Raw genomic sequence first — 141,887 nt, forward strand, 5'->3', positions numbered from 1 at the left:
GGGAACCGATGGACGTGGCCAGCTGTCAGGGGGCCCTGAATGCTGAGGTGAGATGGTTGTGCCTGATTTGTGACATGTGGGGAGTTGGCCTGAAGCTCTGAGCAGGACAGTAGACTCATCAGGGCCTGGCGTGTGGAAAATAAAATAGAGAGGACAGAAATGGAGGCAGGGAGACCAGAGAGGAGGCTGAGAGATGATGAGGCCTGGACCAAGGAGATGGAGCGAGGGACGGGATCCAGGAGGGAAAGGGGCCTAAGGATGGAGCTGATTTGGCAGTGAGCTAGTGTGTTGGGAAAGGAAGAAGCAAGAGGCTAAGAGAGTCTGAAGTTTCCTATCGGCTTATGAGGATGATGCTCTGGTCCAGGAAATGTTCTGGACGACTGTGTTGTCAGGGGTGCTGGGGGAGGGCTGGGCTTGCAGGCATGGGGGTTCCCCCCTTCCCCTGCCCCAGGTCCGGAGGATAAGGCTTCACAACTCATTGCTCCCCAGCTCAGGCTGCCTGGGCAGAGAGGAACGTTTGGGGCAGCCCTCCGGCTTGGCACCCTCCCCACAGGCCCCAGGATTAATGTGCTAACGGTCACCCAGGGGCCCTGGCAGAGAGTGAGGATGACTCAGTGTCCACTCATCCTGCTGCAGAGAACCAGGCACAGGTGGAATGCCCTGGGAGCACCGGACCGGGGAGCCGCCTTTGACTGTGAGGGCTGGCATGTGACGGGCACGTCTGTGATGGTCCGCATCTCCTAAGGGATGACGACAGGGTCATCTTCTCAATCCCACAGGCCGTTCCCCTAACGCTCCTCTCCAGCACGAGCCCTGAGGGCTCCACAGTCCGCCCAGTTAGACAGAAAACCAGCCCTGGAAGAGTCAACTCCGGAGGGAGATAAGAATGTAAGGGCGTGCTCTCCCTCGGGGCATATTCCAGAGTTGGGGTGCTGCCTGGAGAGGGAGCCTGACTGCCAGAGATGGAGGGTATTTTTTTGACATCTAGAGTGTGTTCTGAACCTTGGGGAAAATATTCTGGAATTCGAGGACAGATTTTGGAATTCCATGCTGTTCCAGAACTCTGGGCTCTGTTTCAGAATTCTCAGCGCTGTTTGAGAAGCCTGGGTGTATTCTGGAATTCTGGGACATATTTTGGAACTTTGGGGGCCTGCTGGAGTCCTGGGCTGGCTCCCCATCGTTCACCTCCTTGGGCTTGTCTTATCTGCTATGATCTGCGGGTACACATGGTTACAGGGAGGCAGTTGCTATGGCAACAGTAACCATGGGGTGTATCAACTCCCAGAATTTACTCTGAGCCTGTGACATTTTAGCTGGTGGAGAACCGCGGTGAGCTCCCGAGAGCCTGAGGAGCAGGGATTCCTGCCAACCCTGTCTTTGTGCCTCCCTCCCCCACCTCAGATAACCTCCCTCTGGGCCCTGGATCTGGCTGGCTGACACTCCCTCTGGCAAATGAATATTCAAAAGCAGCCGGAAAGTGTGTTCAAATCTTATAAACTCCTGCCTGCCTTGCTCCTTTTAAATGCATTGGCATCTTCTGTTTTGCCCCATTTACCTGCCAGAAAAGTGAAGGGTAATTCCAGGAGCTGAGAATAAGTGCTTTTGCCAAGTTGCTTTGACCTAAGTGGGGTAGGAGAGGGGTGCGGCTGAGGTCCTTGTAGATTGGGTCCCTCAAACGAGTCTCACAGAATCCTGAAATACTGGAGTGCATCTGCTGAAACCACGGTCCAGGGAGGGGAAGCGAGGCAGGTAAGTGGCAGAGGCAGGCCAGAACCCAGGCTGGGCTCCCCTCCCCAGTGGCTGTGTTCTTAACCCAGCCCTCTGTGCCTGCTCCTCCCCTTCACCCCGGCTACAGAAGTAGGCTTGCTTGCTGAGCCCCCGCTTCTGTCTACAAAATCACAGACTGTCATGTCTGGAGGATCCTTGAGAATCACCGGGGCTCTATGAATGGGGAAACTGAGGCTCAGAGACATCCCTCAGATGGTTGGTTAGTGCTAGAGCAGGGACTTGAATTTCTGGCTCCCAGTTCTGAGCTCAGAGCCCTTGCTGTCACACTCATCTCTCCCACCCTGTATGATTCATTCATTTATTCACCATCCATCCATCACCCATCGATCCATCCATCCATCATCCATCCATCCATGCATCATCCATCATCCATCCATCACCCATCCATCACCCATCCATCCATCATCCATCCATCATCCATCCATCCATCATCCATCCATCATCCATCCCTCCATCATCCATCCATCATCCATCATTCATCCATTATTCATCCATCCATCCATCCATCATCCATCCATCATCCATCCATCATCCATCCATCATCCATCCATCATCCATCCCTCCATCATCCATCATCCATCCATCATCCATCCATCACCCATCCATCATCCATCCATCACCCATCCATCATCCATCCATCACCCATCCATCCATCCATCCATCATCCCTCCCTCCATCTGTTCAGAAACATATTAAGCAGCTGCTGAACGCCCTGTCCCACCTTGGGCTGAACATGAGAGGAAGTTCTTGGTTGGGTCCCTGGTGATGATCCAGGCTACCTGGTCAGCCTACCTCATCTATCTGCCTTTCTGCCAAACAGACATTCTCCCACCCGGACCATCGTGTGCCCATTCCCGCCTCTGCCCCCAAGGCCAATACACCAAACTCAGTCTGGTTTCTGCCTCTTTGCTCATGACGTCCCCCTGCCTGGAATACCCTCATACCTGATAATTTATCCAAACTCTGCTCATCTTTTAGGGCCCATGAAAAAGCTTTCCGTCCTCCACAAAGCGTTTCCTCACCACCCAGGCCATCCGAGCCCTCCTTTCTCCTGTGACCCTTTGACTAGGAACAGCACAAATGAGTCCCTATTTCCTGCTTTTTGGTGTTGTCCCAGTTCACTCCTGGAAAACAGGCTGCTATTTTATTCCTAGTACTGCTGTTGATTTACTACATTTGGGCAATTCTGTGATGTAAAGAAAATGCCACGAGATGTGGAGTCAGACAAGGGGCCAAGTGTTAGCTTTACAGATGAAATGCTGTGTGATCTTGAGCAAGTCACTGAACCTCTCTGAACCACAGGGGCGTGCGGTACAGCTTCACAAGATGATACGTTTGAAAACTCTAAGCTCTGAATAAACAGGCGAAGTCTTCCTCATCTCAGGATCTATTTCCCTCTGTGACGGTGAGGCTTGTGGTCTTGAATCACTGCTGAGAGTTTAAGGCACGGATACCGTCATCCTCTCCTGTTCCTCACCCCCAGGGGGGAGCCCGGACTTCAAGGCAATGTGCCAAGAGGGGTCTTGCTAAGCAGCCTTTGCTTTTTAGTCTCTTCTCTCCAGTAAGATCCAAGGTGATTGTGGGATAGTGGGATTTGTTTTTCTGCTGAGAAGACTCATTTCCTCAATTGGTGGAGGGTGGGCTGGGGCCTGGGCAGGCCTTTGAGTATTTCCCAAGGGGCCGTGGCTTCCTGGGGGACAGCCTGCTGTCTGGGAAAGCGGGAAAGCTTTGGCGGCTTGTCTTCCTGTCTGTGGGCTCCTGACTTTAATCTTCATCGTGTTTCTCTTTCCTGAGCTGCGGCTTTCACGCTCCTTGGGGGCCTGTGGGCGGAGGCTTAGGCCTTAAGCACCTTTGTTGTTTTCTCCTGCTGATTGATCTGTGTTTTCCAGAGCAGAGATTTCTTTAATCACAGTAGTTCCAGGAGAAAAACTCAGCCGGGTCTGTCCTCACCTCAAAATAAATCAAAACACAGGGAAGTTACGTGGGTCAGCCTCAACCAAGCATCCACGCGTGCCCACTGCATACACAGGCCCGGGTGTGCGCACGGGGGGCACGTCTTCACACGGGGATGGGCGCGCATAAGGCCTCTCATGCGTGTTGGCGCCCGGCAGGCACACAGCGCGTGTCCGTTGTGCTCAGCTGCATCTCCCTCCCCCACTCATTGCAGGTGTCCACTCAGGTCTACGCGGGGGTAGATTTATATGTGTGCCAGCACGGAGAGGGGCGCTCAGTGGTGGGTGTGCATCCACCGTGTGCACAGGCTTGTACACCCACCTGCACCTATCTGTGTAAAGATGTAGACCGACGTGTGTCCATGTGCCACCAAGACAGCAATAGCAGCTGAGAGTTACACACCCGATGTGCCGGTGCTGTGAACTTGGGGTGTGAACTCTCGGAGCCCTCACGACGACACCATGACGTCCATACAGGTGATGCATTGTTATCCCCATTTTCACAGATGTGGAAACTGAGGCTCAGCGAGGTCATTAACTTGCCCAAGTTCCCAGAGCCAGGACGGGGCGGGGCTGGGGTTTGACCCTGGGCAGTCGCCTCCACGGTGCACACTCGTGACCCCGGCACTAACTTGGTAGTAAAGGTCTGTCCTTGCAGACCCTGCAGGGAACACGCCAGTCCCCGGGCCGGGCCTTCGGGCAGTTTTGCCCACGGATGTGAAGATGGGCACGTGGCGAGTGTGCACACACCCGTGCCGAGCTGCCCCCTCGGGCAATGCCAGGAGCAGTTCAGCCTTTTCAGGGGCCAGTGCCCTGCGGCTCCTGGGCCCACCTCTCTACAACTGACCATCTTCCACGGCGATTTCTTTTCTCAGGTCACATGTCCCAGGGCCCAGCTGAGCCCCACCAGGCAGGGGGCAGAGAAGCAGGCCACTCCCCCCAGTGCTGGGTCTTTCCCAGCAGTCAGGCAGCTCTTACAGCCCCGCCCTGCCATGTTCCCATCCCTACCCTCATCTCCTGTGAGATCACTTTTAAGGACAAATGCCTTCCCCAGGAGGCTATCTGGATCTGTCTGAAGGTGTTAGGGGCCCCTTCCCTGAACACCTACAGTGTGGCTTGGGATTTCCCTGGGTCCTACTTCTGGCTCTGCTGCTTCTCAGCTGTGTGACCCTGGGCAAGTTTCTTAACCTCTCTGAGCCTCAGTTTTCTCATCTGTAAAATGAGGACAATATTAACACCTACCCCAAGAGTTAGTGGGAAGGATAGATGAATTAATACCTGGAAAGGGCTTGCAGCAGCACCTAGCACTTACTGTTGTCATCATCATTGTTGGTCTAGTCCTTACTGGCCTGCTAGTGTCTGGTTACTTGGCCAGCCTCCCCCGCAGGTGGAGCGCTCTGCAAGGGCAGGGACCGTGGCTCGTTTCTCCTTCTGTCCCAGGGCCTGGTTTGTCCCTGGTGCGTTGTTGATGCTGCTCCGCGTTGATTGAATGTCTGAATGAAGGAGCCCAGTCGTTTCCCCAGTGGGACCAGTTCTCTCCATGAGTGGGATAAACCCCATCTTTCCGTCGAGGGGGTGGGGTGAGGCTGCTGGCTCTATGCCAGGGATGCAAAGTAGGGCAGGCCTCCCCAGGGGGGTTGCCGTGGCAACAGGGAAGTTCTGCTCTGGAGGCAGACACACGCACGGCACGACAGGGTTGGTTGGGAGGCATGGCAGGGCCGCCCGCCTAGAGTAGGGAGACGGGCTGTTGAAGTGGCTTTCGAGCCTCAGTGACTTATCTGTAAAATGGGGGCTAAGCTCTCAGCTCACGATTAGGGTCATATTTAAGGGGGTCAGAGATGGGGACGGCTGTTGAGAGATGCAGAGGGCTGTGCCAGTCTTGGCTGCTTTGTGATGATCTTGCCCACCAGCAGAGAGGCATGACGGGAGAAAGGACATTGCTTTCTTCACCGCTGTACCCCCAGCTCCTAATTCAGTGCCTGACACTTAGTGGCTGATAATAAATATTTGCTAAATGAAGAATTAGTCAAATAAGAAGATGAGGACATTTCACAGTCCTGCCCCAACACGACACCTAGAGTCCTACCAGGTCCTGATTCCGAGCTGTGGTCTATATTAGAGACCCCTTGACGCGACCTCTGACCTGCTCCAGACCCCACGGAGCCCTGAGTACCACTTCCCACCCTAGTTGTAAACTCTGTGAGGGCAGTCTGGGGACTGGGGGCCATCTGGCCTTGGGAAAATTGTCCTAGACTGGGCTTCTTGGACTTGGCTGATGACAGAAGCTTGGGGTGGGGGTGTGGGAGGCTGTCATGGTGGATATAAGGAATGCAGGTTCCCAGGCCCCTCCCCAGCTCTACTTAACCAGACTCTCTGGGATGCGGTCCAGCATTTGGGGTGGTAAGAAGCTCCCAGGGGATTCTGGTGAGTGGCCAGGTTTGGGACCTTCTGCTCAGGACACAGCCTCCTGCAGTTGGAGGGGCCTTAAGGGGTCTTCCTGGCCAGCCCAGGAGCTTCTCGTCCACTTGGGGAGACTGAGGCCCAGAGAGGGGCGTTCCTTGGCTTGGTCCTAACTCTGGTGCTCCTTGGTCCTGTGGCTTGGGCCATCTGCCTGGCCTCTCTACTTCGTCTTGTCCATCAGCACTCATGGTGTCCCCCCAGCCCGGCTTCTCCTGCGGGCTGACTGTTACTGCTCTCGCCTATGCGTCCTGGTTGGCCCAGGGCAGCAGGGAAGGAACGAGCTGCTGTACCCGACAGCTCTGAGTTTGCAGCCCGGCTCTTCTTTTTGGCTTCTTGGCCAAGTGCCTTGACCCTCTTGGGCATCAGCCTCTTCCTCTGCAAAATGGCACAACCCGACATATGTCAGGGAGAAGTGGGTTGGTGAGGCATTTGAGTGTGGACTTCGCAGCCAGGGAGTACTGGTTTGAATCCTGGCTCCACCAGGTTGACGGCTGTGTGGCCCTAGGGAAACGACTTCGCCTCTCTGAGCTTTAGCACCCTCATCTGTAAAATGGGGGAGATGAATCCCAGCTTCACGGAGGTCACGGTGAGGGTTAAGTGTGAGGGTGCCCGTGAAGTGCATAGTAGGGGGCTCAGCTGAAATGGATGCCCTTTTAAAGAAAGGCGGGAAGACGGTGACTCAGGTGTCAGCGTGGTCCCGCAGCGCTAGAGAGAAGCTAGAGAGGCGGCCAGGAGCCTCTGTATCCGAAGGGCAACCCAGCGCAGGGGCCGTGGAGGGGAGAGGTGTTTGCCTGAACAGCCAGAGCCACGGAGAGGCCCCTGGTGTCTGTCCATTAGCCGGTTCCTGCTGAGTCGGAGCGAGTTGGAGGCTGGGAAGTGATGAGCCGTCGCAGCTGTGCGGCACTTTCTCTGCTGAAAAGCAGTTTCCAACTTGTTATCTTAATGCGTCCTCACAATAACCCTGCTAATTGTTAGCCCAGGGATCAGGCTTCCTGTTTCAGATGGGGTGACAAGAGGCCAGAGAGGTCAACCGGCTGGGCCAAGGTCACACAGCACAGCAGTGGCCAGAGACAGGGAAGGCGGAGGTGACTGTGTTTCTAAAGGACAGTGACCAGCTGGAGGGGATCCCTCCTGACTCGGATCTAGCTTAACTGCTGCTTGCTGCAGTGCTCCGAAGCCAGATGTCTGAGTTCAAACCTGCCTCTGCCACTTCCTAAACGTGTGCCTTGAGGAAGTCACTTAACCCCTGTAAGCCCGGGCTCTTCATCTGTCAAATGGGAAGAATAATAGTACCTACCCCATAGGGTTGTTGTGGGGAGGAGCCCCGTCAATATGTGTGAAGCGTGTGCTCAGCACATGGTGCGTTCACTCTCTTAGGCTCGGCTCTCTGCTCCCAGATGCTATGTGCCCCTAAAGTCACATCACCTGTCTGGGCCTCATCCTTTTCGTCTGCCAGAGGGGCACTTACTTTGTCCCAGGCATTGTGCTAGGCCCCCGCAAGTCAGGATCTCGTTTGATATCAGCCGCAACCAATGAGGCCAGTCCTTTTAGTCCCATTCTTCGGATGAGGGAACCAAGATGCAGAGAAGTGCATGGATGTGTCTGTAGTGACTTGGCTAGTGACCGAGATAATCCAACTCAAACTCAGACCTGAGATTCCAGAGCCCAGGGCCCCGAAACGTGCCTGTCCCTGGGTCTCCCTCCAGGGCATCCTTCAGGGCTGATAGACTTGACTTTGGAGTCTGGGGACTGGAGCTGCCTGGATGCTGGAGCGGCGGGATCCAGCCTGATGTTGGTACCCGCCCCCCCCCCCCCCCCCGCCCCCGGCCTCAGTCTGTGCCCTGCCCTGGCAGGGGGCTCCAGTCCTGCCTGGGCCTTCCCACTTCCCTGGGATCAGGGGGAGGCTGGCAGGCCCCAGGCCATGGTGAGAAGGCCATTAGCTGGCACTGGAGCGCGAGTGCTAGTAATGACCCTGTTTTCATACGGAGGCGGCGCGCGGTCTCTCCCCACGCTCGAATCTGCTCCCGGAGCTCCCATTCTGGAAGGCAGCAGCCGCAGGTTATGTAACTGGGAGTGGGTTATGTAAGGATGTAGCAGGCCCTGGTGGGATTGGGGAATAGAGCAGCCCCCCCAGCCCTGCTCCCAGCCCCCAGCAGAAGCCTCTGGAGCAGGGCCAGCTTCCTGCTCCCACACCGCTCAGCTGTCCACCCAGGGACGGAGAGCTGCAGCCGGGACTGGGCAGGAGTGGGAAGCGCGGGGCAGTGGTATGGAACGAGACAGCGCTGGTCAGGGCATCAGGACTCCTACTTGGGTCCCAGCTCTCTCAGGAACTGGACAAATCCCTTCCCCTCTCCAGGCCTCAGTTTCCCTTTCTGGAAAACTGAGGAGGGTGACTTGGGTAATCTCTAGGGGCCCTCCCACAGCCAGGGGGCCAATATTTCTCTCATCTTGGAGAGCAAGGTCCAGATTTCTGGGTGCCAACTCCTATGCTGTTGCCAGCGTGCTTGAGCGGGGCACATCCCCTCTCTGGGCCCTGATCCACTTGTTTGTCTAACAGGGAGATGAGCTCCCTGCCAGCTTTGTGAGTGCCAGCTGTGTCTGGACTTTTGGGTTCTGGAGGTGGGCAAGAGAGTGGAGGCCTGGTGTCTTATCCCCTACTCTCTCCTTGGCTCGTGGAGTCCTGGCAGAGACCAGCCACACCACGTAATGCTAACAGTGACAGTGATGACAACTACCACTGACTGGCCAGGCCCTGTGCTAAGCCTCTTTTCACGCATCACCCCATCTAATTCTCACAAGAGGCCTATGCAGTATGTACTCTTATTATCCCTAATCTATAGATAGGGGCTGAGGCTCAGAGAGGGCAAGCGACCTGCCCAATCTCACAGAGCCAGTCAGTGGCCAGGTCAGGATTCGATTCCAGGCCTGTCAGACTCCCGAGCCCAGGGCACTGTGAGTTGGCACAGAAATGGCCTGGTTCTCTCCAGAGACCGGAGGACTGAGTATGGCCAGATGGTGTAAACAGGCCTGTTCTGCGGTCTAGGCGCTCAGGAATGTCCGTCCCCCTCACTGGCCACCCCCGGGCCTCTCTGGACTCCCCCCACCCCCTGTTCTCTTTGTGCCACCCACGTTGGCCATGGTGGCATCTGTGAAGTGGGCAGCACAGCCTGCAGGCTGTGTGGGCAGTTGGCACAGAGGGTGCGTGAGCACTTGTATTTTTAAACCCCCCACTCCAGCCGATCTCGGAAGTTGGTTCAGAAAGGGCCGAGGGGTTTTCTTGGGGCACTGCTGACCCTGAGTGGGAGGGCGGGGGGCATTGTTGGCATCAGGAGGTGCCTCCCAATAGGTGAGGCTCTTGCCAGCCAATGAGATGCTCAGCACCGGCCGGGGGCTGTGCCCCTTGGACCCTGGGAGCCCCAGGCAGCCTGAGCAAAGATCACGGGAGCAGTGGGCAGGTCGGAGGCTTGGAAGGAGTAAACCAAGGAGAGCAGGAGAGCAGGAGAGGAGGGCGGAGGTGGAACGGAGGCAGAAGGAGCCACAGGATGCAGCTGCGAGGGCCCTTAGGAACCTTCGAGTCCGACCCACTCACTCTGAGACGGGGAAGCTGAGGACCCAAGAAGGAAAACAGCCAGGTCACACGCTGTGAGTGAGAGCAGAGCCCGGCCTGGAACCCAGAGCCCTCGATCCCTGAGCGAGAGCAACCGGGGACTAACTTTTCGTCTTGGCCCCCAGGGAAGTCCTGCTTGCGGGGGCTCAAAGGAGAGACTCATGGATTCGTTCGTTCTTCGAATCTGTGTTGAGCACCTACTGTGTACCACGACGGTGGCTGGGCACGGGGACATAGATATAACTCAAGCACAGCCCCCGCCTGGGGGAGCCCCATTCTGTTTTTTATCTCTAGGAGTCGCTGAGACCTTTCCCACTTTTCTGTCATTTGTTCTGGGAGGGCCTCAGGGCAGGGGTGCACCTTCTATCCCACAGAACTGGGCACAGAAGGGGCTTTCAGAGAATGTTTGTAGAATGAAACTAAACCGAACCCAACGAGAATCAACCTCACTGTGTAACACTCTCTGATTTAAAGTGTGGAGCTGGGAAACCTTAGTCCTGATCTGACCCTCTTCCCATGGGACCACCCAACCCCTCTGTGTGTATGCTGTCCTTGCAGAGCCCCTTATAATCTCTCCCTGTTGACTCTTCACTTTCTATTCTGTGACTGCATCCCTACTATGTGCCAGACACAGTGTTGGGCAGACACTACTGTGCCCGTACAGCGACTGATGACACTACACACACACACACACCAGGAGGCATTAAAGGTTTATTCCTCATATAATGAAGCTTCCTAGGGAGAGTAGGGAAGCTCCCAAGTAGGTCCAAAAGGGGCTTGAGGGAGCAGGAAAAGGAGACTGGCTTGGAGTTTTTATGGGTGGATGGACCTCAAGGGCATTATGGGGTTTTTATGGACCTCATGGTTTGGGGTGAGGGTTCCCGGTGCAGGGCTGGCACCTTCGTGGTTTGAACTTCCTGCTGGTACCGAAGGAGGGAGCACCTGGTTTTCTTATCAGCTTCCCAGATGTGAGGCAAAAGGGCAAGGCAGAGTGGTGGGCTTGAATACTGCCAGCAGTCAAGCGTCAAAAATGGAATCAGACTCTATTACTTAGCCACACCTACCCCCGTCCACCACCATCTCTAAATCTTGGCAGACACTAATCTGTGCTCCAGATCTATAATTTGCTCATTTTAAGAATGTTGTATAAGTGAAATCATAGGCTATGTGACCTTTTGAGATTGGCTTTTTCCCCCTTGCTCAGCATAATGCCCTTGATTTCCATCCGAGTTGTTTCATGTATCAGGAGTTGGTTCCTTTTTTTTCTGAGTAGCATGCCATGGTGTGAACGTACCACAGTGTTTGTTTAACCATTCACCTTTGGAAGACGTTTTGGTTGTTTCCAGTTTTTGACTATTACAAATAAAGCTGCAATGCTACTTTGTCTAATATTAACTAATATTAGATATTATTATCTAATGTAATATTAGCTAATATTAATGTAGCCACTCCTGCTGTCTTCTGATCACTGTTTGCACGCTATATTCTTTCTCATTCTTTTCTTTCAACCTGTCCATATCATTACATTTGAAGAAAATTTCTTGTTAGATAGTATATAGTTGGATTATGTTTTTTTAATCCACTATGCCAGTCTCTGTCTTTTAATTGATATATTTAGACCATTTACATTTAATATAACTGATATATTACAATTTAAGTCTGCCAATTTATTTTTTGCTTTCTGTTTGCTCCCCCTGTTTTTCATTTCTGTTTTCTTTTCCTTGCTTTACTGTTGATTACCTAAACATTGTTCAGAATTCTACTTTGATTGATCTATAGTATGTCTGAGTGTATCTCTTTGTATAGATCTTTTAGCGTTTCTAGATATTACATTATACATACATAACTTATCACAGTCTGTTGGTACTGACGTTTTACTAGTTTGAGTAAAATCTTACCTGCTTTAAAGTCCCTTTCCCTCCTCACTTTAAATATAATTGTCTTAAATATTTTCGCTGTGTAATTTGTATATATATCTCTCTCCATATTTCTGCTCTTCCTTCCTTCCTGATGTTCCAAGATTCCTTAATTTCCTTACTGTTCCAAGAACTTCCATTAGCCATTATTTTAGGGTAGGTCTGCAGATGACAAATTCCCCTATTTTTCCTTCATCTGAGAATGTCTTGACTTTCCCTTGATTCCTGAAGGATAATTTCAGCAGATACAGAATTTAAGGTTTACAGTTTTTTTTCTTTCAATACTTGAAAAATGTCATGCCACTTTCTTCTGGGCTCCATAGTTTCTGATAAACCATTGTCATCTGAACAGTTTCTCCACAGGTAAAGTATCTTTTCTCTCTCCCTGCTTTTAATATTTTTTTCATTGTCTTTAGTTTAAGTTTGATCTGATGTGTCTTAGTGTAGCTTTTTGTAGATTTATCCTATTTGCAGTTCACTCAGCTTCTTGAGTCTATAGGTTTATGTCTTTGGCCAAATTTGGGAAATTTGCAGTCATTGTTTCTTTCTCAGCTCTACCTACTTCCTCATTTCCTAGGATTCTGATGACAGGAATGTCAGATCTTTTGTTATGGTCCCATAGGTCCCTGAGGTTCATTTTCTTTTCAGTCTATCTTCTCTCTTGTTCAGATTGGGCAATTTCTGTGGTTCTATCTTCAAATTCTCTGCTTTATTCCCTCTCTACTCTCTATTTTGCTATTGAGCTCATTCATTGTATTAAAAATTTTTTTGTTTAGTGTATTTATCAGTTCTAAAATTTTCCATTTAGTTCTTTACATCTATTTCTTTCCTGAGACTTTCTGATATTTTAATTTTTTTTAATGTGTTTGCAGTTGTTTGTCAAAGGATTTTTGTGATGACTGTTTTAAAATTTGTCAGACAATTCTAACATCTGTATCTGCTCAGTGCTGGCATCTGCCTATTGTCTTTTCTCGTCCAGGATGAGATTTTCCTAGTTTTGGTATGATGAATAATTTTCACTTGTATCCTGGACATTTTTGGCATTATATTGTGAGATTCTGGGTCTTATTTAAATCTTCTGACACCATGCCAGTGAGGGAAGGGGAGTGCCGCCTCATTACTGCCAGGCGGGTGAGTGTCCAGGTTCCCCACTTGACATTTGACACCGCAGGGGAGAAGGGCGTCTTGTTACTATTGGGCAGAGGTGGGATTTCAGGTTCCCCACTAGGGCTCCACTGATATCAGCTTGGCTGGGAGTGGAAGGGGTGCCTTTTTATTGCTCCCCACATATCTCCCACTAACGCTGGAGCTGGAGAAGGCCTCATGACGCTGGGTGGTAGTGAAAGTTTTGGCTTCTGCTCAGTCTCCTCTATTACCGTGTAGGAGGGAGGGCAGGGCTGCCTCATTACCGCTGGGTGGGGGTGAAAGTCCAGGATTATCATGTGGTCTCTACTGACACCATGATGGGGTGGCAGAAGGGGAGTTACCAACTGGCAGGCATGAAAGTCCTGGCTCTTCACTGGGCCTTCTCTGGTACCACTCTGGCAGGGGGAGGGGTGGAGTGGGGTGGGGTGGAGGGGTGCCCCCTTATAGCCTGGTGAGGATGAAATTCTAGGCTCTCTACTCAGCCTTTGCCGATGGGTTGGGGATGGGACCATGTATTTTCCTGTGGTCTTTGGCGGGAGTTGAATGGTTATTACTTGGATGTTTTCTGTGTGCCAGGTTCTTTCTCTTTCCTGGCTCTTTAGCTAGGCAGAGCAAGCTTTTCTTGGGGCTTTTTAATCTGCTCCCAATGGCACTTTCAGGTTGCTGGCTTCTCCAGCTCCCAGTCTGAGATATATAAGACAAAAAAAAGACTCAAGGAACTCAATGTTGTGTCATCCCTTAGGTCCCTAGCCAGTCTGCCCTTCCCACCTTCAGGGTCTATGTATGCTTGTTTTAGACATAATGTCCAAGGTTGTTAGCAGGACTTACCAGGAGGAATAGGGAAAACGCACTTACTCCATTTTAGTTCAGAACCAGAAGTCAACTTGGTTCTCTGAAGTGTTTGAAACAAAAAAAAGTAGATCTGTTTTATCTACTTGGCTAGAAAGAGAAACAAGCTTTGGTTCCAAAATAAAGAGATAAATCAGTTGAATATAATTTGGCATCTGTTGGATGAAACAGAAAGTAAATGTCTGATTGTTTGCAGGGTCTTGATCAGAGAAGAATAGTATGGTTGGCACACCCTTGGCATTAGGGTTATCACCAGGAGAGAAAGCAGCCCAGCACACCTACCGCTGCACATGTGATAACGATGTAGTAATAGGAGGTGGTGAGTGGACAAGCTAATTTAGACCTAGAAGAGGACAGCCCAGGGTTACCACCCAGGGGGAGTACAGATAACCCCAAGGAAGGTACCTTCACTGGGACTGGGTTGGGTGAGGCCTAAGTGGGATGGGGGAGGGAGGCAAGGGGTTGGGCATTTTGTGAAAATGTGTAAATCTAAACATGTGTGTGAGAATGTGGGTTGATGCAGGCCTTCTGTGTCTTCTGCTGGCCCTGGTCAGGTTCCTGAAGCCAATAAGTGGTTAGTTTATCACTCTGTGCCTAACAGAGTACCTGGAACATAGTAGGTGCTCAATAGATCTTTGTTGACAGAATGAATGGATGAATGATTGAGTGAATGAGTGTTTAACTGCATCACCTCATTTAATTCACTAGATCTTGTTGCTGCCTGGAGGTTCCCCATTGATGGAGAAGAGTTGGAGGCTTACTCTCCCGAGGCCGTGGGTGAGTGGTCTGTGGAGAGCCCTCAAGGCAGTGGCGCATAGGTTTTCATGCTTGAAGAGGTAGACCAGCTGAGACGGAGGAGATCAGGGAGTCAACAGTTCATACACCATTGGCCCATCCATTCACCTACCCATCCAGGATCGGGGCCAGGTGTTTCAGGTTTTCATGTCCAGAAGGTTGGGCCTATGGGAAGGGAGAGGTGAGCAGAAGATTAATATTTCATCCATTCATCCATCCACCCTCCCACCCATCCATCCATCCGCCCCCAGTCCATCCACCCATCTACCCATTCATCCGTGTATCTATCCTCCCATCCATCCATTCATCCATCCAGGTTGGGTCCAGACTGTTCCCGTTGTTGAATGCTGGCCTCAGGATTTTAGACTGAAAGCTATCTTTTGTGACAGCTGTCTGGGAAAAGAGGTTAATTTACATGAACAGCCCAAGTGCATGCTGGAAGCTAATTAGGGCTTAAGCAGGAATAGTCTTCAGACCCTGGAGTAAGTGGAGCGTAGGCATTTCAGGAAGAGACCTCTCCACTCTCTCATGCCAGTTTCAGAGAAAGATGGGGACCAGATGGGACACAGCTACTCTCATGAGCAAAACACCTGGAGTCTGTACTTATTAACCAGTTTATACTAACTCTAGAGTATAGGGCAGCAGATGGATTGGCTGTTCTGAAAAGTTTTTGAAAGGGAGAGTACACAGTTAGGCTTTCCGGCGTCACTGTTGGATTCAAGAATGGGTAACAAATGCTTCTTGAATGAATAAATAACCTGGGAGGGGGTGACTTTCAAATGCTCCTGCCTTTGAGCAGAGACCACAAGTATCTCCTCAGGGTCAAAGTCAAGACTGGGCCTGTGGGAGTGGCCAGGCCTCTTGGAGGAACCAACGCCTTTCATTCCCCCTCACATGGGCTGTGCTTGATTCCTCTCTGTGCTCAGTGTCTGACACATTGTAGATGCCAGTGATGTTTACAGAATGGGCGAGTGTACAAACATATCCATCAGTCAACAAATCTTTGCTGAGCTCCTACCATGTGCCAGGCATTGTCCTGGGAGCTGAGGGGACAACCGCAGACGAGACCAACGGGTGATGGTGTCTTGGAGCCATGGCCCAGTGGTTGTTCCTGGCAAAAAAGGGTGAAGGGAGGGCAGCACCTTCCGAGAAGCCAAAATTGGTGGAAACCCGTAAGTGTTGTTTGTTGAGCGCTGCTCCATGCCGAGATATAGGTTGCCTCTCTGAGGTCCCCACCCTGGGGCTGGGCTCTTTTATTTGCTCTGCTTTACAGACGAGGAAGTGAGGCTCCAGCAGCTGCCGTGACTCACCCAAGGCCACGTGGGGGGAGGGTGGGGAAGTCAGGATTGGAATTCAAATCTGGCTCCAAAGCCCCAGTTCTCACCCACTTGGCTCGATTGCCAGGGAGGGTGGAAGGGGGTGGCAAGGGGGGTCTGCAGGAGCAGGCCCGGGAGAAATTTGGAGAGTTATCTCAGATGCTGTCTTGGTCCTAACACCCTCTTGTCGTTGAGTGTGAAGCTGTCCTGGGTGACTTCAGGTTCCCTGTTGCCTGCCCACTGAGAAGGCGGATCTGCCATGCAAGTCATGTCTGCCCACCCCCGATATGGATTCTATACATTTACGCAAATGCCTGAATACAAATTACATAGTGTTGTAATTTCTAAACACCACCCTGCCACTCAGAACTGCAGGGGGAGGCGCTGAGTGCTTGGGAAAGCCGTCCACAGCCCTTGGCCCGGCGGGGCGCACTGTGGCTCTGGTAGGGTGGCGTAACTCAGTGTTGTTGCTGCCCCCACCGCCGCCGCGGTGGCAGGAGGGAGAACCTGGTTCTGCTGCGGCTTCGACGTTGACAGCGTCCGGGCTATTTGTCTAAGTCTGCGTTGATTCCTCCCCACATCTGGAGCTTAATCCAGAAACTAGGATGATTATCATAATAAAACAATAATTGTAGCCAACTCTCATTGAGCAATTTCTATAGCCCGGAGGCTTAATTCTCACAACCGCCCTTGGAAGCAGGTACTTTGTCATCTCCATTTTAGGAAGGTAGAAACAGGCTCAGAGAGGTTAAGCAATTCACTCAAGGTCACCCTGCTAGTAATTGGTGGAGGTGATTACAAACCTATCTCTGATGGATTTAAATGTCTGGCTCTTAGCTATGACGTTGCCCTGTCCCCATCTACTTCCTCCCTCTGGGACCCATCAAGGACAGCTTCCTGGGGGGAGCAGCCTGCAGCAGTGAACTCACGGAGGATCCATGAGAACAAAACCAAGGGTCCACTAAGTGTGTGTGCAAAGGCTTTGAGCGTGTGTCCATTTGTGTGTTCACCCGTGTCCTTGAGTTTTGCACATGCGCATGTGCTTGAAGTTGCGTGTGTTCTGCATGTGCTTGCATCCTCACATGTGTTTGGCTGGGTGCTTTTGTGTTCTTGTTCGTAAGTCTCAGCGTGCGTGTGTGTTCGTGCTAATGTACATTAAGCATGTGTCTAATTTTTATTGAGTGCCACTGTTTTCCAGGCTTGACTAGAAGTGTTTTACAGGTATCAACTCATTTCGTCCTCACCGCAACCCTCCGAGGCAGCTTCTATTAATAGCCCCAAATCACGGATGAGGCAGTTGAGGCGCAGGGAGGGTACCAATTGCCCAAGCATCCCTTCTTGTGATTACAGAACCTGTTTTCTTCCTTTACGCCCGCCCTCCCTCATTTCTGGTCCATGTGGCCTAGGTATCGGGACCCACCTCCCTCACACTTGGGTTGGCCATGGCACCCAGGTGTGGCAAGTGAGAGTCACTGCGATTCAAGCAGCTGAACCAGGCAGCTCATGGGAAGCATCTGCGGGTAGTTCAGTGTTACGGAAATTATGGTCTGCAGATGGCAGCATCAGGTTCCTGGGCCCCAGCCCAGACCCCCGAAATCAGGCATCTGTGCTTTCATAAGCCCTCCAGCCGACCCTTGTGCACTCAGGAATCTGGACCTTGAAGTTAGACTGCCTGGGTGGGGGCTGGAATTCCAGCTCTGCCACTTGTCAGCTACGGGCAAGTTATAGAAGCTTTCTGTGCCTCAGTCTCCTCATCTGTGAAATGGACATAATGGTAGTCCTGACACGTTTGAGGACTGAATAGCTTCATACACAGAAAGTGCCCAGAGCAGTCCCTGGCATGTGGCTAGTTGCCCGAGGGTTCACTGTTACCTTTATTGCTCAGGGACAGGCATAGGACCCAGTCCCTCCCAGTGAACACCAGCCCTGAGACTGGCTGGCACCTTTAGGAAAAAAGTGTCTCTCTGCTGAGATAGGATGTAAGCTGGCGCTGCTGGGGACCGCACTGTGTGCCCCCTCAGGGAGAGGGCTTGCCCGAGAATAAGGCAGCACAGAAGGAAGCAAAGGGGCGAGGGGGCTCCGAGGGCATTTTTGGAACACCTGGTCCATGCCTAAGCCACAGGGCTTTCAATTTCATGAGCAAGTATGTTTCGTTTTGGCCTTAGCCACTTTGAGTTGGGTTCCTGTCATGTACACATGAAGGACTCCAGCCAAGTGCCCCGTCTGACCCAAACATTTTTCGGAGAAGTGACTGAAGCAAGTCCAAGGCCAGACAGCAAGGTGGGGCGATGCTCGAATTCCTGACCCTCGTTCTGGCACCTCTTCTTGGCTGTCTTGTCACCATGAGGGGACTCCAGGCCTCACCTCCCAGCCTCAATTGTCGGTTCTCCCTGGCGGGCCACTGAAGGCCCAGCCTGCATGTTGCAGGTACCACTGCATTTCTTTGCCAGCATCACTGTTTGCCTGAGATGGGTGGCAGAGCCTCCTCCCAGAGACCAAGCTCCATGTTCGTCAGCCTCATCACCAGCCTGGGCGCATTAGCCGTGTGGGGACTTTCTGAGGCTCCTGGGCCTTTTGAATGTCAAGATCTTCCCTCTGCAGGCCCCCTCTGTAGCTGCCGCTGGGCCCCCTCACTGGCAGTGCCAGGGCTCCAAGCCCCGAGCCTGGAGATGGGCTGAGGTCAGAGGGACCTTGTGGGCAGTGGCGTGTCCATCTCCTTCCTTCCTTATTCAAGGTACGGTAGGAGCGGGGCAGGCCAGAGGCCGTTTTTTGCCTTCCCTTCTCCGGCTGGCGTGCCTCTGGCTTCCTGCTTCTTTCCCCAGCCTGACCAGCCTCTCTCTGCCTTCTGCCATCACGCCAGTGGTTTTCCCTCGGTCTTGCCCAGTTTCCTCCTCTCCCATCCTCCCCTGTCCGCTCCCAGCCTTCCCATGTCTCCCCATTTCGAGTTCTCACCTTCTCCTCATCTCCCAAACTCTGCAGTCTCTCTGTCTTCCAGTCTCCCTCAGCTTCTTCAAATCTCCCAGCCTCCTTTAAACACCCCTGTCTGACCTCTCCCTTTTCTAGGCCTCCCCAGCTCGGCCCCACTCACCCCAAAGTCCCCATGACTCCAGGCTTTTCCCTTTTCCCAGGGCTCTCCTGATTTCTCCCTGCTCTCTGAATCTCCCTCCGTCCTCTCCTTGCCTCAGGCAGAGCCCCACACCTGTCTCCCCTCCCCCTTCCCTTTCCTCCAGGTGGCCCGCTGCCAGCCGGGTACCAGTCGGGTTGCCATGGGAACCGCTGAGCTGCTTAGGAAGCTGCCATAGATCTAATCACAGGCTGTGAGGTTTCAAGGAACAGCTCACTTTCTGGACGAAAGGCTGGTGCTGACAGCCAATTAGGCTGATGCTGGGGGGTGGGTGGTGGGGGAGAGTAGGAGCCACGAAGATGTCAGCCAAGGCAGGCCTCGGGGGTCCCCGGGGGCAGGAGGCCAGGTCCACCTAGCTCACACTGTCTGCCGCCTCACTGGCACTCTCAGACCTTCTGGGATTTTCCTGAAGGGATCATTGATGCTCCGTTTGGTCTCTCCTTCTCCTCCCCTCTCACATTCATTCATTTACTCACCAAACTGCCCACCACCTTTTGGTCAGGTGATCCAGAGGCCTTCCCAGTGCAGTGGGAGAGACAGACCCTAACAGAGGAACCGTCCCCCAGTGGACTGGGCTCTGCTGGAGGGCATCCGGGGGCTGTGGGAGACCCAAGGAGGGTGGGAGGTCTATGCTGATGGGGCACAGTGAGGGGACTCGGGGATGCGCTTCACAGGGGAACCTTGAGCTGAGTCTCGAGGAGGGACTGGAGTGTGTCAGCTAATCAAAAGGTGAGACCCCTTCTGGACCCACAAGTTCTGTCTCTGAAGGTGGCCATGCAATCTGTTTTGAGAACGCTTGAGTGAGGCCATAAGGAGCCACTACAGACTGAGACGTTTCCGGGGTGGCTGTGGGGTGTCCCTTCAGAGCAGAGCCTTCTTGGAGCTGTGCCAAGGATGGGCGGGCAGAGGGGGTGATCCCACTCCTGGAAAGATAGCCCAAAGTTCACAGTATCCAAGTCCCCTGGGGTCGGTGGTCTGCGTTTCGGGAGGGCAAAAGGGTGGGGGGTCATTTGGGGAGACGTTCCCACCTGCTAATGCTTCCCACCCCGCTTCAGCTGTGTAGCCAACAGGATTGCATCAGAGCTTTATGGCCAGAGGGCCTGCCAGCTTGATCTAGTCTTCCATGGCTCCCCCTGGTTTCTTTCATTCAAGCCAGAGACTGTGTTTGCACATAATTTGCATACATTTGCATGTGGTGAAGGCTGGGCCCGGCAGAACATGGGAAAACACATTTTTCTCGCCAGAGCGCTGGCAGCATCGATTAGAGAGCTCAGCTGTGCAGAGACCAGGCCTATAAAATTCTTCCCTCCGTTGACCCTGACCCTCCTTAGGCACCCTGGCTCCATCCTTCCCCCTCCTGTGGGGCTTGGGCCCCAAGTCGGCAGGCAGGAAGGCTGTGCCACTCAGGGAGCCTGGATTCTCCTGGTCCTGGCTTCACTTTTCCTCTCGATGTCTCCACCTGCCTTTGTACAAGTCTAGGGTTTACAAGAGATGGAAAGTGGAGGGTGTGTATCTGAAGAAGTGCCACATTGTTCATTCACGCACTTGTTTACTCTTTTGGTTCTATTTGTTGTTTGCTTATGATGTACCCATGCCCTCTGTTCTGGAATGAACAAAACCAGCCGTGATCCCTGCCTTCGGGGAGTTCCAGGGAGACTGGCATTGATCAAACGACCACAGAAATCAATGTACAAGTGCAACTGTGGCAAGTGCTACATAGAGACACGCTGTGCTTTATGGGAGCCCAGAATTAGTCTGGAAAGTCACAGAAGACTTCCTGGAGGAAGCGTCCTTCAGCTGAGATGTTAAATATAAGATGTTATCTAGATAAAGAGGGGCTAGAAGAGCCTTCCAGGGAGAAGAAAAAGCATGTGCAAAGGCCCTGGGGTGGGAAGGAGCAGAGGGAGTGTGAGAAGGGAGAGAAAGGTGCTGTGTCTGAGTGAGAGGGATGTGAAGTGAGAATAGACAGGAAGGTGGGGCCATCCCCTCAGGGCCTTTCTGACCCACTAGGGGAGGTTGTCTTTAGGTCAATGATGACTTTATTCTAAGAGCAGTGGGAACCATTAAGCTAGGAAGTGACATAATCAGGTCTGTGTTTTGCAAAGATGGCCTGCAGTGTGGGGTGAAGAATGGGGGCAGTGGAAGCAGGAACGCCAGTCGGCAGGCTGTGGCACTGTCCAGGTGACGGAAGGCCAGGCTTGGGTTAGGTCATGAAGGTGGCGATGGAGAGAGGGGAGGAAGCTGTGAGGTGATCAGGCGACAGGCGATAGAGCGGGTATAGTGTTGATAATGATCTCTAGATTTCTGAACAGCCTTTGAGCCACTGGGGGAAGCCCAGGTTTGAGGATGAAGAGCAGGACCTGCATTATGGTCACGTGGAGTTTGCATTGCCTCTGAGGCATCCTAGTGGCAGTTGGAAGGATCTGGAGCTCAGGGGAGAGTAGTTACGGGTGTTGTGTCTTCCCACCCCCCAGCCCTCAGCCCCAGGAAGAGGGACTCATCAGGAGCCGGTCTGCATCTAGCACCTTCCAGAAGCAACTAACCTTATCTGTCTTTAGGTTAGTGTTTTAGCCTTTTTTCTAATCCAAAGGTGGGCAGAATATTGGGGAATATGATAAGCATCTTCCCTCCTTATGCGTATTAAACTCGCATCCTTCCTACGTGGCGATGGCATTCTCTGAACTCTGAGTCGGCACCACAGAGGAATTCCAGGCTAGCTCCTGGAGTGGTGCACAGTCTGGAGGACATGCTTTGGATGCAAAACCTTTAGAATTCCTGGGATCTTTTGATGGTGTAGGGGATCAGAATTTGCCACCCCCAAATGTGTCTCTTTGGCTTGATTATTTTTAAGGACAAAAGATTCCGAAGGAAATTTTGACCTTCCTCTGAAATGCCTAAAAGAATTGAAGCTCAAAGAGCCTGTCCCAGGAAGGGGCTATCGCCATAATAGTTCTAGGTGTGGTAGACAGGAAGGCAGCTAGCAGGCCCATTTTTCTCCAAATCTCTTGCAGGTCTCATTGTCTATAAATGGCCCAGTAAACATTTGTTTATCAAACATTTGCTGTTCCATCTCCGTGTGAATTGCCTTCCTCCCCTTTGAAGTCCTGACTCCACCCCTCCCAACGTCGCCCTTTGTCTTTAGCTGAAGATGGTATTTAAGCAGTGGCTTCTGCCATTTTGTCGAGTTGCTCAGTCTTCCTGGGTTTCTCCCATGTGTACATGTTATTAAACTTGGTTTGATTTTCTTCTGTTATTCCGTCTCACGTCAATTTAATTCTCAGACCTACCAGAAGGACCTAGAGGGGCGAGGAATGGTTCTTCCTCCCCTATAATGGTTTGTGGGGATGAAGAGACTGAATATTTGAAATTGGGACAATCTCAGAAAATTGAGGCTGTATGGTTTCCATGCTATGTAGGAATGGGAGACACCAGAAGGGGAGGGCGGAGACAGGACGGGAAAGGAAAAGAGGCTCTGTGATTTAGGAACACCTGCTGGGTGCCAGGCCTTAGGCTAGTTTTTTTTTTTTTTTTCTTTTTAATAGCATCATCCTATTTGCTTCTCACAAAAGTGAGGGGAGGTATTAATCAGCCCATTTTACAGATGAGAAAACTGAGGCTCAGAGAGGTTAGATAACTTGCCCCAAGTCGCAAAGGTAGTATGGGTTGGAGGTAGAGTTCTAACCCAGGCTCTTTCTACCACAGCAGCCACATCTGGAAGTGGAGTGTTCATCTGGAGCCCAGGACGGATTTGGTTTTCTTAAGGACCAGGGGCCCGGAGGGCAAGGAGTCACCCTCCGCTCACAGGACTCAGCCGTGGGCTGGTTTGGGTTTCCGGCGTTCCGCTCTCAGTCCAGTCCTCTGCACCCAGCTCTCACCCCCACTTAGCAGCCCACCTCCCCCTCCCCCTGCAGGAACTTTCCACCCTGGTGCCTTGCTCTGCCGTCTGACCCCCGGGAATGCTGCACTTTTCACCTCCACGCGGTTTCTCCTGCGGCGATTGCTCTCAGCGTGCCCTGTTCTGCAGGCCCTGCCTGCCGTCCACAGCCCGGCTCGGGCACGCTCCTCCTCGTCCTTCATGACCCAGCTTAGGGTCTCCTCTGAACCCTCCCTGCTCCTCCAGGTGGAGTCGAGCCCTCCTTCTTCTGGGTCAGCAGGGTTGCTTAAGAGCCGCAAGGCCGTGTTCAAATCCTGACTCCGCCGCTTAGGAGCTCTGTGACTCAGGGCAAGTTACTCCATCGCCGTGGGTCCCAGTCCGCTCCTCTGTAAAGTGGGGATCATATGGTGCTCACTTCACAGGCTCGTGGTGAGATTCACATAATGAGATGACGGGAGTAAAACTCTCAGCCCAAGCCTGGCAGGTGGCAAGCCCTCTGTGAGCCATGGCCACTCTATGGCATGGCGCCCACTCTTTTCGAGGGTTTATTTACTTGTCTGTCTTCCTCACCAGGCTGGGAGCTTCTTGAGGACACTGGCTTTCTTTTATTTCAGCATTCCCAGTACTCTCACAGGCCTGATATGTACTAGATATTTAGTGGATGTTTGTTGGATGGATGGACATGCTAGCGTTTTTATTCTATATATTTGACTTCTCTTTTCCGCATCTAGCTTTTCAAGGTAACAACTGGGTTTCACGATCAATTGTGTCCTTTACAGAGCCTGGTCTGCACGTAGTAGGTGCTCAAACAAGGTTTGTGGCTTATTTCCTTAGGCAGCCCCTTCCCAGACAAGCGGAGTCCAGCCTCTGATCCACACATGCATCGCAGTCCTCCTGGGTGTAATGGATACATATTTCTTATTGCCCATGTGTCTCGCCTTCCCTGCCGAACACTGTATTAAACGGCTGTTCAGCAGCTCAAGTGCACAAATATTCCTTTCAAAATTATTACATTCACCTTTTGTTGGCAGAACATGCCATATGAAACCTCCCAACTGCTTATTGAGTGTGGGTGTGTGTTTTCTGCTTCCGTCTCAACAGCAGTGCTGAGACCAAAAGGCCTTGTCGGGGTTCTAAGTACTGCTTTGCCAAGTACTGGCTGGACCCAAGGGGCCAGTGGGGAAGCTGATTTTGGGCTGACCTGAGCTGACCTAGGTGGGGCTGTCATCGCCATCCCATCATCATTGTCTTCATCACTGACACCACCACTGCCACCATTACCATCTTTACTGCCATTACCACCATCTCTATCCCCATCACCACCCCCATTACCACCACCATCACCACCACTACTACCACCATCACCATCACCACCAACACCACCACCGCCACCACCATCACCACCATGGCCACAACACCACCACCACCACCACCACCACCATCACCATCACCACCACCATCACCACCATGGCCACCACCATGGCCACCACCACCACCACCACCATCACCATCACCATCACCACCATGGCCACCACCGTGGCCACCACCATGGCCACCACCACCACCACCACCACCACCACCATCACCATCACCACCATGGCCGCCACCATGGCCACCACCATGGCCACCACCATCACCACCACCACCACCACCACCACCACCACCACCATCACCATCACCACCATGGCCACCACCGTGGCCACCACCATCACCACCACCACCACCACCACCATCACCATCACCACCATGGCTGCCACCATGGCCACCACCATGGCCACCACCATCACCACCACCACCACTACCACCACCACCACCACCATCACCACCATCACCATCACCACCATGGCCACCGCCATCGCCACCACCATCACCACCATAACCACCACCACCACAACAACCACCATCGTCACCACCATCACCACCATGGCCACCACCATGGCCACCAACACCACCACCATCACCACCACCATCACGACCATCACCACCACCACCATCACCATCACCACCATGGCCACCACCATGGCCACCACCATGGCCACCACCATCACCACCATCGCCACCAACACCACCACCATCACCACCACCGCCACCATCACCGCCATCACTGCCACCACTGCTGCCACCGCCGCCAGCACCATCACCACCACCATCACCACCATTGCCACCATCCCGCCATCATCACCACCACCATCACCACCACCACCACCGCCAACACCACCACCACCACCATCACCACCATCACACCAACATTGCCACTATCTCATCAATATCACCACCACGATCACCACTGCTATCTACAGAACCACCATTACCATCACTATTAGCACTATCACCATCACACTATCATCACCACCACAATTAATAGTACTATTAATTATTCACATTTACTGAGAGCTAAGCACCTTATATGCATAATTTTATTTAATCCTCAAGATGGCCCTACAGGTAGGCACATTTTTAATTCTTGTCTTACAGATGAGAAAACTGAAGCTCAGAGTGGTTAAGAAACTTGCCCAACATCACACAGCCAGCAGGTTGTGAAGTCAGGTTTTTTTTTAAACTCAAGTCAACAGACTTTTAATGAGTGTCCATTGGCACCAGGATATGGTCCCTTCCATTACCAGGGACTCAAAAATGAGCGTGCTTCCTGACTAGGGAGATCTTTACAGCTCTCTGAGGGAGACTGGGCACATATGATTAATACAAACAGCTTAAAGGTGTGTTTAAGAGAGCGCAGGTGAACTTCCCTGAGGGCCCCGAGAGAGAAAGATTATTTGTGGTTAGGACCTGTACCTAGGGGCACCCCTAACTACACATGTTTTGGTAAAAGCCATCCTAGGCTTTTTGGTCACTTAAGACTCTTCTTGCCTTTACAACGGCCCCCAGAATGTGGCCGACTCAAGGGAAGACTGGCCGCCTCTCTGATTCCACGTGCCGAAGCCCTGGGCCAGTTTCTCTTGCTTCTCTGGGTCTCCCAGGACCACCATCTTGGTTTCCACCTGGAAGGGAGTTTAGCAGTCCTCTCATAGAGGGAGAAAGCTGAAACTCAGAGAAGGGAGGGACTTACTGAAGGCTCAGAGTAAATTTCTTTTTTTCTCAACTTGCCTGACAGCTCAGACACTCTGTGAGGACTGCGTGGACTCTCAGTTTACCAAGAACGAAAGGGGGAGCACCCACGTTAGGACTGTCTGTCCTCCTCTGCTGGTTTATGCAGTGAATGGCGGAGGAGGAGCCCCTCCCTCAGTCCCCTTCAAGGGGACCTCAGGACATGCTGGGTGGGCCTGGGGGGAGGGGGCTGAGAGCTCTTTGTCCACCAGTCCTTCCGGGCTTCATCTTCCGCATGGCTGGCCAGGGAATCCTTCCCATAGAGAAGGAAGGTTCCAGAGTACATGGTGTCATCTCCAGATCCCTCATTGGAAAAATGGATAAGCAGCGTTTCAGTCTGGGCTCCCTTCCTGGAGTTGCAGCCCGGTCCCTTTTCCAAGGAGGCTGGAGCAGGCAAGGGGGAGAGTTAAAGGAAGTTAAAGATATGTTTGTAAAGATGTTTAAAAATATAAAGATATTTGGTCTGAGTGATGAATATAATCCTGTCCTTTGGCATCCTCTCAGGAGACTACAGGAAAGCCTTCTGCTTGCCTTTTGATGATTTCTGGGTATGAGACTGATGTTTCTCTGACTGTGACTCATGCTGAGGTGGACTTCAAGGAGGAGGCCAGATGGACTGGCTCTACGAGAGTCACACTTGATTCCTTCGTTTGCTCATACAATAAATATTTTTTGACCTCCCGCAAAGTTCAGGCTTTGTGCTGGGCATGGAGCTCCGAGGTGAGGACGAAGCAGAAGTGGCACTCACCCCATGGGGAGGGCAGACGTGACTCTAACAGTTACACAAAATTACAAATAAGTTTTACAAACCTCTACCCAAAAGCAGCAGGGGCAGCTAAGAGAACAGGGAATAGCCGACTAGAGCGTTTTTGGGAGTTGGCGCTTCCTTGAGGAAATGATGACCAATGGTTATTTTACAGCTTGGGAAACTGAGGCACAGGAAGATTGAGTAAATTGTCCCATGACATATGGCTGGTAAGTAGTGAAGTAGAGATTTGAACCCAGGCCCTCTGGCTTTGGAATCCAGCCTCTAAACCATTTTACTCCTAAAGTTTCTGGGGATGAGTGGGTTTGACAAGGCAAAGATGGGGTGGCCGTGGGGATAGTGGTGAGTTCCAGGCAGGTGGGGGGAGATGGGCGGGGCCCGATTGTGTGGGTCTAGTAGGAGTGTCAGGGTTTGGGTCAGGATCCCGGCAGGATGAGCTCCGCGGGCAGGCACCGTGTCTGTTTCCTTTACTCGTGAATACCCGGCTCTGAGCATACTGCCTGGCACATAGTAGGAGGTGATGAATGACTGAACAGAGGGAGAGAACTCCCCTCTCTCCAGCCCTTGCCCTGCTTGGCCTGCTCAGTTTTCACTGTCCTTCAAAACCCCCTGGGATCTTGGTAAAAATATAAATGCTGGGGGTCCAGCCCTGGAAAGTCCAGTTTCGTAAATCTTGGCTGGGCCTGGGGATCTGTATTTTCCATAAGCTCCCCAGGTGACTCTGACTTCCCCTGGCTGTCCCCTGGGCACCCCTGGGAGGGGAAAGTTCGTCTTGTAATGGGTGGCGTGGAGGTGGGGTGCTACCCTGCAGACACTTGAGGGGCCACACCTCAAACTTATGTCTTCCCATCGCAGTGTTTATCCACAGCACTGCAGAGAGAGACGCTCTTGGAAGGGGGTCTTCCAACGGACCAGCAGCCCCCTCGTCCTTTGGGAGAGCAGATATCAGCTCCTGGGCTGAGCCTGACCACCTGAACCCCCAGAACCTGGGTGGGATCATTGTCGACCTTGAGTTTTATGTATTCCTGTAAACTCCTCAGAAGTCTGGAGGGAACCAGGAGAGAGAGACATCAATCAATCAACCAAGCAGCCAATCAGCCAATCAGCCCGTCCAGAGAAGAGAGGAAGAAGAGGGAAGGGTGGAGGTAAGGGAAGAGGGTGAAATAGAGGAGACGGCGGGCGAGAGACTGAGGGAGATGAGGCGTGAGAGCAGAAAGAGGGAGAGAACAGAGAGACAGGGAGAGACGGAGCGGGGAGAGAGCCCGGGCCCAGCGGGGATGGGGTGGCTCTGCGGGATGGGCCTGAGCAGCGGCAGTTCTGGGCAGCTCACAGCAAGGCACTGGGTCCCCAGGCATTCCTGGAGCGGCTCGGAGGGGTCACCAGGGAATGTGACCACAGCTTGCAGGTGTTGAGGGAGATGGTGGGAAGTCCCACCCCTTCTCTCCCCAGGTTCAGGGTTTCAGCTGCTGGGAAAGGGCCCATGCCCAAGGGCTCTCCTGGACACCAGGCCACTCCTCCGTGGTAGCCATCACTAAATGATGTTAGAGCAGGTGCAGTAGGCGGGGCCGGAGGTGGCCGGGAAAGGCAGCTGTGCCCGCCCGGTGGAGTCCGGGGCTCCACTTTATTCAGACCTCAAGACCTGAGGTGTGGTGGTCCCAGCGACCCTCTGCATCAGGACGGGCCACTGAGCTGTTTGCAGGTGGACTGGCAGTCATGTAGGCCAGACGGGGGCCCACTTGCAGGAAAAAGGTGAGGCTGATGTGTCAGTTTCCCCAGCTAGAAAATGAGGGCAAAGGCCCAGAAGGTCATACCTACAGATATTAATATTGAGCTCCTGTTACATGTCACACTTCTTCTGCAGGCCTTCCAGGACCCCATCCTGACCTGCCCATACTCACAGCTCCAACCTCAGCCCAGGCCACTTTCCCTACCACTCCCTGTCTTCAACCTCACCAGCCTCATAGACACCAAGGCTGTTGCCTCCTCAGGGCCTTTGCACGTGCTGCTCCCTCTGCAGAATATCTCTCTGTGGTCTTTGTATGACTGGCTCCTTCTTGCCATTCATCTCTTTAGAGAAACCTTCCATGATCACCCTGTCTCAGGTAGCTTCCCAGTCACTTGCCATTGTGTTAGTTGGTTTTATTTTTTGTCACTTCACTCTCCCCAGCTCCCAGCATGTGCAGTCTATTAAAGAAGTGACCTTGTCCTTCTTAGTCTCTGGGGTATCCCGCCTCCAGCCCCATATCCAGCTCAGTGCTGGCATGTATAGACACTGCGAGTCTGTCTGCTGAATAAAATGAGTGAATGAATGAAGGAAGGAATGCAGCTAGAGTAGCTGCTGCTTAATTGGTGTTATTTCATGTGGGTATCGTGAATACCTACTTTCGTTAGATAATTGAAGTGGGTGTTATTGTCAACATCCTACATATGAGGAAACCGCGCTCACATAACACAGCTGGGACCAGACCCAGGACCCTGCCCCCAAAGCCCTCAGTCTTTCCATTGCCCGAGGCTGCCCTACCCTTTGCTGAGCCAAGAAAAGACATCAGCAATGAGGAGGTGGGGGTTATTATTTGCATTTAGACATGAGGAGGTGGTGGCTCAGGGTTAAGTCACCGGTTCCTGGCTAGTGGCATTCAGCACTGCCACCCACAGGCCTGTGGTGGTGATGATCTCCCCGCATGTTCCTTGTTCCCACCTCCTGCAACTCTGGGATTCTGGGAGGCCCAGGGCCGGGCTGGGAGTAAGTGGCTGCCACATGGTCCACCCATCGCCTCCAGTAGTGGCTCCTGGAGGAGCCAGGGGCCGATGCCCAGTCTGAATGAGGTGCTGGGGCACAGGAGAAAGTACTGCCCTTCAAAGCCATTTGAGCTCACTCCCCAGCTAGACCCTGCAGGATATTCTGACTGGGGAGGTGCCCAGGGCAGCCCGAGGCTGCCTGCCCACAAGACAGAGCCCCCTTACCCTTGTGGGCGGCAGGGAAGTGCCACGTGTGCCCTGAGGCTGCAGGAGTGGCCTGCACCTCTGAGAACCACTGAGCTGAGGTTATCACCATCCAGGGACAAGATCTTGGCCTTTAGAGCCCCTGAGGTCTAGATTTAAGTGCCAGCTCTGCAACTCACGGCTCTGTGATGTTAGGTAAGTCACGTAGCTCTGAGCCTCAGTTTCCCTATCTGTACGAGGGAGAGTGCTTCTCAAAGTGCCTGGCCCACAGAAAGTCACGTAAGAGGCATCACCCCCTCTCCATCCGGGCCGCTCCTGCAGTTCCTTCTCCGTGCCTTGGACACACTCTTCTCTGACTGGATGTCTTGCCTGCTGGAAAAACTTCTCATCCTTCTGCCTGGCAGACCCCTCCGCAGGGAAGCCTTCCCAGACACCCCCAGAGGGCCGGTCCATCCTGGCTTCTCTGACCCCCACAGTGCTCTGGAGTGAGGGGGTTGTAAGGGTCAGTGGGCGGGCCTTGAGGACCCAGGCTGTGGTTTGTTCCTCCACGTCCCCAGCGCCCAGCACAGGACTCAGCACAGAGGAGGAGCAAAAGGAATATCACTTGAACAAATAGATGGAAGAGGAATTAAAAATAGGAATGAGTTAATGAGCAAAGAAAGGGATGGAGGAGAGAAAGGAGGAGGAAAGGAGGGAAGAGGGACAAAAAGGAGGGAAAAGGGGAAAGAAGGAAGGGAGGGAAGAAAACAGAAGGAAAGAAGAATGAAGAGAGAAAGAGGGCAGAGAGGGAGGATGGGTTCCAGGCTCAGGTCCCTTAGGGGTCCCCACCCTCCCCCCGCCCCGCAGTGCTGACACATTGGAGCCGGTCCCTCTGCCCTGCCTGCTCCTCTCTGCCTGTCACTCCACAGAGGTCTTCCGTTGCCTCCAGCTCGCACAAAATAGTCGTTGTTCTTTTGCCTGCTTTGCTCTGTCTCTTTCTGCCTCTTAGGTGCCCAAAATGGCAGAATTATCAGAGGTAAAACATGTCTGTCACCAGGCGGGGGGGTGGGGATGCTGCTACTGGCTGATTCATCGGAAGATGCTCCTCCCCCTGGGTCTTGGGGTGCAGAGGCTGACTCAGGCCTCACTCCGTCTTCCTGAGAGGACCCAGAGCAAGTGGCAAAGGCTATGAAAAGGGACAGGCCCTGGGGCTGGAGAATTTCTTTGAGAACACCTGAGGTCAGAGAATTCTTGGCCAAGGGGCAGACCCCAGCCCTGAGTGTGGGAGGGGGTGGGGAAGTGGTCCAGGGCTGGGAGGGGGGTTGCAAACTCAGCCGGGCATCCTGGAGCATCCCTATAGGCAATGCCTTGAGCATGACTTGGGGCAGCGGGTATCTTGGGATGGGCTTGTGCTGGGAATAGGGGACACTCTCCTAATGTGGCTGGAGATGGGGCTGAGAGTGTTAAGATGGCAGGCTGAGAGGCAGAGGCCAAGATTCAGAAAGGCTGCTGAGGCCTCAGCCAGCCTGGGTCTGAGATGATGGCCACACGGACTCCAGCTGATTAGCTGCTGTTTACCGTGTGCCTACTATGTGCCAGGTCCCATGCTAGGTGCTTTAGGGGCCTGTCTGATTCCATCCTCATACTAGGCATCATCCCCATCCCCCTGTGAGGAAACCATGGCATGGATAGTTGAAGGAAACCATCAAGTCCTCACCTAGAGAATGTCAGAGCCAAGATTTGAACTAAGGCCTGTCAAGCGCTGTTGCCTCCCTGCCGAGGCCCACTTCAAAAACACAATTGGTTGGGGCTGGCCAGGTGGCATAGTGGTTAAGTTTCTGTGCTTCGCTTTGGCGGCCTGGGGTTCACGGGTTCAGATTCCAGGCACAGACCTACACACTGCTCATCAAGCCATGCTGTGGCAGCATCCTAAGTACAACACATAGAGGAAGATTGGCACAGATGTTAGCTGAGGGACAATCTTCCTCACTAAAAAACAAAACCAAACCAAACCACAAAAAACACCCCAATTTATTAATCTTTCTAGAATATAATAACACATGGTAGCTGTAGAGATTTGGAAAGTCGAGTTCAAAAAAGAAAATAGAACTTACCCTAAACCAAGTATTTTTTTTCTATGCCCTTTAAAAAAACTGTACAGCGCACACCACTTGGCATCTTGTCTTTCCTACTTAACATCAGAGCATAAGCATTTTCCTATGTGAGTGAAACTCTCAGTCAGATGATAGGTAATGGCTGTCACAGTATTCTGGTTGGAGATGGGGACCCTAATTTCTTTAGCCATTCCCCTACATTTGGACTTTGGATGGACTCCAGGTTTTCCCTGTTATAAGCAACGCTGTGATGCATTTCTTTGTGTTCACGCTTTTTCTATACTTCAATGATTTCCTGAGCATAGATTTCTGGAAGGAGAATTATTGGATCAAAGGAGGGGCTGCTTTTGGGGGCAGGGAGACGGGCAAAGGACTGAGAGTTCCTGGTGGTCTGCCCCGGAGAGGGTGGTTTCTGGCTAAGAGAGACCAACTCACGAGGGAGGCTGGCTTCCTTTGGTCTAACATTTCTGATTTCTGACAATGGAAAATAGACTTAAAACAGAGCTTTCGACACTACCCTTTTGACTGTTTCTTTACCCTCTCCCAGGAGCTGGTGGGTGGGTGTTGAGGGACCTTCATGTCATCACCAAGGTCCTGGAGGCATCCACTGATTCAGAGATCTTGAGGATCATCTCATGCAACCCTCCCCACATTGACACAGCTGTGCATTTGACAGTTGTGGCAGAAACTTGTCAGAGTCACTCTGCTTGATAGGAACTTTGCTGCTGCCAGACACAGGCCCCCTGACTCCCAGTCCATTGCTCTTTCCACAACATTAGTTGCTTCTCATTTTTTGATTCCAGGTCATATAATTCTATACCCTGAGCATAATGAATAACAATCGCTGGTACCATGGTTGCCATGGCAACACTGGCCCCAAATTTCCTCCCAGAGGTTCTGGGAGTGCGGGCTTGGGATGTAAGAAGCCTAAGGCTGGGGTGGGGGCTGACCTGGATGGGGCTGGAGACCACTGGTGTCTCAGGCCAATGGGATGGCATCACCCTGGATGCCCTCAAGGAAGCCCCAGGGCTGGGCCCAGAGCAGGGGCTGTCACCAATCCTGCTCTAATTTGGTGCTGATGCTTCCCGTGAAAGGAGAAGCAGGATGCATGCTTCAGACTTTTTTTAAGACCAGAAGATGCGAGGCACCTAAGCAGGGAGGAGCTGCTGGAGAGAAACCACATCAGGCCCTTCTGAAGTTCTAGGGAGGGAACAAGGCAGTAGAGGCTTGTGGCCCTGCTGGGTGACAGGTGCTGGTTTGTTCTGGGGAAACAGCACAGAAAAGTGCCTGGGAGAGGGCTAGGCCCAGAATGGAGTTCCAGGGGTGGAGGGGGTCCCCAAGACACAGTTGTGGAGCTTGCAGGCAGGACCAGCCCCAAATCCTACTCAGCAGGTGTCCTCAGAGCACTGTCCAGACAAGGGCCTCACATGGGCTACAGCCGCAGAAGAGGGAGGTGAGCTCGTGGAGGAGAATGGCGGAGAGTAGGGACCTGGGAGGAAGTTGGGGCGGGGAGTTTAGGGTACAGGAGCTGAGGGGCTGAGAGAGGAGGGCTTCAGCTTCTGCCTTCCTTGGTTATTTTATCTTCGTCTCTCTTCTCCTCCATCCTTAGCCACCTCGCTCTTCCACACTCCAAGGCTCTCCCGGCTCCATCTCCTTCTTGCCCTTTCCTTTCTATCTGCCTTCTTGCCCTCTTGTTTCTCCTCCGTCCCTCTCTTTCTCTCTCTTTTGTCTCCTCTCTTCTCCTCCCCTCCTTCCTCCAGCCACTCTCCTCTTCTCTCCTTCCTCCTGTCCTCCCAGGTGACTAGAAATGCCGCCATTCTCAGCCTTGTGTGCAGCAAAATCAATCTTAATTTTATAAACAAACAAATAAATAAACTCAACCATACTAGCTCTTCCTGTCTCCCAGCCATCATGTGGGTCTGACCCGTTTGCTCAGGGAATCTATACATCAGTCCAAGCAAACGCAATTGAAAAGGAAAATCTATTGCTAAGTTTTTCCAAAGGTAAATCGACATACATCTAGGACAGCATTTCCCAAACTGTGGCTTATGAACTCCAGGTCCTCAAGATGCGAGATGAAGCTCAGTGATGTGGTTAAGGCACAGACTCTGGAGTCCACCTGCCTGGGTTCAAAACCCTGCTCTGTAGCACACTAGCCATGTGACCTTGGGTAAGTACTTAATCCTTCTGTGTCTCAGTTTCTCTTTCTGCAAAATGGTAATAATAGTAGTACCTGCTTCATAGATTGTTGTGAAAATTAAATGCCTTAACATTGAAAGATCTTAGAACAGCACCTGGCACTTAATAAGTGCTATGTAGCCGTTAGCTATTCCTACAGATGTTCCATGAAAGGAAGTTTGAGAACCACTGAGAACTTCTCACCCACCATCTTGGAAATAACCAACACACAATAGAGCATTGGAGGACCCAGAAGTCCCACAGCAAAAAGACCTGTTTTACTTTGTTTACCGTCATAATTCTCAAACTTATTTTTACTAGAGTACTCTGCTTCCTTCTTCATAGGCACAAAATACCTGTCTCTTAGGACATGCCCAGATTTGAGGGTCACAGTTTGAGAAATGTTGGTTTGGGATTATTCAATGTTTTGAGACCCTAGTGAATGATAGGGGGAGAAAGCACTCTCTGAATCATGAAAAAGATCTGGAGTGAAACCCCAGCATTATCCTACCAGCCACAAGGCCCAGGAAATGTCACAGCCAGGCCCAGAGAAGGGACGCGACTTACCCAAGGCCATACAGTTAGTTAGGGGGAGACCCAAGACTAATACACAGGCCTCCCAGCCCAGGACCCTTCCACTTCCTTCTTCTCTTTCCCTTCATTGCCAAGTAAAAGCAGGAGGTCTTTCTTTTTTTTTTTTAAAAGATTTTATTTTTTTCCTTTTTCTCCCCAAACCCCCCCAGTACATAGTTGTATATTCTTCGTTGTGGGTCCTTCTAGTTGTGGCATGTGGGACGCTGCCTCAGCATGGTTTGATGAGCAGTGCCGTGTCCGTGCCCAGGATTCGAACCAATGAAACACTGGGCTGCCTGCAGCGGAGGCGCAGGAACTTAACTACTTGGCCATGGGGCCAGCCCCAGGAGGTCTTTTTTGAGAGAAGGTGTCTGTCATCTTCGAGACTGATGTGAATCCCCCCTGCCGATTGACTTTTCATGCCCTGCAAATCTTGGGCCACCGTGGCCCCAAAGAACATATGCTTTCATCCCAACCAGGGAGACGGAGGGGGTGAGATTTTCCACTATTCCCTCCCCACCAAAGAACGTAAAAGAGCTAAGCTCCCAGCACAGGTGGCCGACCATGTGCTTGACCATGTGCTCTTGAGAGCCAACGCGGTGCCCCTGTCCCTGGTGCTGAAACGTGCCTGGCACCTGGGCAGTATTCTCAACCCCAAGCCTATCTGCAATGGCTGTTGCAGAGTCTCCTAGGGAGGACCCATCAACACTGATTCCCCAGGCCTTGCATCTCACCCGTTGAATCAGAATCTTCTGGGGTCAGTGCCCAGCTTCTGTGCATTTGAAAATCTTCTGAGGGGTGTTGGGACCCCACTACCTTGGGGAGCATTTGTGTGTCCCAATCCTAGTTCATCAGTTCATCTCTCCCACGGATCATTGTTTTCAGTGATATTATTTTCTGACTTTTCTGAAAAAGATTGTAATTTTGATACTCTCACCGAAAAAGTAAATCATTTTATATGTTTCACATTAATGGAGCAGATTTTATGGGCGGTTGGCAGTTCTATTATTTTTATAGCAGTAGCAATTTTTTTCCACTCTGGGAGCTTGAGGGTGCATATTCCCTCCTGATTCCATATTCGTGGTGCTCTGCAGGCCTGGCAATTTAGGGCGCTGGAGTGGTTTTAATAATGTTCATGTGCTCTCCATCCCCATGCTGCACTGTTCCAGGCAAAGATGAGATGCCTCTATTGTGGAATTTCTCTTCCAGATACTTTTCTTTCCCTCTGAGACCCTGAGGAAAATCCTCAGTGGAGAAACAGTTGCATTGAACATTCTACCGAGAAAGATGCCAGCAGGATGGAGCCAGAGAGCTTCACTAGCCTCTGACGACCCCCTTGGGCTCTAATGCTGTGGGGGAGGGTGAACTCAACCCTTGCAGACTGCATCACCCCCTTATCTGATTTCCCAGGTGCCAGAGCAGCTGACTTGGAGGCTGCAAGGAGGTGTTGAGTAGTGATCACAATCACAGGCTTTGGAGTCAGACCTGGGTTCAAAGCCTGGTTCTGCCTTTTGCTGGCCGTATGACCCTGGACAAGTTGCTTCCACTTCCTGGGCCTCAGTTGCCTAACGTGTAACATATGGACAGCACTATGCCTGCCTCAGCAGGGTTGACGTAGAGATCATGTGAGAAAATGGACATCAAAGTGTCATCCTGTAAGCCAACGTAAGTGACTGTAATCATACAAATGAATCTCCACCCAGTGGTGGCAGCAAACCTAAGGAGGGCATTTGCCTTTTAATTTGATATTCTTGGTGTCCTGCAAACTTTTACTTCTCTCCCCCTCCCTTGGGAATCAAGTTCTAAGAATGAAGTTGAAGGTAGATGTGTGGGGTCATGGAAGGGCAAGGTTGTATGTCCAGAGCAGAGTGTTGGTCACTGACTCTTTTAAGGTATTTTTTTGAGGTGCCTCTAAAGGGCAGTCCAATCCAGAGGAAGAAAGGAGAATGTCCCAGGGGTTGGACATCTCAATCCCTGGTGTGGAAGCCTTGGGCCAGTGTGGACCTGGAGCTGCTCAGGTCTTGGAGTTGGCGTGAGGGAGCAGAACCAATGCTTACAAACTGGGGACCCCCTTACCCCTTTGTGCAGATGGGAAAACGGAGCCCAAAAGGGTCAAGTGACTTGCTCAAGGCCATAGGGTTTTTTGGCAGCAGAACCAATGGAAAGAACCGGGTGTCGTTTTCATTGCACCACACAGACTCCTGGGCATGGCGCAGTGAGTCCAGTCACTGCTTCTGTCTAGACTGAAAAAGAAAAGAGTCAAGAGGGTGTGGATTAGTTTCTGGGAAGATGGACTGGATTGGTTCTGTGTGGCCCCACCCGGAAGCAGTGAAACTTAAGCATTAGGAACATAGATTTTGGCATCAGATAGGCTGAAATATGAGTTCTGACTTTGCTATTCACCACCACTATGAGTGTAGCCCCCCAGAGCCTCAGTTTCTTCATCTGTGCAGTGGGTCTAATGGGAAACGCTACGTCAGTGATGTTGAGAGTCAATAAGACAGCCAGTGGTGATATAGATGATGACACACTTTGCTCCTTTTACAAATGAGACTTTAGTTCTGTGTCTAGGCACGTGCTAAGATGTTGAATGAGAAAGTGAAGGGGTTCGCTGTGGCCCGGAATAGCCAATAATGTATGCAAAATTGTATGCAGACTTCCAGTGACAGAAGGAGTTGCCTGCATGATAGTGAGCTCGTCATCACCGGAGACAAGCAAGCCCCTCGGTGGGGGGCGGATGCTGAGGAGAGGATTCAGGCATCTGCTGGAGAAACGGACCAGTGCCTCTGATGTTCCATGATGCTCGCTCTCCCCCTTCTCAGTTCCCTGGCTCCTGCTCACCGGGGGCCTCTGTTTTCCAAAGCAGCAAGCAGCCTTCTTGGTAATTACTTTTGGACTTATTAAGCATAATTATCCACTAATCGCATACAACCAGTAATTACTGTGGCTGTTACCAGGGGCCTACCCATGCAGTCCCGCCTGCAGCCCTAGGGTCCAACACCGAGCTGGGGCCTGAGGTGGAGGTGGGGCTCCCTGCCACGGGGTTAGGGGGGCTCGGTAGAGATGGGGCTGTGGGTGCTCCTTCAGCCTGGGCACCAGGCTGGGGAAGGAGCTGCTCACACACGCTGGTCCCAGGGCCACTCCAAGCTCACCAGTCAGTCCTTCCAAACGCTCCCCACCCTGTGATGCAGGCCGAGGGCACCTGCCTTTGCCCATGCCGGCCCCTCCTCCTGCGACTCTTCTTTTATTCCCCTTCCTTCTCTCCAACCAACTGCTCTCCCTTCTTCCCTTCCTTCAAATATTTTTGAGTCTCTTTTATGTTCCTGGCACTATTCTAGGCACTAGAGATTCCGCAGTGGGGCAGGGGGAGGACAAAATCCATATAACATTTGAGCAGAGGAGTGGCTTAATCTGACTTGTATTTTTATATCTCTACTCTGTCCACAGAGAAACTGGCGGGGGGGGGGGGGGGGGGAGGGTTGCCCAATGAGGAGGAGCTGTTGCAACAATCCAGGTGAGAAACGACGGGGGCTGGGGCTAACATGCAGCCGTGGAGCGGGGAGGAATGGAAGGATTCCAGAAACATCTTTAAGATAGAGAGGACAGGCTTCCCTGATGAGCTAGATAAGAGGTGTGTGAGAGAGACAGGCATCAAATGAGACGCCAAGGTTTCTGCCTCAACACCGGAAGGAGGGAGCTGCCTCTTGTTGAACCCGGGAAGACTGCGGGTGAAGCAGGTTTCAGAGGGGAGGCAGGTGTTCGGTTCCGGGCATGTTAAGGTCTTAGACATCCAAGGGAGGTGTTAGCCTGTGGTTCAGAGGAGACAGGCCTGGCTGGGGCGGCATGTGGGAGCCCTCCATGCATGGATGACATTTAAAGCATCCATACTGGATGTGCTCATCTAGTGAGTGAGGCCGGGTAAGAAGAGGCCCATGGTCCGTGGGGCCCTGAGGTCCACCAGGGTTAAGGGACTGGGCAGGTGAGAAGGAGCCAGCACAGAAGACTGAGAAGGAGCAGTCAGAGAGACGGGGGTGGGGGGGGTGGGGGGGGGGTGAATCCACCGGAAGAAAGAGTGTCAAGTAGGAAGGAGGGAGCTCTCACCTCTCCATCCTTGGGGCACCAGATTCTGCCTCTTCGGCTCCCCTCCTTCTGTCCTCACTTCCCTCCGTCGGTTTATTCCCCCTCTCTCTTTTTTCTTTCCTTATCGCTTTCAGAGTCTTTCTCTACGTCTCTCTCTCCCCTGGGCTCCTTCTTTGGGCCTCTCCCTCCACTCCTACCTGCTCGTTCCCTGGCAGCGGCAGCGGGTCGGGGACCCTGGGGCGCGGGAATCTCCCAACAGCCACCGGCACATGCACATGCCAATCTCCCAGCGTCTCAGAACCAGCACGCGGCCCCGTGCAGCGCCTCCTGCCCGTGTAATACGCTCTAATATTTATTTACATGCCTTTCAGACTACTACTTATTAAGGTATCGCTGCCAACTGTGCGCGGGCTAATTGCTCTTAATGTGCCCCCTCCCGGTTCCCACGGTGACGCCTTCGTGAAGGCAGAGCCAGAGGCAGAGCCAGAGCCGCTCCGAGCGGGGAAACCGAGGACTGAGCGCGCGGAGGGTGCCGGGAGTGCGGGTGACCGCGCGGGGTGGGGGCGCGGGGCCGCGGAAACTGTGCAGGGAGGCGCAGACGGTGCTGGGAGCGCGCAGTTGGAGAGGTGGGGACGCGGGGAGAGCAGGATAGGGGTCGCAGAGCGGGGGCGAAAGAGGCGTGCCTGAAGCACAATTCGGAATCTCGCAGCGGGGTGGGCTTACTGGAGCGCGAGGGGCGGGGCAGGGAACCCGGGTGGGGGTCTTAGAACGGGGTGGGGGAGGGACCTAGGGACGGCGGGGCGGGGCAGGGGGACGCAGGAGGTGGTCTTGGAGCGGGTGGGGGACCTTGGGGGCGGGGCGGGGCAGGGGGACGCAGGTGGGGGTCTTGGAGCGGGTGGGCCCCCCCTCCCCTCCCCGAGCGCGAGGCTGGGCTGGAGTGAGGTTCGGACGGGCAGCGCTTGGGCCTCACGCGGCGCGTTTGGCTGTGGGCGGACAGACCGACGACCGCGGGGCCCTGGGAGGGGGCCGTCGCCTCCCCCCACCCCACCCGCGTAGGCGGCGGCCTCGCCTCTGCTGGTTCTCCCGACGTCAGCAGCAGCCGCCGGAGCCGGAGGGAGCAGTTTAATTGGCAGGATTTTGGGTTAAGAACAGATGTGGCTTCGCTGGGTTTGGAGGCAGGGCGCGCGGGGGCGGGGAGGGTGCTGGTCGGAGTGGGAAGGGAACGGAAAACAGGCAGAGAGACCCCGGCTGGGCGCCCCTGCAAAGAGGAGACAAAGGCAGGGATGGGCGTAGGGCTGGGAGAGGGAAGCGGAAGAAGAGGGACAGAAAATACAGCCTCTTCGTTGCGAGAGGGGGCTAACTTGGGGACATTTATCCATTTAATTTTATTACTGATACTGTGGGTACAGTGTCAGTGATACCCCAGGCCTTGGTGGTGTCACCCTCAAAATTCCTCTGGGAATTGTGGCTTCATAACACCCAGGGGGCTGTGCGCTGCCCCTGCCCCCGCTCTCAGTAAAGACTGGTTAAAGCGGGCTGGGCAGGGGCCTCTTGGGTCTGTCTGCTGAGCCGCACTGGGCCCAGCGCCTCTCTTGCTGTGAACAGCGCTGCGGTGGGGGTGCTGATTTTCCAGATGCGCGCATCGGGCCTCTGAAAGGTGAAGTGACTCGCCCAGCTAGTAACAGGCAGACGCTGGATGGAGAGGCCGGCCTAGAAGCCCATGCATTTTCCACTGCCCAGGGCCAAACCTCTGATTGATGGTGGTTGTAATTTCATCAGGCCTCTGGCCCTGAGGGACGTTGTTGTGGTGTCCGCGGAGCTTTCTGGAACTGAATCCGGTCGATCTGCCTGGTTGGTGTTTGCTGGAGCACTGGGGCTTGCTATTGGCGCTGCATGTCCCGGGTTCCCAGAGCTCATTTCTCCATCCCTGGACCAGATGTGGCCGTGCTGGGCTCTGCCACCTGAATGCTGGGAGCCTGATGGCCCAGGGGAAAGTTCCTTGCCTCCAGGAGAACTGGGGGCTGAGTCGGTGGGGGCAGTCCCACCACCCTTTCATCCTGGAATGTTCTGGAGTCTGGAATCAGGATGTTAAACTCACCAGCCTCAGAATTGGAGGGAACCTTGGGAGTTATCCAGTCCTCAGTCCTCCTCCCTCGTTAAACGGGGGAACTGAGACACAGAGAGGGGAAGGAACTTGCCTGGGGGCACACAGTCTGTGCGCCTGAAATGACCTGCGCCTTCACTCAGTGAGGACTGGGAGGTGTGGAGGCCCCTCCCCCCATCTTCTTATTTCAGCATAAAGGGGTCTGGGTTTTCCTGGAAATGGGGAGGGCGGCCAGATTTGTTTACTGTGTGCCCCCCACCTTCTTTCCAGCTCCTGCTCCCTCACCTGACGCTCTGCTGTGCTAGGACCTGACTGCCCCAGTCTAAGTATCTCCCTTCTGGGTGTCGCCCGCTGAAATCTCCTGTCCCTAGCCCTCACCTACACACGTGTTTCCACTGGGGCCTTTCTGAAGACATCACCTTAGAGTAGCTGTAACGTAGCATCTTTAGACCCAGTGAGGGCAAGTTTGGGGGACCTGAGTGGCCTTGGTCCAGGCCCTATTCTTCTCTGGGCCTCAGCATCTCCATCTGTAAAATGGTGGGTGGTGTGGACATTTGGAGGGTTCTAAGCATCCTTTCTAGTTCTGACATCTTGGGACTGCCCACGGTGCGAGCCGCTGGCACCCGAGTCCCCCAGGCCAGGGCCCACCTGCTGCTTCCCTTCCTTGGGGCAGGAGTAGGTGTGGGTCATGGGGTACAAACGCTGGAGAGAAGGTGAAGCCCTCTGGGTGCAGTGAGCAGTGTGTGATGAGCAGGGCAAAGCAGGAGCGTTGGCACCCATTCTCCTCCTTGTCTGGAGCCTCCTGGTTCCCGGTTCCTTCCTGGGGAGGGACAGGAAGAGTTGGACTCCATTTGCCTTCTGGGGACGGTGTGGGGAGGAGGGGGCTCTGTGGGAAGGGGGCTGTGAGCCTGGAAGAGCAGCTCTTCCTCTAATGTGGAGGAAGCGAAGAGCTCAGCAACAAGCGCTGCCCTCCCTACTTGGCCCAGTTGGCCTAGCCCTGTGGTACCCGGCACCCGGTGGGTGTGGAGTGAATTCGCAGGTGGAGTGAACGAATGGATCAACGTCTTGAAGTAGAGACCTGGCCCTAGAGTTGGGCAGACTTGGGTTTGGATCCTGCCCCTGCCAGTTTCTAGCTGGGTGACCTCGAGCAGATTACTTAATGTCTCTGAACTTCAGTTTCCTCATCTGTAACACGAAAATGATACTTCACAGAGTTGTGAGGGGCAAATGAGACGTCTGACATTTAGGACTCCCCAGATTATAACTTCTGGTTATTCTCACTAAAGATAGAATGATTGGATCACCCCCTAACCTTTCACTTCAGCACACATTTACTGAGCATCTAGAATGTTCTAGGTGCGTAGAGCTGACTGAGGTCCGGTCTCTGTTCTCAGGTTGCTGAGAGTCTGATGGGGGAGACACGTGGCCACACAGCCTTGAAATGCTACTGAGAAGTACTGGTGACAGCCATTACCTGGAGTATGGAGGGCTGTGGGAGAGATCCAGTCTGCTCTGGAGTGCAGGTCAGAGAAGGCTTCCTGGAGGAGGTGAGCTCCACAATGAGCTTTGAAGGAGATTGCCCTTGGCTAACATCCATCATGGACAGAGAAAACATGGCAAAGACGTGAACGGCTTGCTTGGGGAACACTCGGAATCCAGACTTGGCTCCTATGTCACTTGTTGGGAGGTGCTCTAGGATAAATAGCATCCTCCCCAACCTATCACTCCCTCCCCGCTAATACTGCTACATTTTTCTGCCTTATCACCTTTGGCCCTGGTATATATTTGCTTGATTTTGTGTCTCTTGTCTGTCTCTCCCCACTAGACCATCAGCCCCATGAACACGGTGTTAAGGGTTGAATTGTGTCTCCCTCCAAATTCGTATGTTGAATTCCTAACCCCTCATACCTCCGAATGCGACTGTATTTGGAGACAGGATCTTTACAGAGGTAATCAAGTGAAAATGAGGTCATTATGGTGAGCCGCGATCTATGACTGGTGTCCTTATCAAAAGGGGAAATTTGGAGACACACACACACAGGGAGACGCCATGTGAAGGCGGGAGTGATGCTGCCACGAGCCAAGGAAGCTCCAGAGGCTGGAATAGATCCAGAAGGAAGCAACCTTGCTGACACCGTGACCTTGGACTTCCAGCCTCCAGAACCACGTGACAAAACACTTCTGTTGTTTGAGCTCCTGGTCTGTGGTGCTCTGTCGTCGCAGCCCTGACACGTGAATCCGGGCGGACTCTGTTCTGTTCCTTGCTGGCTCCCCAGCCCAGAACACGGCCCGGCATGTAGTGGGTCACAGGATTCCCAGCTCCCAAATGAATTAACCCTGGTTGTGACATGCAGTGATGAGGGCCAGATCTTGAGTGACAGTGGTGAGGGAGCAGAGGACCTGCGAGGCAGAACAAGGGGGTGGTGCACACAAGGGGGTCTGGCATCTTCAACCCCTGACAAGTTTCATCTCCCCTTTCTGTTCTTTCCCAAAGCGGTGATCTTTTGCATGATCAAATCCCACCTTTCTCTTGACCAATGTGCAAAGCTCATGGGACTTGGGACCATCTCGGATCCCCCCTTGGGGGAGTGGGGAAAGGGGCTGTCCGCAAACTGATCACTTGGACAGAGTCCTAAAGCAGGTGCTACTGGAGTGGAGGCGCGGGGGAGTTGCCTCAGAGAGTGCCTAGTCTGATGGAGGAGACAGCCCTGGTCTGACGGAGGAGACTGAAGTCTGTGCCCTTAGAGAGCCTCCAGTCTGATGGTGGGGTACACGGCCCCTGCCCTGGGGGAGACCTCCGCATAGGATTGGGAGCTCCCAGTCTGATGGGGGAGCCAGAACGCACCTACACACGGTCATCAAATATCCCATGAGAAGCTGCTGCTGAGAGGGGGCCTGGGGAGGCTTCCTGAAAGAACTGGGTTTACACGGAGTTTGGAGAAGGAGGGTGCTAGTGTGGTGGAGACGGGAGGAGCGGGCTGAGCAGGGAAGGACGAAGTAGCCACCTTCTCCTTTCCAGTCCCAGGTGAGCTAGCCCGGTGTCCGGACCCACGGCGAACACGTGACCAGCACAGCCTTTCAGTGGGCTTCCTAGCCATCACGAATCACCCATTTTTAGCAGAGAAAAAAGGCTGTTGACGGGGGACAGGAATAGCTTCTAAAGCGTCCCTTCATCCCTGTCACTCCTCTTTCCCCAAACGTCTCAGCGGGCCCTGGGCCTGAAGGCAGTGCATGCCCACAGCGCCCTCTGCTGGACAGTGTCGGAGCGGCGCTGCGGGCTCTGCGGCCGGGGCGTTTGTGCCAACGGCCCCTGGTTTCCCGCCCTGGGGAAGCCCGAGATTCTGAAGCCAGGAATGAAGGATAGACAGGAACTAGGTCAGTGCCTGGGAGGGTCCATATCTTCAACCTAGAGGATCTTGGAGCTTGAGAGTCGTGTAGGGTGTCGTTAGTTCTGTTTCGGGTGGCTGAGGGAGCCATCACAGACAACTTCCCATCCAGATCTTATCACGGGCTCAGGAGCTGGCGTGGCCACTATTCTGAGTATCTGGGGCCCTTCCTCCCCCCCCCCCCCCCAGCATAGGAGAGGACCCCCTCCCAGCAGATTACCTATGTCTCATTATATCACAGGGGACGTGAGTCCCTTTCTTCCCCCGACTCTGGATCTGGGGGTGGCTGGATGCTTCCAGGAGAGATTCCTGACGGGAGATTGTAGGTGATGCTCAGATGGGAGATGAGGATGCTCACATTGTAGGTGATGCTCAGATGCGGATGAGTCAACTGCTGCTGGATGGCAGGACAAGAGAGCTTTGCAGATCTAGGCTGGGACTCCATATTTTTTCCCCATTTCAGAACAGGATAGACCAGGATAAGATTACTTTAGCCCAGGGGAGCTCAGGCTTCCCAGGGGGCCAGCAGTGCCTTGGCGGGGACTGCAGACATAGAACAGAGGACCCGGGAGAGCCAGAGACTCGAATCAGTGGCTCGCTTCATTCTGTCCTACAGAGTTCCTGGAGAGAATGCAGGGGCCCCGAGTTCCTGATTCCTGAGCATGTTTTCCATAGTGTGAGGGGCTAGGAGACCCTTATTGCCACCCCCCCCCCCCAGCAGGACACACACACATACACATACACACACACACACACACACACACACACAAACTGGCTTTGACAGGATGCACAATGGGAGAAGAGAACAAAGACGCAATTTCTTGCAAAGTTCCGTGAAGTAGTGCCCAGGTCATATAAGTCAGCGAGGTGCTAAGGGGACCTCAGGCCCCCCAGCAGCCTAGAGCTGTGGTGGGGGCCGAGAAGGGGCTTGTCTATCTTGGTGAAAGCCCACTGCCCAGGGGAAAATCACCCATGCGGGCCACGCCTGCGAACGGTGCTTCCCTTTCTCGTCTCGGCCTGCCGGCTCCTTGACCTCTTCCTGCTGGAGGCCGTTAGCCCATCGCGGTGATGTTTGGGGGCCTGTCGGGAATTCCTATTTTAGTCAGCTGTCCTCCCTGAAGGCTGCAAAGGGATGATTTTGAGGGAACAAGGTAAACTGCCAAAGGTTTTCCAAATGAGCCTTTAGATTTTGGGGTCAGTCTGTGTGGATTCCAAGACAAAATGGTGGCTGGGGACGATTTTCAAATAAATATATTTTGTGATCACTAATTGCTGCTGAGGAAAATCTGCAATGTGGGAAGCTGCTCTGACAAGGCACTGCAGCAGGTGCTGGCCGTGCCTAGCCCGATCCCCTCAGCTCGTTTCGGTTGGGTGCACTCGGGCCGGACACCGGCTAGCACCTGTGCTGCTGTGCTGGCAGCCTGCTCTAGCTGCAGAAGCCAGCTCGGCTGGGGCACCTGTGGCAGGCCAGAAGTGGAGTGAATGCCCCTGGGAGTGACCTTCAACTGTGACTGAGCGGAGCTGGTGCACACCACCCTCCCCCCCATTCCTTCACTGTGAGCTTTGAGACGTGCATCTCTCCTGGTTCCCAGAGCCCCGAAGTGGGATGAAGGTCCAGCCTATAGTAGTGACCTGCTTAGTACCATCCCTTTATTGGTGTCCTTCCTGTGGCTATTTCACCTCCTCACTTGCCTAAGGGTGTTTCCTGGGATCACACAAATACTCTATTGGCACTGAATCCTTATCTGAGGCTCTGCTCCTGGGGGAATTACTGTGACCAAGTGTCTCAAGTTTCCCAGGACTGTCCCAGTTTTAAAAATGAAAGTCCCACATCCTGAGGGCCCAGGCAAACTGGGACCGTTGATCGCCCTTGGGGGAACCTAAACCAAGACAGCTGTGCCCACACTAGGGGAGGCGAACAGATCCCTGAACCACTAGTTTGAAAGCCAAGTATCAGCTTTGAGAACAAAAGAGCAGACACAAGGATTGTGTGTTGTACCGTCAGGTTCAGCAGTTTTTATGAGCTAAAAGCTTAGGAGAGAACAGAAGCTACTGTTACAGAGAAGCCATTCCCTTGAGCACAGACACACTCAGACAGCTGGGGGTGTGACTTGCTAATTATGGGTGGACATGAGATGGCTGATGTCCAGGACTTTTACCAGCTACTGGGCAAAAAGCCGACGTATGTTCCAAGAACAAGAAGTGGCACAGGCTTCATGGGGACATTATGGGTGAGCAGGCAAGGGCAGGGGACAGCACATTGTAGGCACTTGAGGCTCTGAGGGGGACAAGCACCGGCCATGCTACTTGAGCCAAAGCCACCTGGGCAAAGAGTGAAACTACATTGTGTGTGTCACCACATTCGACCACATGGAGACGGGGCACTTTGCCTTGGGAAGCGGCTGTAAGCTCAAGACAGCTGGCTCCGGGCCAAGGAGAGTTGCAGCATGAACAGGAGAAATCCACTTTGTCAGGTGGCTGGGGAGGCGCTGCTGTCGAGAGGCTGAAGTCCACAGGCTGGGGGCCGGGTGAGCACGGGGGCCAGGGAGCGCCATCGGAGGGGGCTGGGGCCTGGCCAGGAGATGCTGCCAAGCTCCTGACCTCAGGACAGATCTCTGTGGATCAGATTATCCAGCTGCAAAATGCTGCTCATGCCCCTGCCCTGGTTATTTTGACGTGGGCTCTGTGGAGTGTGCAACAGCTGAGGAATGTGCCCATTTTTTTTTGGTTCTTGTTGATTTCCCTACTCCCTGCTAGATAAAAAATCTAGGGTAAAAAAAAAAATCTTCCAAACACCATGGCAGTGAACACACAACCCATTTCTGGGTAGCAATGCTCTTTTCCTTCCTTTCCCAGGATGCTAAGGATGCATTTGTGTTTGGGGACCACTTGGAGGTGTTCCAATAGGCAAGTAGTGAGGACAGCATTGGAGCCCCCAATGGCAGGTGCTGGAGGGTCACAGATTCCAGCCGGGCAGGTTACGGGTGGCCAGTCACCAGGGGTAGCCTGCAGACAGATTGGGGGAGACCCCTTCCCTCACTTCCTCTCATCGGGAGTCCCTGCCAAGGAAGAGAGAAGGGGAACAGTAGCGGAGAGAGGAAGAAACAGCCTTCAGATAAAGGTCGGGACCAACAGGGGCAAGTCAGGATTTAGAGGAAACTTCCAGAAACCTTTTCTGATAGCTGTTCCAGCGAACCAGCTGGAAGGGAGGAAGAGGAACCCTTGCTTTCTCAAACACCTGAGGAGCGGGTGAAAACCCACCAGCAGCTCATCTCGGAACCAGCTACTGCCTTCAGCAGTCACAACAGTGGAGGACAGTGGGTGGCATTCGTTGTGTCCACAGGCAGGGACAGGCTGGGAAAAGACAGTGCTGGCTGGAAACTGAAGCTGCTTATTTACGAGTCCAGGGTAAGTTTGCCTAAGGGGGGGGCCCAGTTTTGCCGGGATCTGCCGTTAGTCTCCTTGGCTAGGGGGCTCAGAGAGAAGACTCTGCCTGTGTGTGGCCGGAGGTTGGACCTTGGGGTGCTTTGTTGCAGGGACCCCCCTGCTCCCCTGGACCAGGGGTCCCACAGCAGGAGCTCCTGCCAGAGTCCCCTACTGCCTCTCCTTTGGCCACACAAGAGCAGGGCCACTGTGGCCAGCTTTACTGACACCGTCACGAAAGTCAGGAAGCTCCAGGGTCGGCCCATTAGTGCCCATGGTGTCTAGCCCACACCCACAGATGGCGGGACCACAAGCTGGGGATGTGGCCAAACACACCCACTGGGAACACCAGGAAGTGGGGAAATGGTACATGGAGCAGGCATTCTTCAAATGCTCCTCCCCAAGCTCCAAAAACGACAGGAACACCACCTATATTCACTTGGCTTCCCCACTGTGCCTGGCATACAGTAGGAACTCAATAAAGGCTTTTTGAATGTTAGTGTCCGAAGAACCCTAAGGGAGCTCTGGACCAGCCTTTTCCCAAAGGATAACCTGGGGAGAGTGATCTTCTGAATTACTGACAATACACATTTGCACATTCATGAACTGACCTAAAGAACTCTGTCTTGTGATTCCCTGATGTTTTTGCCCATGAGTTGTTAATTCACATATCGACCAAGGAATAGTGTTGGAAGTGCTAATCTAGTGTAACCTGATCATTCTACAAAAGATGAACTGGGGCCCAGAGAAAGCCAGCAATTTGCCAAAAGTCACACAGCACCCTGGTGGTGGAGTTTGGACCAACACTTAAATTCCCCAGGTCTCAGCTCAGTGTTCTTCCCACTGAAGGCCAGGCTCTGTTGGACATGCCACTAGGCATCTGTACTCTCCTGACTCTTCAGCTGGGCAGGGCGTAAATGTCCCTTTGCATAACTTAGAAAGCAAGGGCTAGTTTAACAAGGAATTCGGATTAATCCAAATTAACCCCAATCACAGGGGCAACGTTTCACCTGAGAACCTTTGGAACCGCTTCAGCTGCAATGCCTGTGCCAATTACCTGAGGCTCTTATCTTTTACTTAAAGCTAGTCCCTTTGCTCCTCTGCCTGGCAGATTTCTAAGAACGCACGTCATCTCACTACTACTGAAGCTCTTTCAACAATGCCCTTGGCCAGATGTTCCCAAGCCCTTGGATTATTTGAAATCAATGAGGATTTGTCCTCTGCACCTTTGGGTGCTGGGCAGGGGAGCCAGAGAACGTGTGGTCAGCAATTCACACGTGCATCAAAATTGCCCAGAGCTCCAGCAGCTGCTCCTGGGGCAGGATCCGAGGAGGGTCCTGGGAGAAGGCGGGTGGTGCGCCGCCCCCTCACTGCGTTCCTCGGTTACTCCTTCCAGGCGTCTTGCAGCACTAGTTCCACCCTGGGCAGGTGCTGGGCCCCCTTGAGCCCTGGTCGTTGTCCACACTGAGCCTGGAGACCCAGAATCAGGTGAGTCGGGAGGCTGGGCAGCCCAGTCCAACCTGGCCGTGCTAGAGGAGGAGCGAGACCCAGAGAGCACACGTGACATGCTCAGGTCACACTGACGATTAGAGCAAGCCCGGGGTCGCTAGCTGGAAAACATCTCAGAGGCAGAGAATCTGGGAATGTCAGGGCACAGGGAAGCCCCCAGCTCCAGGGCACCCAGAGAGGGGAAGCCACTTGCCCAAACTAGTGCCAGGCGTTCCACTTCTCCACCTGACAATATTTCCATTACTGGGGGGCCAAGGAAGCGATGCCACACCCCTCCCTCCACGCCCTGAAGCTGGGGCTGCATAGCTGCAGGAGCGTTCTTCTCAGGGGAGGCGGCGTGCAGGCATATAAGGCTGTCCTCAAACCTGCTAGAGGCCTCGAGCAAGAGAGCCTGAAGCCCTATCCATCTCCGTGGCACTGACTTTGGGCCAACACCCCAGACTGGCATGCTGCTTCACCAGGGGCCGCGGTGGCCATGGTGTTGGTGACTGCCCGGCTGGATTCCTCCCTGAGGCGGAGTCTGACGCAGAGCAGAGCAGTCAGCAGATGGCAAGCCTCCAGCCCCTTCCCCCGCCTTAGGGATGGACCAGCAGCTTGTTGTGGGAGCCTTGGCGGGGCTGGTTGGCAAGAGGCGCTCCTGGGAGATTTCGCAGCACAGCAGGAGGGCAGGGCACGGCTCTGCCTCAGGGGTGCGCTGTGTGTGGGGCAGGGGACCACATCCTGGTGGGGCTGCCTTTTCTCCATACCCAGTGGGCGTTCTGCTGGACGCCTCTCTCCCTCAGCCCCTGGACAGAGGGGGAGAGCGGGGCAGCCTGGCATCCCAAATTGGTGGGCTTCCTTGGTGAGGGCCAGACCCACCTCCAGGAGGAGAGTCTTTGGGGCAGAGGTGACTGGCACCAGCCATGAGGGAATCTGAGGCTGTGACACCCCTGTCACCACGTGGTGTCACACGGTGGGCCTGAGAGAGGGAAGTCCCCAAGGGCTCTCTGCTTTGAAGCTTCAGGAATCTTTCATTTCCTTGAATAAATCATGCCTCCCGCTGAGGCTGCCTCCCCAGAGGCACTGCAGCCAAGCCTGGTTCTCTGTTGCACAGAAGGTCCCTGTCCCCCACAGTGTCGCATGGCTAGAGATGGCCCCACTATCCCAGAATGCAGCGGACACTGGCTGCCTCTCTAGCCCCTCGGCACAAGCAGATAGATTTCGTGTTACGCAATTCCCCAAAGTGTGTAAATTATTCAAGGTGTCGTCTGGTTTCTCCACTTTCTGTGACCATGTCTATTCTTTCTAGACTATTTTTGCACAAACTGTGCCTTAATTCTAACACCGTGGCTCGCAGGGTGTCTCCCCTTGTCCTGCCCATGAGCTCTTCTTAGATGCGGGTCACAGATAATCTGCAAACAGATACTGAAATATACTAAGGGCTTCCAAGCCAAAGGAAAAGGCCCCGGGTGGCACTTCTGCAAAGCATTGGGAAGGATGACCCTCCAGTCGGTTTGTAATGGGATTGAGGGGCCCTGGACCGTCACCATGGAGACAAGTGCGTGCCCCACAATGCAGCAGGCAGAGGTGGTCTCCCCATGCCTAGACGCAAGCTTGAGGGTCTGGTTACCTGCAATCTTTGGGTTCGCTCATCCACCCTTTTTTTTGAGGGGGACTCTGTCCATGTGATCTTCCTCCAGAGAGAACTCAGGCTTAAACTGCACTCTCTCCCTCCACCCCGAGTGGCAGTAAACCCCACAGCTGCCCGCGTGTCCAGGCAGAAAGGAACCTTTGAACTTTCTAGAGATCTGGTCCAACTCCCTCAGCTCGCCCACTTAATTTACAGGTGGGGAAACTGAGGCCCAGACAGGGGGCAGGGGCTGGCCTAAAGTTGCATGGCGAGGTGGGATTGAACTCAGGCCTCCCCAGTTGCCAGTCCAGGGCTCTTTCTAGCAACCAGTATATTGACTACAGCTTCAGAAGTCCCCGCTACTAGGCCCAAAGGGTCCCGTCCTCTCCTCCCCCGCCCCAGCCTCCCTTCGTCCCCACTACACGTAATTCGGGTGATAGCAGAGCACATTGAACTCCAGGTTCTCGTCCCAGTGCCGCAGCAGCACGAACAGCTGGCGGGCAGCAGCCTTGAGCGTGCCCCGCGTTCGGCCCTCGGGCACCTCCTGCTGCTCCAGCCACGAGTTGGCCTTCGCGGCCACCAGCTCCCACTCAACGAAGTAGGAGGCCGAGCTGTGCTCCAGCCACGCCAGTGCCACCACCGTGGCCCACAGCTTCCCCGTGAGTTCTGTCACAGCCCCGGGCTCCCAGCCTGGCTTGCCCTCCGCCAGGGGCTCCGTGGAGAGGCTGTCACAGGAGGCGTGCCGAGGTGAGGGGCTGGTGCCTGGCTGAGGACTGAGGGTCTTAGACTCGGGCTGGCGGGCGGTGAGGGACACGCGGTGGCAGGTGAAGGGCGAGGTCCACTTGAGCTTCTCCATGGGGATGTGGGTGGCCTCGCAGAAGGCTTGGTTGAGCAGGAAGGCTCCGGAGGCCAGCTGCAGAGACACCTGTGTGTGGGGGAGCCCTCAGTGGGCCTCAGACTCTTTAGCCCGTGGAGCCTCAGGCCATGCTAAAGGCCTGGGTCCGCAGAGCCCACCCGTTCACCTCCCCCAGCTCGCCCTGCTACCTGGGGCATCTGCGGGACGCCCAGGGCAGCTGAGCACAGGCCACGCTTTATCCCAGAGGCACTTCACACTGACCACTCTTCAAGCTCATCTCCACATCTTCACTCCAAACCTGCCTCTTGTCCCGGGCAGGGGGGCCCAGCTCGGCCACTGGGACCGTGCCCTGCTGTCTAGCGGCCTCTGGACGGCTCACCGCCCTCCTCCTCCCTCCACACCAATCAGTTTTCAAGTCCCACTGGCCTGCTTTCTAGACAGCTCTGCAACCCACCATGTGCCTCCCCATGTTGTCCCTGCCTTTGCTTTCCTCCCCTGTCCCCATCCTCCACCCACTCCATCTTGCCTGCACCCTGAGGGGTCTCTGTAAGGCACAGATCATGTTGCTGTCTGCAGTAGCTTCCATTTGCTCTCAGATAAGTCCAAACTGGGATTTCTGAAGTGCTGGTTCATCCTTGGCTCTTCCCCTCAAACCCCGTTCTCCGGCCACCCAGCTTTCTCTCTCCTGTCTAGGCTGTCGGCCCGAACTCCCCCTCCTCCAGGTCTCGGCTTAACCACCACACTCTGCAGCGAGTCCTGCTCCATTCCTCCCGGACCTCAAGCCTGGAGTCGGTGTCTGCCCTCGACGTCCCTCACCGGACTCGACCCCTCCTATCATGGCGCCCAAGGATCAGAACTACGTGGTTCCTTGTCTGTGTCCCCCCTAGACACTTAGTGCCACGGGCTCAGGGACTAGGGCCGTCTAGTTCCGGGTTGTCTCCCAGGGTCTAGCACTGTGCCTGGCTCAGCAAATACCTGTTGAGGGAATACGTGCATAGCGCTCTGCTGCCTCGGCTATCTGGAAGTTCCAAGTGGCGCTCTGCACTTGGTGTGTGTGTGCAGCTGTGCAGCAAAGCTCCAGCTGCGTCCCTCCTTCCAGCCCCTCTGATCCCCCAGCCCCGCTGGGCCCCAGATGTGGCAGGGCCACGCTCCCTTGCTCCTACCCTGTCACAGCATGCTGGCGCGTCCGCAGAGCCTTTGCTAAACACAGTGCGTGTCCCTGGGATGTTAATTTTACTCACTTGTGAGTCATTTCAAGGCTTATTTTTATGTATTGAAAAACAGACACACTTAGATGGTGGAGTAAAATGCAAAATTCCTGTGAATCTTTAAAGCGAAGACAGCAGATTGCAAAGAATTTTTGGGATGCTGGGGCTCGCTTCTAGCAACACTCTTAGACCCCGGGTGGGGGACTCATGCAAACTCCCTCGGCCCTGCCGGCTACTTGGGTGGGAAGGTGTAGGTCTTCTTCCCTTTGTGGAGGGGGAAGGTGGGCAGGGAGCCCCCAGGCAGGCTCCTCTGCGGAGTGTCCAGGACTGAGATCGGGGGTCTGGGGCACTCACCAGCGGGACATAGTTGAAGCTTGGGCTCCCCGGGCTTGGCTCTGGAGCCTTGGTCAGAGGCTTGGTCAGGAAGCCCTTGGCCGCCCGCGTCAGCAGCCTGGACTTGTTCAGATTTAGCCTGTGAGGGTGGAGCCGGGAAGAGTGGTCACAGCCACCCTGGCAGTGTCCTTGGTCATCGCCCCCCAGTGCCCACTCAGCAGCCTCTGAAAGTCAGGGCCAGAGGGACTCTGACCAATGGCTTCCTACAACCTCCTCACTTGACAGCTGGGGAAACTGAGGCCGGGGTGGGGGCTAAATTTCCCCCGAGTTGCTCAGTGAGTTAGCAGCAGATTAGTGTTCTTTTTTTTTTTTTTTTTTTTTGAGAGAAATTAGCCCTGAGCTAACATCTGCCGCCAATCCTCCTCTTTTTGCTGAGGAAGACTGGCCCTGAGCTAACATCTGTGCCCATCTTCCTCTACTTTATATGTGGGACGCCTACGACAGCATGGCGTGCCAAGAGGTGCCATGTCCGCACCCAGGATACGAACCGGCAAACCCCGGGCCGCCGCAGCAGAATGTGTGAACTTAACTGCTGCACTACGGGGCCGGCTGCTCATTAGTGTTCTTTTTATGACCCTCTTCTGACGGCGTACTCCTGTTCAGCCCAGTGGTTCAGCCCATGCTGGCCCTCCCAGGGGGATCTGCATTCGCAAGGTGACCACGGACACATGGGAGATGAACCACAGTGGGGGGATCTTCCTCAGGGCGATGCCTGAAGACAGCTATCACTGGGGAGGGGGCCTTCTTGGCACCCTTCAGATTGTTCCTTTTTGTCTCAGTGGTAGGCTGGGCCTGCCTTTGGCCTTCCAAACCAGGGACAGCCCCGGGAAAACGGTTGGCTGTAGAGAGTACCCCACTGCAAATCCCACATACCTGGATCCAAAGAGAGTGTCTGAGGCCTTTAAGGACGAAAGGGTATTGGTGGCCAGGCTGCGCAGTGGACCTGGAGAGCCACAGAATGACAGTTGGGGCCTGACAGACGACCCTGTGCAACTGCTCACTGCCCAGCTGGGGAAACAGAGGCCCAGAGAGGGGCAGGGGATTGCCTACATCCCTAGGGACCCGATCTAACCATTAGGCTGCAGGGCTGTTTCTGCCCCAGTTGGTCGAGGGAAGGGTGAAATAAGTGGGTCCATGTGTAAGAAGCAGGCCTCCAAGTTTCCTTGGCTGGCAGCCCCTGGTGTCTTGTGGAAGGTTACCTGTGGGGGCAGTGACAGCTTCACATCTACCCCTCATCCCCGAGTGGAGACATGGAGTGCCCTTCCCTGGCACATGACTGGAGGGTTCTAGGCAGAGTGAGGTGGTAGGAAGGCCCCTCAGCTTGGCCTGATTCCGGGCCCAGCTCTGACACTAACTTGCTGTGTGACCTTGGTCAAGTCACTTCACCTCTCTGAGTCTCAGTGTCCTCATCTTTAAACTGGGGATATTCCTATTTATCTCGCACAGGGCTGTTCTGAGGACTAAATGAACACCGAGGACTTTGTCAGGCTAAGACCCTCCTAGTCCAAGGATTAATCACCAAGGATTAATCATTTAATTAAGGAGAGAGCTGGACCACTGTCCACTCACCTTCAGAGGCAGCGTAGCTCTCACGTCCTGGGGACACGGTCTCGCTGAAGGGCCCACTGGGGCCTTCCTTCACAGCTGCAACAGAGGAAGCCCATGAGGCCTGACTCCCAGCCCTCCTTCTCCCCTCCTCTCCCCCCCGGGAGAGTGGTGGTCTGAATTCACGGTACCTGCGGCTGGGCTGGGAGAGCAAGGTCAGGGTTCCCATCCCTGCTTGGATGGGCCTTCATCTTCCAAAGACACCACCATGGCTCCACCATGAGAGTCAGACATGCCTGGGTTCAAATCCCGACTTCCCCACTGACTAGCTGTGTGACCTCGGGAAAGTTACTTGATGTTTCGTTTGCAAATTGGGGGTGACGGTACCTATCTCGCCGTGTTGGTGTAAGGCTTAGATGATACACAGAGAGGCGCTGAGTGCCTGGCCTGAGGTCCTGCTCGATGAAGCCCTGGGCTGCAGACCCGGCCGGGAAGCAGGAGCAGCTCGGGGGCCTGAGCATGGGGGCTTGGCGGGGGAGTGAGGCGGGCATCTGTTCATCAGGGCTGTGCCTCACTGAGGAGGGGCCCATGCCGGCTCTCCAGGAGGAACATGGTGCTGACTTGTCAGGGGCTCTGAGCCTCAGTTTCCCCATCTGTAAAATGGGGATAATAATTGTACACAGCTTGTTCGAAATGCACAATTGAGGTGATTATTCTTATGATTAGTATTTCAAGGGCTGGAGAAAGATGGGCAATATACTAAAAGGGAATAATGCAATTTTTGGAAAAAATGTCGTGCACAAATATCTTCACCAAAGCGTTTGGCTCCCGTTGAGACTGTTACAGCTCTGTGAGGGCCAAGAAGCTCTGCTTATTGCTGGGTGCCCTGGGGCAGCACAAGAGGGAACTAGTGGCTGAACCACAAAATGACTGAGGCAACCAGGAGGCCGAGAGCATAGTGGTTAACCTCATGGGCTCTGGAGCCAGACACTGCCTGGGTTCAAGTCTTGCCTCTACCACGGATCTGCTGTGTGATCTTCAGTAAGTCACTTAACCTCTCTGAGCCTCAGTGTCCCCATCCTTTAATGGGGAAAATAATAGAAACTCTTTGAGACGGGTGTGAGGAGTCATGGATAGTTATAGCAGTGCCCAGCACATAGAGAACTCTCAGGAAGTGCTGGCCATTGTCATCCTCGGGGAGGGGAAGGACCTGGGATAGAATAAGACTTTAGAAGTCACAGACCCTGGGTGTGACTCAGAGGACGATTGAAAAGAAGGGATTTGTGATTGTGATGGAAGCCCTGGGGCACCAAGAGTGAGCTACAGAGCAAGGAAAGTGTAGACCAGAAATTTCCCTAGACTGGAAGCCCAGCTTGGCTCAGGCATGGGGCAGGTTACCCCCGTGCTGGAGGCTCTGAGGGACCAAGGAGCTGGCAGAGCTCCTTAATTCTGCAGAGCTCCTCTGGATTTCCGCACACCATTCCTTTCTTAACCCATCACCGTGTGTGAGCGCTTCCTAGGCCCTCAGGTGAAAAGCTGTTATGGTCTGGCTGTCTGGATGAGTGGCCGGGGGACCTCTGAGGTCCTTCCACGCACAGAAGAAGGCGGGAGATCTGCACGGTACACGTGAGGGCATGGAGGAAAGTCAGGACTGGTGCAGCAGTTAGGCTATCTTGAGGGCGATAGAAAGACATGCAGACATTCGAGACACAGAGGGTTCAAGCCATTCTGTGAATTAGTGCAAAGTCACCAAAAGGTCAAACCCTGGATCTTCAAGGACCCCAGGTGCAGGCACAATGAAGTCAAGTGAAGGCAGAAGGAGGCTGTGGTGGGTGGGGGGGAATCCTGAAATAAGCAGACGGTGGGACCCAAACAGGTGGAACTGCCTCTGTGCTCTTTGCTTTTCCCCTTGTTTATTAGGTTTCTGGCATTCAGTGCCCGGAGGGACTCAGGATGGAAGCAGGGAACAGCCAGTGGGGTTGGCAGCCCTTGGAAGGGGAGCGCTGGGGGGATGGGAGGGCACGGGGTCTGCTGCTGTCTGGCTTCAGGGCTCCCTCAGGAAAGCCGTGTTAGTGGTGGCGCGCTTGGGCCAGTTTGAGCCCGTCTGCCCATCTCAGGCCTCGGAGAGCCCGGGAGGCCTGGCCTTGCCCTGGCCCTGAGACTCAGAGAGAGGCTGGGGTCTTGGACACGAGAGGCCGTGACTCACGGGCCCAGGTTTCAGAAGGTGCACAAGGGGGCTCTTACTTGGGCTCTGCCATTGGCCATCTCCTGCTGCCGAGGCTTCCACAAGCGTGGTCTGCAACCGTCCAAAGCCAGCAGAGGGGCCCGTCCACCGTCGGCTCAGGACCCGAGAGCTGGTCATCCGCAAAGCCGCACCTTCAGGAGGACAAGGAGCAGTGGTCAGCTGGGGACAGTTGGGCCAGTCCTTCGCCACCTGCCCAGGGCTGGCAGGAATGAGTCTAGCTTCACTCCGTCAATTATCCAAAGGCAGGAAGGCCTTGTACACGGTAAGCCCATGAGCTTGGGAGCCAGAATGACCCGTGTCTGAACCCCAGCCGCATCTCTCAGTAGCTGCATGGGGTGCTAAACACTCTGAGCCTCAGCATCCTTATATAGAAAATGGGAGGCATAATACCCACCTTGCTGGGTAGATCCCATTGCCGAGATAACGTTCGGAAAGCAGCAGTGTTTCCTAGTTAGTTAAAAGGCTGGTTTCTCAGGAATACCCCACTTTCCTTCTCTCCCAGTTTGCTGTCTCAGAGACCAAGCTCTCAGTTCCCCCTCCCACAGGGCAGCCCTTTGAGGTCCCAGCACATCACCAATGGGGGATGGATGGAAGAGAATGAAGCTACAGCACCCTAAAGTGTGTTTTGGGGAACCCCACTCTTGGAGAGCACTAGATGGTATATTGTCACTTAAAAAACAAGACGTTCTACTGAGAAATACGTTTTGGAGAAACTGCGTACTGTAGTCCATTCTCTGAGTCTCTCGATGTATATTAACATCCGAAAGGCCCTGAGAAGTTCTGCAGGAAAGAGAGCTTCTGGGCTTTAGTTAATCCAGCGGTTCCTAAATGTATTTCCTATGTTTTTGCTGAATAGCCATTAACAGGACACGGAACCAGGGTTCTAGTTTCTCAGAACATACGCTGGGAAGGGCTGATCCAGATCTTAGGACAAAAAAAAAGGGGTAGGGGACAGCAGGAATGAGGAAAGGGACAATTTGTTTCCAAAGACAATTCTTTTATGACGTCTGCTAAAAAAAAAAGAAAAAGAAAGAAGGGCCGGCCCAGCAGCATAGTGGTTAAAGTCACATGATCTGCTTTGGTGGCCCATGGTTTGCAGTTCGGATCCCAGGCACAGACCTACACACTGCTCATCAAGCCATGCTGTGGCAGCATCCCACATATAAAACAGAGGAAGATTGGCACAGATGTTAGCTCAGGGACAATCTTCCTCCAGCCAAAAGAGGAAGATTGGCACAGATATTAGCTCAGGGACAATCTTCCTCCAGCCAAAAGAGGAAGATTGGCACAGATGTTAGCTCAGTGAGGACAATCTTCCTCACCAAAAGAAAAGAAAAAAAAGAAAGAAAGCAAAAAAGAAAAAAGGAGCTGCAAAGGACAGGAAAATGTAATTTTGGGGAAAAAAAGTAGATATGGTTCCTAAACATATGAAAAATATTTCACAGACAAACTAAAGAAATTCTCCCAAAGAAAGATCTTTCTCACCTTTCAGACTGGCAGGGTTTAGGAAGATGGACAATATTCAGTGCTGGCTGGGGTGGACATCGGAACAGCCTTTGGAGCAGGGCCCGTATGGTAACATACATCCCAATTTTAAAGGGGCAGACCCGCTGATGTGCATGCAATCTTATGTCTAAGAGTTAATTACCCCTGCGGAGATAACCAGGCAGGGGCACAAAGATGTTCTTTGCAGCACATGGGTCATTCTGGCTCCAAAGCTCATGGGCTTGCCGTGTACAAGGCCTTCCTGCCTTTGGATAATTGACCGAGTGAAGCTAGACTAATCAACAGGGAAGAATCTGAAGGCGTGGTAATAGGGGCTGGTTAAGTGGGTTCTCATGCACCTTAAGGGGCAGTGGAGAGCACCAGGGGGGAGCACAGACTCTGGAGCCAGGCCACTGGGACTCAAAGCCTGGCTCTGCCCCTCCCTGCTGTGTGACTGTGGGCAGGTAACCTTCTCCGCCTCTGCTTCCCCATCTGTAAAATGGGGCTAATAACAGTATCCACTCGCAGAGCTGTTTTGAGGATTAAATGATTTAATACATAAAGTGCTTTGGAGCACTGTCTGATTGGCTATTACGGTGACGATAGTTTCCTGTAGTGGAATATGCTGCAGCTATTAAAATGATGATATAGACTCAGTGTAATGGAAAGATATCTTCTACACCTGTATTTTGTAAAGCCTAGAACATACTGATTGATCTAATTCATGCAAAATTATCTGCCTTTTGATTTCTCTATATGTAGATATTCCTTGGGAGAAGTCTGAAGGATGGTCCCACCAAGGAGGTAATTGGTCCTCATTTCCGGAAAACCGTCACTTCCAGTCACTTTTATTTATTTTATGTCTCTATATTTTGGAATTTTCTAGAGTGAGCACATATCCTTGTCTCCAGTAGGAAAAATACAGTAAAGGCATATTCGTTTGTGGGAAAAAGGGAGTGGATGGTGTCATAGCCTTCTGCAGAGCAGTGGATGGGGGCTCATGTGCCCCCTACCCCTCTTTTGGTGGCCAAACCATCTGCTGGGGGCCTTGCTGCTTCTAGGCCCTTCCTTGCACCCCTTCCTGCAGGTCTGTGCTCCTTGGTATGCCAGCCCCCTCCTCCGGCTCACGGGGGCTGCTTGGCCCTCAGGAGTGCCCTGGCTGCCCACCTGCCTTACTGGAGTTGGGGTACCCCACCACGGTGGGCAGGTACCGGCTCTTGCTCATGTCCACAGGCACGAAGGCTGTGTACTTGCTGATGACATTGCAGGCCTTGCTGGTGTGCACAGCGCTCACCTGGTAGCGGCGGCTGGACCCTGTGGAGAGAGAAGCTGGGGTCACTCTGTGCACTCTGGAAGCTAAATGGAGGGCTAGACCAGTGGTCCCCATCTTTAGGATTAAACAAGCCCTGAAAATCAAGGGGTTGCCAACTTGCCAGTTAAGGACATTTAAAAAAAAAACACCCAGATTATTAATCTCCATTGTCATTTCATAAAATAAGGAAATTTTGATGTAAAAGAAGTAAGATATTATCTAAGAATAAAAGACAGTTACTTCCTTTAAATAATTTTATTGTTATTAAAAAACCCCTCTGTGTTGTCTGTATTTTCTGTTTTCACTTTGCAGCTGTCTGGTGAGAACCTTGCTGGAGGATTTCACAGGCCCCCTGGCTGATCTCATCTGATCACTGATCTAACCCATTTGGACAATCTTGCAGAGAAAATTGAAAACCAGAGAGGGAGAGTGGGGAGCACAGTGTCACACAGCGAGTTAGTAACGGACCTGAGATCAGGACTCAGGAGGGTCTGACCTCAAAGCTCAAGCTCTTCCCACTGAACAGGTGAACATTCTCCGTGGCTCTCTGCCTCCAAGGAGCCATGGAGATGGATGCACAAGTGCTGTGTACCCTTGTAAGGTGAGGTGCTCATGAGAAGAAAAAAAATACTTATACAGAAATACAAGTAATATAAAATATAAACAATGTATTATTATATAAATAAAGCACAAACCTATAACAAATACTATAAATATTCTCTATATCTCCATCTATCTATTCTCCAGGTGAGCTCCATCAAGATCCCGGGAGCCTCTCTGTTAGGAAAGTTTGCCCCAGTTCCTGAACTCAGCTCCCCTCCATCCCTGTTAGACAGTCTCTTGCATCCTTGTGTTTCTTCTTAACAGCACTTCCGACAACTGCACTCAGTTAATTGCATGTATAATTATTTGATTAATGTCAGCTTCCTTGCTAGTCTGTGTCAAGAACTCACAGATAAGGACCGGGATGGTGGCGGTCACTGCGCTGTTCAGCCCCCAGCCTGGACCCCCGCGGATCCACAATCAATAAACGGCGTTGATGAGTGAGTGGACCCACTAGGTAGGTCTAGGCGGTTCTATGGGAAGGTGTGGTCCCAGGAGAGCGGGGCAGGGGAAATGGGGCTGTCCCCATTGTTCTGTCTCCAGAGCCCTACAGGGGGCGCTGCAAGGAGAAGCCCTGGGAAGTGAGGAGGAGTGGGGATACTGAGGCCGAGGGGAAGGAGGGAGGAGAGGAGAGGACAGATCGCCGCATCACCGGGTGGGGTGGGAGGGCTGGAGGAGCCTAGGGCTGGGGGGAGAGGGGCGCCTGGAAGCAGGGGGATAGGGGCAGATCGAGGAAGGGTAGGGGGATGGGGGCAGATCAAGGAAGGAATGGAGTCCTGGGCAGTGTGTGTGTGCGCGCGTGTGCGTGTGCGTGTGTGTGCGTGCGCGCGCGCGCTAGGGAGACAGTGTTGGGGGTGGGGGGCACCTAAGGGCAGCGGTGGGGGAGGCAGGATGGAGCACTGGGTGGTAGCAGGGCTGTGAGGAGACCAAGGGGCTGAAGCCAGGGGAGGAGGCGGATCATGGGGGAGGGGAAGGGGCATTGGGCGGGGCGCTGAGGAGGGGCGGGGCCTGGAGGACTGGGAGGAGGTGGATCATGGGGAGGGGGCGGGGCATTGGGCGGGGATCGGGGCGGGGCCAGGAGGACGCGGAGGAGGTGCGTAATGGGGAGGGGGCGGGGGCGTTGGGCGGGGCTGTGGGAAGGGGCGGGGCCTGGAGCAGTGGGAGGAGATGGATCATGGGGTGGGGCTGCGAGGAGGGGGCGCGGAAGGTGGGCGAGCAGGGCGCCGGTCTGTGGCGCTCACCGTGCTCGATCTCGCCCTCGCGCTCCGCCAGCTGCTCGAAGTCGCGGATGATGGCGCGGGCCGCCAGGTGGTGGAAAGTCTCGCTCCACAGGTCGGCGTCGCGCGCGCCGCCTGGCTCGGGGCCGGGGAGCCCCAGCTCGAAGCTCACCTCCCACTGCAAACGTTGGCTGTCACGCAGGCCTTTGACCACGGCCTTGCCCAACACCGGGCCTGGGGTGGCGGGCCTGCCGGGACTGGCCTGCTCCTCGGACTCAGCCGGGGGCTCCCAGTCCGAGGACGTCTCCATTTCGAAGGCGGAGGGGTGATGGGACGGCTCTGCGGGCAGAGGGACAAGCAGTTGGTGCTTTGATCTGGGGGACAGAGTTCAATCCACAGGGAACATCGTCCCTCCCTGGGCGCAGATACACCTAAGCAAGTACAGTCCCCCCCAAGGAACTGACAACTTCCCTAGGACAGCTGGGGTGGCAAGGGTTTGTTCCCAAGAGTGAGACAGACTGCCTCCCAGGAATCTGGTACCTGGCGGGGTCAGATAGGGTGCGGTGAGAATACAGCTGCAGGGAGGGTATCTGGGAGCCCCAGAGGCAGCCGAAGGACCAGGTTAATTGGGAAAGAGGGGTTGGTGAGGTCCTGGGGAGGGATGGGCTACAGCAGACCCCGCCCCCCTCCATGATCTCCCCCTCCCCCCGCCAAGGGCACAGACGCAGGCCTCTGCCCTTGGGCCTGTTATCTGAAGCTAGGCCACAGCCAAAGATTCCTCCCTGTCCCCAGTCAGGTCCCAGACCCTGCGGGCACTTACCCAGGTCCCCAGGGCTGTGGCTGTCTGAGGCAGGCTTCAGGCCGGACCCAAGATCCAGCTCTTTCATGGGGCTCCGGGGCTGAGTGTCCTGGCCAGAGGACTGGCAGCCTTGGGGCAGTAGTGAGGGCCTGCGGGCCCCTGGGCCCCGGAGTTTGGGGCCCTGGCTTAGGCCTGGGCCACTGGACAGCAAGAGCTAGGAGTGCAAGAGGAAGGGGAGGAAGCTGAGCTCCTGGTGGCTGTCCCTGTCTCTTCACCCCCAGCCACAGCTCCTCCCTGGGCACTGCCTCTGCAGGACTAAGGACACATGACCTACTCTTCGTTACCCATGAGAAACATCAACACGAATAATTCCAAACCATGGATGAAGTCCAGACCGCAAAAAAACATGGAAAATCACATACCATGGATAATTCTAAACCCACTTTTTTTTTTTGCCATAACATTTAAAACTTTTATGGTGTGTGTGGTTAAAATTATCAGTCTTTTCCCTTATGTCTTCTCATATGGCATGCTTAAAAAGCCTTTCCCACACAAAAAATTCTAGAATTTTTGTGATCTTTTTGTTTGTTTAAATCTTTGATTCACATAAAATTTATTTTGGTGTAAGGAAATAGGGACCAGCCTTTTTCTTGATTTCCTGAATAGTGCAAATCTCAACACCATTTATCGAACGCAGTTTATTCATTGCGTCCCTACGGTTTATCATTTCTCCATTTCTATCCCGACGAAGCTCTCATGTACATTTGGTTTTATTTCTGGACTTTCTGTTCTGTTTTGTGGATTAAATCTGTCTATTCTTGTGCTGGTACAAAAAACATCAAAAGGCAAGGGATAAACTGGGAAATATATTTGCAACACGCATGACAAAGATCATTTTCAAGAAAATGCTCTTATGAATCATGGTGGGGAGGGAGATAAACAATAGAATAATGGATTAAGGGCATACAGGCAGTTCATAGAAAAAGTATCCAATAAGCCCGTAGAAAATACTCAGCCCCGTGAGAAATTAGAGCAATCTAAATTAAAATGTTACAATTTTTTTTTTCCATTTGGCAGATTGGCAAATATTTAAACGTTTGAGCAGTGTGGTCAATGGGCAGACAGTCTCTTATGAACTGTTGGTGGAAGTGTACACTGATGCATACTTGTGGGAGAAGAATTTAGCAATGTGCTAGCAACATTAAAAATGCACAGGCTCCTTTTACCCAGCGATTCCACTTTTAGGAATTTAACTCTGTGGAATTTATTCGTCTATGTGCACGTACTGTATATTTGTTTCAGCATCGTTTGTAAAAGTGAAAATCTGGAAACTATCTGAATGTGCATCATTACAGGTTGACAAATAAATGATGGTACATCCATGCGATGGAACACCACACAACACTGAAAAGAACGAGGCAGCTTTCTGCATACCAATATGGGAAGATGTCCAAGATAAAACTTATTTTTAAAAAGTAAATTGCAACTGTTCTGTATTTTGATTGTGGAGATAGTTACATGACTATTTGCGTTTGTCAGAACTCATAGAACTGTTCACCAAAAAGAGTAATTTTACTATATATAAAAAAAGTGAATTAAAAAGATTTAAAAAATTGGAGAGCAGGTTATGCATGTGATTATTCAAAACATATACATGTGTTGCGCGTGTGCGTTTGTGTGTGTTTAGTATTTCTTGAAGGAGACACTCAAAACTAAGTGGATCTGGGCACAGGGGAGGGGTACTTTTATTTTTACTTTATACCCTACTGAATTGTTTGAGGATTTTTATTGCAAACTCTGAGTGTGTATTACTTTTGTAATTAGAGAATGTTAAATTAATTAAAAACGAATTTTGTGCCTCTGGGAATATATACATCTCCTGGTAGGGGCAGGGAGCAAACGCACTTACTAGGTATAACAGACAGAAAAAGTGCCTTTCAGTCTTTCAGGCCAATAGTTAACCATGGGGTCTTTTTCATCTCTATCAAGTATTTATTGGGAAGAGGACTGTGCCTCCGCATTGGATGGGGGCTCCTTGGGGCAGGAGCTGGGGTCTTTCTTTCTGTCTCCTTTGGGTGTGAGGTCCTGGGAATAGTACAAGAGTATGGGAGAAGAAAGGGACTGGTCACTCTTAGGATGGCCTCACTGGGAGTGGTACCCAGCCAGGGCTGCTGGGTTGCAGGGAATCCTTAACCCCCCTCCCACATCAGAGCCTGGGAGTCCCTCCACCCCTTCCCCCCTGTCACCACTGCACTGAGAAACAGAAACAGGTTAGTCTCAGATTCAGCCCTTCATCCAGTCAGGGGCTGCAAGGGAGTGTGTATGTGTGTGCAGGTGCATGTGTGTGCGTTAGCACGAGTGTGCTGGGGAGACTCAGACCCGGAAGAAGCCAAGCATGGGACAGAGATGAGCAAAGATGGGCCAGAAGCACGCAGGAAAGAAGAGAAGTCAAGCTGCCCAGAGCTCTCACCAAGTAGAGCTGCATTTAAAGGACGTCTACTGTGTGCCAGGTGTTGCATCAGGCACTTCATCTCTTAGCAGCTGATGCTTGCAAGAGTCCACCACTTAGCGTTGGCTCCCAATAAATATCTGTTGATGGCTGTTAGCTCAATCATTGGCGCAAGCTATTTTCCCATCTCATAGATGAAGAAATTGGGGCTCAGAGAGGTTAAGCAATATGTTTGAGGAGCTGAGTCTGCCTGACTCCAAGGTCAGTGTCTTCCAACCGTGAGTAGTCCCTGGCTAGGCACGGAGAAGGCCTCGGGGACGAGGTGGCAGTGTTTCCATCCTTGGGGAGTGTAGGGGCTCATGCGTATGTGCAGGCAGGGAGGGAGGGCTGGTGGGTGGAGTGGGAGAGTGAAAGACTGTTTTCATGGAACCACAGACTCATAATGACAAAGGAACATAAAGTCCATTCTTAAGAAAATGGGCTAAAGCATACAGATAACATCAACCCCAATTTAGTTTAGGACAGCGTTTCTCAATCTGGGATTTTGCCCCCTTCCCCAGGAGACGTTTATCGGTGTCTGCAGACCTTTTTGGTTGTTACGACTGGGGGTGGCAGTTACTGGCATTCAGTGGATAGAGGCCAGGGATGCTGCCAAGCAGTCTACATGCGCAGGACAGCCCCCACAACAAAGAGTTATCATGTCAATAGTGCTGAGGCTGAGAAACTCTGGTTTAGCTGCATGGCAGATGACTGGTCCTGCTGTGGCTCTGACTCTGAGATGATCTCTGCCCTGAGTGAATGCACAACTCTTGGGATTTGCAGAAGGTGTAATTTGATGGAAGCAAGGGAGGAAGCAAGGGTTTTGCAGGCAAAAGGTCCTGGGTTGCAATTCTATGATTGGCTGTGTGACCCTGGATAGGTTATTTTACCTCTCTGGCCCTGAGTTTCCACATATGTAGAGAATGGGGATAGCCAGCCCTCACAGTCCCTCCTTTCCCAGGGGTGCTGTAGAATCAAGTGAGAATGTAGATGGGGATGCTACTTGCCAACTGGGAAGTGCTGTGTGCAGAGAGTGGGTAATGTCATCGACCAATGGGGATCATTATTAGGAAAATGTCATTGGGGGTCATGTAGGTGAAGCTCCAGAAAAAGGAGGAAGAAGGGACTCACTTCACAGTGTAAGTCGTGGCCCCATCCTTGTGGTCAAAGCAGGAGACACAGCTCTCCCTTGTCCGTGACCTCCCCCAGCTCCAACCTCTCCAACCTGCCCTGCTCAGGTACCTGCAAATCAATCTGCCGCGGAGGGGCATCCAGGCTGGTCTGGTTGGTGAGGTCCTGCAGCTTGGCTTTCCTCAGTGGGTATCTCCTGGCAGCCACCGTGGGGTCGCTAGCTGTGGGGGCCCTTGGCGAGGGCTTGTGGTTGGTGATCTGGTTGGTGCTATATGCCCGCCGTCGCTGGCAGAGGTCTAAACCTGGGCAGGGATGGTGGCAGGCGAGCCATCAGGGTGGAGGACAGCAGGGAAAGAGAGGGATTCGCATAACCCTTTCCTGCTTGGACATTTCTTGAATTTTCCACTGTTTGCTTGCTGAAATATTTGCAGGTGCCCCACCTTACCTGGCATTCAAAGCCTTGCCTAATCTGGCCCTGATCTACCTCCCCAGCTACTCTCCTTTCTGTTCCTTTTCCAAGGTATTACGTGCTCCAAACATGATGAGTAACCAGTTGTGTGTGTCTTTTCTAGGCATCACACCTCCACATCTTTGCTCAGGCAGTGTCTGCTGCCTGGAATCTCCTCTCCCTTCCCACTTCGAAGAACCAATGCCCTCATTATGTCTCTGTTGATATCCTCTACCAGATGTGCCTTTCTCTGGGATCCTCACAGTTTGTTAAACTTTCCTGTGGCAGCGTCACTCTGCTTTCTATCAGAGTTAAGATCAATTGTGTTTCTCTCACTGGATGGAGGGCTTATGAAGGACGAGTGCCATGTTTGAGTCATCTTTGCTTCCCCCACTGCGCTAAGCACCCAGCCTTACTGGGTGATAAGTGAATCCCCTCTGAATGGAAACTAACACCATAAAGAGGCTTTGGAGGCAGACAGGTCTAGATATTTTATCTATACTCTATGTCTTTCATGTTCCATGAGTTTAGCCAAGTTGCTTAAATTCTGCAAGTCTCAATTTCCTCATCTGTAAAATAGGTGTAATGGTATCCATCTCTGCAGCTGCTGACTATTCAATGAGATTGTTTGTATAAAGTGCTTAGCACATAGCAATTGCTGGGTAAAATGGAGCAGTCGTGGCCGCCTTGGAGAAGGGAGTGAAGCACAAAGAGCAGCAGACTAACCAGGATTGGTGGCTGAGTCTCCACTGGACGACCGGGCATCTTTGGCTTGCCTCAGGTTGAAGGGTGCCTCCAAGCTCTTGGGACAGTCTCTGCTGTCCGGGCCAGGCCCCTCCTGTGATTGGTAGAAGACAGAGCTGCCAGACTCCTGAGAGTGCAGCATGCTGTACCGTCTCCTCTTGTCCTGGAGGGAGGGAGAGAGAAGAGGCCTGGGAGTGAAGCTAGATGTCAGGAAGGACATCCACAAGACAGCGAGGAGTGTGAGAGGAGGCGATGGACGTGCCATGTTTGAAGAATCAGGATAATGGGAAAGTTTTTTGCTTGCTTGGGGAATTCAGGCAGACTTCTGTTTAAGAGGTGATGAATGGAATTGACTTTTCATATCACTTATATTGTTTATATTTTTAATTATCTTATTTAATTTAAAAAACATACAATTCTAAATGCCACTGCTGTCTCCAAATAGGTAACCAAAATTAACAAAATGAACCATCTCTCCCTTCCATTCCATTTTCCATGACATACACATACATATAAAACATAAGAGCTTTTGGGGGTCATCATTTGTTTTACAAAAACTGGACCACGTTACTTACATTTATTGGTATCTTGAATTTTTCACTTAAAGCATTTTGGAAATCCTGCATGTCGGCAATTTGACGGCACGATAGTCTCCCATCCCTTATTGTTAAGCAATCACTTTGTGGCCGTTTATTTTTATCACCATAAAAAATGTTACAATAAATCCTTGGACATAAATTGATTACATCACTTTTATTTCTATGTATTAGCATTTTTGGAGGGATTTCTAGGTTCAAAAGTTATGTATTTCTAATTTCATTAGTTATTTCTAGATTGCTTTCTAGAAAAGGAACAAATCATGTTTACACCAACAATGTACAAGGGTACCCTTTACCCAAAAGCCCTACTAGTAGTGGGAGAAAACTTTGCTAGTCTCGCAGGTAAGGAAAGGAGAATGGGTTTGGTGGTCCCTTCTAGTGGTAGGGTCTGTTGATGTTCTGCTGCCTGCCAGACCTCCAAGAAGGGCCCAGATTGTTCAAAGACTTGGCCAGCATTACGCCTGGCACTTTTTTCCTTGCAGTTGAACTCTCCACTCTCCATAACACATTAACCATTACTGACCATAGTTTTTAAGAGATTCCATAACATTCTGAAATCTGGAAATTTCACATAAAATTCTAACTTCTTTTGAAAGAATGGAAACACGTTTAACCCAGGGTTTACATTCCTGCATGGCAACAGTTTTTTAGAGCTCAGTAGGGCCTGCCCGAGTTAGACAGGGCATGTACGATCCAGTTTGCCATATTCCTCACCACTCCTGTTGCCTCTTTAGGAACTCACTGATAATGGCTATCCCTCATGGCATCCCTTTAATTTTTGCAAGTCCATGGTATTCATTTTATACCTGCCCAATCCCTCTAGGCACTGAGTTTTGACTCCTGCTTAAAAACAAAACAAGACAATAAATCCTTCAAGGGGAAGTGGAGAGACTGACTAAAGAGGGAAGAAGGATGAGGAACTAGTTTCTCAGGCAATCTCCAACATTTTAGCATGAATTCTGCCTCCCTTCGAGTTCTTTACTTTTATCCCACTTATGCCACCACGTATGAGAGAATTATTCATGTAAATAAATAAAACACAAACTCGTCTAAGGAGATATGACCTGAATAGATTGTTTAGGGAAAGAAACCTGAGTGCAGTTGTTTTGAACTGAATTATCAAAATTGGTTTGGGGAAATTATGTAAAATGCAGGTTCCATGGGCCTTACCCTCAGAGATTTTTATTCAGCAGACTGGGGTTGGAGCTAGAGCTCTGCATTTTAAATGTGTTCCCCAAGTTCTTCTGCTGCAGGTGATCTTGAGAACCACCTATTGAGATTGTAGCATTTACCCAAGCAGTGTCACCAGACCGGATGCCCATGACTGGCAACCACACCCCACAACTGTAAACCCAGATGCAATTAGTTCCTAGCTGCTGTAAATAGTCTTTCCAGCTAAGGATGGCTTTATGGGCAGGGTTCTGGGTCCCCATTGACCCCTAGAATTTCTAAGATACTTACAGATCTGGGGTTGGAGATGTATAAGGAGGCATCACACACAATGCCATAACCCACCAGCCGTTCTCCAGGGAAGAGGGAGCTGGTGCTGACAGGTGAGATCAGGACCTCGGTGGTCTCAGGGAAGACCCACTCCACAGTCACATCACTCAGGACTGGGGCCATGGCCTTCTTCAGGGATTTGACCATCTGTTGGGCAGGTCAGAACACAGGTTGGGGGGATGTGTGAGCACGCGCATGTGCGGATGAGGAGCATGAAGACCCTGTGAGTATGAGCATGGTAGGATGCAAGCACGGAAGAAGGGACAGTAGGCCTTGGGGTGGCTTGCCCAGCAGTGAACATCCTTCTAAGCTTTTTAGACTCCTGGGATGTCAGACTTGGAGCAGATCTTAGCTGTCGTCTTCTCTAAGCTCAGCGTTTTATAAATGAGAAAATCCAAGACTTAAGTAGGGCTGTGACTAGCCCAGGGGACACAGAAAGTTTGTGTCAAAACATGGACTGGATAGTGACATTGAGCAAGTTAATTTGCCTTCCCGGGCCTCAGTTTCCCCTTCTGTTAAAGTGAGTTAGTAATTCTCAACTCTTGGTGTAGTTGGGAGGACTAGCCGAGATACTAGATTTGAGGTATCTGCCACATGATAGGTGGTCAATAAATGACAGCTGTGGTTTAGCATCTCCCAGGCTGATCTCCTCAAATGTGCTACAAAGCTGGAGAAAAATGATTTGGGGATTGTGCAGCCACAGAGATGCATCCTCAAATTTCCCTTCAAGAGAGACTGTGTCCTTTTCCTGCAAGGAATGCAGTCAGGCGACAGTCTTCAGAAGCAGTGCCCCGGCTTTCCAGCCAACATCACACCTCTCCCTGGAAGCCCTCAGGCCATGACTGAGCATGGCAGGGATACCAGTGCCTGACATTTCAGCCCAACACAGACTACCTGCTGGGAACTCTTTGCTCCAGAGCTTCCCTTTGGGCCAGCTGAGACCCTGCCAGATCTGCACTGCAGCCTGAAGTGCTCCCTGCCCAAACCTGCTTTCCTCCTTTCCTTTCATAGGCGTTGCATCTGCCTCATGGACTTAAGAGTTTTCCTTCCTGGTTCTTCCCATTTTCTCTTTCACAGACATCGTCTCCCAATAAACCTCTTGCGCTCTTAACCCTAGCTCTGTCTCTGGTTCCTGGAGGACCTGGACTGACAGGGGGGTTTCCAAAGGGTTGGATTATTTGTGCCAATTGTGCAGGAAATGGAGAAAAGACTCTAATCTCCTTGATTTCTGGGCCTTTTAGATTCTTCTGAGCCACCATTTGTCATCATCAGGAACATGGCCAGAAATGACCCCAAACACAAATCCATATCCAGAGAGGCAGGGACTCCTTCAGGAGCCCCAGTTCTGCTCAGCCAGTGGATAGCGCGTGGTCCGGTGGCTGAAGATCCAGTATCTTGTATGAGCTCCAGGGGTCGTCTGCCCTGTGGCCTCCCCCTCTCTGATTCTCACTGGGGTGCAGTGTGGCCCAAGGGAGAGCTCAGACTCGGGGTAAAATCCCAGCCCCACCACTGAGTTGCTGTGTGACAGGTCGGGCCTCTGAGCTTCCAGCAGCAGAAGAGACTCAAGCCCTTGCACATACCTTGGGTTGCAGCCGCTCTCCTTCCGCCAGGAACTCGGCACTGCCCTTGGACACGGTTGCCAGCCCTTTCACCAGTCTGTGGCAGACAGTGGGTCCAATTCCAAAACTATAGCACCTAGGGGAAGGGGAGGACAGAGGCTGCTATGTTCCATCCTTTCTGCCAGCGTTGTCCGCTGATGGAGAAAGGGCCAGAGCATGAGACGGCAGAGCTATCTCAGAGCTGGCCCTAACTGCAGGCAGAGGGCGAGGGAGAAGGAATGGGCTCATCAGTGGACACTCCTATTCACACGTAGGGCCCGTAAACTCGCACCTCAGTACAGAGTCAAAGCAGCAGGCAGGACTTCCTCTCTTCCTCTGCCTAGGCTGCTTTTTGGAAGCTGTATGCAGAAGTGTGGGCATCTCATCCTGAACTTTTGAGGGAAAAAGGCCAACTCTGAAGTCAGCTCCATCATCCTGGAAGCAAAGCACTATAGGATTGCCTCCTCTCCTTCTGGCATTTTCCATGTTGCCCTGTTTCTGGTACCCCCAGCCCAGGGCAGCCCAGGATAACCAAGCCCTGGACCTTCAGCCTGTGCCAACCTGGTGGAGAAGGCGTGGTTTCGCACCAGCTCCAGCACCTTCCCAGTGTTGTTGACCGCCCCGTCTGTGATCAAGAAGAGAAGCCGCGGATGGCCTCGGTGCACTGGCTGCCGGGTGATCCACTTGAGCGGGGAGAGGATGTTGGTGCCACCCATGTCAGCCCTCATTCTCTGGATGTTGTCACAGGCCACGGCCAAGCTCTCCTGCAGTGAAGGGACACAGGTAGGGGAGACAGTCCTCAGGTCACCATATGGCCTGGTGACTCTAAGTACCCTGGGCGACGAGTCCTTTGTTTCCCTAGATAATGGTTCAGCCTCACTGGAGTTGCCCTGTTCCCAATTTCATCTCTGCCCCACACACAGAAAGAATAGCTGGCCACTTATTTGGTGTGATTCTGCCCCATAACACCCCCACCAATGCCTGAAATGCCACCGTTTGTGGTGTATTAACTTATCATTATCCTTTCTGGTTCCTCTTTAAAATATAAACACTCCTAGAAAAGTTGGCATGTCAAACCCTTAATTGCTCAGCACAAATGAGGTTTCCTTTTCTGATGAGGGAGGCAGGCAGTGTGGTAGAAAGTACACTAGGCTAGAAGTCTTAATACCTGAGTCCTGGCCTGACTGTGACACTACATCCGTACGATGCTTTGAGGAAAGCATTTCCCCAAACTGGGCTTCAGAGTCCCTGCCTCCTGCACCAGCGCTGTGAGACCCAACTGGCCAAGGCTTACTGGCACCAGATGGATGTCACTGCAGCAAGGGCAGATTCTCACTGGACATCAGATGTCCTCCTGCTCCGGACTCAGGAAGATGCTCTTCCAACATCCACACTGGGAATAACAACGTGTATCAAAAGTCTTAAGATGTGTATGTACCTTTTGAACGAGCAAGACTAGGAATTCATCCCAGGGGAATTACTAAGGATGCATGCAAAGTCTTTGCTACGAAGGTGACTAAATAGAAACAAATGGAAACAACTTAAATGCCCAACTGGAGGAGTTTAGTTAAATAATTTGCAATCTATCTGTGCAGTGAAATACTAGGCAGCCGTTAAAATTATGTTGCAGGTTAATACCTACTGGCTTGGAAATATGCTCACGATAGACTATTGCGTTGGAAAAGCAGGTTACAGAACAGTATGGAAGGCCTAATCCTATCTTTATTGGAAATGCGTATAAATGTGGATAACAAGATCTGGAGGGATTTTGAGTAAGCCCTTAACAGTGGTTCTTCTTTTTTTCTGACTGATGTGATCATGAGAGATTGAAAAAATTTTCTTTTTGATTATATAGGTCTAAAAATTTGGGGGCAATCATAATGTTATTTTTGTATTTTAAAAACCCATAAAGTTATTTTTAATTGAATAGTGGTCCCTATGTCCTTCCTTCCTTCCTTCCCTCCTTCATTCCCTCCTTCCTTCCTTCCAGTTCCTAGCCTTGGGTAGGATGCTCCGATTTTGAACATGCTGCTGGGGCCACAGTCCTCTTGTTCCAGATTGTAGCTTGAGCCTGTGAGTTGCATTCTTAGCCCATCTCCATGTCCACTTACCCACCTACTCACTCCCCTACCCCTTACCATTCACTCCTCTGGCTCAGCCTTGCCTGAGTCTATCATTCTCATGAGACAGAGGCTTCAGTGAGTGGGAGGCCTGTTATCCTCTCTACCCCATCCCTGTACCCCCTCTCTGTGCACACTCATACTTTGTCCAACATATTCTTTATTTTAAAGAGGGGTGATGTCAGAAGGCTGAGATGTCAGAAAAATGCCTACACGGAGATAACCCCTTTTTAATTCTCTGTCCCTGGGCATCATCTAGGCTTTATGTGGGTGGACAGCTTCTGAGACAGGCCCCAGGATTATCTCCTCTTTCTTTTTCCTTCCTTTTCTCTTTCCTTCCTTTCCTTCCTCTCTCACCATCCACCCTCTCCTGGTCCCAGTCTTGCCCCCTCCTTACCTCACTGTAGGTCTGACTGGAAGGGAAGAGTGTCTTAAATGTGGATCCAAACCCAATGACATTGAAGAGGCAGGCTGGCATGAGGCTCTTAAGAGCCACCAGCATGGCATCCTGGCAGGCAAGAAAGGGATTTTCAGGATTCGGGAAGGAGTTATACCTCTGCCACCACACGCCAGTATTCTCATCCCAGCACAGAAGAAGCCTGCAAACAGACCTTTTACCCTCTGTCTGTACCCAACCTCACCTTCTCCCCCAGATCGGGAAATTTGCTGATGCTGACCAGCGGCGGCACCAAAGCCATCAGCATAAAACTTCTCATCCATGTAGCAAGTCTGACTTCTCAAAGCCATTCTATTATGGTTTGCCAGTTCCGTTTCACCTCCTGCTGACCCTGAGAGGGAGGGAGAGCAGGGAGCACCCACTCCTTTCTGCCAGAACAAAATTGACATCTAACGGGAGCACGTGGTCTGGTCCAGGTCACACTGGTGATGGAACAGGCTTCTGGCTTTCATCCAAGGCCTTTTGCAGCAGACTCATGCTAACTATCATTAACGAGGGACAGATTTCTTAGGGACAGTCTCTTTAGCTCGTATTTGCTGAATGCCCAAGACGTACTTTACATGCGTTACCCCACGTAATCTTCACAATAGCCCTGAGGCGGGCACAACATCACCCCCACTTTATACAAGAGAAAACTGAGGCACAGAGAAGTGAAGTGACTTGTTGGTGAGCATCCTGATAGTAAATCGTGGAGCCAAGACTCAAACACATGTCACTTTGCCTCCGAAATCTGTGAACATTGTGGAATCTTAACCTGTTTAACTATGCAACACCAAGAGACCTTGATGAAGGTATATTGAAAAAAATAATGACAAAGAGGGGATGTGGAGGAGTGACAGGAGGGAAAATGATGACACCGAGGATGATGACGATGATACAGTGCAATGATAAATGTTGAGTAGTTATTATGTGCCAAACACTGTGCTAAGCACTTTATATTAGTTATCTCATTTGATCTCTGTACCATGTATTATAGCATAATGGTTAAGAAGATACACTTTGATGTTAAACATATCTGGGCTGAAATCTCACCTTCACCATTGCTAACTTGACCTTGGGCTAGTTGGGTCACTCCTCTGAGCCTCATCCTGACACATAGGAAGCATTCAGTAAACGTTTATTATCACCAACCCAGTGAAATACATATTACTATCAATACCTCTGTTTTACAGGTAAGGAAACTGAGGCTCAGAGGGTTAAGGAATTGCACTGGATAACAAAACCTAAGAACATGACTGAGGCTTTCAAAACATAGCTCCGAGATCTTTATTCATGTTGGCTCTGCCTTGGCGTGGAGCTCAGGAATGAGGAGCTCTCCCGTATGCCCATATAGTTTATTGATAGCATCTCAGCATCTCAGCATCTCAGCATGGCTTCAGGCAAACAAACTGTTATACTCCAGAATATAGAAGAAAACAGTCACAAGTGGATCCTGGCAATTTCCACACCATACGGCCTTCCAGGACCCACAGACCTGCAGCCCCTTTCCCATCCTCCTCTGTAAACATTAACATTAAACATTAGCATTAACATTCTCTCTGTCTCTCCTTGTTGTTTGTGTCAATACATTTTGTTTTTCTGCAAAAGAAGTCAATATCTGCTTGTTTTTTCATTAGCCACTAACGTATATTCCTGCTAGCAGGAGACTCTGCTGATCCATTCAGATTGTCTCTGCTCACACCTATTAGAATTTTTAAAGCCATGTTTATGGCAGCAAGTGGCAGCTGAAGAATGAGACCAGCTGCAGGAAATTAAATTGGCTGAACTTTCCCCTTTGGCATGACTGTTTGGATTTTTGCTCTGTCCTGCCTCCCTAAGCCTAGTTTTTCGTAAAACTCCAACATAATGGGCCACAATTAGTGAGTGACCCAAGCAACGCCCAAATGGCCTCATTGTCAGTGGGGAAAGGGGTGTGTGGCCTGAGTAATTTCTGTGCTTTCTCTAACAGGGGCGTGTGTAGCAGAATGGATTGTGCCAATGCAAAGCCATTTGTGAAGGGATGACCTTAAGCTCTGTGAGCTGAACTGGAAAAGAGAGCAAGAGAGACTCCATGGGGAAAGAGGCTGAGAGGAGAGCCAGAGGGAGTTATTGTCAGAGAATTCTGGAATGTAAAGGTTGGAAAGGTCTTTAGTTCAGGAAATGGATTTCCACTCATAAACCAACTCCATTTAACTGGTAGTAATTGCCTGGAACACAAGATGAGAAGAGACTGAGTCCAGACTCAGCATGAAAAAAAATGTCGTGGTCTGTCATTGATGTCTGTCTGGGCTTGGGAGAGGGGAACAGAGGAACATGTGACATATGTTTGCCCTCCCTGAATTAATCCTTTCTTTTCACTTTACAGAAAGGATAAATGAAGCCCAGAGTTGAAAACCAACTTGTCCAAAGCCACATAGCAAGTGAGTGGCAGACTTGATCCTGGAACCCAGGCATTGCCCTTTCCACTAAGCCATGCAGCAGAAATGGCATAATCAGAGAAGAGAGCTTTTCTTAGTGGAAGAGAATTATAATTCTCTATCAGTAAGGTAAGGAAAATGAGCACTGAACCAAGATATGGAAGGCTTAGGCTCCCTCACTAACCCTGTGACAGTGAGAAAAACACTTAAGTTCTTGGGGACTCAGTTTCCTTACCTGAAAAATGGATTAAATGCTCTCTGGCAGATGCTTTGGGTTTATGATCCCATGATTCTTTAGAGTAACTGAAGATACGTCTTACAAATTGATACAGCTATGGAACGGAATGGAATACACACGGCCACACAAACCTAGAGCATGCTTCAGTACTCCAGCACTATGGACAGCTCCCCATTCCAATTCCTGTCTTTGATGGCGGGCCAGATGGGGAAAGGTATTAATTAGTCCTGCATCCCAGTGTCAAGAGGAACTCGGGTCTCACATGATTGCTCTGCCATACTTCAAGACAAAACCCAGTCGTGGCAAGGCTGAGGAGTTAGCTGTCATCACAGATCCCGCTAACCTCTCCCCTCTTTGCTGATCCTGTTGTCCTGGAAACAAGAGTTTGCTCCAGGGACAAACTAGTGGAGCGGATGAAATTTCATTTGACAGCAGAGCCCTCTCCCTTTTTGTTGATGAGGATCCCTCGTTTTCTTGAACTACGATCCTTTACCTGGTTCAATAAACAGCGACTGAGGGCTTTCTATGCGTAAGCACAGAGCAAGGCCCCACGGGGAGAGGTAGATGAGGAAGACATGATTCTTCCCCCTAATGAACTCGTAACTCCAGAGGAGGAGACAGACATCTACACAACTAAAAATACAAAGGGGAGTTGGAAAATGCCATAATAGAGGTGAATAATCTCCTGAGGGAGATGAAACGTCTCTGGATATGTAGGGGGAAGGTTTTATCATTCTTTCTTCTGCACTCCTTCAGAAGTCTCCACTGCAACAAGACCATGATCCCAGGCATAATTTAGTAGCAGGACTGTGCCCGTTACTTGAGTGTGAGCTCCTTGAGGGTAAGAACTATGTTTATAACCTCCTTTCTTTCCAGATGGGCAAGCACAGGGCTTTGCACATATTAGGCATTAAAAAAAAGGATGAACCAAATCTTTTCTACTAGATTCTACCCATTCATTGATATCAGGGGCCATCTCCAATGAATCTCTGATGCCAGGTGGTAGTGATAGTTAGACAGACATGGGTTAAATCTTAGGCCACACTAGCTGTGTGACCTTGGGTAGGTCACTGAAACTCTCAGGATGGGTTTTCCCATTTGGAAAATGTGACAATAGGACCGAGCTCATGGGCTTGTCTGGATTAAACATCAAGCTGTGCATTAAGTAGTAGGCACAGTGTCTGGCATGCAGTAGGCCCTCAGCAAACGTTAGTTTCCTTCCTCTCTTCCCTGTGCCCCTCTCCACTCAGTACCTAGTGAGGTGTTTTAGCCAGAACAGGCACTCAACAAAGGTTTGTAGAATGCCAAGGAAAGCTACTGATGACTTCACCCCTTGTAAACGGACAGCAGAACTAACTCTCCTCACACCACTTCAGGGCTTGATTTTTGGAGTGAGTTGAGTTTGGGTGTCTCTGTTCAAACTGGTTTTAAAAAGTTGCTGTTGTTCCTTTTAGTCCTGGATTGTCATTTAGGAAAGTGGTTCAAATGTGGAAGGAGGGCTCCCTGGAACAGAAAGTGCTGAGGAAGCAGGTTTGGGGGAGCACAACTGGTTTACCCTGGAGCCCTAGACCCCGCGGGAAGGGGTCCTCCTACAGGTACCTTGACGAGGAGGATGTTGGTTCCACTCATGCTGCCGCTCCTGTCAATGAGGAAGATAAACTCGCCATGGGCCTTTCTCAGGTTGGGCTGGACTGACTGGAGGTCAGGACAGAAGTTGAGCATGATGACAGAATGGTGGGGGATGTCCTTGTGGAGACGCTTCCGGATGATTTCTGTCTGGAGGAGAAAGGAAAACTCTCTCATTTGGGCATTCAAGGGGTCTAGAGCTGCTCCTGGGAGCTCACGCTGGTTCCCCGTTATTCACCAAGTTTTGTCAAGATGCCACTCACACTCTTGTGTGAAAGACTTCCGGTTGACGGTACCTGCTCCTCCGTTTGCTAGACTTTCGCAGGTTGCATCAGCAAACATGGACTTCGGAGGCAGAAAGACCTGGGTTTGAATCCCAGCTCTATCACCATCCAGCTGTGCGACCTTGGGCAAATCCCTCCTCTGGGTCTGTCTCTTCATTCGTAGAGTGGGGCAAACAACATCCACTTCTCAGGGTGCTCACGAGGATGAACTGAGCTGGCATGCAAATGGGAAGCTTCTGGCACACAGGCAGGCCCCCAGCTGAATAGTGGTTTCTTCCACTTTCACACCCAGTGCGGAAGCCACTCTCTGGCTCATCTTGGTTGTGAACTTGATTTTCCTGGTTTACTGATTCTCTCCTACTGATAACTTCTTACTCGTTCTTCAAACTTTACCTCTTTGGAAAACCTGCCGCAATCTTCCAGGTGGACTTAAGCACCTGGTTTTCTCACCGAGCTGTACAGATTAAATGCAATGCTTGTGCAGCCCGCTACCCGGCAGAGAGTAATTGTCTCTAAGCAGCAGCCAGCCTCGCTGTTGCTGCTGCCGCTGTTTGTCCTGGGCACCCAGGCACTCCTCACACTGCAGGTTTTGCTTGTATTTCTGCCTCCCCTCTAGCGTGTATGCTACTTGAAGGCAGGTCATGCCTGAGTTGCATCTCCAGAGCTTAGCACAGAGCCTGGTACAGAGACAGGTGCAGGAAATGCTAAAGGAAGGACAGCACCACAGTTCTTCATCCTCGTACGTGGCCTCTTATCTGCCCTCACACGCTGCCGCTGAACCCTCCTTCTTGACCCTCCCATTCACGCCGCACCAAACCTCATTTCCTCCATCCTCACTCTGCTTTTCTCTCTCTCCACTCCGACTTTCTCTCTGTGTGTCTTTTTATCTGTCTCTGCGTGTAGGTGTCTGTGTCTGTTTCTCAGTTTCTGTCTGTTTGGGTCCCTTCCCCACTTCAATAGATTACATCATCACCACCCAGGTGAAGATGATGGCATCATCATAATCAGTGATGATTGACACCTAGGTCAAACCAAAGACCTAGCACACGTCTTTGATGCCTCTCCTTTCCTCATCCCACACATCTACTCCTTCAGCAAAGGATTTCCAGTTCTACAGCTAAAATTCATCCCGCACTTGTCCTCTCCTCTCTGTCTCCACTGTCACCACCCAAGTTTAGGACAGTAGCATCGCTTGCCTAGACCTTTGCAGTAGACTCTTGCTGGCCTCTTTCCTCCACTTCAATCTCCCTGTGGTCCATTCTACATAGAGCGGCCAGCACGATCATGCTTGTCACCCTCTTGCTTAAGCCATAGATTCCCCTCGTACCTTGCACCATGATTTATAAAGCCCCCTATGGCCAACCCCCGCCTTCCTGTCCACTTCATCTTTGCCCATGTTGCTCCCTACATTTCAACCACACTAGCCACCTCTCTGTTTTCCAAACACATCACCATTATTCTGCTTCTAGTTCTCTGCACATTCTTTCCATTTTTCACTTTCTACCAGGCCTCATTCTCAGACAGGCTTGCTCTAAGCACCTAGCTGAAAGGCATCCAGAGCTTATCTGTCATTGTCATATCACCCCATTTTATTTTTTTCATGGTTCCCAGCCCTCTCTAAACTGATCTTGCTCATTTATTTACCTCTTGTCTGTGCTAGAATGTAAGCTTCATGAGGACAAGGGTGTATCATTTTCAGTGTTGCCTCCCCACTGCCCAGAACAGAGCTTGACATCTGTTGGGCACTTAGTGTTTGTTGAATGAATAAATGAGAAAATGAATCTGTGTGGGTCTTTTTGTCTGCCACTGACCTGTGTGTGAATCTTTATTTTTTCAGCCTCTCCGTCTCTATTTGTCTCTGCTTCTCTCTGTATCTCTGTCTCTTCTACATAATGTCTTCCTCTGTGTCATTTGCCCCCTCTTTGCTAAATCACAGTTTTTGACAGCTTGTCCTACCCACTCTTCCTGACTGATGTTCGCCCTCTGGATGCCAACCTCCCTCCCTGGCGAGCGATTGTGCTCTCCCTCCCACACGGAGCTCCTCTGCTGAAAGCCACTGCCCAGCCTGACTCTCCTGATGACAGAGCCAGAGGCAGCAACAGCCACATCTGCCAGCGAGAGGAGCCTCCTCCAGGAATCTGATGTTTGCCTTTTCAAGGGACGAGTGGGGCTCTGGCTCAGGATTCTCTAACGTCTCCTCAAGCCGCCACTATTCAATTACAATAAACTCGTCATTTCTTAGCAGCTTCGCGTTGATGGCTGTCATCCTTGGGGCTCATGAGAATACAGGGTATTTGCATAAACAACCCAAGGTGGCAAATTAATTCCCTTTTGCTCCAGCGCTCCCAGAGCTAATTGATTTAAGGCTTGGCAGGCAGGGGAGCTGGCCCCAGGCCTGGGAGGTCCATTGCCACCCCCTCGTTTGCCCACGTGCTGCTGTTCTCAGAGCTCAGCGGCACCCCTGGCATTGCCATCCCGGACTCTGAGAGCCTGGCCCAGCCTCTTCTTCCAACTGACTCAGGTGGGTGAGGGGCCCCTCTGGGAGGGCTGGTGTTTCTGGGGGGTCTCTAACATGGGGATGATATGATGGACACTGAGCCATCTACAGCTTCCCTTTGCCATCTCTCCCTCCCACCCCCCACTCAACAGGTGCTTCCAGTGGGGTCTGTATCAGTGAGGACAGTGTGAGCAGTAAGCTGCCTACATGTTCCTATACCCTCCCCCTCGGCCATCATCCTCGCCAGGCAGGCCAGCAGAAATGGGAGGGACCCTTCTATCCAGTGCCGCTGCCCCACAGGATCTAGTCTGAGTTCTTAGCTCCACTGTCACCAAGGCCAACCCCCAGAGAACAGTCTGCCCTTTCTCCCAGCTCACCAGTTCTTTTTCGGGGCTAAACCTCAGTTTTCTCATCTGAAAAGAGGGGACAATAAAAAGAAGGGTGTCATCATTCTTAAACCCATCTTGGCATTCAGGACCCGGCTCTGTGTGCAAGGCCACGACCAGGAGACCGTGGCCCAACTGTGCTGTCGGCTCTCCCTTCCCTCCCCCGCCTCGTTAGCCTCCAGCTTCGTGGGGGAGGGCACAAGCAGAAGGAAAGCATCTTTCTCAGGCTTTCCCTGCTCTGCCATTATTCTTGAAGTAACAGCAAACAAGGCTCCCAGAGAGAGGAAGAGCAAGAGACCCATTCAGCGGGTGGGAAAAGAGAGGTCCAGGAGTAAAGGTGAAGTTGGAAGGGCACTCGGCTGCAGGGTCCCGGGTACCCCTGCCGGGTGGTGTAGCCTAGAGAAGACCGACGTTGTTTCTGCCACCTGCCTAGAATTTCTCCTGGCTTATGCTCCTTGGAGGCACTAGGAGAAGGTGGCCTAGGAGGTGGCCCGGAGGCGGGAGGACAGCGCCAGGGTGACTGCTGCTCTGGGAGTCCACGTTCCCTCTGCCCCGCAGTGCCCCAGCCCACAGGGGGAAACACTGACGAGGATCTGCCACCAGCCCGCTGTGTGCCCTCGGGCAGGTCACCCCCCACCTCAGGCTCAGTCTCCTCATTGGTCCAGTGAAGGCCAAGTTCCCAGTGCCACCCAGTTCTGCCACCGCTGCCTCCCTGAGCCCCTCACCTTTCGCTCTGCGCTGCTGCTCTTCTTCATCCCTTTCATGAGATCTGTTCTTCCCTTCAGGTGCTGCTCAAACTCCCCCAGGGTCATGTCCCCTTTCTCCAGCAGGACATGTGGAATGTGGGGCTCTGCAGAGACCAGATCAGCTCTTGGCGCTTGTCCGAGGGTGAGGGTGAGCCAGCCAGGGCCTTAGTTTAGGGCTGGGATCCAGTTGAGTGGGGAGGACTCCTCACTGGAAGAGGGGAGCCTGAAGCAGTGGGGGGCCGTGGGAAGACTCCTTAGCTGGGAAGCAGGAGAGCCTAGTGGCCATGGGGGCCTCATGGCCCTCTCTGGGCCTCAGTTTACCCACATGTGCAATGGGAGTGGGACTGGGCTCCCTGTTCTTTTCAGGTCCTGACATTCTATCAAATCCTAAAGAAATAAAAGAGTTGCTCCCTGAAGGTTCAGAGCTCCCAGGGCCTCACTGAGCTTAGGGTTTCAGAGATCCTTTGCTCAACCGGCCTGGGGGGAAAGCGTTCCCATGGGTGGATGAGACCCCAGGGCCTCTGGAGCTAGAATGGGGGCAGGAGACACTCGATTCTGCCAGCTAGAGCCAAGTTTCCCAGGAGGCAGGCAGCTGGTCTCCTCTCCTCTCCTGGGCACTCCGATCCTCTCCCCGGCTGGCCACTGGGCAAAGGGCCACAGGTCTGTGCCCACAGGAGCAGTACCTCCTCCCTCCCGCAGGCGTCCCAGGGGCCCCGCCTGGTGCACAGTACCGCTGGGGTGGATGAGGATCTCCACGGGCCGGTCGAAGGTGTGCCTGTTGGCCAGCGTGATAATGATGCTCTTGGCCGAGCGTGCAGACGGGGCGGCATCAGCTCGGATCTCGTGGGTGGGACTCTCCACCCCTGAGTGGTACAAGAAGACAGGATAGATTCAGAAGCTCCAGGAGAGACAGGGGCTCGATGGGAGACCCTGAGACCCGGGCCAGAGGTGCCTGGCACTCCAGCCGTCTCAGGGGCTCCTGAACTGCTGTGTAACCATGGACGGGCCTCCTCAGTTTCCCCATCTGCCGGACGGGGGCTTAGGTGGTGTCAAGTGGTCCTTTCTGCCCTGATCTCAGGATCCGGGGGGGTCAAAGGTGTTGCTTCCTCATAGGGACCATAAAGATAGAAAGAGCTCACGCCCCATCAGTGGGCGCTCCATAAACGCCTCTCGTGTGGAACGTCATGATGCTCTGGGAGAACACTCCTTGACAAGAAACCACATCTTAGCGTCCTTTTAAAATCTTGAGTGAATTGGGGAAGGGAATCATCAGAACAATGGTTCCTGACACACTTGGTTTTTATTTAGAAAATTAAGAATAGATCTACCATATGATCCAGCTATCCCACTGCTGGGTATTTATCCAAAGAACTTGAAAACACATAAGCATAAAGATACCTGCACCCCTATGTTCAGTGAAGCATTATTCACAATAGCCAAGACTTGGAAGCAACCTAGGTGCCCATCAAGGGACGAATGGATAAAGAAGATGTGGTATATGTACACAACGGAATATTACTCAGTTATAAGAGATGATGAAATCCGGCCATTTGTGACAACATGGATGGTCCTTGAGGGTATTATGCTGAGTGAAATAAGTCAGAGGGAGAAAGTCAAATACCGTATGATCTCACTCATAAGTAGAAGATAAAAACAACGACAAACAAACGCATAGCAATGGAGATTGGATTGGTGGTTACCAGAGGGGAAGGGGGGAGCGCAAAAGGGGTGAGTAGGCTCACATGTGAGGGGGTGGACTATAATTAGTTTTTGGGTGGTGAACATGATGTCATTGACACAGGTTTCAAATCTGAAAGCTATATAATGTTATAATCCAATGTTACTGCAATTAAAAAAAATAAAAAATTAAAAAAAAAAGGAGAAGAATGATGGTTCCCAACTCTGGCTGCATGTTAGAATCTCCTGGGAGCTTTTGAATAAATACCCAGGACACCCCCTAGACTGACGTCATCAGAAATTCTGGGGTGGGGTCCAGGTGGCAGGATTTTGAAAGCTCCCCAGATGGCTCTGCTCTGCAAGACGAGAACCAGGAGGCAGGTTATGGCTGTGGCCTCTGGGAGAGGACCAAGAACCACTGTGGCCCCATGCACGTTTCCCCAAGGAAGCCACTGAGGTTGAGATGGGGACAGCCTTGAAACCTGTCTTGAGAGGGGCTCATCTTTGGGCTGTGTGATGGGGAGCAGGAAATGGGGGTCCATAAAGCTCTGTGTGCTTCAGGTTATCTTCCTTCTGGGCCGGCCAGCTTCTCCGCCTGCCCCTTCCTCTCTATCGCCAGCAGCTTTGGGCCTGAAGCTCTCCCCACCCTGGGGCCATGAGTCTTCTTTCTGGCCCCCATCTGGGTTTGCGCAGCTCCCTCTCACCTGCGAGCAGGCACGGCCCACGGATCTCCAGCTGGAAGTTGAACTCATATTCCATGGGGTTGGACACATCGGTGTCCAGGAGAGTTGCCAGGCACAGCTTGTTCCAGGGGTCCGGGGCCTGGGTCCCGAAGCAATGCCTGTCTTTGCTGGGAAGGGGGTCGAGAGGAGGAGAAGGAGGCGGGCAGCCAGGCCCGAGGCAGGGGGCCAGCACGAGAAGACATGGAGAGGACGGTGAGTCCCAGGCAGCCCAGGCACCCTGCAGCCCAGACCACAAGGGGCTGCAGAGGTTCCTCCTGCCCAGACCCTTCCTCTCCCCCGAACCAGACCCCGTGGAGAGCCTGGGATCAGACATAAGGCACAGTTACGTAGGAAGGATGGGCCAGGTGCTAGGCACAGTGCTGTACAGCGCCAGCTCAAATTGCTCCCACCATGAGCCCCAGAAGAGGCACGAGGGGTCCAACTCGCCATCTCCCACACGCGGACACTGAGGCTTAGGGAGACGAGGTGACCAGTCTAGGTTCCCACCACCAGGAGCTGGCAGAGCTTGCATCCTCACCCGGGTCTGTCTGTGATGCGCTGCAGCCCACCACTTCCTGAGTCCCTGCTCTGTCTCTGTGAGCTGGGAGCCCCTGCTCAAGCCCGTCTCCTCTAAGTCTCGGTTTTCTCATCCATTAAATGGGATAATAGCAACACAGCTGTCTTGAGTGAGGCTTAGCAAAGTCTGTCACCTGCTGAAGGCTTGTTTCTGGGCCCTCTTTCTGTGTCATCCCCCACTCTGTCTCTGCTCCCTTCACCTCCCCTCCACAGTCACACCCTCTAAGGTCTTTGATATATATCCTTAAATATGCGCGTATCCTTGTAAAATAGACGGTGGCATTTGGTCGCGAATGTGTTTTAAACTGAAAAGACTGCACCATATTATGAATCTCATTCAATCGCTTCCTCTTCTTGACTCAACGCTGTGCTTTTAAGCTCTGTCCAGGGGGCTGTCTGCAAACCGAGCCTTTGCTGTGCCCGTGGTACCGCTCGGGGGCATCCGTACATTGCACTGATTTGTTCCCAGCTCCACCTGCCCGTGTCCACAGATACCGCACCGTGGAGAGCCTCCCCTGCGTCCCCTTGGACTTATGAAGGGATTCTCTGGGATCCCCTGGTCACAGGGCACACACGGAGGGTTGTCAGATTGCTTTCCAGGGTGGCTGTCCCACTTTCCACTCCCACCGGCAGCCAACAAATCTCCTTCTCGCCTCGTCCTTGCTAACACTTGGCATTCTCTGTTTTTCTTATTTTCTTTGTGTCGCTCTATCTGAGTAGCTTTCAGGTTTGTAGGGATTTGACGCAAGCTTCTCCCAAGAGCACTTCTGTTAGCTCCGCCCACAGGAACGGGCAGGAATGAGCTTATCTGGGCCCCTTCAGGGGCACCAGGGCCTCCTGGGCATCTTATTCCCTGATCCACCAAAATCATTTTTTTTTTTTTTTGAGGAACATTAGCCTTGAATTAACATCTGCCAATCCTCCTCTTTTTGCTGAGGAAGACTGGCCCTGAGCTAACATCTGTGCCCACCTTCCTCTACTTTATATATGGGACGCCTACCACAGCATGGCGTGCCAAGAGGTGCCATGTCCGCACCCGGGATCCGAACCAGCAAACCCCAGGCTGTGGAGAAGCGGAACATGCGAACTTAACCGCTGTGCCACCCGGCCGGCCCCTCCACCAAAATCTTGAATGTCCCCAGCTTTGTTAGGCCCTGCCTCTCAAATGCACAAGGCTTGGCGCCCACGGCAGCACTTACAGAGATGACACCCAAGGTGGGTGCTCCCTGGTCTGAGATTGTGCTGCCAGCTTCTCTGTTGTGCCAACAAATGTTTTCACCCTAGACTTCAGGGTCCTACATGATCTCACTCCCCACCACCTCTCTGACCTCTCTCCTTCCCTCCCCACTCTGCTATCACTACACTAGCCTTCCTGCTGCTCCTCAAGCACACCAAGCCTGCTGCTGCCTCAGGGCCTTTGCACTTCCTGCTCCCTCTGCCCTCTGCCCAGAATGTTCTTCCTTCAGAATATTTCCTTGGCTTGCTGCCTTCATTCACATCAGGCCACACACGTTGCCTAAGCCATGTCTATTCCAGCTAAAATAGCACCCACCCCACCCTGTCCCTCTCTAACCTCTGTAGCACTGATCTTCACAGAACTCATCATCTAGCCTATTACACGTTTATGGCTTATTTCTTTACTGTCTGTCTCCCGCCATTAGAACGCCAGCCCCTTATGGGCAGGGACCTTATCTGTCTAGCTGCCTGCTGTGTTCCCAGCACCCAAACAGTGCCAGGCACAGAGTAGGTGTTAGATTATTATTCGTGGAGACCAAGGAGCACCCTCCAGGCTGGCCTCTCATGGGAGGCTGCAATAACCCCTCCCCACTCAGCTCGGCCTGCGGTCAGTGTTTTAGCCGGTGGTGTCCAGGAGTTTGCTGACCTGTCCTGTGTCCTGGTGGCCTCTGCTCCCAGCTGTCCCCGGAGCCATACCCATGTGTGTATGAAACTCCTGGAGACACGTGGCCCATCTTACCAGATTTCAACTTGGCTCAAAGATTTGGGGTGAGAGTTGGGGTCGGGGGAGCTAAGTAGTTTAACTAGCAATTAATTTCAAGTGTTATTTTTATACCCAAATGGCACTAAGATACTGTGGAATAGATTTTAAAAATTCACGTGAAAGAGAAAATACAAGACTAGAAAAGACATCCCCCGCGTGTAGCAGGCTACTTAAAGATGTCGTCCTTGCTCCCTGCACAGGAAAGCTCATTTTCCTCTGTCCTCAGACGAGGAGATGGGAGGAGCCCTGATCTCAGCTGCAGGCACCTCAGAGGACCACAGAGAAGTCATCCTGGGACTGGGTTTGCTGTCTTCCCCGCCCTGCCCTGATGAAAACTTTTTTAAGGGCTCCTTGTTGCTTTTGGGAGAAATTCAAAGTCTGCTGGGGCCACAGTGCGACCTGCATCTCTGCAGCCTCATCTCATGCCACCTGTGCTTCAGTTCCTCTCTGGGACCCTGTCCTTGCTACCTCAGGGCCTTTGCTCTTGCTGTTCTCGCCGACAGGAATGCTCGTCTCTGTGCCTACATCCCCCTCATCGCTCAGCTCTCAGCTGAAATTCCAGTCCTCAAAGAAGCCTGGCCGGGGCCCCCTTTTATTCTCTTAGCCCAAGGAACTTCTCCTGCACGGCGCTTTTCGCGTCATTAATTCCGCACGCGAGTACGTCAATAGTCCCACATTAGCTGTGTTGTTAGGTGGATGATGATCTCTCCCACCAAGCTCCGAGAAGGTGGGAGCCGTGTTAGTTTCGTGCCCTCTGTCTCCCTAACACTTGGCCCAGTGCCCAGCATGTGGTAGCGCTCGGAAAACGCCTCTGGAGAGCCTTAGGGAATAAAGCTTGGAAATTCTGGTGCCAGGCTGCCGGATCCCAGCACTTCTGGCCGGTAGCAGCACAGGGCATTTCAGGGAGAGTCTTCAAGGCGAGCAGGGGAGGAGCGGTAATTCAGACAGTGGCCCCTGTAGCCCTGAGCCTTACCTTCTGCTCCCCGTCTCCCCACCCTGCACTCCCATGACTTGACCTGGCCGGTCCCTGCAGCCCACTGAGACTGCATGCTCATCCGGCAGGGGGCCCTTACCCGGCGGCCTGTTGGTTGGAGGAGCCAGTGCTCTCGGTGCAGAACTGGGGCACGGTCGGGGCGCAGACAGCAGGCAGGAGGACCCGCACAGCCCCGCTGGGCAGTGTCGGGAGCTCCGACGAGGTGCTGACGAAGATGGTGACGTTCTCCATGGGGGCGATGGTCCCCAGGTTGACCACGAACAGGATCCGCTCCAAATCCTCATCCAAAGCCACCTTTCCCGGTGTGAAGGAACGAGGGGTGATGGACACCCCCTCTTGCGGACTGTTTCCTAAGTGCCAGGCCTGGAGTCAGGGGCTGTGCATCTATCATGTCTAGTCCCCTCTAATTGCTGTGTGGCAGCTTTGAGGAGCTCATTTTGCCGATGGGGAAACTGAGGCTCAGCATGGGGGTGCCACTTGCCCAAGTGACTTGACGAATAACTAACTCATTGAACCAGGATCTGAATCCATGGGGGTCTGAAGCCAGATTCGTGTACCTCCCACTGTGCCCTACTGTGAGTGGGAGACGTGGACCCACATGGCCCCGACAGAGGGCCACATCTCTGCCCGCAGACTCTCCTTCCACCGGCATCCCATCCAAACGCCCCCTGCCTTTGGGATCCATGTTTTGCTCCTGCGCTCCCCTTCCACCTGAAAGGCCCACTCCCCCATCCCTACTTAGCCAGTCTTGCCCTTCCCTCCAGCCCCTCCAGAAAACTCCCTGGTCCCTGGTCCAGACCCCTCTTTCCCTCCTCTGACATTACCCAGGCCTCTTTCGGCACAGCCGCTTCCCGCCTCCCATCGTGGTTCCTCCCACCATGTCCCGGCACTGTTCCCCAGGCTGTGAGCAGTCATAACGGCTTGAGGGCAACTCTAATCTTACACGTGGTGAATGCCCATTAGAAGATTCTTGATCATCTTAATGATCAGGTGAACAAACTTCACCTTGATCACAGATCCAAAGTAGGAATCTGCTACATTATATGATACTTGGTCTGGATTCAAGCCCTGGGTCTGCCACTAACATGCTGTGTGACCTTAGGCCAGTCACTCACCCTCTCTGAGCCTCAGTCGCCTCAATAGTGGGCATCAGTAGTTGTTATTTGAGTACTTACTCTGCACCAGGGACTGCGATGAGTGCTCTGCAGACATGTTCTCTGTTGAGCATTGGGTGCGTATAATTGTTAGTTCCATTTTACAGATAAGGCTTAATTTCTTATCCAAGCTCACACCATTTGCAAGCAATAGGACAGGGAGTCAAACTCAGGTGTGACTCACTCCACAACTTCTGGGTTTAAATGACATGCTGTTCTTTTGTTTAGAGACATCTTAAAAACCCTTTTGTTGCCTTCTTTGGTCATTACCATGCTTTTGAGGTGAGAACAAGAACAGTTATCTCTATTTCACAGACATTAAAGTGAGATCAGAGAGGTTAATTATTGGCCTGAGGTCACACAGGATTCCTGACTCCTAGTTTAGTGCTCTCTCTACCCTATCCCATTGTTGCCCTTTCCGTCTGCCTGAGACCCCAGCCAGGCCCAGGCGCTGCCACAGCCCTTCCAGCCTCCTTACCTGTGACAGTTGTGGTTCGGATGCGGTTGGCATCGAAGTGGCCACTCTCCATCTTGGCTTTGTCCTTGATCTGTACCGTCACGACACGGTCGGCAATGACGGCCTCAAAGCCGATCACCGTGGTGTACTCATCCAGTGGATACACAAAGAGGCCTGCCAGAGCAGGGCCCAGCATCGCGGGGTGCCCGGGCCCACTCCGCATGCCCCGCCCTGGGAGGGAACCCGAGCCTTTGGCCTGCCAAAGGGCGGTGTCACTGCCAGTCAGAGGATGCCTGAGAGCACCAGGCTGGGACCTCATGGCTCTGGGGCCGAGCAGATGCTGTGCGAACATCAGGGCGACTAGAAAAGAGACAGCTGCTCCCCTGTCCCGCCAGCTTACTCTGCAGGCACGAGGATGCCGTGGCCAGGCCTTCTGATTTGCCAAGAGAGAGTGGAAATCCGGATTTTATGTGACCTGCTGTGTGAGCCTAATAAGACACATGTGTGTGGTGTGGCGTCTAGGAGCTGGGGCCTCGGAGGAGGTAGACCAGGTTCTAATCTGGGCTCTGCACCCTTCCCTGGCCTGGTGACCTTGCATAGGACATTCAGCTTCTCTAAGCCTCACAGCTCCATCTGTAAAATGGGAATAATAGGGCCAAACTCATAGAGTCGTCACGGAAAGTGAAGAAATAGCCACCATGTGTTAAGCTATGTGCCCCAGAGTGTGTGCCCCACATTTTTATACCTTAGTGCTTCTCAAACTCTAAAAGCCTGGGAGTCTTGTGAAAATGCAGATTCTGATTCAGTAGTTCTGGGGTGGGGTCTGAGAGTCTGCATTTCTAACCAGCTCCTGAGTGATGCCGATGGCTCGGGTGCCACACTTGGAGGATCAAGGTCATATCTTGTTTAATCTGCCCACAGACACTGGGATGGCACAGTGCTGGGCCCATGACAAGCCCCCCACAAACCTCGGCTTCCGGCCCCTCTGAGCCTCAGTTTCCTCCTCTGTAAAATGGGGGACCTAGGGACCTGGTCCTGTGGCCAAGTGGTTAAAGTTCTGTGCACTCTGCTTTGGTGGCCCGGGTTCGCAGGTTTGGATCCTGGGCGTGGACCTGCTCCACTCACCAGCCATGCCAGGCGTGTTAGCAATGGATGTTAGCTCAGGGCGAATCTTCCTCAGCTCAAAAAAACAAAAAACAAAGAAACCGCGAAGGGACTGGCTCTTTCTGCATGCGGAAAACCACCGGCCTGTCCCAAAGCTGTTGAGTAATTTAGTCTCCTGGGCCCCCAGTGGGTCCTATTTCAAGCCACCCTTTCCAGGTTTCCTTAGACAGAGGAACGGGGTCATTGACTCCACCCGGGAGACTTCTGAAGGGAAGAAACTTTCCCTGCGGGGTCCTTTTAGGAATTGAAATGGCTTCAGGACCTCAGGTTGGGCTGGAGGGTGGTGCCCCAAGACATGTAGCTTGGGGGTTGGGAGGCCCCTGTCACTGTGGATGAGAAGGAATCCAGCCATACAACCTTTATAGGGCAGCTTCCCAGCCAGCCTTCCTGTAACTCCCTCCCTTAGGGGGAAGGAGAGGAATTTACAAAGAACTCTCGAAGGCAAAGCTCCCTCCTACTCCTGACTGCCCCACATTGATGATTGTATTCGCAGAGTGTTTTCCACTCCACCTGGTCCTTTCTCGGGCGTTACCTCATCTGCTCCTCCCGTAAACCCCGGCCCCCAGACAGGCAGAGGAGCATCCTGATTTTGAGAAGGACAGTGGCTTCCCCCAAGGTCACAGGGACAAGAGCCACGCCTAGGACTGGGAGCTCTGGGCTTCCACTGAGCCTTGCTGCTCTCCTGCTGGGAGGCTCCCTGGAGAAAGTGGAGCGCTGAACTTTGACACGGTGGGAGGGCTTTGTGGGAGGTAAGTTGTGCTGGGACCCTTGGGGGGGGCTGAGCCCAAACCTGGGCTCGACCTGACCCAACTTGCTGCTAGCTTTGAGGCCTGCAGGGCAGAATGGCATCCTTATTTTACAGATGAGGAAACTGAGACTCAGAGAGGTTATATGACCCACCCATGCCAGCCGCTGGTACATGTCAGGATGAGGATTCAACGTGGAGTGGGGGGTGGCCCTGGGGAAGCCCAACAGGGGTCCTTACCCTGGAAGGGCTGGGCTTCCAGGTTGCCATAGGTGAGGGAGGCGGTCAGACCCAGGGCGTAACCACTGACAAAGGAGGTGACATCGGACGCGGTGAGGGGCAGGGCTGCCCCCGTGATCTGGTTCAGTAGACCCGGCATCCCGCTGGATACTCAGCCTTCAGGGCCTGCGAGAGACAGGAAGGGAGGAAGTGGGCAGAGGCTGCCCACCCCTCCCCACCCCAGCTCTCCCACTTCAGACCCCACAGACAGGCAGGGCATCATTCGCTTCATTTCCCCAAGAACTTCCAGTTAGTGACCCATGATAACTCTCAACCATCCCCGAGAAGAGAAGTGGTCATCTCATTTCTTCCCATTTCATAGTAGAGAAACTGAGGCCTGAAGACACGTGACCTGCCTGGATTCACTCAACAGGTTGGAGCACAGTCAGGGCCAGAGCCCAAGCAGGCTCACATCCAACCTGGGATTCCCCGAGATAGACAGTGCTCTCCTAACCCCAGAAGGGTCCGGGGACTAGGGCTCTGACCCATCCCTCTGTCAGGTCTATAATCTCCGAGCTGGCGATGCTTCCTGTGCAAAGTGAGGGGATTGGAATAGCTCACCAACACTCTCCTCTGACTCCATGAATCTACCCCTTCCAGTCAGCACTCCAATTGTGAGGGGTGTGGGGGTACCCCAGAGAAATACGGGTGTACTTCCTTTCACTGCCTTTCGCTTTATGGCACTTCCCAGGGACTGCGTTTTCTACAAGTTGAAGGTTTGCGGCAACCTCACGTCGAGCGAGTCTATCGGGGCCATTTTCCCAACAGCATTTGCTCACTTCGTGTCTCTGTGTCACATTTTGGTAATTCTCGCAGTATGTCAAACTTTTTCATTATTATTCTCTTTGTTATGGTGATGTGTGATCAGTGATCTTTGTTGTTACTCTTGTAGTTGCTTTGGGGCACCGCGAACCACTTCCCATATAAGATGGTGAGCTTAATCAATAAATGCTGTGTGCGCTCTGACTGCTCCACTGACGAGCCATTCCCATCTCTCCCCCTCCCTCGGGCTTCCCTGTGTCCTGAGACACGACAATATTGAAATCAGGCCAATTAATAACCTACAAGGGCCTCTGTGTTCAAGTGAAAGGAAGAGTCACACGTGTCTCACTTTAAATCAAAAGCTAGAAATGATTAAGCTCAGTGAGGAGGGCGTGTCGGAAGCTGAGATAGCCTCAAAGCCAGGCCTCTGATGCCAAACAGTCAGCCAAGTTGTGAAGGCAAGGAAAAGTTCTTGAAGGAATTAAAAGTGCTACTCCAGTGAACACACAAATGACGAGAAAGTGAAACAGCCTTGTTGCTGCGGCGCAGAAAGTTTGAGTGGGCTGGATGGAAGATCCAACCAGCCACGACGTTCTCTTAAACCAAAAGCCTGATCCAGAGCAAGGCCCGAGCTCTCTCCAATTCTGTGAAGGGTGAGAGCTGAGGAAGCTGCAGAAGCAAAGGCTGAAGCCAGCAGACGTTGGTTCATGCGTTTTAAGGAAAGAAGTGTCTCCATTACATAAAAGTGCAGGGGAAGCAGGAAGTGCTGATGGAGAAGCTGCAGCGAGTTCTCCAGAAGATCTAGCTACGACCGTTAATGAAGGGGCTACAGTGAACAACAGGTTTTCAATGTAGACGAAACAGCTTTATACTGAAAGAAGATGCCATCTAGAACTTTCATAGCTAGAGGGGAGAGGTCAACGCCTGGCTTCAAAGCTTCAAAGGACAGGCTGACTCTCTCGTTAGGGGCTTATGCAGCTGGTGACTTTAAGTTGAAGCCGGTGCTCATTTACCATTCAGAAAATTCTAGAGCCCTTAAGAATGATGCTAAATCTATTCTACCTGTGTTCTATAAATGGAACAACAAAGCCCAGATGACAGCACATCTCTTTACAGCATGGTTTCCTGAATATTTTAAGCCCACTGTTGAGACCTACTGCTCTGATAAAAAGATCCCTTTCAAAATATGACTGTTAATTGACAATGACCCGGTCACCCGGGAGCTCTGACGGAGATGCACAACGAGATTAGTGTTTTCTTGCCGGCTAACACAACATCCATTCTGCAGCCCATGGAGCAGGGGGTAATTTTGACTTTCATGGATTGTTATTTAAGAAACACATTTCATAAGGCCATAGCTGTCATACAGAGTGATTCCTCTGATGGATCTGGGCAAAGTAAAGCGATCAAAACATCAACATTAGCAGGAGTTTGGAAGAGGTTGATTCCAACCTTCATGGATGACTTTGAGGGGTTCAAGACTTCTGAGGAGGAAGTCCCTGCAGATGTCGGGGAAACAGCAAGAGAACTAGAATTAGAGGTGGAGCCTGAAGTCCGGGCTGAACTGCTGCCACCTCATGATAAAGCTTTAATGGATGAGGAGTTGCTTCTCCCGGATGAGCAAAGAAAGTGGCTTCTTGAGAGGGAGCCTACTCCTGGTGAGGATGCCGTGAAGACTGTTGAAATGACAACAAAGGATTCAGAATAGTGTATAAACTTAGCGGATAAAGCAGAGGCAGAGTTGGAAAGGATTGATTCCACCGTTGAAAGAAGTTCTTCTGTGGGTAAAATGCCGTCAAACGGCGTCACATGCTACTGAGACATTGTTCGTGAAAGGAAGAGTCAGTCGATGTGGCAAACTTCAACTTGTCTTATTTTAAGAAATTGCCGCAGCCGCCCCGTCCTTCAGCAAACACCACCCTGATCAGTCAGCAGCTGTCAACATCGAGGCAAGAACCTCCACCAGCAAAAGATTACGACTTGCTGAAGGCTCAGATGACGGTTAGCGTTTTTTGGCAATAAAGCATTTTTTAATTAAGGTATATACATTGTTTTTTAAAGATATAATGCTATTGCACACTTAACAGACTACAGTATAGAGTAAACATAACTTTTATATGCACTGGGAAACCAAAAAATTCGTGTGACTTGCTTTATTGTGATATTCACTTTATTGTGGTGGCCTGGAACCAAACCCACAGTATCTCTGAGGTACGCCTGTACCAAAGGGAGGAGAGCCACCATCCCTCCAAGTGTGCAGGCCAAAAGCCTGGGAGGCATTCCTGGCAGCTCTTTTTCCCCACTCCCAACACCCAATCCATCACCACAGCTTGTGATTTATCTCTGGAAAAGCCCTGGCATCCATCCATGTCTTTCCTTCTCTGCCACCAGCATCTTTGTCCAAACCACCAGCATCTCTACCTGGACCACAGCTCCTCATTGGTCTTTTGAATCTACGCTCCTCCCTCACTGGAACCCATTCTCTATTCAGTGGCAGATGAACATAGCAACCCAGAAGTTGGACAGGTCTCCACCCGCTACCAGCGGTTTCCCGTTGCTCGTAGGATAGAGAGCAAAGCCCTTAAGATGGCCTAGGGCCCTGTGTGGCCCGGCCCTGCTGGCCTCTCCAGCTCATCCCTCCCCATGTTCCCAGACATGCTGTGGATCTCCCAGCTTCCACTGCATTCCTCAGCATGTCATGTGCTCTCCCACCTTTATATTGCCACCTGGAATGCTCACTACAACACACTTTCAAACTCACAACCTCCTGCTGGTCCTTCCGTGTCAACTCAGGGTCGCCCTTGCAGGGAAGCGAGACCACCTGCGTCCAGCGTCCTTCATCTGCCTCGCACAGAACCGAGTTTCTCTCCCTCAGAATACTCCTGTCAGTTTGTAGGGATACGTTTTGTCTCTGTGAGATTATTCTGTTGTTGTCTGTCATCCCCTTTAGAGTGTATGCTCCTGGAGGGCACGGGGCCATGTCTATTTTGCTTGCCCTTGTAGCATCAACACTGATTAAATGAATGAAAGAACGGATGGCTGTCATCACTCCAACATGAAGACTCATAGCACTTCTCAGGGCAACGTATCCATTATCTGTGAGGCTCCTGAGACCCTTCCAGGTAATCATTGTCCTTGAGGGGTTGGGTAGGGATGGGAAGTGAAGTGAAACAAAGAGTGTGGAATACAAATCTGAGGTCAGATTCTCTCGGGGTTTTCCTTCTGTGGTGTATGAGCCAGGCTAGGCTGCCATGGGCTGGTAGCCTGTTGCCGTGTATTTGCAAGGCTGTTCAATGAATGCCGATTACTCTGCCTTTTCTCAAAGAAGGGAACCCTTTCCCTCTAGGTTCTCCTCGTGTCCCCTCCAGGATCCTCAGATGCTTCTGCCCTCTCTGTCAGGCCAGCAGCGTCTTTTTAATTATGTTCTCCCTGGTGGCTCCAGCCCAGACGGCTCTCAGTCCTGGCTTATCTGTGCCAGGCTGATTGACAGCAGGCGGCAGATAAGGAGCCAGGAGGGAGCTGTTGTATCCCCAGCCGCCTTCTCTCAGGAGCTCTCTGTCCTGGAGGCCCGAGCAAAGGCTGGCGACTCTCGGGGGCAGAACAAGATGGCGGAGTTCATTTCCTGATCCACGTCTCCTGCCACCCACGCTCCCTCCCTCCTCCTTTTCCTGGTTTGCTCTTGGCCAGAATGCTAATTGGGGAACGCAGCTTCAGGGAACCAGCACCCAGATGTGTGGCAAACTTGGACTTAAGCTCCAGTCCATCTTGGGGTGGAGTTTTGCCAAGGGCATCTTATCTAATCCAGTCTCCCCACACTGCCTTGGTGCCCACCCCAGGCTTCCTAGAGAGGCCCCTCGCCCAGGGAGTGGGGCTTGGGTGAGCAATATTGGTAACATGGGGCAGATTCACTCAGAACTGACACTTTAACAATCAGCTCTCTTGGGAAGAATAAACTTGAAATTCTTTGGGGCCTAATTTAATGCATATCTTCATCAATTCACCCAGCACTGATAAGCACCAACTGTATTCCAGGCCCTGAATTAGCCACTGGAGATCCAAAGATAAGATGCAGCTCTGTCCTAAAAGAGCTTACACTCTAGTGGCAGAGGAGGTCGGGGAGTGGGGGAAGATGGTAACTGCAGCTGGAATTTATTGAATATCAAAATTGTGCCAGGCATATATATTATCTCACTTAATCCCGCAACCACCTTATAAGGTGCACTGTTGCTTTGCAGTTGACAACATCGAGGCCTCAAGAGAGATGTGTTTGGTTTTGCACATGAGTTTGGGGTGCCTGAAGGACAGGGGTACAATGGATGCTTGTGTATGACTTTCTCCTGGGAGGAGCCCAGGGCCATCCCTGTGAGAGACGGGGACCAGAGAAAACCATGTTGAGCGTCCTCCCTCCAACCATCCCAACCTGGGTGGTGAGTGGGCCCCAGGCCACGGGAAACACCCGGGGGACACAGGGAAGAAGCTACCAGCATTGTCTCGGGGACAGTGTGAGAGGCGGGCTTTGCTTCAGGAACAGTGTCAGGGTGATGGTTTTAGTGTGTCAGGGTCAACACAGAAAACTTAGAGCAGCCACTGGGAGAAGTGGGGGGCAGAAGAGAGGATTCTTAAGAAGGGGTGCCCTGAGTTACAAACTGGGTCCCATTTAATGCTCTTTAAAAGGCACAAAGAAAACTTTGAATTCTGTGGGCTGTTGGCCTGAGTTTCTTTGAATGACATGTTGAGCTGAACCTCAGCCCTGAGAATTCTATGCTGGTTACAGGAGGCGTCGGTGCGACTGAAATAGCAAGACTGTTTCTGTTTTCTTTCTTTTTGTTTTTTGAGGAAGATTAGCCCTGAGCTAATATCTGCCACCAATCTTCCTCTTTTTGCTGAGGAAGACTGGCCCTGAGCTAACATCTGTGCCCATCTTCCTCTACTTTTTAATATGTGGGGTGCCTGCAGCAGCATGGCTTGCCAAGCAGTGTGTAGGTCTGCACCCAGGATCTGAACCGGTGACCCCTGGCCACTGAAGTGGAACATGTGAACTTAATTGCTGAGCCACCGGGCTGGGCCCTCAAGATTTCCTTGATGGTCTAGAACTCGTAAGCCCTGAAGGATCGCAACCTTTGGGCAAGCCTCTTTGGAGCCAGACAAGCCTGGATTTGAATCCCGGTGGATAACTTACTTTCTCACTCACTCTGAGTGAGTCATTTTATTCTCTGACTGCTGGTTCCCTCGTCTACAAAACTGGGTGAGCGGAGGGGCCACTACCTCCCACCACCAGCACTGTGAAGATGAAATTGAATAATCTACAAAAAGCACCCAGCACAGCGCCTGGCACATAACCAGTACTCAGTAAATATTTATAAAGGAAATGAATGAATGAATGAATGTCAGCAGCTTCCCAAGGACACTCACCCTTCGTGATCGCCTAGGTGCTGGGGAGACAGTGGGGAACAAGGCAAGTATGAGACATAAACTAATGGAAGAGACAGACCTTAAATAAAGCTGCAAGCCAACAGATTCCAAATCTGAGCCCCTCTTGTCCCCTCCCCTGCTACCACCCTCTTGTTCCCCTACAGTCTATTCCCAATGAAACAGACAGAGTGACACTTTGAAGACACGGATCCAGTCACATGACTCTCCGGTACAACCCCCTGACGACTCGCCACGTCCCTCAGGGCCCCTGATCTGGCCTCACGCCCGTTTCCCTTCTGAACTCCCCGTTTTTGACTTCATGCTGGCCCTTCTCCTGCCTTAGATCTTTTGCACTGGCTGTTCCCACTTCTGGGAATGCTTTTCCCTTAGATAGCTGTGTGGCTCGTTCCCTCACTCCTTCAAGTCTTTGCTCAAATGGCAAATTCTCAGGAAGGCCCAGCCTTAACACTGTATTTAAGCTTGCAACCCATGCTTCCATCGTACTTCCAATCCCTCATCCTGCCATTTTTATTCTTCCCACAGCACGTGTCACTAACATACTGTATATAAAATATGCATTAGGTTTGGTCCCAATCATCTGCTTCCCCTCCACATGGGTGAGGATTCTGGGCCTGTTTTTCTCGCTGACATCCCCCGAGGACTTTAAATAGTGCTTGGTAGGTGATGAATAAATATTCGTTGAATGACTGAACCAATCAATACGTAATCATAATGTAAAGCTGGCTGTTTCTGGGTTTCCCATGCATCCAGCTGAAGGAGAAAAGTCCCTAGCTACCAGGCCCGGGGCAGCTCTTCAGAGCTGTTGACACTAAACCCATCACACTCTCGTCCCAGTGTCTATCAGTCAGAGTCAGCATCCCAAATACACCCTCCTTGGCAGTACGTGGGTCCCACCCATCTTTTAACAGACTATCAGGCCCTAAGGGACACTCTGTTATTCTGCGACCCTGAGCCAGCCCCTGGCCATCTCCTGCCTCTCCTGTCACCCCCCACTGTGTCCCTGCAGCCACCGCTCCACAGCCAGAGGGCTCCCAGTATTCCGTGCCTCTCTGGAGATTCTGTCTGTGTCCTTGCTGGAGAACCTGCTTCCCCCTCAGTCCTCTCCAGGAGTGGGTGCTTATTCCTTGTTGCCCCTTAGAGTTGGGAGGTGGGGTGGGTGCCGTCCTTAGTCCCAACAGCTGCTCCAAGACCATTGCTCTTCTACCTTTCTATGAAACCCCTTCTCCGTGGGTGGGGGGACTGACACTCTTTGGCTTACCCTCTCCCAGGTCCTGGTCCCACCCTCCTTTTAGCAAACTCTTGGCACCTGGCTCCTGGCTCCCTCTGCTCCCCGAGCCCGGCCATCACCTGGGTGACTGGAGCATCCATGGGAACAGTGCCTCCCACTCCCTGACCCCGCATGTCAGTAACCTTCGCTTCCCCTCCAGCTCAGCCTCCCATTTCCACTCTCACACCTTGAACTGGAGACCGTCCGTGACCGCTCCATCTCCAAAACCGCTCACCCAGGCACATGGGTCACGGGTAAAATCCCAAACTCTCAGCACGTCTTATCCCTCCTGCCTTGCTTGTTTTCTCCTCGGCACTTATCACCATCTCACATGCGTATATTCCGCTTACTTATCTTGTATCCCCCAACTCTCTGGAGTGAAGTCCCCAACGAGGGCAGGGATTTTGTTTTAGTTTGTCCACTTCTATATCCACTTCCCAAGAATAATGCCAGGGCATAGTTGGTGCTCAATAAATATTTGTCGAAGGGATGAAGCATCATCCCAAATGCTTTATATATACAACTTGGCAACTGCCCTCAGAGGTGGGAGCTCTTAGTATTCCTGTTTTATGGTAGAAAACACCAAAGCTCAGAGAGGTGAGGTAGCTTGTCTGAGGCCACACAGCCAATAGGTTATGAGGCTGAGAACTGAACCCAAGCAGCACCACAGAGCCCCTGTGCTTAACCATCAGGCTACACTGCCTCCTGCATTAAGCTTCTCCCTGAGCCTTGACACCTGCACCCAAGCGCTCTCTTGAAATCCTCCCTCCTCTCCATCCCCATTGCTGCTGCTTCATTGCTCTCTCCTGGACCGTCTCTACCAACTCTGGCCTAATCCTTCACCCTCCTAGTGGTTTACCTTCCACTCCATCACCTCGTGTGTGTGTGTGTGTGTGTGTGCATGCGCACACACACACGCACACACGAACAAGAGCCTCCCTTTTCCCTGAGTTTAATGGCTCCCCACTGCTTTTGTCCGACAGGGCAGGGTGAACTCCTAGCATGGCATTCAAGGCTCTTCCCTGTCGGGTCCCCATCTCTGTCCAGGGTCACCTCCTGCCATGTGTTGCTTGTTCCTTTTGCTCCACACACACTAACCTTCTCATGCCGGGAACAAATCAGGTTCTTCCCCACCCTGGAGTCTGTTCCTATAATGATGGTTGCCTTCTTCTCTGCTGTTCAAAGTCCTGTTCGCCATTCAAGGCCCAGTTCCACTGTTGCCTCCTCCATGAAGCCTTCCCTGACATCTCAGCCCATCAGACACGCCCTCCTCAAACCTTCCACAGCCTTTGGGCACTTGCCTGTCACCTCTCACATCGGGAAGCGCTGTGACTGCCCCTCCGTAATGCACGTCAACCCCGCAGGGCTGCGAGTGCTGGAAGAACAGGGTGCGTACCTCCTTCTCCGCCTGTGTCCCAGCTTCCTGCGCAGGGCTCGGGTCAGACGAGGAGCTCTAAATGGGGGTGCCTACCAGGTTCCAGTGCTGTACAGTCATTGCTAATGCTCACACCCACCCTCACTTTACAAGTGGGGAAAATGAGGCATGGCAGAGAGGTCTGGAACCCAGAATTACACAGCTGGTGAGCGGTCAGGCTGGATGGGATGGGAAGCCTGTCCCTTCCCTTCCCCGGCTGCTTCCAGTCCATGCTGAGCAAGGAGAGAGTGATGAGGGAGGGACGGAGGGAGGGCAGGAGGGAGGACCAGGAGCCTGGTGAACTGGGGCTGTGGGCCTCAGGGACCCTGAGCTTCCCCAGGCTCTGCAGCCTCTCAAGCTGTGGCTGTGATCCTGGTCACGCCGTGAGCTCAGCCAGCCCCTGCCCACCCCCCAGGCTCCAGAAGATGCCTCTGGGGAGGCCTGTGTCCTGGAACAGCCTGGGGTGCAGTGTTCTAGGCTGAGAACAGAGACTGGGCCAAGAGGTACCCGCAGCGTGTGACTTGATTTAGACGCGACGCAGGAAGGATGCGCAGCAAAGGGAGCAGGGAGGAGAGTGCTGGGGCCCTGCTTCGTGCGCAGTCATCATGACGGGGTGGAGAGCGCCTGCATCAGGGGTCCTGGCGTCCCAGAGAGGGGCGTCACCCCCCTTGCCAGGGGATGTTTGCTCTTCAGAAAGAGATCGGGAAGGGGCAAACTTGCTTGGCGGGCAGCGGCTAGGTCCCAGTGTCTAGAGTACTGTCTGGGTTAGAGTCCTGACACCACTTCCTGGTGGCTTTGGGCCAGCTCCTTGGCTGGGCTCTGCCACTTATATATCGTGTGACCTTGAGCAAGTTACTTAACCTCTTTGTGTCTTAGCTTCTGCATCTGTAAAATGGGAGCATGACGGTGCCCACCCCTCAGAAACCGGGCGGATGAAGGAGAGAATGCCCGTCAAGCAAGTGGGTGGGAAGCAGGTGAGTCCTGAAGGGGCTGGGGGCTTCTCTTCTCTGCCTTCTTCCATAGGCCCTCCCAGCAAGGCCCACTTCTTGGGCTGGGTGACCCCTGCACAGGCCTCCGAGCTGACAGAGTTGGAGGATCCTTGGGTTTCTCACAAAGTACCCATCATCCCAGTACCCACTCTGATTCTGCCCTTCGAGCTGAAATCCGCCCGACCCCTTTCACCCCAAGTTCATTACTGTCCCAGGGACGTCATGGCAGACCTCCTCCCTCCATCTGGAAAGCCATTCTCGAGGCCGCTCGTCGTCACAGATCCCCCCACACCCCACGATGTCCACAGAATCAGGGCCCCTGGCTGAGTGGGCTCTGCCAGGCCTGGGCGAGATGCAGACTGTGAGCCCCCCAAGCAATTCCGGCCTTGACCTCCTGACTGCTTACCTCGGGCCGAGGGTCCTCATCCTCTTCCTGTTGCTGACCCCTCTAGAAAGTCCATGCTTTCATGCCCCAATTTCACACCCTCTGAGGACTGCTGCACTCAACCAGCACCAACACTCCCACCAAAGTGGGGGCAGAGTCGACAGCTTCTCTGGATCCAGTCTGATTGTTCTAGGCTTCTAGAACCCGGGGCTTCTCACATTCTGGTCTCCTTCCTCTGAACCTCCCACCTTGGGCCCATATCTAGCTGGTGTGGGTAACAAACCCCTGCTTCTGATCCTCCTACCCGATCCCCTTTACTCCATGCTCCAGCCAGTCAAGGCCACTTGCTCTTCCTCTAAACAAGCCTGGCCTTTCTGTGTCTCTTCTGAAGCTGCTGGCTCTACCAGGAACGCAGCCCCCGCTCCTCCCTCTCCCCCAGAGGAGATCTTACCCATCCTACGAGGCCCAGCTCAAATGCCACCACCTCCATGAAGCCTCCTCGGGGTCCTGTGCTGGAGAGGACTGCTGCCACCAGCACAGGTCAGCTATCCCACTCTCCACGTGTCATGTGTCCGTGCAACAAGTGGACATGGAACATCTGCTGTGCACCAGACACTGTGTGGGGCCTAGGCCACAGAGGTCACCAAGACGGACAAGGAGCCTGCTCCCCACCCAGCTGGGAGGCTGTCAGTTCCTAGAATTCAGGCAAGAAGTCTGTCTGTCCTCCGGGTTGGGCCTAGAGTCAGTGCTCAGCAATGAATTGAATGGATGAACGGATGTGCTTCATTTGTTGAATAAGTGAGTGAATGGATGAATGAATAGGATGGAATGTGTCGGGGATGGGAATAGGCGTTGGCTATGGGTTCATTTAAAGAATCTGATAGTGGGAGGAATCTGTCTATTGCAGCCCGAAGCCTGTAGGATTCCATCCCAGAGACAGCCATCATCTCCTTTTTGGGGGGAAAACTGGGGAAATAATCAGGACAGAAGACACCCAGGCCTCTCAGCTTAGTGTGCCCGTACTGCCGAGAGAGCTGGAGGCTGGCCAGTCTGGATGTCCAGGACGGTCAGCCCCGCGGGTGGCGGAGGCCCAAGCCACCCAGGGCTTCTGAGGCTTCCGGCTAAGAGGCTGCATCTGGACCTGCTGAAGGAGGGAGGGAGAGGCACGACAAGATCTGAAAGCTTCGGGTAAAGGAGGGCTGCCTGCCGGGCTTCTGAAGAGTCTTTGCACGGAACATTAAGGAGGGATGGCTTAAATACATGTACACGGTGCTGGTGGCAGGCGGACGCCACCTGTCCCCTGGGGAACCAGTGAGGGTCCAGTGGGAGAGTCTCTGGCCACCGAGGGTCACTCAGAAATGAGCCCCCACATCGCTGGGAAAATTGGACTCCATTTACACAAGTTCAGTTCCCACCCACCTTTCCAGGGGCGCATTTGCAAGGGGAGCTCCCCCGGGGGGGCTGCCAGCATCACTGCAGCCCCATGAAAGGCACTAAATGGATGCTCTTTGAGCCTTGTCCATCTCTCCAGCTCCCTGTCGGCTGATGAGCTCACGGGATGAAGGCGCGGAGGGCGGGCTGTTTTAGAATCCCCCTGCTGCCATTTCCCTTCTAGGACTCCTCTCTTTCCTTGGGGGCTCCTAGCAAATTGAAGAGAGATCCTTGCACCGTGCCCTCCGCAAACACCTCTAAGGAAGCTCATTCCTGCTCCTGGCACCTGCCTTTCCTCCTCCGTACCCAGCACTTTCTCAGTGGCAACTTGTGTGAAACTCAGTTTCTCCCTCTCGGGCATGTAAAATGGTAGTTTATTTCCCAGCATTCTCTTGAGGATTACTGCATATAAAGTGCTTACCCCAGGGTCTTGTCCTCAAAAAAGGGTAGCGATCGCTTTTATATCCTTTTCTCCTTGGGATTTCCTCTGGTTTTCTCCCACCAATTGGACTGCATCTGGGCACCTGTGTTTTGTCATTTCCCCATGGAGGCCACCCGCAGCCCCTCGACCCGTTATCTAGCCACCCCACGGACTCCCTTTCCCAGGGCACCCGGCCTGGGCGTCGGCTAAAGAATGTAGCCATTGCCTCGGCTCCCCTATGAGGTCCCAGTTGGTTTGTGCCAAGATGCAAGGCTGTTCCCCGACTCATGCTGTCCCCTCAGATGGCACAGAGACGCCATGTGGGCTGAGGGCACTGGACAAGGAGACAAGGCCCCGAGGTCCGAGTGCCAGTTGTGCACCCACTCCATGTGGGCCCCAGACTGGGACCCTGCTCTCACACACTGCTGTGCTCATCTCTCGGGCCTGGCACACGACACAACTGGTGGGATGTAAAGACTGGTGGGCTGCTGGCTTAGTGTCTGTCTTTGCCCCGGGGGTGGGGACCAAAGCTGTCCTGTCCCTCGGTGTGTCCCCGGCATGAAGAACAGCGGCTGAAACAGCTCTTAAAGAACAGCAAGAGCGAACACAAACTGAGCAGTTCCTGTCTACAGGGCATCTTCCACCTGCTCGTCACGCTTTAGCTCAGGTGACCCCCAGCATGACCCTGTGACGCAGGCGTGACTATTGTCCCCATTTTGCAGATGAAGAAACTGAGGCCCAGAGTGGTTCCTTCCTTTGCCCCGGGAGATACCCTTGTGAGCGCTGGAGCTGGGATTCGGACTCTGGCTTCAGAGATGGATCTCTTAACCACAGGCCTTCTCACCCCCTCGGTAGTAGATTGCAGAAGGAACAAATGAATGACCTGGAGAGGGTCCCTCCCAACCCCACCTGGGTCTTGGTGCCTTTACCTAACGACATGAAGAGGTGGGCCTGGAGAATTAATGTCATACCCTCCCCCAAATGGATAGCCCAGGGTCCACTCCAGAAGGAATCAAATGCCCTCAGTAGTTCTATGGGAACTGAAGATGGGCATCGGTTCCCCACTTTAAGGTTCCCTTTTTAAGGGGCCCCCATGTCCGACTATTTAGTCTACTACTCAGAGGTGGCACTCAGTGTTTCTAGAATCCCCGTAAAGACCCTATGGAGCAGATCATTTTCACTCTACAGCGGAGGAAACCAAGGCCCAGAGAGGTTAAGTAAATCTCAAGGTCACACAGCGAGTTGGTGGGAGAGTCAGAATTTGAACCCAAGCCGTCTGCCTCCAGAACCTGGGCTGTTAACAGTGTCCCTCTGCTGTCTGCTGGCCAGGTCCAGGTGCCAAGGCCCAGTCAGTGCACCTGGGAGCTGCTTGCTCTTATTCAGAGGCTGCGATCCCTCGGCGTGGATGGGGACAAAACCCACAGGTTCCACACCCTACTGGCTCCTGCCCTTCTGATGCTCCTTCCGGGAGGAGGGGGGGCGCTGGGAGCGGGGAGCGGGGCAGCGTCTGTCCCCAGGCTTTGCGCAGAGACGATGGATAAACAGCATTGCTCTCCTCCCACAGAGTCGGCACATTGGAGGCAACTCCCACCTGGAAAGCATCTCAAATGGAACAGAGGGGACACACAGAGAGGCCTCACGATGAATCTCATGGGACAACTTACTGCAGGAGAACCTCGGGAGAGGCTGGCTGTGTCCCTCTTCTTGGAAAGACTCCAGTGGGGTAAAGACAGCTGAAGATTCCCAGGGAATGAGCCAGATGAAGAAGCTGGGTCTGGGGTACAGAGCTTCCTACTGCCCCCTAGCTTTAAGGAACAGGATTCAGAAGTCCCTGACACTTATGGCAAACTGTTACTAAGTGGGAAACTGGCTAAGCTATTGACATGGATTCTCACACTGATTCTTCATGACCCCATAAGAGGTTTTTTTTTAACAGATGATCTGGGTGAACATAAGAGAGGTTAAGAAACTTGCCCAAGGTCACAACGCTAATAAATGGCATCTTTGGGACTCGAACCCTGGCGGTCTCATTTCGGTGCCCCTGCATTTGCACTACGCCATTGCGAAATCCACAGTATCAGCACCCCATGTCCGAAGAAGTGAGAGGAAAGCCTTGTCTCTGAGAGTCCAAGGGACACAGTGGGGTTGTCAGCAACGGAGACCAAACCGACCAGGGCCGAGTGAGCAGAGGGGAGGCCGGCTGAGGCTGGCCAGCCAGCCTGAGGGTCAAGGGCTCACGCTCTGGAGTCCATACCGTTGGATTTGAAGCCGGACTCCGACTCATACTCGGTGACATGGGCTAGTTCCCTCACCTCTCTGAGCCTCAGCTTTTTGCTCTGTACAAAGGGCACAGGAGCGGGCCTGCCTCCTGGCGTTGTTGAGAGGAAACGAACCAGCGCGTGTACAGTGCTGAGCAGGGTGCCTGGCACGGAGAAGGGCTCCTCAGAGCTGCACAGGCGTGTGCGACTCAGCTAAGGTAGCCAGGGGCCAAGCTCAAGCTGCGTGAACAAACACCGCTGACTTAAAGGTGAGCAGGCAGCTGTGGCCACCGTCGGGGGAGACGGCGTGAGGGGGGAAGCTGGTCACGGCCAGACCTTCCAACAGGCTCTGGACGAATCTCTTAGAAAGGGGATCTTAGAAAAGGCTTCAAGGTTCAAAGAATTGAAATGATGGAGTTAAAGGTAGTGAGGGGGCTTCTAGTCCTTGACCGATTTACCCTCTCAAATCCACCACCTGGCCGTAAACGTGACGAGCATCCATGCCTTAGATGAAGCGAGTTATAATCAAAGCACTTTCACATCCGTGAGTTAATCGGAACTCAATGGGTAGGGGCAAAGAAAAAAAAAACAATTACTATCCCCATTTTAAGGATCAGGGGACTGCAGTAACACGAGAGAATGGGAGCTCTGTGACAGAGCTTTCTGCACACTGAGGACTGAATGTTCGTGTCCTCCCCCCTGGGTCCCACATTGAAGCCCCCATCCCCAACGGGATGGTATCTGGAAGTGGGGCCTTTGGGAGGTGACTGGATTCAGATGAAGCCACGAGGGTGGGGCCCCCATGATGGGATTCTATAGGAAGAAGAAGAAGCCAGAGCTCTCTCTTTCTCTACCATGAGGACACAGCCAGAAGGTGCCCAGTCACCTGTAAACCAGGACGAAGGCCCCCGCCAAGAACCTCACCTTGCTGGGACCTGATCTCAGACTTCCAGCCTCCAGAGCTGCGAGAAGCAAATTGCTGTCTAAGCCATCCAGTCTGCGGTATTTTTGTTAGAGCAGCCCGAGCTGACCAAGACACTATTGAAACTAACTTGCTGCTTCACCAAGCTGGGCTTGAGGGTGGTGGACGCTGAGGTATTCAGATATGCTGATCAGAGCTGAGTGCTAATGGCCAGGGTTGAGGGCTAAGATGCTCAAAGGGATCCAACCCAAGACGACCCTGCCTCTTCCCGCATTTCCTATAAGTATTCTCATAAAGGCTGCTGTGCCCCTCTTGAGGAAGCCTGAGTGTGATCTTAATGCTGTCTGGGCACGTGGCAGGCTGTACTTCCCTGCCCCCTTGAAGGTGTGGCTGTATGTCTTGCTTTGGCCAATGAACTGAGTGGAGGTGAAGTGGGTCACTTCCAGGCAAAAGCTTTAAAAGCCCGTGTGTGATTGGCCACGTCTTGTTCCCTGCCACGGTGATTGTGGAGACACGTGTCCACGAGGAGCCTCTGGTAACCTGAACCTGGGAGTGGCTATGTTGTGTGACAACATGTGTGACCTGCTTTGGACATGTGACGTGAGCAAGAATTAAAATGTTGCCTCTACAGCATAACCGAACCCAACTTGGTGAGTAGAACCACGAACGTTTGGGTCTCTGAGCAAAGATGATGGTCCTAGGGACAGAAGCCACAACATTGGGAAGGGAGTAAGAGGTGGGGGAAGGAAAAATTGGCCAGGGGGTTCGCTAGAATCTAAGCTCCGTGAAGGCAGAGATTTTCGTGTATTTTATCCACAATTGTATGCCCTGTGCCTAGAGGGGTGCCTGGCAATCAGTAGGTGCTCATTAAAAGTTGAATAAATGAATGAATGAGGCAGGCAATGCGGAAGCAAGAGGCTTGAAAATCAAAAGTGCATAGTTCTGGAAGGGGCCCCATAGTCATTCCCTCACTCATTCATTCATTCATTCATAAACTCTACAAATACTGAACACTGACCACATAAGGTCTCCATATTCCTCCAATAATTGGACCAGAAAAAGGCCACTCCAAGCAAACCCACTTATGACAGGGACCACGAGCCAGCCCTGTTGGCCTAGTGGTTGAAGTTAGGTGCTCTCATGGCTTTCAGTGGCCTGGATTTGCTTCCTGGTTGAGGAACCACACTGCTCGTCTGTCAGTTGCCATGCTGTGGTGGTGACTCACACAGAAGAACTGAAAGGACTTACATCTAGGATATACAACCATGCTGGAGCTTTGGGGAGGGGAAAAAAAAAGAGGAAGATTGGCAACAGATACTAGCTCAGGGCAAATCTTTCCTGGCAAAAAACCCCCCACAAAGAATGCCTGCTCCCTATTCATGAGATTGTTCAATCTCTCCCTATTAAAAAAAAAACAACAGACTAGGACCAAAATTTCACAGGAAATGGTGAGTGAAAAAGTTTCCAACTGGGATTTTATTTTGAAAAGCAAAACTAAAAATATGAAAATAGACTCTTATATTGGACCAAAATAAGAGTGTAATTACACCAGGTGCTAAAATTTTCAATGAACAAAGAGCAAATCAAGTATTTATTGGGTTAAGGGGGATAATTTTTTGAACAAAATTAGATGCTAGCGTGGTATGACATTTTTTCATTTCATATTTCACCGACAGGAGAATGATGAAAGTTTCCTGTCATGACTCATTGCTGCCAATTTTCTCTTCTTCTATTGTGAACTAGCCGCCCTCTGCCAGGTTAGAATTTGTCTAGGACTTTGTGTGGCATTAGAAGAGTCCTCCAGTGTCCCCTTTCATTGGCTTCGTTAAATCCTGCAACTCTCACAGGATTTCAGTTGCACCGTGCCATCCTTTGGCATGGGATGGTCAGTTGTTGATCACACCCAACAACCAAAGAGAACATGATGGACATAGATGTTAAGTGACGGGCAGGGGTTGATGCTGATGTTGAGCAAGGAGAGACGTTCAGCAGGGACTTTTTAAGTGGTCAGTTCATTGACATTCTTCCATTACGGTGACTTTTTTTTTAACCTACAACCTCACATCTGTGGGGGTCTCAAATAACAATTATGCAGACCCCTGCATGGGATCTGAACAAGGAACGGGGGATACATAGCAAACCAGGTGGACCCATGCCCTGCCTTCCAGCCGCTCTCGCCCGTGGCCCTGTTCTAGGCTGTGTGGGGGCAGCCACTGCAGCTGCCTGCCTGACCCTGTGTCCTTCACTGTCTCTGGAGTGGCACCTATGGGAGGAACCTCTTAGCAGTGTCCTGGGCCCAGCAGCTGGATCCCCAGTGCGGTAACAGGAAGGGGGAGAAGAGCTTTGCACGGAGGTCACTTGGCTCCCTTCCCTGAGGAACATTCACCATGCATCATTTAGCAAAGAGTTTTCCAGCTGGAGACTTGGATCCCTCCAGATCCCAGTGAGGATCCAGGAGGGGAAATGTCAATGCCTTGGGTTAGTCAATCTGTCTTCCTGGGGTCTCGGTCTGATCACAGAGCTTCTCTGCTCCAGGACTGTCAGTAGCTTTACCAGAAGCCCAGCTCCTTCCTGCCCAATCCAGCCTCCCCGATGATCCCCTCCGCCATCCGCCTCTGCAGCCTGATCCCAGGTCACTCCTCCCCTCTCATCCTATGTTCCTGACAAACCAGAGTATTTGCTCCTCCCCAGACCCGCATGAGCCCCAGCTCCACACCCTGGCTATGCTCTCCCCCAACGCAGAGCACCATTGTCCCATCTACGTGTTTCTGAACCTCCTCATCCCCTGGGTCCTTTCCAGTCCCACCTCCCTGGAGCCTTTCCTGACCCCTTTATCTGGGTGTGATTTCTCCTTCCTCAGAGCCCCCCAGGATACAGCCTCGCTCAGCTGTACCCTGCTGTAATAATCCCATCCATGGAGTGGCCCAGCATCTCTTCTGGCACAAGGGCCCTTCTCATTTCAGTTTTTCTCGGGGCGTCCAGGATGAGCACAGACTCAGGAACTGCTGGATGAACCTGCCAACATCTCTCACTTCATTTCTGGTGAAATGGCTCTGCCATTTGCTATGTGACCTTAACCCTAGCTCTTGGAGCTCTCTAAGACTCAGTTTCACCATGTGTAAAATGGGGATTAAATAAAATGCTACGGGCCAGCTACCTGGTAAGGGGAGTCACAAGGCGGGGAAGACACCAGGTCCTGGTCCCCTCCGTCCCGCTGCCCCTCCTCTGTTTCTTTTGGAGGCTCATTCCCTAGGGCCAGGACTAAAGTGAGGGGAGTGACTGGTCGGTGGAGTCAAAGATTCCTCAAGGTCCAACCTCAGGCCTTCTCCTCTGCCCTCTGCTCTCTCCCGGAGTGGTTGACCCCACCCTGCTCCGACGTGCGAGCAGACAACTCACAAATGTCTCCCTCCGCCTGGCCCTCGCCTCCTGCCTCAGGCTCACAGAGGCCCCCTTGGCATTCTCCTCTTGGCTAGCTTGCAGAGACCTCAAATCCAAGAGCTCTTCTCATGGCTGCTATTTTACGTAATCTTGGGTTAAAGTCAATCTCCCCACTTGAGCCTGCAAGCTCCTTGAGGACAGGCACCGAATGCCCAGCACAGAGCCTGGCATATGGTGGGCACCCAGTGACCAAATGGTTTTCATTCCTTTCCGTCTTTCTACCCTAGGTTGTCTGTTCATTCACACTGACTTATTTGATCCCCATCGACCAAGACCTTCTGCCCCTCCCCACCCTGTGCTCACACCTCTGGCCACATATGAAACTTCCCTGGTCCTCTTCGTCCATCCGTATATCCACATCCCTCCATTGCTTCCTCCAAGTCCCCACCCTAACATCACCTCCTCCAGGAAGCCTTCTGAGCCCCACACTGAACACCCCTGATCCCAATTGCTCTCCCAGAGTGTTTCATGGACCAGCCATGCTGCTGGGCAAATGGCCAGGGAAAGGCTCTGGCTGGGTTTTCCTGAGGGATCAGCCAGTGGGCACATTCTCTTAAAGGAGGTTAATGGGCTGAAAGGATCTGTGCACTCCTTGTGATCTGGAGCCGTACTTTGTCCACTGATCTCAATGGGCTGTCCCCAGTGCCCCCAGGGAAGTCTGCTGACTTCTCGTTTATGGTGACCCTCTGCTTGGCGTGGCCCAAGCCCCCTTCCCAGTATGGCTGGACTTGGAACGCCTGTGAGACCACCAGAAACCTAAGTCAGCTCAGCCACTGGTCACCCAGGTCGTGTGGCTGGAGGGAATTGGCCAGGAGGGGCTAAGAGAGACCCTCTCACCTGGCAGAGAGGACAACTTGAACCTGAGCAGAAGCCCAAGGCCGGGGTTCTGGAGGAGCAGCTGACCTGGAGCTCTTGGGTGCCTCTTCCACCGTCCCTGTCCCCCCAGGGCTGTCCCTTTTCCCTGTGTAGCCAGCCTCCCCTAGAACCACAATCAGCGTCTTACGTCTGGTAGGGAAAGGCCCGCCAGCCAGCGCAGGCGCCCACTCAGAGCCGAGCACAGCGAGGGAGACCAGGAGGGACCGAAACGCCGCTCCGCCCACTGGGCCAGGACAACTTTCCTGACAGCCCATCTCACCAGGCAGCAAACAAAGGGCCAATGGCTGGAGTCCCGTCTAAGAGCTTCGTCTGGCCTGGATTTGCGGCTGGTCTTCCACAGACCCCAAGGTGCCTAAGGCTGGGGAGGATGCTCAGAGCCCCAGCCACTCCCAGCCCAGGAGCCTTGGCGTGTCTCATGTTCGAAAAGCAGTGGGGTCTGCAGGGCCCCCATCAGGGTGCAGTGCTCACCTCACCCTGGGCCCTGGATTGTAACGTGGGCGAGGCTGGATTGGAACAAGCCGAAACGCTGTCCCTGGGAAGGGATGCTAACCAAGGCTGGACGACGAGGGTACAGCATGCGGCTACCCCGTCAGGCCTTGGGGCTCCTGCCCAGCAACCTCTGAGTCAAGTTCAACCCATAATTGTCTACACATGTGCATGCAAACACACACATCCCCCCCCCCAACTTCTAAATCCCTGTACACCAGCAGACACAGGGTATCCCACACACGTACCCCTAAACAATGAAGCACACTTACACACGCACCACAGCCCCCCTTACCAACTCAGGTAGCTCACGCCATACCCCACCCTCCAGGAACGCACCCCTACGCTCACATGCCCTATACACTTCTCAAGCACACATCCTCACACACGCCACACACGCCTGCTCAGTGTTGGCAGCCCCCAACCCAGTTACCCAAGGGACCCTCCGAGCCCTCTGCCCTCCACCCTATGCAGGAGGCCTGGATTTCATCCAGTGCCCTTTGAGCCTCTGCCCCGTTCCTGTGACCTGACTGGGTACAGACAGGTGAACCCAGGGAACAGGCTTCTGTGCCGGCAGAGGAGGAGAGGAAGAGCGCCCTGCCTCCTCTCAAGCTTCTTCAAAAAAAGAAGGAAAGAAAGGGGAGCAGGAACAGAGACAGGAAGGTGCCTGTTGCTCTTGGAGGGGAGGGGAGGAGGGGACGGTGCTGGCCCCTGCCCTCCAAGCTCCCATCTGCTGCCGGAGGGAGCCTCCATGGGGAGGGAACTGTTGGGGCTGCTGGAGATGTTATGACGGGACTTCCAGCGGGGGTTTGACGTGTTAGCAGACGCCACTGCTGCATGCGGGTGCCAAGTCCCCTGGTTCCCCCCACCCCCACTGCGCCTGCCCACCTCCCACCCTCCCAAGGACCCCTTCTCCCTCCTGCAGCCCCCCTTACCTCTCAGGTTCTGGGGGACACGGGGCTCTGAGAAGGGCACGCACTTGGCTGGCGGCTTTGGGGACAGTCACATGGCAGGCACCCAGAGGGCAGTGGGCATGAGCCTGGCAGCCAGGGATGGGCAGCCTGCAGAGCTCCTGACTGCCCCGGGGCCTGGGAGGACAGACAAGAGAGGATGGGGACCGGGAGATGGTGGAAACAGGTGGCAGGGATGGCGGTGGGGAGATCCAGAGAGAGGGAGGAGGGAGGCAGAGACAGAGAGAAGGGAGAGACAGAGAGACAGGGGGAGGGACACACAGAGAGAGTCACACACAGAAAAAAGACAGAGAGAGAGAGAGAGAGAGAGGGCTCCAGAAAAAGGGAGAGAGGAAGGAGGAGAGAGAGAGAGAGAGATGCGAGAGATGCGAGCAGCAACATGTGGTTGTGGTCTCTCTCACTTCTAACGCTGGAGCATCCTGAGCCTCTGCTGATCCCCGTCCAACTAGTGCAAGCACACACCCTGCTGCACAGACACACTCACTCACACACCCACTGACACACGGAGACACACAATTCACCGTAGATGCACCCTCACAATCCCTCACACGCACACCCTCAGGACGGCTCAGCGGCCTGCCCCTCATCCTCACACCCGCGGACCAGCCCTTACCTTGCCCCAGGAGCAACACGTGTCTGGGCAAACGCCCGCTCTGTCCACAGCCCCAGCGGCCGCCTCCCGGCTCCCAGAGCTGCTGGAGGGGGCGCCCAGAGCTGGGCTCCAGTGCCCGAGCCCAGCGCCCGCTGCCCTGGCAGCCGGCTGGCTGGATGCCCACATTGCGATGGCTGTTTGGGTGGCCTGCAGGAAGCAGAGCCATTTGTTTTGTCAGAGTGTAACCATGACAATCACCCCATGCGCACACCGCGGTGCTGCTCCCCCCTCACCCCTTCCCTCCCCCCTCCTCCGGAGCACAGGAGAAAGCAGGAGGCCACTTAACAGCCTCTGCTAATTCCTGTGGGGCTGATGGAAAAGGCCTGGCCAGCGACAACAGGCCTGCGAGCAGCCCCCACCCGGGGGACCGGGCTGCCTCCAGGGGGTTCAGCACGGTGCAGGGCCTGCCTGGGCCCTGGGACCCCTCTGCCTGAGACCAGAGCCGAGCTGGCCTCCTCTAAATCTCCTTGTCCCTCATCAAGTCCATCAAGTCCGTTTTAGTCCCGCCCCCGCCCCCATGGCCACGAAGCAGCCGACCAGACAGCTCTGGTCCTCACGGGGACGTGGGCAGGTTATCTGCTAAGACCCTTGGCCATACCTGTCAAGCCTTAGTGTCCGAGCCATCACCCCCTGCCCCTGGTCATGCCAAAGCCACCAGGGAAATTTCTAGGCTTTTAGGTGCAGCTCTGGGAGGCATCAGACTGGAGGTCGGGCTTCTGGGTACAAAGCTGGACAGCCCAGAGAGCCAGAGGATTAGCACGATCAAGGAGAGTGGATCTGGAAGCCCAGAAGGCTGCCAGGTGGGACTGCGATAACCCACTTTGGAGTCTAGAGTTCACGGGTCCCCGGCAGAGGCGGCCGATGCCTCAGGTGGGCAGGAAAGGACTATACACACCCACATCTCATCTAGTCCTAATGAAAACCCCAAGAAGAGGGGCTTTAGCCCAACTTTACGGAGAAACTACGGGTCAGAGAGGCGGAGTGACTTGCCCAAGGCCACATGGCTGGGAGGGGACAGAGCAGGGATTCAAACTCATACCTGTCAGATCCCAATGCCCGGGGCCTTTCCATCACACCTCGTCGGCCTTTTCTAGCTGTCACTGTGTGCCAGGCGCTGCATGAAAAGCCTGGAAGAGGTGCGTACTCGCTCGTTATGCTCCAAACGCAGGGAGGTGGATGCTATGCTCAGAGCTCAGAGAATGACCTCAGAGAGGTGAAGTAACTTGCCCAAGACCACACAGCAAATGCAAGAGCTGAAATTTGAGTCCAGCTCTGTCTGACTCCATCTTTCTACCCTGTCTCCTTTACCACACATCAGGTGTTTCCTGCAAGTAGGGGGCTGGGGCTTAAGGGACATGGCCACTTAGAATTCCAAGCCTCCTCTCAAGATGCCCAAAGCCCAATTCTCAGCCCTCATGAAGTTGAGGATCTCTGTCCCCAAGTAAGCTGCCGCCCCTTCAGTTTCCACGTCCACTGGTTATCCTTTCTACTCAGCCATCAAGCCTGGAGTTGGCATTTCAGGACCAAAGTTCTCTGGGAGTCCAGGTAGCCTGGTGGAGTGCTCCAGGCTGTGAAGAAGAAATGAGAGGTGGCGGGTGGATCTGAGACGTGAGCTGGGTGGGGAGGCGAGGCTGCCACCTTCGAGGTGCTTTCCTGAGCTGCCTCTGCTTGACGCCTTCGAGATTCCCTTACCCATTGTACTGGCTTCCCAGGGCTGCTGGACAAATGGCCACGAACTCAGTGCCTCAGAGGAAGACACGTGTATTCTCTCACAGTTCTAGAGGCTTGAAGTCTGACATCAAGGTGTCGGCAGGGCCGTGCTCCCTCCGAAGGCTGTAGGCGAGAGTCCTCACTGCCTCTTCCAGGTTCTGGGGTGGCCGGAGGTCCTTGGCTTGCGTCCTCCTCTCTCCCCTGTCTGCCTCTGTCTTCACACAGCCATCTTCCCTGGGTGTCTCTGTGGCTCGATGTGGCTGTCCCCAGATCTCCCTTTCCTTTCTCTTATAAAAACACCAGCTGACGATCAGGACTCACTCTAGTCCAGGATGACTTCACCTCAACCTGATAACATCTACAAAGACCCCATTCCAAAGAAGGTCACGTTCACAACCCACAGGGCTTAGGACTTGAACGTCTTTTTTAGGGACACAATTCAACCTACAAAACCCATTCAGAAGGTAATAAAGAAGGATGTGGGACAGGCATGACTCCAAGACGCCAGTCCTCTGGACTTCTAGAAATTTGGAGAGGAGGGGAAAGCAAGTGGCAACATAATGTAGTATTTAAATGTGGACTCTGGTGCTGGACTGTATGGGTTCAAGTCCTGACTCTGCTGTCCCCTGGCTGTGTGTCCTTGGGGAAATTACTTAAGCTCTCTGTGCCCCCGACTCTCTGCTGTAAAATGAGGATGAGTTGAAGTATTGTTATGATAATTAAATGAGTTAATATTTGCAAAGCACTTCAGATAGCGTGGCACTTAATAAGCATCATATGAGTGTCTTTTAAACATTAAATGCCCCCGAGACCAATGTTACTGTTTCATAGGTGTGAAAACCGAGGTCCAGAAAGGGGAGGTGACATCCACCAGGTCTCTCAGTTGTGTCAGCCGGGATACAGGTCACTTCTGCTTCCTTCCTCCGGGGTTACCCTCGGGGACAGTAAATCTCCTCTCCAGGTGTTGTGCAGTTGGAGAAACCCAGCAGACGGTCTGGAGGGGCAGCAAGAGAGGAAGAGGTATGCGCAGAGGGGAAGCGGGGATCCAGCGAGGGTGGAAGCAGCAGATGCCTCCCGCTCCCAAACACACACCTCTTTCCCCACCCACCCCTCTGCGTGCAGGATCGGAAGCCGCTGTACGACTTTCTGCCCACATGGAGGGAAACAAGTCTCCGGAATGTGTAATCAACACAGTCTGAGTGAGAAGGGAGAGCTGGTCCTCAAGTGACACGAGCTGGGGGCCCGGGGCAGAGCTAGCAGAGATCAGGGAGGGCCTGGGCGGGTACAGGCCTGGGGGTTGGTTCTTTCCCCAGAACGCCCTGAGCAGGGTGCTCGGGCTGCACAGACGTTGCATCTGGGATGAGCCCTGTCTCAGGCTTAGCTCCCAACGGGGCTGGACCCTGCTGAGTGTGGCTGTGGGGTACAAAGGGGAACAGGGCCAAGCTTTGGAGGCAGTGGGGCTGACATGCACCACATTCTTAGCAAAAAACTCATGAACTCCCTTCCTTTCTTTAGCTTTCCCTTCCAAGCCCTCATCTGGTGCAGGAAATTGCACACATGGTCCCAGTTCTTCACCTCTCCCCGGATCCACATCCGTATCCGCGCACATCCATATGACTTGGGAATTCTTCTTCTAAGAAGGTGGAATAGCGCCCCCACCCCTTTACCTTGGGTTCAGCCCTATGGCTTAACCAATGGGATGCTGGCATGTACGACATAACTAAAGGCTTGTAAAGTGCTTACCTGATTGGGCTCCTTCTCTTGGGCCTCTGCCCTCTTTGCCATGAGAATATGCCCCCCTGGTGCCAGGAGCAGGACGAGGGACACACAGAGCAGGACCAAACCATCCCACTCAGGTCCAGCTGAGATCAACCAGTCTCAGAGGTATAAGCAACTCCAGTCAAGCCCGGCCAAGCCCCGCCAAGATCAACCAACTCTTAGCCGATCTGGAATAAATGACTTGTTTTGAGTCACTGAGCGTGGAGTGGCTCAGTTTGCAGCCTTTTCTGGCAGTAGGTAACTGATAAGCCACCTCTTGTAGATCTCACCTTCCTGATGTCTTTTGGGCACACCCCTCCTCTCCATCCCCTTGCCTCAGTACCAGCCTCCTAACAGCCTCCTACCTGGGCTTCCTGTCTCCAGTCTCACACACTCTAATCCGTTCCTCACGCTGCATCCAGATCTTTGTGATATCTGATGATGGCTGTCTCTACCTGTTACCCTCTTTCTCAACCCACTTCAAGAACTCTCCCATGGCCTTCAGTAAAAAGGTCCCCTCCTTAGCTTAGCATTCAAGACCTTTTAGGATCTGCCCTGCCCTCTCTCTGGTCCTGCTCTTGCTCCTCCATGTGGCCCTTCCTCCAGCCACATGGAACTACTTGTGGTTCCCTAGACTTTGAGTTGTTTCATACCTCTGGGATTTTACCAGTGTTTATCCCTCCATCTAAAAGATAACCTTTTCCACCTAGCTATTTTCTACTTGCCCTGCAAAGAAAGCACCATCTCTTTGAGGAAGCCTAGCCATCTCCGTTAGATAGCCTCATAGTCTCAGTTAGCTAATGTAGCTCCCATGCCCAACACGGGGCTCAGCATACAGGAGGTGCTCAGCTACTGTGACACTGGATGAATAAGTGAATGAGGGAATGAATGAATGAGCCTCTCTCGAGAGCAGTGTCACAACTAACATATACCCATATTTACAGCGTCTGATGCTGGTCCTGACACGTAACAGGGCGTCATTAATCTCTGTGGAATAAGTGAATGAATGAACATGCGACCCTCTCGCCTCAGTGGCCCAAAGAGTCAAAGGCCAACTGCCTCTCTCCTCCCAGAGAAGGTGGCAGTGGGAGAGGGGGCCTTGGTCTCGGCATGGCGGGAGGAAGGCCCGAGTAGGGTGTTGGCATAGGAGAGGCAGGGGCGGTGGGAGCTGGCTACTCCAGGTCCAGCCAGAGGAGCTGCATTGTCTGTGGAGTTTAAAGACAATCAAAGGGGGGCTGGCCCTGTGGCCGAGTGGTTAAGTTCGCGCGCTCCGCTGCAGGCGGCCCAGTGTTTCTTTGGGTCGAATCCTGGGCGCAGACATGGCACTGCTCATCAAACCACGCTGAGGCAGCGTCCCACATGCCACAACTAGAATGTAGAATGAAGAATATACAACTATGGACTGGGGGGCTTTGGGGAGAAAAAGGAAAAAAAAAAGTAAAATTTAAAGGCAATCAAAGGGACTAAAATCAATCCGCGTGTCATTATCACCACGCAGGGGAGTCAAAACAATGTGTGTGACAAAATGGCACCCCTTTCTGAGGATACCACGCCCACCGCCTCTGCCTTGATGTCGCGCTGTGTGGAGAATACACTCCATCCTTCTGTCCCTGATGCTCGCCAGCCCCACGAGGGTCTGCGCCACCAGAGGACATCCTTGGAGAGACGGATCAGCTGTGTCTCTGGGGAAAGGGACACTAGCAACCTCAGTGGCCCAGCCTGGAGTACAAAGGCTTACAGCCTCAGTATAATGCTCCCTATTTCAGGTCAGACACTGGGAGCCCACTGGCAGGGCCATGGGACACATAACTAGGAGGCGGCAAGGACAGGATTTGCCCCCAGGTCTGGGTGCCTCCTGAGCTTGTCATCTTCGCCACGTTTAGCTCCTGTGTACAGCCGGCCCTCGAGTTTGCTCTCCTCCTGCCCGCTGCTGGCCCCTCTGGGCGTTGACTGAGGACCCGGCATTGCTGAGGACAGGGCTGGTCAGCCTGGAGGCTGCCTCATCACCTTTGACAGCACAAGCTTTAGGAAAGAGGCCAGCCTTGGCCTAGGGGACAAGTCTTTGCTCAGCCACTCATATATAACACCTGACACCAGTCCCCTGCGGATCGAACCTCTGGGTGGGAAGACTGGCCTGGAGCCTGGTCCCATCACTTGCTATTTGTGGGGACCACTTCTCCTTTCTGAGGCTTGATTCTCTCACCTCGAGAGTAGCGATGTAATTCCTGTCTCCCCGCTGGTGATGGCAGCCCTGTCCATCCCGCTGTGCAGCCAGCTACCTGGATGCTCCCTCCAGCTCTGCTGCCACAGCCACTGCCAAGCTGCCCTGGTCTCCCTCCAGGATGACTGCAGCAGCCCCCCGGCCCTGCCTCCCCTCAGGCCCCTCTGTCTGTTCTCCGTGCAGCGCCCAGCATGAACCTTGCAGACCATCACACCCGGTCCTGGGACACCCTGATTAAACCGCAAATGCTGCCATTGCGCCCAGGATAAAGACGCAATTCCTCTGCACCCGGGCCAACAGGGAGCACCTGCAGGTCTGGTCCCTGCTGACTTCTCCCGCTTCGTTTCCACTCCGCATTCTCCAGAAAGGCTGGTTCCTCGCAGGCCCTCACCGTCTCTGGGCTGTCTCCCAGAGCTTTGTCCAAGCCACTCCACTTCCCCAGAACATTCTTCCCTGCTCTCTTCAGTTGAGACCTCTACTTCTTCAGGTGTCAGCACGAGCATCACTTCCTCCGGGGACCCTTAGGGGCAAATCGTCTTATTACAGGCTCTCATGGACCGAGTCCCTGTCCTTCGTAGACTTGATCGCACTTGTCGTGACTGCAATTATTGTCATGAGGTCACTCGATGAGTGTCTTTCGCTCCCACTACAATGCAAGCTCCAGGAAGACCAACCCCTTATGTCTTTTGGCCACTGTTTCTGCCACACCCAGCATAGTGCCTGGCACGGGGTCGGCACTCAGCAAATATTTCTTGAATAATCGAAGAAGTGAAATGAAAAGAAACCATTGATGGAAAGACTCTTATCAAAAGTATAAATCCAAAGCCATTCGGAATTATTATTAGACCCAGTTTATAGATGAGGAAACTGATGGTCAGAAAAGTTAAGGGACTCGCCCAAGTCTCCTGGCTTAATGGCAGAGCCAGGGCTGGAACCCAGATGCCAGTCCTGGCGCACGGAGGGGCTTGATCCCTGCCAGGTAGGCTCAGCCTGGCTCCGCCTCTTCCTCCAGCGCGTGTCCCGCACCTGCTGCCTCTCCAGGGGGCGGGCTGCCTGGAGTTTGCAGCTGGCAGCTGACAGGGTTCGAGGCTGGTGGCAGACGGCTGCTCTGCCCCCAGGTGCCTGATTCTTATTGAGGATCTATTACCATACGTGGCGTCTTGGTACAAACAAGCAGGCAGCAACAGCTCCTGGCTTCAAAGCCATCCTGGGGGCAGGAACACAGCCCAACCTGGCGAAGGGCCCCGTGCAGCTCAGGGTGGCAGAGAGAGAGGTGGGGGCTGGGCATGCAGGTGTCTCAGAACAGGTGGCTGCTCGAGAGCGACTGGAAGGAGGCAAGGGGGGCTCCTCAGGGGACAAAGAAGGGCTGAATCTCTGAAACTATCAATCTCGTACTGTACTCTTCCAATCTTTAAAAATAGACACACTGCAAAGAAGGATAAGAGGGAAACAAAGAAGAAAAATTCTTTGAAGTGTGGTTGGGAGCGCTTCCATAGATTTCTTGCCCTCTTGCCGCTCATTGTTTCTTCCCAGGAGAAAAGGATAATGTGTTTCTAGTCCCTGAAATCTTTGGGCCAGCTTGGGACACTCTGCGTATTGAGGACCTACAATGAAGCTGGCCCTGTGCCAGGCGTGTTCATACATGCTGGGTGACAATGTGAAGGTGAATGCCAACCCTAACATCATGAATCCTGCATCCTGCATCCACCACCGGACCATTAAAGATTCCAAAGAGGGGAATTTGAGTGACCCGACACAGAGTCACTGGGGCGGGGGGTGGCACGTTGGATGGGGAAGTCAGGGGGGGCTTCTCTGAGGAGGTGGCATCTGAGCTGAAGCATGAAGGATGAGGAGGAACCCAGCTGTTTAAAGAACGGGGTCTGGGAGAGAGCAGCAGGCACAGTGGATGAGAAGGGACGACCCAAGGAAGAGAAAGGAGACCGAGGCTGGCTGGAGCAAAGTGAGGGTGGCCCATGCAGAAGAGAAGGGGGCAGGAGGTGACAAGGAACAGTGCAGGTCACTGTGGAGTTGGAATTTTACTCTGAGAGCCATGAGCCGTTCTAAGAAGGGGAAAAATATGCTTTTGTTTACGTTTTAGGAGATCAAGCTGGCCACTGTGTAATGAATAGATTAGAGTGGGGTGAGCTGGAGAAGGTTGTTGGGGAAATACTGGGGTAACAGAAGTAAAAGATGGCATCAGTGGAGGGGTGGCAGTGGGCATGGAGAGCAGCGTTGGACTGGGTAGGGGCACAAGGAAAAGGGAAGAATCAAGAGCCCTCCCCAGGTGATGGGTTTGTGCAAGGTGGGTATGCTGCCAATCATGAGGTAGGGAGGGTCGGGGGAGGACCAGGTTGGAGGTGGCGTTGGTGGGAATCCAGAAATCTGTTTTGGACATAATGAGTTTATGGCAAATCGCGTATCCGGGTAGAGTTCATAGTTTTGCTATATGAGTTTGGAGCTCAGATAACACCAAGCTGAAGATAAAATTCAGGAGTCATAAAGCTCTAGATGGTAATTAATACCGCCGTCTGTAGGCTGAGAGCTGGTTGAGTGCCAACTGAAAATTCATGAGAGCAGGGACCTTGCCTGTCATTGTCGTTGCTCTCTGCTCCTGTCACCTACAATCTAGCACATAGTAAGCACTTGAGTCACTACTGAAGATTAAAAGGAGAAGATGCAAAGAAAGCCAAGGACAGGATCTCTTTCTTCAAGGAGCTTACGTCATGCAGGGCCACCCAGAGGCAAACGCAGCCTCCAATGCGTAGAACAAACAGCTTTCCAGCCAGTTCAGAATCAGGGGCCACGAGAATGAGCCAGGGCTGACATTACCTTAGCTTCACAGAGCCTGCCTTGATGCGTGGTCCAAATTAGGCTGCATACGCTTGTGAGAAAAACTGAAGGAGCTTGAAAACGAGCATTTCCAAGCCCTGAGAACATCTATTCCATGCTGTACATCAGATGCGCGGTTGGTGGGTCTACACAGCCTTTGTTCTCGCTCTCCTGCAGCACATTGTGTGCATCTTTCCCACTGCACTGGCTTCCTGCATGGCCGTCCTTACCTCAGAGACGGCCTCACCGCCCTCCCCCGAACATCGGCTCCATCCACAGAACCGCGAGCTTGTGAGGATGGGAGGCTTTGTCTGACGTGTCCTCGTGACTCCAGAGATGGCCTGGGGGCTGGGCACATGACAGATAATAGATAACCGATGCCCCTAATAGGTAATAGTAGATCGATGGGTTTATCGAACAAGTGAATTCTTAGCTATTTATTGAAGCAAATTCTCTAAGGATCTCTCTTAGATAATGCCTCTTGAAATTACTACACATGGTCCAACAGCAATAGAACTATATTTTGGGTTTTAAAACTCACTACATGGTAGTTGCGTGATCGGGAGTAAACTCTTAACCTTTCTGTGCCTCGGTTTCTTCTAAACACAGCTCAGAAATGGTCTTCAGTGCCAACCTTCTCTCTGTCTGTAGCACGTAAAAATTTATACGTGCTCATTCGCATGTCGTGGTGCTCCTGGCTGAGCTGAAGCTAACACAGGACAGAGGTAATTACAACCTCTGCTTGGGCAAGGAAGACCGTGCAGAAAGCTTTGGGAGCCAAAGCCCCGGGCCAGAGGTGGAAAATTTGTAAAGTGCCTGGTTGAGAAAGGCATTGAAAGGAAGGGTATGCATTATTTTTATAATAAAAAATAATTAAGATATCTGTGGTCAGTCCATCGGCAAATACGGTGGAGTCTCCCTCCAAAACCTCTCTCCAATTCACCCTCCTCTCACCATGCCCCTGCCCTCCCCCCCCCCAGACTCTGCAGCAGCCTCCTCTCACCATCCCCCTGCCCTCCCCCCCCTCCCCCAGACTCTGCAGCAGCCTCCTCTCTCTGCTCTCCCGGCCTCCCCTCCTGCTTCACCCTAGAGAGCGACATTTTTAAAGCATAAATTAAATCACATCCCTGCTTTGCTTAAAATCCTTTGGGGATTACATCACACTCAAAATAAAATCCAAACTCCTCACCTTGCTCTTGAATGACCCGCCCAGCCTCCGTCTCCGACCTCACATCCCACCTCTCTCTCTCCGACCTGGGTTCCAGAAATTTACCCTCTTCCCGGTTCCTCCGGCCCAGCCCTCCGCACCGCCCCCACACTGTTCCTGCCACCTGGAATGCTCTGTCCCTTGCTTTTGGCAGGAAGGCTCTTAGGTCTCAGCATTCAGGTCACCTCCTCAGAGAGGTCCTCCCTGACTGCCTCATGCCAAGGTCCACCCTCCTCTTAGTTTATATAATTGAAAGCATCCTGTTGATTTCCTTAGCAGCTCTTCTCACAATTTTTAATTTCTCTGTTCATTTGTTTATTTACCATCTCTGTCCCCCACTAGACCACAAACTCCGTAAAGAACAAATACCATGTTGCATTTAGTCCCCAGCGCATCTCCAGAACTTAGCACATAGCAGATGCTCCATAGACAGTCATTGCATGAACAAACTCTCCCCATTCTGCATGGACCCCAGCATGGCTCCAACACAGTAAGGGCAGAGGGGGAAAAGAGGCTGTTTGGGAATCTTGAGGCTTTGACTAGAGGAGCACTGGACTATTGCACCCTATATAGGCAGCAGTGGGAGCACCCACAAAAACTGCACCCAGCCCTGGGCAGGCAACTCCAAGATTGCCTAGCATGAACTTGTCTGGAAGCGTGTGTAAGACAATCCCCTCCCCCACGACTTCCAGAAACACTTAAAAGAAGGAACTTTGTGAAGTTCTGAGGTCCCACCCAGTCAGTGGAGCCCCACGTCTGTGGGTTCCGTGCATTCATGTTAATGACGTTTGCTGATGGTTGCTCACCTTCGTTAGGGCCCTTTGCCCTCGGCGTAATAAAATGGCGTTTGGATTTAGTAAGCACAGCTGCATTTCTGCCAGTCTTGCATTCTCCAACGGGGAGTCGGGCTCAGCACGGCCCTTTAAAGTTGGCTCTGATAGAGGCAGAGGGCCTTCAGGAAACAATCTGACTTAGCGCTGGGAAAATGCGCGAACAGCATCTTCTCCCACAGCTTGTTCTCTGTTCCTCCCTTCTGCAGACATTCAATGACAAGCGTTAACACGGGCAAAAAGCAGGACCTTAAATGCTTCTGGCGGGAAGTTTCTGGCCAGTGCTGGGCCTTCTTTTCAAGGTGGAAAAAGGGGGGCTGGTGCTTAAGAACCATTCACCTGCTTAGCTCCTGCCTGCCCAGACACCCCCAAGGTGAGCGCTTATCCGCTCCACTTCCTAAATCCCTGCCATGGAATCAAGGGACCAGCCCACGTTCCGCAGGTTCTCAGGGACCCAGGAACATGGTCCAGGCAAATGCAGTCACACAGTCTTCCTCCTTAGCAAGGAGCATTTCTGTTTGTGGTGGGAAGGGGTTGGGGGATAGGCTGGGACTTGTGGCCAAAGACGGCCCACGGTGATCTTGTGTGGCATGTGTACTAGCTGCTGCTGCTGTATCTTCTCAGTTTTATTTGTGAGAATCTCTGATCTCATTCCCTGATGGAGCTTGGGCAAGTTACTTGAGCTCGCTGGATCTGGAAATCCTCTTCTAAAAGGGGGGACAATGATGCCTGCCTTGCAGGTGGTCGTGAAGACAGATGAGATCAGGCAGGCTGAGGGTTGGGCATCGTGCCTGGCACGGGCTGAGCTGTCCCCGCCCCCACCTTGGTCTCAGCCCTTGTAGCAGCACCAGGACCTTGGCAGGTTACTCTCAACAGCTGCCAAACCAATCTACTAAGTATCCACATAAGAACACATCACACATCTTAACTGTTACATTTCCACACTGATGCTAATGTAACCAGCTGTGATTTAGTGCACACTCTCTACATTCCAGGGAATTTTCATTTTTCAACAGATCTGGTCCTCACAACAGCCCTGCAAGATAAGTCTTTGTTACGATCCCCATTTTGTAAATGAGGACACTGGCACTCAGCGAGGTGAGGGAATTAGAAGGCAGAGCCAAGATTTGAACCCAGGACATCTGCCTGTCTCCTTGGCACCACACCGCGTCTCCCCCATGCAGCTCTCCTGCACGGGAGCTTTCCACGACCTGCTTTAACTGTGACTCCTCCTCCCCACCGAGGAGACTCGCTCCTGTGGTGTGGTGACAGTCACTGTAGACACGCGGACCGGCCTATCCACAGAACGAATTGACTGATGGTTCCCCTGGGCTCTCAGAGGCAATTGATTGCAACAATACATTCCAAGCAAGTTTGAAGATGCTTTTTCTCCCTCAAAGACTTTGTCCTTCTGAGGTTGGACCCCGGGCTCAGCCCCCAGAGAATGAAGAAGACTGATTTGACATCCCCAGGAGCAGCCCAGGGCCTCCCAGTAGCTAGGCCGTTGCCATGGTGTCCACCTTAGCTCCTCGGAGGCTGGGCCCAGCCGGCACAGTCCAGATAAGCATCAGATCATGCCAGGCTGGTGGCAATGTTGCCAAGGGGATGCCGGCCTCTGAGATGCTCTGGTGCTGGAGAGAAGCCAGTGGGAGGCAGGGACAGGGGTTCAGAAGGACATCTTCCTCCTAGGGGCTGGTCCTCCACTCCTGAAAAGTCCCTGCCTGTTGACGTCTCTCGAAGTGCCTAGCGCCGTGCCTGGTGATGGTGCACGCTCACTCACTCACTCATTCATTCAACCAATGTTTATTGAGCACCCCTGTGTGCCAAGCTCTGGAGACGCACAGAGAAGGTGAAAACACACACAGCGCTGACCTCAAGGAGCTTAGATTTTAGTGGAAGAGGAAGCTACTAATTAATGTACGAGAATAGCTGCGACAAATGCCACCAAGAGAACTCCGTGGTGCTTGTCTGACATAGGGAATTTGACCTACTGAGGGAGGTCGAGAAGTCTACTTGAGTTGAGATCTGCATGAGTAGGTGTTAACTAGAGGAGAAGAAGGAAAAGCAGAGGCAGAGGGAACAGCATGTGCAAAGGCTGTGTGGTGGTGATGGATGGAGCAGGAGAGGCACAGATCCCGCAGGCCCTTGCAGATCACGCGAAGGAATCTGGCTTTAATCTCAAGGTCAGTAAGAAGTCATCAGAAAGCTTTAAGGCAGGGGTGATGTGATCAGATCCATTCTGAAGTGATGACCTAGCTGCGGAGTGATGGTTTGGAGGGGAGGCTCCAAGTGGACGTGGAGAGATCAGAGGTGGTGGAAAAAGTGCTCAGTAAGTGTTTTGAAACTATTTTCCAAAGCTGTCCCCCATCTCCCTCCCCCACTGCCACCACCTTGGTTCGGGCATCTTCATCTCTTTCACACAGCTCCAAGCGCCGCTAACTGGACTCTCGGCCTCTGCTCTTTCCCATCTGTCATCCACCTCACAATGGCTGGCAGAGTTCCCATGCAAAACTCCAAGTGCGATCACTCTTTCCATGGACTACATGGTGGTTCTCTGTGTCTTCCTTCCTCCGGCCTGAAATGCAGGGCTCACTCATTGCGGTTCCATCCCCTCCCCAGGCTCCTTTCCAGCTTCTGGAACATAGGGTGACTTTTATCCCCAGGCGGACTCTCTGCCTGGAATGCCGTCTCCTCCTCCCAGTGCCAGCAGCGCTGCCTCATCCTTCAGGAGCCAACCCGGAGAGTCCTCCTTGACGGCTCCTGCTGGTGTCTTTCCTGGTACATTGGTCCAGATCCTGATTTATTTCCATGTTGCCTTTTTAGGTGAGGGAGAGAATTGATGCCTTTTGGAGCATCTACTCAGACCAGGCTCCTAGAAGTACAGAAATTCATTTAATCCTGGTAACAACTACCATGTAAAGAAAATACAGTTATTTAGGTTTTAAAGATGAGAAAACCCAGGCTCAGAGAAGAGAAATAACTCGCCTGCAGTTACACCGCAAGTGAGTGGCAGAGTTGGGGTCTGTTTGTCCCACAGCAGTGCTTCTCCCTGAGCAGGGCTCAGATGGGGGTGTCATTTGGCCTCCTGGGGTCCATCATACCTGGGAAGGGGAGCAATCAGGAAACAAGGCAACGAAGGGCAAACCTCTTGCTCCCTCCAGATCTGCTCCTTGCTCAAGGTCCCTCTGTGTCAGAAAATGATATTAATACCAGGTGTTTATATGTTATAAACATTTGTATGTTGTATAGAACATTCACCTATTTATTGCACATGTATCTGTGTCAAGCTATGCAAACCGCTTTGCTACCATTATCTTAACAAAAGCTTTACAAGAATCTTGCAAGGGAGCTGCCGTGATTACGCTCCTCCTGTGGAGGGGAAACTGAGACCCAAGCCCTCATCTACAGAGAGAGAGATTCGGCTGGGCTAGCCCCCAAGCCCGCAGTCCCTACCTCTATGAAATACGCCTTGCACATGTACCAGGAATGGTTTTCTCTGGGTTTCAAGGTCAGTGGGGCTCAACCACCTTTGTGGTCCTCACAGCTTTCCTCAGAGCCTCACTGTCCCCCCAGCCCAGGGTCTCCACATGCTTCTGGAATTCTCTGGCAGGAAGGAGGCAACCTTCATTTCAGTTCACTGTATTTCATACGTGCATCCACTCGTCCATCTATTATACATCCATCCATCCAACAAACATTTATTAGTACCTACTGTGTGCCATGCCCTACTATGTGCAGGGAGGACAGAGATCAAAAAGGCATGGCCCTCAAGGAACCCGCAGGCCAGTGCTGCTCCCTGCCCACCAAAGCTATTAGTAACAATGCAGAGCTAGTTAGAAAATCTGATTTTTCGAAGGGCTCAGTGACTTGTCAAAGGTTGGTAGCCTGAAGGCATGCCCAGAAAGTCCTAATTTTTTCCACCTCCAGTAAGGGCTCGGTCAGATGCTGCAAACTGATGGGAAAAGGAATTAGCTCAGCCGTGCTCGTCCCTCATGAACATCAACAATCAGGAAACATCTTGCAGAGTCTGGGCAACGTCATCATGGCTGGATTTCCCATGGCCCAGGTGGCTTTGCTGAGATTTTTCTAGAGGCAGATTGTCACAGCTCTTCTGTTAGTGTCAGCGCAGGAAGCATCTTTCAACATCTCACCCTTCCTGTTGACACTTCTGCCAGCGGGGTGGCTGGAAGACAAGCACTGCCTTCCTGAAGAAGTTACTGTAAAAGCTGGCGTTCATTCTGTGCCTTCTGTAGTCCAGGCTCTTTGTAGGCTGTGTCACCACTCCCTGTAATGACCCTGGAATGTAGGTGGTACTATCCCCACTTTACAGACGAAAACGCCAAGGCTCGTTGGGGGAGAGCACCTTGCGTAAGGTCAGCCAGCCAGGCACTGGAGTGCTGGGGTGGGAGACCGGGCCCCTCTGACGCAGCCTGATCGACTGTCATGTACCGTAGTGCTTCACGGCCAGGCAGCCCCGCCTGCAGTCGCAGCACTTACAAACTTGTAATGTCCTCTAAGTTTCTGATCCCTTTGCTTGTGGGGATTGAGAAGGTCCGAGTGCTTCAGAGATGGTAATGGGAGACCACTAGACACAGCTCTCAACTTCTATGAAGATAGAGTCTAAAAGTTTGGAATCTGGAATCCATTTTCCTTGATAAGATGGTGGTCGGACTTCCAGACTGGCCCGCAAAATCCCATTTGGCCCCGAAATACTTTGAGGATGACTAGTGGTATTTCATCTACACCCAATGGTCGTTATAACCCTGTTGCTACAAGAAACGCATTCTGAGGTTTCACTCAATATGCTAACAGCATCTCTCCCCTCTTCAGTGTCCCCCCACCCCAAGCCACAGACTCTGAGCTCCTCCCAAAGGGCAAGGATGGGGCTTAACTCCTTGTCTATGACGGAGGGACCCCTCTGGACACTGGTCAACTCTCCACCTCTATCGAAGACCGTGTCTGACACGCAGCATGTTTCACTAGCTGTTGATAAAACAAGAGAGTGGGGGGCGAGGGGGCAGTGGGCAAGAGGGAAAGTAAGATATTAGAATGGGAAAGAGAGGGGGACAGACAGGAAATCAATAGCTTTGATCACTGCGCAGGTGGTTTGGAGGGGAGAGGGGCGGACTCGGCAGGTAAGCCAGCCAGATATGCCTGTGCTAAACTTGGCCTCCACCAATGGAATTCTGCTTCCGGCTGGCTGGCCTGTCTCAAAGATAAAGAGTTCCTCAACAACAGGGAAGGCTGTCCTGTCTGCCCCCCATAGGGGCACATATCCTGTTAAGCCAGCAGCAGCCCTACCAGGCCCTGGCTGCCAATGTAGGGCTGTGAGGGCTGACGCTTGTGCCTCGCCAATGACTCCTTCGCATCCTGGGTGTCCATTTGCCCTTTCCTGACGGCAGAGACTTTGTCTGGCAGACAGGCATCGCTGGGTGTTGCCATGGTGATGGCTATGATGTCACTTGGGAGTAAATCAAATGGCAATTCTTGCATTCGAACAGCTCCACATCAGAGGGTTGTTAGGGACGAGGGAAATGTCAATGCGGCAAGAGGCGTCATAGAGGGCGTCTGCGCTGCGTCCACCTCCCACGTCTCCCCTTGCTTTGTCGCCTGAGACGAGGCTCATTTGTTCATTCACTCATGCAAATAATTTCTTGAGCACCTACTCTGTGCCAAGCACTGTCCTGGGGATGGAGCTGTGGAGAAGATGCTGTGGTTCCTGTACGACAGCACAGGTGACAGTTACAGGCACACAAAAAAATTACACGATAACATGTCGCTACCTCTGTGATTCACGCTATGAAGGAAAGTACCAGGAGTATACTGGTTTGCTTGGGCTGCCATAATAAAGGACCACAGATTGGGTGGTTTAAAAGACAGAAATTTATGTTCTCACAATTGCAGAAGCTGGAAGTCCAAGAGCCAGGTGCTGGCAGGGTTAGTTTCTTCTGTGGCCTCTCTCCTTGGCTTGCAGGTGGCTGTCTTCTCTTTGTGTCTTCGCGTGGTCTTCCTTCTCTGTGTGTCTGTCCTAATGTTTTCTGCCTGTAAAGACACCAGTCATATCAGATCAGGGCCCCTCTAATACCTCAATTTAACTTAATTACCTCTTTAAAGACCCTCTCTCCATGTGACGCACTAGGGGCTGTGAACTTCAGCCCATGCAGAAAGTTAGAAGGATGCCTAAGAGAGTGTCCAAGCTAGCAGGGTGGATGAGCGGCATGGAAGGCCTTCCTGAAGAAACGGCACTTCAATAGAGACCTGAAGGACTAGAAGGGGTTTCCAGGAAGCGGGGCAGAGATGGAAGACGACTTTCTAGGCAGAGGAAACAGATGTGCCAAGGCCAAGAGCTGGGAAGTCTCCTGGGGATTTCAAGGAATTAATTAAAAGACCAGTGTGTGGGGCCGACCTGGTGGCACAGCCGTTAAGCTCACATGTTCTGCTTCGGTGGCCCGGGGTTTGCTGGTGTGGATCCCGGGTGTGGACATGGCACTGCTTGACAAGCCATGCTGTGGTAGGCGTCCCACATATAAAGTAGAGGAAGATGGGCATGGATGTTAGCTCAGGGCCAGTCTTCCTCAGCAAAAAAAAGAGGAGGATTGGCAGCAGATGTTAGCTCAGGGCTAATCTTCCTTAAAAAAAAAAAAGGACCAGTGTGGCTGTAGTAGGGTGAGTGGGGCAAAAGTATGAGAGGTTAGCAGGTGCCAGATCACACGGCACCTTGCCGGCAACAGTAAGAATCTGGACTTTCTCCTGCAAGCAGTGGGAAGCCAACAATGGGTTTTAAGCAGAAGAACAACTTGATCAGAGCATTCTTTTAAAAGATGGCTTGTCCACTGGTTTGGGGAGGCTCCCCACGGTGGAGGCTACGCAGCAGTTCAGGTGTGATAGACTGTATTATCTCCCTTCAATTCTTCCTCCCTTCCTGGCCCTTGCCGTGGTGTCCCATCCATGGGAGGGATATATTTTCTGCCCCATTGTCTTTGGCCTTAACTATATGACTTGCTTTAACTAACAGAATGTTAGTGGATGTAGCACAAGCAGGGGCTTTAAAAGCATTTGCATGGTTTGGCTTACATTCTTAAGCATCTGCCACCTGCCATGAGAAGAACATGCCCTGGGTAGCTCTGGTCCATGCAGAATGGACCAGAGAAGACCAGAACTTGACCTGTGGCCTAAAGAAGTACTGTCCCAAATGACTTCTAAACCAATCACCAAGAAAAATAAACATTTGTAGTGGCAAGCCACTGAGATTGGGGGTGGAGGGTTGTTTGTTATGTGGCATTATCACAGCAATAGCTGACTAATACACCAAGCAAGAGATGAAGTTGGCTTGAATTAAGGTGATGACAATGGGGCTGGAGAGAAGCGGGCAGATATATTTTGTAGTTGTCACCCTATAGGTGGCATTTAAGTCCTGGGATGGATCCAACAGGAATAGACTGTGGAACAAGGAGAGGGACCAGAATTAATCCTTGAGAGATTTCATCTCTAAAGGTTGGCAGTGCATTAGTCTGCTTCGGCTGCCCTAGCAGAATACCACGGATTTAAACAACAGAAATTTATTTTCTCACAGTTTTGTAGGCTGGAGGCCCAAGATCCAGGCACTGGCAGTGCTGGTTTCTGGTGAAATCTCTCTTCCTGGCTTGTAGGTGGCCACCTTGCTGTGTCCTCACATGGCCTTTCCTCTGTGCACGTGCCCTCTGGTGTCTCTTCCTCTTCTTAAAAGGACACGAATTAGGACCCCACCTTTATGACTTCATTTAATCTTAATTATCTCCTTGAAGGCGCCATCTCGGAACACAGTCACTATGGGGGTTAGGACTTCAACATACGAATCTGGGGGGACACGATCCAGTCCATAACAGGTAGCATCTCCTAAGGGCCAGGTATTGGGTACAAAGACAAAAGCCATAAGGCCTCTTAGGAATGTATGGGGAAGTCACACAGTGTCAGATCCACTGGATTTTATTAGTCAAAGTAAGTCACATAGCCAGCTCACATTCAAAGAGGCGGGAGAAATAGATTCCATCTCTTGGTGGGAGAGGTGGCAAAGCCCCATGGGAAAAAGGGCCTGTGGGATGGGAGGGATCGTGTGCCCATCTTGGGAAGTGAACATCACAAAGGCTTCAAGGATAAGTGTGTAGGAACCTTCAGAATTCTCCCTGGTCCTCTGGTCACCACGAAGAGACTTGACAGTTACCTGGAGGCAGACCCATCTGAAGGCCAAGACGCCGCCAGGAGAGTTTCCTCTCACCCTTCCTTCAGTCGAGCCAGTTATCTGAGAACATCCGTGCTGGAACTTACCTCATTCTACAGCTCTGAGAGGGACCTAGAATTTCCTTGAGCCTGAAAATGATGGACCCCTCAGCATCTTCTAAAGGCGATGTGGTGGTTGACATCCGATGCCTGTGTTTTTCCTGCCCAGCCCCTGTCCTTCCTTTTTGTGATAATGCAGCTGTTGCTCCTTTTGTGAACCCCTTCTCCTTCCCCGTCGGCAGGATTGGTAGGGCTGTCCACCAAGGTGTCCTGCCCATCACCTAGGCAAGAGGGGGACTCAGGACTGGGGCTGCTCCCTTGTAAGTCTAAAGGGAAGGCACTGGAAGACAGTGACAAGGTGAACATGACTCACCTGCAGGGCCCCGGGGGGAATTATGCTTTGGTCCTGCCCGCTGTGTTCTTGGTTTCTTGTTCTTTCTGAGATCTGGTTTGTTTGTTTCAGCTCTTCCTTTGATCTGTTAGCTTTCCCACAGCTTCCCAATGAATTTCTTCTTTACTCAAGTGAGCCAGTCTGGATTTCTGTTCTATGCAATTGAAGATCCCTAAGGTCGGTCTTGGCTGCAGAAATCTGACATGGCGCTGTTTGCCACAGTAACCTAAAGAAGCTTTGACCCAGGAGAAACCTTTCTTCCAACTGTCCTTTGGGGAGAGGGAGTTGGAACGTGCTCCATTAAGACAACTTGGAGCCATTGCATGGCTTTCTCCCTTGCAGTGTCTTGATGACACGGGAGTAAGACGGATTTCCCAGCTTGCTCTGAATTTCTTGTCGCTGTCCATTCTAGGTTGCCACAGAGCCCGCTGCTATAGGGGAAGTTTCCTGGACTATGTATGACAACATCAAATGCTGGAAGGAAACGGATCTTCGAGCAAAGGGAAGGCCACTGGCGGCCCTCCTGATGGTGGCCCTGGCAGAGCAGTGGACCCCAAGTCACTGCCAGAGACTCAGGAAAGCATCGGTGAAGAAGAAACCAGACCAAGGACTGTGTTTTTCAGGGCAGTGGGGAAAGGAGGCATCAATAACCAGGGGACCCGGGTTCCCCAACTCGCTGGCTGTGAAACCTTGGGTGAGTTGCTCTGATACTCAGTTTCTTTATTTGTCAAATTGAGAGAAATGATAACACTACCACTTAAAGGTTGTTAAGGAGATTAAGTACATATAGGTCAGAGTTTTCTAGAATTTGGTGTACATATCCCTGGTGGAGCATTAGATAATTTCAGTTGGTACCCAAAAAGGCAAATTTCATTTTAATAGTTGTGTGTTTATTTCTATGGAGATCAACACGAGTAATGAGCACCCTGTGGCTTCAATTTTGTGGATATTATTCTTCAGGACAAGGTCAAGTTAAAAGTTAGTCACTTTAAAGAAAAATCTTAAGTAAATAATGATGTGGCGATCATTCAACAAATGTGGCTTTGGACACAGTGGTGCTCACAGAGGGGCATGAGGAAGATGGAGGGGGCTGGTGAGGGGGGATGAGGCAATGGGAACCAGGGCCTGGCTGGATCCGGGCCCATGGGGTCAGAGGTTGCAGCTCCCTATGGAATATTCTGCCTAGGGCAATGGTGAGGAGGTGACTGCAGCTCCCTCTGAGCAGGACCTTCTGGACTGGACTTCTATCCACCTCCTGATGCCATGAGGGTGGTGCCCACCGTGCTTTGGGAAGACGAACTCTCGTCCCGCACCCCCGGGGACAAGCTGTGCTGTGGCTACGGGGGCAGCGGAGGGTGGCCTCCGTCTCTTCTCCTTCTGCCTCTGAACTGATTTCTCGCTAGATTCCCTCTCTCCAGTGGGGCATTGGTGGGAACCATGGGCTGTGAGCACAGTTCAGGCAGGGCTGGGTTTAAATCTTGCCTCTGCCATTCACTGGCTCTGAGGCTTTGGGGAAATCCCATCCCGCTTTGAGCCTCGGTTTCCTCAACTGTGAAATGGGAGTGAGAAAAATTTTTGGCAAATGTGTTCCCCACCTAATTCCCAAAGAGATTTGGAATGGCAGCAGATAGGGATCACAGTGGCCTGGTGACTCATGAGGCTACTGAGAGGACAGATGAGACAACCCACGAGGGCATCTACACAGCGCTCTATAAATACGCGTCTCCTTACATGGCTAATCCAGGGCCCCACAAAAGCCCGGGGCCTCCGTCCGTCTCTCTGTGGGAGGGTGTGGCCGTGGGAAGGCTGGGCGGGGCCCTCCCCAAGGCTCCTTCCAGCCAGACACAGCCTCTTCCCGCTGGGCTTCGTTCTGCTCTGAACAAAGCTGGGCAGCTGGGTGGGTTTTATGTGTCTTCGCTCCCCCTTTCCTCCCATCTGTTTCGGGGTAGTGGGTTTAGACTCAGAGAGACCTGTATGGTCTCAGCTCTGTCACTAACCAGCCTGGTGACCTCACACAAGTTCTTCAATCTCTATGTGCCTCGCTTTCCTCATCTACAAAATGGGAATAAACATAACAACTAATGGGTTCTTGTGGGGAGTAAATGAGATGAGGAACGTACAAGCCTCCAAGAGCTTTCCCAGCTCATAGCAGGTGGCCCTGACACTCTTGTCCTGCCCTTCCCAGCAGGAGCTCAGTGTCTCATGTTCCAAAACAACCTTCCACAACCTCACTTCCCCCTCAGACAATTCCCACTCCTTCTCTCTGTCTGCTGCAGGGCCTCAGGAGGAAACTGCTGTGTGTGTGTCCAGGGCTCTTGGCTGGAAGCAGAACTGGGGCAAGGGGTGCCGGCTAAGTGACAGCCGCCTGGGAGGAGGGCCTTGGCACCGGTGAGTGAATGCAATTAGTACTGAGGAGGCCCAGGTTTCCTGTGCATATGGGCCTGTTAACTGGGCCACTGCGCTCCTCTCAATGAACACTGATTAGCGAGGTTTGAGCAGGGTGCTGGCCCCAGGCGGGTGGGTAGGAGAAATAGGAGTGGGTCATAGAGATTAGCAACAACAATAATAATAACAGCCATCACTTATTGAGTGCTTAGCATGGTTATTCTAAGAGCAACGTGTGCATTACTTTAATCTTGATCTTTGCTCTTTGAGAGTTAATATTAATAATGATTATCACTACCATTATCTAGTACTTATCCTGCTCCAGCCTCTATGTCACACACTGAACACACATTTTCTCAATTATTCCCCCAACAACCCTCTGAAGCAGATACCATTACCATCCCCATTTTACAGGTGAGGGAGCTGAGGCCCACGTAAGTTCCTGGGGCCAGATCAGTGCTTCTCACACATGAGTGGCACACACAAAACAGCTGAGGGTCTCGTTCAACTCGAGATTCAGCAGGTCTGGGGGGGGAGGCCTGAGACTCTGCGTTTCTAACAGGCTCCTGGGTGATGGGGATGCTGTTGGCTTGTGGTCGACCCTGGAGCAGGGTGGTCGTAGATGACCCAGCTGGAGAGAGGCCGAGCTGGGATCCCAGCACACACTGTCATGCAGCTAAATCAAGTGTGGGGCTGACTTTGAAAAGCACCATAATGAGAGAGAGAATCAGAGAGACTGTGTGAGAGGACAGAGGAGGGAGGGCCTGCTTCTGACCAGAGGGTTGAAGGAAGCCTGCCTGGAGGAGGTGGTTTGAGGAGGGCCTTAAAGGATGGGTAAGATTTTGACAGAGATGAAAGGGGAGGGGCATCTCAGGCCCAGGGAACCCATGAGCAATAATATGGAGAAACAAATGAGTGGGATGCATTTGGGAGATATTGCTGAAGCATAGGGTATGTTAGCAGTTGAACTGTGGACCCCCAAAATTCGTATGTTGGAGTCCTAACCCCCGACCTCAGCATGTGACCTTATGTGGAAATGGAGTCACTATGAATGTAATTGGTTAAGATGAGGTCACAGTGGAGTAGGGTGGGCCCTAATCCAATATGACTGGAGTCCTTACAAAAAGGGGAGATTCGGACGCAAAGACACATGCACAGGGAGAATGCCCTGTGAAGATGGGAGTTATGCCTCCACAAGCCAAGGACTCCCAGACCCTGGGAGGGAGGCTTGGACCGGATCCTCCCCTCCCCCCTTCAGAGGGCACGCAGCCTCGTCAACACCTTGATCTTGGACTGACTTCTCACCTCCAGAACGGGGAGACGATAACTTCCTGTGGTTTAAGCCACTCAGCGTGTGGTACTTGGTTATGGCAGGCCTAGCAGACTTACGCAGGGCATCTGTTGGGTGCCTGCTTTGTGTGTTGGCAAATGGCCTCAAGAGAGAAAAATGCCCCTTTGTGCCTAACAACTGCAATTTTAGCCCCAAGAAGATCCCTTGTCACAAGGGGAAACAGGTAAGAGAAAGGATAACTGGTTCAAGAGGAGCCCGTGCCCCACTGCCTGGGACCTGTGTCCATGAAACGAGGTGTCTTTCCACCTATAGAAAGCAACATACACCCAAAGCTAAGGCATAAATCGAAGTATTTCCAAGTCCTGATTTAAGTTTCTTTCCTTAGCTGAGGTCATGGGTGGGATACGGGGCAAGAACTACCAGGTACTGAGTCCTGCTATGTGTCAAGCTTGTGCTAGGCAATCTCCATGCTTTAATTTCATCCCGCTGCACTTTTAGAAGGAAGATCTTGTCATCCTCATTTCACAGAGGATGAGACTGAGGGTCAGAGAGTTTGGGTCACTTGCCCAAGGACCCATAGATAGAAAATAGCACAACAGACATTGGAACCCAGTGGTCTAACTTCTCCCATCCCTCCCACCATTACAGTATGCATAACGATGGGAAAGGTGACCCAGAGCGGGGACACTTGACGAAGGGAAGGAGTCCGAAATCAGGAGGTTAGCAAAGACATCTGCCTACAGAATTCCTACCATGTGAGATAACAGCCCCCTTATTGTTCAAGCTACTTTTAGTTGGACCGTCTGTTGTTTGCAACCAAAAGCATCCTAACAGAATCAGCCGTTTAAAACGAGCCAGGTCTTCAGGACTACGATGTATTGAAAGCGCGGCATGTCAAGAGCAGCTGGCAAACATATCCTTGTCCTCCCCCCTGCCCCCCACATTCTGAACCAATTGAGAAATAAGAACAAGAGAAAAGCAGATGGAGCCCCCAACATCACCTTTACTAAAGATAAAGCTGCTCTGGGAGAACGTGGCTCGGTCCTCAGAGAAGTGGGCTGCCTTATGTCGCACCCGGAATAGGCAGGCTCCCCCAGCTGGTGTAGGCAGCTTTGGGCCATGGCAGGGACTGGAAGAACCAAGCAGAAGCTGGCTCCCCGTGGGCAGCTCAGTCCCAGGGGAGAGCGGGGAGGAAGGCTCTGGGCTACCGTTGCCAAGTGCCTTATCCCAGACTCGCCAAGGAGCTAGGTCACTCGGTGGGGAGGGCGTGAGAGGGGGTGGAGAGCCACCAGCAGAGTCTAGATAGTGTTGCTTCTGGAGGACTCATCAGGAACGAGGAAGAAATTTTCTTCTAAAAGGGTAAAATTGAATGGAAAGGAGGAAGGAAGGAGCGGGGGAGGAAGGAAGGAGCGGGGGAGGAAGGAAGGAAGCAAGGCAGGCAAGCCAGAAAAAGAGTAATTGTATGGTATGAACTCATTTCTGTTCAAAAATGGAAAAAACCTATATGTGTGCATATGTTTGTGTGAGCACAGACAGACAGGGAAGAGTACACACCAAGGTTGCCCCCAGGGGGGAGGGTGGAGGAGGGAGAGAAAGAGGATCAGTGGGGTTTAGGGGGTGAAGGGGAAGAAGATACAAGGTTCTTGCCCACCGGGAGCTGCCAGTCCTGCGGGGAAGCTCAGACGACCTTCTAGATCCCATCTGGACAATGAGATCGGGTTACGGGTTCGGACTGGAACTTGATCCTGCAGACTGGTCATGGGAGGTTGAAGAGGCCAGAGGAGGGCTCATGGAGGAGATGAACACAGACTGCGAGGCCAAGAGAGCAGACCAGTGGCTCTCAAAAAGTGGTCCCCAGACCAGCAGCATCCACATCACCTGGACACTTGTTAGAAACACAAATTCTTGCGCCTCAGCCCAGATCTACTGAATCAGAAACTTGGGGGATGTTTTACCAAGCCCTCCAGGTGACCCTGATGCTTGCTGACCTCTGAGAACCACCAATGTAGAAGATGCAGCTTTGCAGTCGGATCACCTGGGTTTAAATCCTGCCTCTGGTTCTTAATAACTCTGTGGTCTTGAGCAACTCAACTTCTGTGAGCCTCAAGCTCCTCACTGGGAGAATGGGAATATCGTCCCATCTTATATGATGATTATTATGAAGTATATGCTAGACACCGTTCTTGATACTGAGGTCCAGAGTTGACCAGTTATGACCTCTGACCTCGAGGAGCTAGCAGTCAGTGGGCTGTAATAAGAGCCAATATTTACTAGGCACCTGCTATGTGCCGGACATTATGCTGACTGGTTAATGTGTGTTGTCTCATTTAGGTCTTACAACACCCTTGTGAGGAAGGAAGAATTATTATCTCCATTTCAGATGAGGCTGAGTGGCCAAGCAAAATGCACACGGCCACTGAGTGTGGACAGCCAAGAGCCAAACACAGGTTGAGTCCAGAGCTCAAGGGAGAGAAACCTCCAAGTAGCTGAGTAAGCCCAGTGTGGAGACCCCCTTTCCCAGAGAAGAGAGATCAGAGCTGCAAGAGAGGCTCCAGGTAAAGGTGAGAGGAGTTTTATCAGGGCCCCCTCCTTGGCTGCTTAGGTGTGGGGGCAAATTTTTCTACGATTCCACACCTACTTCCCATTTCAAAGGATCTGCATTTTAAATCTTTAAAGCTTTTGGCTCAAGATCATTGCCATAATTCTAGAACAAGGAAGGGGTACTCTGTTCCTTGCTTCCCAGAAAAGCCAAAACATTCAAGAAAGAACTGAGTTGTGCAGAACTTCTGAGAAGGCAACTGCAGTGTTTCGGGGCTAATGGCATGAAAGTGTCGTCATGCCAAAGCCTTGCTGCCATATTGAATTGCTGGTCATATTTAACTTTGGTCAATCTCTGTCTGCCTGCTCCCCACCTCTACTGCCTCTTGCTGGGCTCATTATCTGCTCTTCTCTGACCTGCTCTGTGTCTCTAGAAACCGACCACCTCAAACCCCATCAGTCAGCTGCCCCTGGCCTCTGGCTTCCAGTTGGAGGTACCAAGAGGAGATTGGAAGGCAAGTAGAAAGAGAGATTGGCCTCTATTTTCTGCACTCCTCTGCTGGCCACAGTGAATCTCACAGAGGCTGCTTTTCTCTGTGACCACAGCCCCCGCGGAGCTCCCTCTGCCGTGGCTCCAGCCCTCAGTAGCAGCCAGCCCCTCCCTTGTCCCTCAAGGTCTGGAACAACTTTCTGCTGGTGCTGGCCCCTTGGGTGCTTCACCATCCTTCACCTGAACTCTGCCCACGCCTCATTAACAGTCTCTTTATTATGTTCTCTTCCTGCTAAACTTTTTGAGCATTCCACGGTTTCCAGAGTGGGGTCCTTGCTGATACAGACACCTACACCAATAATGGCTAGCATTTATGGGGTTCTTACCATCTGCGTGGCCTTGTTCTAAGAGCATTACATGCTTTAATTCATTTCACCCTCCCTGTGTAGTAGATGCTATCTGGCATCATTCTTGAATGAACGCTAGTTCCCTTTGGCCAGTGAACTTCAGACATGGTTCCAGATGGAGGAAACGGAGCAGTCAATCAAATGGAAGCTCCTAGAATGGAATCTGACTTGTATTACCATGCTGTGGAAGCTGCTGTTGCAGAGGCCCGGTGCCTCTGACGGTGGCAGCCTCTTGTCGGGGTTTATTTTTCCTCCCTGAGCTCTTTGAGTGCTGGAACTATTTCCTAGGCTGCTGGGTCCCTCCCAGCACCCCGTGCAGGCCAGGAGGCTGGCAGCAGATGCTCCACGGGCTCCTGGGCCTGGCTGATTGGCTGATACTGTGTGGCTGAATAAGTAGATGCTTTCAGAGCAGCTGCTGCCAGGGGAAAATTCCAAGTGCAAAATATTATTATTAATTATCACGATTGCTCTTTCAGCTGCAGGCACTGCGTCTGCTTAGAAGGAAGAGATAAGACAATCCTGCCAACGAAAAAGACTGATTAATGGATTTTGTCCTCTGAGAGGAGGGTGCAGCTGTTATTATTTCCTTTTTAATGACTTCTAGACTGAAGTTAAAAAATACTACAACCACCTGGATTTGAGGCCTGGCTACGTCCAAGGCCGTGTGACCTCGGGTGAATTACTTAACCTCTCTGTGCCTCAGAGTCTTCAAGGATTAAATGAGACGTTAGGACTAGGTAACATCTAAGATGACTTCCAGCAGTTCTCCCAAGATGCTGGGCAGTGCAACACTAACTAAGGCCCCAGCTGATTGGCTATCTGTGTTCATCCATCCTTTCTCCTACCAATGGGGCACTCTTGAATGCCAACGCCTCCTGCCTCCTGGGTTCTTCAGGACCGGAGAGTTGAATGCGTTCTCTTTCTGTTGCTGTGAGAGTCACGGGCATGATTGGGGAAGAGACAGAGGTAAGGGCCTGACGGAGAGTCCCCTCTTCCTCCTCCTCCTTCATGATCACAAGAGGGTGAAGAACGAGAGAGGCAACGGCAGCCACCAGCTCCCCCCGTTGGACCCTTTGCATGGTACTCAGTCACTGTGATGAGCACTTTGTAAAATTCATCCTTTTAATCCTCGTAACACCGTGATGAGGGATGTGCTGTGGTCACCTTTCTTTACTGAGGAGGAAATGGAGGCATGGAGACTTTTATGTCACTTCTCTGAGGTCACACAGCTGGAAGTAGCTTCCAACCCTCAGGCTAGCCCGCTGGGTCTCAACCCTGCCTGCACATTAGAATCACCTGGAAGGGCTGGCCTGGTGGCATAGTGGTTAAGTTTGCACCCTCCGCTTTGGCAGCCTGGGGTTCGCCAGTTCGAATCCCAGGCGTGGACCTAGCACCACTCATTAAGCCATGCTGTGGCAGCATCCCACATAAAAGAGGAAGATTGGCACAGCTGTTAGCTCAGGGCCAATCTTCCTCCCACACACACACACAAAGGAATCACCTGGAGAATGAAAATGCTGATGCCCAGGTTCCAGAGGCTCTGATTGAGTTGGTTTGGGGTGCCGCTGGCTATCTGGGCTTTTAGAATCTCCCCCAGATGATTCTAGTACCGGATCTTATATGTATAATGTTTTTGCCTATACATACATAGTTATGGTAAAGTTTAGTTTATAAACCCGGCACAGTAAGAGATTAACAGCAATAACTAATAATAAAATAGAACGATTGTAACAATATACCATAATAAATTGCCAGCATCACTACTCTTGCGCTTTGGGGCCATTATGAAGTAACATAAGGGTTCCTTGAACACAAGCACTGCGACACCATGACAGTCCATCTGATAACCAAGACGGCTACTAAGTGACGACTGGGCGGGTAGTGTGCATGTGACGTGGATGCCACGGACAAAGGGATGATTCATGTCCCCGTGGGACGGAGCCAGATGGCGAGAGATTTCATCACGCTACTCGGAATGGCACAGTTTAAAACTTATGAGTTGTTTATTTCTGGAATTTTCCATTTAATACTTTCGGGCTGTGGGTGACTGAAACTACGGAAAGTGAAACCGCGGATAAAGGGGGACACTGTACCTATTTTTCAGATGAGGGAATTGAGGCTCAGAGAAGGGCAATGGACTGACCTGAGTTTCTCTGTCTTGCGTGGCTCCCGCTCATCACCTTGAGGTGGGAGCACGGGGGAAGTGATTCGGGAGCTTGAGGAGCCGATCCTGCTCTGCGAGGCCCCCCACAGCCCAGTATCTCTGACTCTCCCCAGGCTGTCCCAGGGGATGGTCTCTACCATCTCTCCCTCAGTCCTGCTGCCCAGGTTGGCATCAGTGAAGCCACGAGGGAGCTGGGGACCTCAAGCAGAGGAGATGGGAGGTGGGGACATGGCTGGGTCAGCCCTGGGGACTTAATTATCCTTCGCCTTGGCCTGAGCCTTTGTCCTCATCCTCCCCCAGCACAGGATTTCCTGAGCTGAGTCCTCACAGGTTTGAACCGGCTGAGATCAGCAGCATCTGATCCATCGTGAGCACTGGGGCCGAGCATACTGACCCCGGGCGGGAACAGCCTGCGGACTTG

The 141,887-nt window shown here is 52.4% G+C and overlaps 1 protein-coding gene and 1 long non-coding RNA gene across 3 annotated transcripts; one reads left to right on the forward strand and one right to left on the reverse strand.

Annotated features, from left to right (window-relative positions):
* Positions 1–39,053: 39,053 nt before the first annotated feature.
* On the forward strand, positions 39,054–45,324 carry LOC106782781 (uncharacterized). The gene is made up of 2 exons (XR_001380083.3): positions 39,054–39,191; positions 42,064–45,324. It is a non-coding gene; the product is annotated as an uncharacterized lncRNA (long non-coding RNA).
* Positions 45,325–46,041: 717 nt separating this feature from the next.
* On the reverse strand, positions 46,042–113,103 carry VWA5B1 (von Willebrand factor A domain containing 5B1). 2 transcript variants are annotated; one of them, XM_023635593.2, is made up of 22 exons: positions 112,951–113,103; positions 91,246–91,410; positions 89,118–89,270; positions 87,565–87,835; positions 83,899–84,044; positions 82,249–82,380; positions 81,497–81,621; positions 77,578–77,754; positions 73,285–73,395; positions 71,329–71,531; positions 70,750–70,864; positions 69,131–69,316; positions 67,053–67,233; positions 65,990–66,180; positions 62,281–62,473; positions 61,485–61,799; positions 59,496–59,642; positions 56,843–56,974; positions 54,623–54,697; positions 53,927–53,996; positions 53,015–53,132; positions 46,042–51,521 (listed from the first exon to the last, which is right to left on the reverse strand). In XM_023635593.2, the coding sequence occupies exons 2-22, from the start codon at positions 91,382–91,384 to the stop codon at positions 51,015–51,017; spliced, it is 3,687 nt and encodes a 1,228-aa protein (XP_023491361.2). In that variant the 5' UTR covers positions 91,385–91,410; positions 112,951–113,103; the 3' UTR covers positions 46,042–51,014. The 2 variants fall into 2 exon arrangements, with proteins under 2 accessions (XP_023491361.2, XP_023491360.2); XM_023635592.2 differs by lacking the exon at positions 112,951–113,103 and adding an exon at positions 101,556–101,733.
* Positions 113,104–141,887: the final 28,784 nt, after the last annotated feature.

The sequence above is a fragment of the Equus caballus genome, chromosome 2, assembly GCF_041296265.1.
Source record: "Equus caballus isolate H_3958 breed thoroughbred chromosome 2, TB-T2T, whole genome shotgun sequence".
In the NCBI taxonomy this organism is placed as follows: Eukaryota; Metazoa; Chordata; class Mammalia; order Perissodactyla; family Equidae; genus Equus; species Equus caballus.

What these genes read in the sequence shown, in the direction of transcription:
- VWA5B1 (XM_023635593.2), bottom strand. Translation starts at nt 91,384, where the DNA reads ATGCCGGGTCTACTGAACCAGATCACGGGGGCAGCCCTGCCCCTCACC. An exon ending in GGAAGCCCAGCCCTTCCAGG is followed by an intron (nt 89,271 to 91,245) that starts GTAAGGACCCCT and finishes CTGCTCTGGCAG; the next exon opens with GCCTCTTTGTGTATCCACTG. An exon ending in GATCCTCATCCACCCCAGCG is followed by an intron (nt 81,622 to 82,248) that starts GTACTGTGCACC and finishes TGGTCTCTGCAG; the next exon opens with AGCCCCACATTCCACATGTC.